This window comes from Trichoplax adhaerens, genomic scaffold (assembly GCF_000150275.1).
Source record: "Trichoplax adhaerens TRIADscaffold_16 genomic scaffold, whole genome shotgun sequence".
NCBI lineage: Eukaryota > Metazoa > Placozoa > Uniplacotomia > Trichoplacea > Trichoplacidae > Trichoplax > Trichoplax adhaerens.
The window spans coordinates 394,822-539,000 of NW_002060958.1; the positions used below are offsets into that span (position 1 = coordinate 394,822).

Genomic DNA, 144,179 nt, shown 5'->3' on the forward strand with positions numbered 1-144,179 from the left:
TTCTAACCTGTAAAAGCTATAGATAGGCCCTTTCTTTAAGTATCATAGGGTAGGCTTTCACTAACTTGTGCTCAATTTAATAGATTTTGTGAAGTAAATAAGTACTACAAACGATAAGCTCCTCATCTAAGTATAAATAAAAAAAAGCAATACTAAACATTGAGTAAACGATTATGGTAGTAACCTGATATCAATGCGCTTAAATGTTATAATACTGATAATTAATACATCATCAAATCAGCTCATTTTGCAGCACTAGGAATATCCATCAATAAAAAACATTCTGCTTGTAATAGTAAAGATATCTTACGTATAAGTTCAAACTTTATTATAGAAAAAGATCAAGTTTAGGAAAAGTAGCAGGAAAATCAATATTTTTTTAAGTAGACGTATATCTCATTTTATGCAGCAATGATAGCGAAAATATTGTTTGAGAATTACATTATAATTTCGATTCCTCTTTTGGAAATTATTTCATATACTCTTCTAATGTATATTGAATGCGATAATATTAACATTTTAAAGATTTTGTGGATCGTTTATTCTTGATCTTGAATCAATATAAATATTTTATAAGCACAATTACAGCTTAATAGAGTACATAATTTGATACATTACCCATATTTATATTTAATATTGCACATGGATAAATGTTATAAAAGACAAGGACTGTAGTAGTACAAAGAAAAGAATAAGCATTAACGATGGAGTATTGGATGCCATTTGTAATTGACTAGCTGATATTTCAAACGTGTAGCGTCTAAGATTAGAACTGCTTTGGAATACGAATACTTTGAAAATGTTTTAGTTTCATAAACACTATAGTATTTCGGTGTTCGTTTTGCAACGGAATTATTAACAATTTCTGTTCTACAAAGTGAATCTAATGTTTAGGAAAGCTTTGTATTCTATATTAAAATAACATTTTACGTCATTGATAAAACGTTATAATGATCGAACTATGACTTTTCTACTGTCCAGCGTACTATTTTCATGTGATACTTGACTCTTTCTTTGGTTACCATTTTCAAAGTGCCATAGATGTATTTTTGATGCTACTCTATCGAATAGGCCCATCCTTCTATTTTATGTAATTTAATAATATTGAGATGATTGTGATCAACAGCTGTAAATTGGGCTCAAGTAGGGTTACTTCTTACCTGAAAATAAGGTTTTCTTTTTTAATCCTGACGAAAATGTACTGTTACTGGATAAAAAATTTTGGATAACCTCTCATGCATTGTAGTAACCTCTTTATATTAACCCTTATTCCTATGTGCATCTTTTATATTCATGGACTGGCAATTCTAAGCCTTTGCTGAGAAAATACTTGAAACTATCAATGCATGCACACAATCATTCCAATCTTACTAAATATTACATGAAGTATGTCATTGCCATTTCGTACTTACTCAGACTATTAAACGTGTTTCTCATTCTGTAATGTGATTGAGTAATATTAGAATAATTGCAACCATGGACTAATGGTTAAATTTTATGCGATTTCTTATACATATAAATAGTTTCTACATACTCTTTTATGCCTGGTAGATATTTTCGATGCTGCTACATGATATGGCAATGTTGGGATAAATGTGATCAAGAACGGACAATCGAAATTCGAGTAATTTCTCCTATATACTAGTAGCTTCTTCATATTCATTACTCTAATTTATGTACACTTTTCCTATATTATCATGTAATGTAGAAATATCAAGATGATCATGGTGAAGATTTGAAAATCCAATTTTGAGTAAATTTTCGTACATAGAAATAGCTTTTTCTTGCTTATCCTGGCTCATAAATGCATTTCACAATACTTTGACAACAATTTAGTCGTAGAAAACAATCGAACATCAATTTATTTAAAATTATAGAGATTTGCCACTAATAGCCATACAATTAGTTTATGACGAGATTGATAAGTGAAGAGATAGCAATAAGCAGAATTAGTACTGCCAGCAACTATACAAGCTTGCAATAAAGGAATAATCTCACCTACAACCTAGAGACCAAATGGTCTGCAAACGTCATATTACTTCTTCAAACGTGATTCTCGTTTTGCTCCACTCTTAATTTTCTAATAGCATCACATTTTATAGTCTTCATAGTACTCATGGCGATAAAAGAAAGTGGATATTTAGTACTCTATCACGCTCTAAATTAACTTGGACTAACTAACTTGTCCCACATATAAAAACACAAATTATAGAATGTCCAGACACGAATCACTTAAAGATTCTCTTACAAAATAATATGTACTAGCCAAATTACAGTATTATCAAATACATCAATTTTTATCCCTGACAAGACTCTTGACTACTAAACTATATGAAAAATTTAAAATGAATCTTTAGATAGCAAAATTTAGTCATAAAAACAACGATTGAATTACTTTTTAAATAATACAATAGTTATATTCCCCCATATTATTTAATAAGGAGAATTAAATGTATAGTGACACATCCATTTTCCAAATTAAATAGCTTCCATTTCTATGTTTTAAGGTTACAACGGACTTCATTTTCAGTCCTTTATAACAGTTTGATCACATTAACCTACAGCCAAATTTATTATCTGAGAAATAGAATGAAATTCGAAGCCTCTTTTGAAAAATATTTTATATCCTCTTCTGTATTGAATAATGCTAAGGGATATAATACTATCGATGAATTCTTTCTTGATCTTATATACGTTTGAGTATTTGAGGGAAATAACTGTAGCTAAATATACAACTGATGTATTTGCGATAATCGCATTTAATGTCGTAAACGAATGAATTTTATAAAAGAGAAGAACTGTGGCAATGTAGCAAAAAAATAGAAATGTTACAATTAAAATATTGAATGCTAATTGCAAGAGACTAATTGATATCTGAGGAGCGTAGTGTCTAAGATATTCGTATAATTCTACAGGAATACCAGTACATTGAGAATTGGCAGTTTCATATACATTATGGTACGTAGGTGTTAATTTGCTGCGAAAGTACTGTGGATCTTTATTCTGTAAGTGAACTTCGATCATCTTTATTAACGTATTGTAATTGTTATCAAAAGAACATTCTATGCAATCAAAACCACACTGCAATAATTTAACTGTGACTCTGTTGTTATCCAGCTTATTATATTGCATTATCATAGTGGATGTTCCATTAACTTTATCATGATGGCCATCTCTTATACTTTGTTTGATATAAGCTTTGATGTGATATTTAATAATTTCATCATTCAACATTTCTGGGACATCAATATCTATTTCTTCAATACTACTGGCGCTAGTTTGAGTGATAATAAATTCCACTTGCAAAATTCCTTCCTTACTGTTCATTATTGTCTCGATATTTTCTTCTACACTTTGCTGTACACGAATAATTCTTTCACGTATAAGAGGACCTCGGCTAGTGTATGCGCTTAATAATAGGTAAATATAATGCAAGTACGGAATCGCGGTAATAATTATTACATGGAAATAGGCTGAGAATGCAATAATAAATGTCGTCACAGAAATAATGATTCTAAAAATCAACTGCAGTCCGCAAATCAACAGCACTATAGTAGTGATGGAGTAGTAAAATGAGATTAGTGTCAATGTTGTAGACACGAAGCGATTTGTCAATGGCCAATTGGCTATATGGAGCGGTAATGTCCTTTTTAAATTCAATGTTAATAGCTTAGAAATGAAAAACACCGCTCGTAAAAGGCCAATAAGTCTTAATAAACAAAATGGTAGGCAAAGTAGAAACGTGAACAGATCCTTAACAAATTGCAGTAATTGCATAGACAGCAAGTGGTATTTCATATCGATAAGGGTAATCTTCAGTTGAAGATATGACTGCTGGTCATGACTTGCTGTAATATATTTTTGTCTAGTTTGTAGCTCTTGGTCGTTTGTAAGACTTTTGCTAGATTGATATCTTGAATTACTAAATCTTATTTGTGTCAAGCGAGCCAAGATTACGATCAAAGTATAGATAATGTTAATACCTACAGAAATCATAATTGTCAACATGATCGTGCGAGGAATCGAGACTTTAGCTATTTTAGGGTTAATAATAAATAGGATTGTGTATCGCTGTATCATTAAAGATGCCAGTCCCAAAAGGCAAGACAAAATAGTCAATGATGATAATTTAAAGCAGTAAATAATTTCTGACCAAAGCTTTTTGGTGGTGCAATTATGAAGATTGAAATACTTGGCGTTCTGAAATCTTAGAGAGTCTAAAATACGAATTTTGATCATTTTAATATGACTTTCTGCTTGAAGCAACGAAATATCACCGGATTGACGTGCTAGCCGATGGATTTCTTGGGATGATCCGAGCAATAATTGATCGCTGGATTCTTGATTTGGTTCCTGATCCGAATTAGTACTTAAAATCAGACTTGGCTCCTGATACTCACTCTCATTTCGGTCGTGGGGTGATTTAAGCTTTACATATCTATCAGAACAATTTTACAAGTATTAGTAGTCAGTATATGTAGGTTGTAGTAGGTAGCAGTTCATGTTTTAACCTAAGAAAAGATTAGGTTACAGTAAAAGCTAAATGTGATAGTATTTCTGATCTCTATATAATGGTATTATGAATCTGTTATGAGTCAGATATTGATATAAAGTACAATGCATAGTTAGAAAGAGATCGATTGTGATATTTCTAATAAAAGTCATAAAGATCTGTTCGCTAAGTATACTTCGTAACAGTAAATAAATTAAATGTAGATAGCTAAATATAATTCGGGAATATGTACTGTAGTTGTCATTTGAGTGGAATATTGCTTAATTAATCATTCATAGAACTCTTAAAAATTCATAGTTTTGGAATTAAAATTTAAGCTGCACAGATACCGGTTTTTGTAAAATCAATTACAAAAATTAGTAATGATCATGTTTCATCAAATATTCTTTTGGTCTATAATTACAACATTTGTTACCAATAACTAACCAGACTTGCATAAATAGTACAAATATATACGCAGAAATAGATATCTTGAAGTTATACTGTCCTATTTATTCGATAGTTGTCACCCTTTCATAACTTTCAAAATCAAGCAACGTAGTGGTATCTTTCGTGATGAATAAATATAAATGACCTAAAGTTCAATTTTAGATTATCTTCGACTAATTGAGTATAGGTTTAGCCTGATTTACGAGCAAAATTAATACTTGTAAGCTAGATTTATGATAAATTGAAATAAAAGAAGAAATACTGTGTCAAAGTATCATAGGAATACATATCTGCTAAACTAACTATAATATAGCAGTAAGATTTAAAATTACTCGCAAAATATGATTTATGTTATTATATTAAAAATTTAGCCTACCGATAACTCCCTAGTTCTTCCAAAAAGCTCTTAGTAAGTTTATCAACTACTACAGCAGCCATACAGGAACTAATTGCTACGGAAATTATTTGCATTACTGGAAAGTACCATTCTTCTTCCTCTCGCTTTAAACATGTATCAATATCTATTTTTGGATTGATTCTACTTCTTTTACAGCATGAATAGTCAACTGCATGGTTAGAATGTCCATCATTTTTAAGATAGCGTCGTCTACATATTGTAAAACAAGCTTCCCCTTGGCAACTTTGATTTAAGTTCATAAATTGTACAAGTGTTGTGAATATGACATGAATTCGACATCGGTCATTTGGTAGCAATAGATAACAACCTTTGCTTGATTCCCTAAAAGATAAACGTTGAGATGATGTGAAAACTGAAGGAAGGCTTAAGCTTGTAGCTATGTAATCGCTAGGTAAAGAAATTAAAGCTTTGCCAAATTCATCTCTTATCCATGCATAATATGTTTCCGGGGCAGACCATTTCTGTATGTTCTGATTTTCAAGAAATAATTAAAAAAAAACGGCTTTTGTTGTTTTTGAGCGAACAACTTCTTGAAACTGAGCATATGAAGATGATCCATTCTCCACAATCAGATGGCAAGTGGGTAGGCAGATAGAAGCATTTGTCGCTTGAACTGATGCCTTAAAAAATACTATTTGAAATAAGCAAATAATGTATGGAAGAATATATCGATATCGATATCTATACGTGAATAAATCCGAAGGAATCATCCTGTAAGCAGCAGTTTGGTAAAATTTGATAACACCTGCCGAAGTTATTAAATAAATTTGCAAAAAATTTTGCAGAGATTGGTACCTGCTGATATTTTTTGCTACACTCCGTAGGTACATGAGATGAATACTGTAACTTTTTATTATATTCTCTTAAATACCTTTGCCCTAGTTTATATTTGCATTATGCTATTCTCTATAAAAGTATCTTTTCATTCCGAATAATTTTCTAGGTAGTAGCAAATGCAAAGTATAAACAGAATAATTAGGTCAATCATGGGGAAGAAAAAAATTGGAAAATCGGAATAACGCCTCATATTTTCAGCATCTGATTCTTCTACTTATGATTATCACGTAGAAAAGATGTGGAAGTATTGTAGCCTTTTGATTTTTATTAAGAAATGAAGTCTTTATCCTTTAATTACTTGAAGTGAATGGTAAAGTTTTAATTATTGCTATTAATGTAGTCTAATAGTTATTGTATATTGTAACTTTTACCATGAGAAAATAGTTACTGCTTTCAAGGATAGTGCTAGACTCATGTAGGTGAGATCTTATCCAACCGATAAAACTAGACGCTTAAAATTGATTGATGCTACCTGATAATCAATGTGATATTCAAGTAAAACTAGTGCCAGAGAGATGCTATACTATACAGTACTATATAGTCTATTTACATAAAACTTTATGTATTACTCAATAACTGCGAATCGTATTGGTGTATTGCATTATCAGAAATAGAACATTACTATATTTGATACTACTAGCAACCTTCTTCAATTTTTTTATTAGGCACTACTCAAGAATTACTAATAGTATTAATATATTACTAAAAACAGAACATGATAACGTTTATCATACCAGTAAACATCTAGAATTACTTTATTAATTAGGCACTATTCAAGAATTATCGATCGCATTTGTATGTTACTCAAAACGCAACGTTATATCGCTACATCATCAGCAGTTATCTATAATTGCTTTATTTAGCGCAGTGACTATTCTACATCACATAGTGCTTTACTTCATATCACTGTTCTATTTCTAACACGCCCTACTATAATTATTAATTGCCTGATATCGCTACAGTCCTATTATGATGTGCGATGTAAAAGCGATTCACGTTTACTCTTTATTAAAAAATCATCTTCTTGTCCTTCATAATGTCCAAATGACTGTTTGATTTTTCTAAAGATATTTCCTAATCTCAATTTGCATGTACTAAATAATAGACTATTCGCTTGATCACGGTTAAGTTCCGTTCCTATTACTCCGCTATCAACACTATTAGGAAAAGTATTTGTTAAACCCATCCTATAAGCCGAAAATCTTCTCTACTAGACGTCATATAGAAATTTTTTTAACCTGTATAATTCAAATCATTATTTAATCACTAAAATATTTTTTTAAGCAATGAAGTTAATATCGAATTATGCCAGTTGCTACTAATAATATTTAAATACTCAAGTTGTTTCCAAATCAGCAATGAAGTATTTATTTTGCAAGTCCTTTGATTATGGCATTCGCTGTTATATTTGACATTAACCTTAAAGCATTTACATCGGTTCGTTGTATATGGCATAAGGCAATAACAGAAAGAATATTTTTACAACGATCAAAATAGATTCTAATTGTGCAGTTTCCCTAAGAATAATGGCTACACTATGTTATACATCGCCTGTCGCTATACGAGTAAAAGATTGTTTACGTAAAATAAATTTTTTAGCATCGCAAAGTCTGTAAGTCAGGCCTTGCTGTGTATGAAACTTGTAATAGCTATCTATAGAAACAGCAAAATAACACGATTACACATTTTTCAAATCGCCTTTACCTCTTTCAGGCTTAAGCTGCGGTATTACACGATGTTATCAACTGCGTAAGCTTTTAGTCGTTTGAATAATTTTTGCAGTTTGATTTTGCTTGTAACTGCAGATTCCTTTTTGCATTTCTGTATGAGCATTGGGCATTTGGCGCATTCATTACTCTTTACATTCACATGTTATTATCACTGACATCTACCTACAATGTCAGACTTGCAGCAAATTAAGCATTCTCTCATTGGAATATTTAAAATGAATTAATTCGTACGAATACATACTTAAGACTTTTAATGTGTACGAACAAGTAGGAAAAAGTAATGGAAATATGATAAAACTAGCGAAATTCTAGTACTTTTATCGATCTAGCAACGTTTTTGCAGTACATTAAATATTCTATTAACTATCGAACGTTACCAAAAGATTCAGTAAATAATTTATCTTTTAATGTTAAATAAAAGATATTTAATGCAGCAATTGTATGCGTATAACGTAAAAACAAACAAATTAATTTAGCTTTGATTTTAACATGAAACAGTGCTGTTAGCTTCAGAATTATCGTTTAACAAGTCGTAATCGTCATGTTTCTTAGGATATCCAAAAGCATTTCTTAGTATATTTAAAATATATCTAAATTGAATCTCGCCATTATTAATGAATCGATTATTCTGCGAATTTGCATTATTCAGCTGATTCATATTATCCAACTGATTCACATCATTTAACTGGTTAGTATTATTTGACTGACTGATATTATTCGACGTCGTGCTATCAAGTTGCAGCATTTCTTCATCATCGTCTGAGTTTTGATTAAAATTTACAAAAATCATCCGATATGCTTGAACTACAGGTTGAAAATGTATCCCTTCTGTACAAAAGAATTGATATCCTCTTCGATATTTAACAATATATGTAAGTAGAATCTCGTCAACTTCGTCTTCTGTTAATTCTGATATTTTAAGATGTTTAAGTGATAAAATTGTAGCTACATAGATAACAGGTGTTTTAGCTATAGCAGAATTTAACGATGAAAACGTTTGAATCTTATAATCCAGTAAAACTGTTAAAACAAATATGAAGAATAATCCGCTTACAAAAATAATATTGAAGAATACACGCCATAGACTGATTGATATTTGAGGAGCGTAATAACGTAGATATTGATATAACTCTAAAGGAATAGCAACAGGCTGATCGCAAGTTCTATCTTCGTGTTTCTTTTTATCTTTCTTCTCATCTTTATTGTCAGATTTATCGTTATCATTACTTATGCCTTCATTACTATTTTTATCGTCTGCGTCAGCCACTTCTTTCGGATAGTAAATCTGAGTTAACTTTTTTTCGAAGCCTTCGATCTTGCTATTCTTTAAATATTGAGCTATATATTCTAGCATATGATTGATCTTTTCAGCTTGCGGACAATTAGTGCAGCCATTAATACACTGCTTTAATTTAACTTTAACATTCCCATCTTGTAATATTTTATATTCAAAAATAATTTTCGAGTTTCCATCGATAATCTGATGGTTAGGCTTGCGATTCATCCATTCAACATAGATCTTGATGTATTTTCGGATGTTAACATCTTCAAGCATTTCTGGTAAATCTATAAGGATATCATCGTATGCCATGGCTACATAGACTTCCAAATAACCTTGATTTGCTTGTAGTATATTGCCTACTATTCGTTTTATCGCACCTGTATATTTTAAGGCGATTATTCGTTTTCGTATCATCCTATCAGTTTTGTTATAAGCATCAGATATTTGGATAATGTAATGTACGTATGGAATCACTATAACGATAACAAGACTAAAGTAAACCGAATAAGCGACCACAAATGCTGTTACAGTAATAATGACTCTGAAAACGAGTTGAAGACCAATCCATAAAAAGCCTATCGTAACAAGGGAATATAAAAATGCTGCGCTAGCATAAAACATAGACATTAAATAACAAGGAACTCGCCAAGATGGATTAGTTGGTAGGAATGCAGTTCTTAATTTAATTGTTAATATTTCTGTCATAAACATTGCGCTACGGTAAGTGCCTACTCTTCCCGCTATAAAAAACAGCAAGCAGAATAGTAATGCTACTAAGTTATTGAAAAGTCCTATAACATGAAATGATCTTAAGTGATGAGTTATCTTGTTAATATAGATGAATAATTGAAAATAGCCTTGTCGATTGCTATTTCGCGACATATAGCGATATCGTTGTGATATTTTAGGTTGTTCCTGTTGACTCAATCTATATTTTGCTTTGCAAAATTGCCGGAGATCGGCTAAAAGTATAAAAAATATACCACCGCCGCTAATTAATGCTACTACCATAAATATTTGTTTGATAAAATGCGGTATAAGTGGTGTTATATACGGATACATTTTAGGAACAAGGATAAATAATATTGGAAATTTCTGTACAAATATCGATATAAACCCAGCTGACATACAAATTACTGTAAATATACAATATTTAAAGGCATGATGTATATGTATCCAAGGATTACTGTCAGCTTTATCGGATAGATAGAAGTATCCTAGATGCTCTAGCTTACATTCATTTAATACACGAACACGAGTAGATTTGATTTCAATGTCCCTAAGATTAAATATTAGATATAAACTTTTAGAATAAGAAGATATAATAGCATAGATAATTGAGCGTTAAATTTTAGCATAGCATTAATAATAATACCCATCAAATCAGATAGTTACGCGATATAAAATTTGTAGTATCAATTAATTGATATTATAGAATAATCCATATTATGATTGACATTTTAGCTCTTAGAGTTTCTACGACTTCAAGTTATCACGATACTCAAATCTAATAAGGTCTTTAGAGGCGTCAGATTTTTTGAATTTAAAAGTGTAAATAAATTAAAGCAATATAGATATTCAAAGCTTGAATATAACCACAAGCACTAACTTTACGTTGGTATACAAAGTATGTTTATTTACAATATTTATAGAATGTATTTGAAAATTGTACTGAATCACACTGATAATAATATAGATCGCGATCTTACCTTTCAAATTCCGTTATAAACCAATTTAAAATTTTGTCTGTAGCTGCTCCACTTAAAATGATGCTTAAACAAACTGAAAATAACTCCATCAATGGAACATACCATTCTAGTTTCTTCTCGATGAAACACTCGTTAATATTAATCTCCGTCTTCGGTACGCCACTTGGACAGCATGAATAGTAAATTTCATGAGCAAAATTTCCATCGTTTCTTATAAAATGTCTTTGACAGACGGTACCGCAATTTTTACCGCTACAACTACGATTTAAGCCTGTAAATTCGGCTAGTGCCTTGAATAAGATATAATCTTTACTTTCTAAGTCAGGCAGACGATCGTAACAGCCGTCGGTAGATTCAACAAGAGACAACTTATATTCGGATATGAAAACAGAATAAAGACTTAGACTCGTGGCTATATAGGTCGTAGGTAAGGTATAAATAGCCTCACCTAGATTTTTTTTTATCCATGCATAAAAATAAGTACCCCTCCAACCATTATGTGCAGGTATAATCCGATTTCCTATACTCATATTAAATAGAATCACTCTAGACCAATCCAATTTAGTCAAGTCTTTAAATTTAGTATAAGCTTGTGTCGCATCTTTTACAGATAATTGGCAGATAGCATCCGATGGTATTTGATTAGTATAACTTAAAGCTGTTTGCCAAGATAGCCAAATAAAAGTAACAACTATATAACGCGATATAAAGTGATTTGTTGCCATTTCGATTTTGCTATAATTTGAGTATGTGACAAAAGAAGTATAATGATTTCAGCCAGCTAAAGTAGTACGATAGTGTGTTTTGAAAGTATTTTAGTATCTGAAATAAAACACTATTAAACGTAGAATGTCGATTATGCTTAAAAAAGCAATCGTAAACTACGGATTAAAATGTAGACTTATTATAAGAAAGGCAACAAATATTTATTTTAATTCTTGTCCTGTATAATTAGTAAGACTTCTACTAGTGTTTCTTATAGATAATCGATATCGTGTTGAATTTCGCCAAATGCTTTGATAAATGATAACGATAATATATTTTACAAAGCTAATTATAACCTCATTGATAGCCCTAGTTCGAACAGGATAAGTAGAATGCCATTAATTCAGATAAATACTATCTATTTTATATATGTATAGATAATTTAAAACACGCTGATAGTTTCTGTAGAAAAATGATTTTAACCATTTACTGCTTTGACAAGAAAGTCTAGGATAGCTCTGAAACCAGGAGGCAAATGGAACTCTACGATCACTTAGACGGTACTAATTATAAAGTTACCAAGTACGACTTACGTAAATAAACGAATAAATAAGACTAGACAACATTTATAGGCGTCGAAAACGTAAATATGACAATTAACTAGTAGTGTTAAATCGAACGATAATAAGATGTGAATTGCATTATTGTTCCTTAATTATAGATTTACGAGGAATTGATAGTTTTCTAGTTGAATCTTAAATTACATTGTTATTTGCCGTAATTTATCCTAGTTTTATCCAGTAGACATAAAAGTAGACGCAATTATATTTTACTATAGTAACCAATGAGCTATAGTCGATAATGTTGAGTAATAGAATTGGATTTGTGTTTATTGCTATATTTGATCTGCTTCTTAAAATTAAACGATAGAACTATACTGACAATAAAACATTCGGAGTAAAGAAGAGATTATTACGGAGTCTCGCTAATAATATTTACAAATTTCTACAACTACAGATTATAATTTCAAGGATCAGAATAATTGTCACCGAGCTCATTGAGTAATTTATTGTCACCGTATGAACTTCCGTGAACCACATATAACTAAACTTAGCGAATTTAACAATCTTGACGGCGATTGCCATTACGCACTAGGAATAATAAAAATTTACCTTGCCATTAGAAACGAAAGTAAGTACTGTATACTTTTCTCAGTAAAAGATGCACAAATATAGTTTTTCATTTTCGGATAATATCGTCAATCACACAGAGAGATTATAATAGATATAGTATAGCTAATAAGTCTTATCAATAGAAAAGTTCGTAAAACGCGTACTTCAACTTATGCTGTATTGAGCACTCTACAGTCTACAAGCACCATTATTTATACCTTTAAAATGAATATATCTTTGATGACAGTTATGCTCCATACAAGGTCGGTTCAAAGACAGATTACCAACTCCGTATATTAAGCAATCGAATTAGAACTACTGTTAACTATTACGTCATCGCTTTGTTCTTTAGAATTTCTTAAAGTTATATAGATGATGCTAGAAGTATATCCAAATTGAATTTCGCCTTTATCGAGTAATCGATGATTCTGTTCTGTATTAACATCGGACATAAGGGTTGCATAAGTTGAATAAGGATTACAATTTCCTAATATCATCCTAAACGCTTGAACTACAGGTTGAAATTATAATTCTCTTGTACAAAACAATCGATAACCTCCATGACATTCAGCGTAGTATCTAAGCAGAAATTTAAAGGATGAATTTGACTAGATAAAATTTGAAATTTACAGGCGTCAAGAACGCGAATGCAGCAATCCAATTGTGCGCTTAAATTAGACAACAATAAATTATAAATCTTCTGTGAAAATGATAGTTTTCTATTTAAACCGTTAAAGAGAATGTTGCTCCCATTGTTACATCCCAAACTTTATCCTGTCATTCATAAAAATAGACTTAATTATGTTTTCTCTGACAGTGCGCTATTTCGTTTTACGAATTAGTTATATATTTTCGAGCAAAATAGTAAATCATGTCATGATAGTTACCAATGAGCCATAGTTAGTGATGATAAGTAATAGCATTCGATTTTTATTCGTTCCTCTATTAGGGAAGCCTTAAAATTCTCCGATAGCACCAATGAATAAGATTTAGAGTGGAATAGAGTTTGTTATGAAGTCTAGCTGACAAGATTTCACAGATTTCTATAGCCAAAAGTTATAGACTTAAGCTTAAGAACAGTTCTTAATTTTTCCATTGAACATTTTATTGTCCCTATATGAAGTTACATCAACAGCATATAGCTTAATATAGTGAATTTAACAATCTCGATGATTATTTCCCTGACGTACCAGGAGCATTAAAAATTACTATACCACTGAAAGTAAAACTAAATATGTTTTCTTAGTAAAAGTTGCGCTAATATAATTCGTCTAACTATCCTTTCGTTTTCGAATAATATTGCCAATCACACAGAAGGATTGCAATAAGGTATAGCTAATAATAGCTATTAATAGAGGATTACTTATCTTTTTCAACTTCTACAGCATTAAGATCTTCCAACCTATAACTATTTGTACCTTTAAGATTAAATATCTTTGATGACAGATATACTGGCTAAAAAAGTATTTCGAGGCAGGTTACCAATTGCGTTAATTAGATATGAGCTCGCTGTGAACCATGTCATAATTTAAGAGATTGATATATAAGGACTTTGTTAGACTATAATCCTTTATTGATAGTTGAATATTATTACTATTTACGGAAAATAATATTGTTTTTTACGTCTGATATTATTAATTAATTAATTTGCAGTGATAAATACTGAGGTATTAATTAATGACTCTAGCCGTGATATCTATTAATTAGCGCCTAGTCCCATAAGTTACGCTAAGTTGTATCTAAATTAAATCGAGTAATCTTTGGTGTCTGTATACTGTGTGACTGAGATGATATTATACAAGATCTGAATACTAAATTGTTAACTGAAGTTTCACCCGAAATCATAGCGGAAAATACTGATACCTTTTGGATCTAAATGATCCTCTCATCAAAATACTATTTGTACTACTATCTATTGAGTGTTGACTTTGACTTACAAGTTATAAAATAAACTAGCTTTCCGCTACTGAAGGTCTCCAGAGGATAGATAGAGCCTAACTAGAATAGATATTAAAGTAGAAGGATAATCACCAGAGTCGTGATAGTATGTTAAGCAATATAATCTAAAGTAGTAGTCTTTGCATCATCTTCCTTTTTAGAATATCTAAAAAAGCTTTTTGGATAGTGCTGAAATCAGATCAAAATTGAATTTTTCCTTTATAAATTAACCGATGATTAGGTTAATCTATATTAGTATAGGATGATGTAAGGGCTGTATAATTTGGATTTGGATTAAAATTACCGAATATAATTCTTGTAATTGGTATTATACTAATTATATTAAGAGAAGAAGGTATAGTAAAATACGAACGCAATCACAGTGATGGCGCTTTTTCAGTTTAGATCAGTTTAACAGTCAGATCTAATTGTAATTAATACTAATTATATATAGGAGAGCCAGATTCAGTAATAAACGCAAGTTAAAACTATCTCAGACTTTGTATTAAGGTAAGGGTAGTTTACTAGCGTACGATCAAACCCAAGATACCGTACAATAATTATAATCGGAGTACCTCTTCAGCCATGGTAAGCTTAGTTGCGCATTTACACTAATTGTCAGTTAAATCTTAGAACTTAATCCTAGTAATAGGGCCTAGTTAACAATGATCCTGTATGCTTACAGTAGGTCAATAAAAATTTAGGGAGTAGATCGTACATTGTACAGTGCTTATATTAATTAATTTTTTATAGCAGTTACGTCCTTGTAAAGAGCGAATTTTTAAATCTCTTACAGTCCGAATTCGCCATCTTGAAATTTGAGTTTTTAAATCAGGTAAATTTCTAGTGTGATAGTAAATAGGCTGAGCTACTTTTAATCTTAAAAGCAAAGTTCATTTTGAGTCAGGCTATCGAAGAAGAATCTAATTTCTTCCCCTTCTAAGAAATGGTGAAAACGGCTAAGATAAACCGAATAACCAACTTATTAGACTCTATAATAAAAATTCGATACAATTTGCTCAATCCAATACTCCTTTTTGATACTCTGCTGAGGAAGTATGAATTATATTTGTATATTATCCGCAAGCAGAAAATGATAGCGTTTCATGATACTAGCAATCACCTAAAATTGCTTTATTAAATTATTTATATATAAGGTTATGCACTACTCAATAACCACGAATCGCATTGGTGTATTGCGTCATCAAAAATAGAACATTACTATATTTGATACTGCTAGCAACCTTCTTCAATTATTTTATTAAGCATCACACAAGAATTACTAAAAGCATTTGTATATTACTAAAACACAGAACATAATAACGTTTTATCATACCAGTAAACATCTAGAATTACTTTATTAATTAGGTACTATTCAAGAATTATCGATTGCATTTGTATATTATTTAAAAACACAACATTATATCGCTACGTCATCAGCAGTCATCTATAATTGCTTTATTTAGCGCAGCGACTATTCTACATCACATAGTGCTTTATTTCATATCACAGTTCTATTTTTAACACATCTTACTATAATAATTACCTGATATCGCTACAGTCCTATTATGATGTGCGATGTAAAAGCGATTCACGTTCACTGTTTATTGAAAAATCTTCCTCCTGTCCTTCACAATGTCCAAATGACTGTTTGATTTTTCTAAAGATGTTTCCTAATCTCAATTTGCATGTACTAAGGAATAGACTATTTGCTTGATCACGGTAAAGTTCCATTCCTATTGTTCCGCTATCAACACTATCAGGAAAATTATTTGCCAGACTCATCCTATACGCCTGAACGATAGGCTGAAATTGTATTCCTTTAGTACAAAATAATCGATAACCTCTTCGATATTGAACTATATTAGCAACTAATATCATATCCATAATCTCTTCCTTTAATGCTGGTATTTTAACATATTGAAGCGATAGATTCACTGCTAAAAGAATAAAAGGCAAACTAGCAATGGCAGAGCTTAATGATGAAAATGGTCGAGTTCTGTAATTCAGTAAACTGGTTAAAATAAAGGTTAGAAAAATCCCAGTTACAAAAATAATATTGATTATCATGCGCCATAGACTGATCGATATGTGCGGTGCATAATAACATAGATATTGATGTAATTCTGAAGGAATAGCAATAATCTCTGTATTAGCAATGTCTTCTTTACAGTAATAAATTGGACATAAGTGACTTTTAAAATAGTTACGGTCGCTATTCCGTAGATGGTGTTCGATTGTTGTTAACAGCATGTCAATTCCAAGAGTATAAGGACAACGACGGCAGCCATTGACACATTGAGACAGCGTTACTACTACAGTCTTATCAGGCAGTATTTCATAACGAAAAACAATTTTACATATTCCATCTAAAATATGGTGATTAGGCTTTTTTTGGATCCATAGAATATACCTAGTAATATTATGTCGTATCTGATTGTCTTGCAGCATTTCAGGTAAATCAACTAGAACATTATCGTATGTTATAGTTACAAATACATGTAGATTTCCTTCTTTAGCACGCAGTATTTCTTTAGTAGTTTGATTTACTTTATCCTGCAATTGAATTATTCGCCTTGATATTATTTTCTCATTTCTAAAATAGGCGTCAAAAGTATATACAATATAATACAAGTAGGGGACTACAGTAACTATAACGACGCTAAAATAGACCGGAAAGGAAATCATAAAAGTCACAACCGTAATAATTATCCTAATTATAAGCTGAAGGCCCATCCTTATGGTCAATATAGTGGAAATCGAATAAAACAGCGATATAAAGGCTATCAGTGTGGATACGATATAGCTAAGAAATCGCGCTGACATTTTTTCAGAAAGTAATGCCTTTTTCATTCTCATATGGAACAATTCTGCTATAAACATAATACTTCGTAAATTACCGATTCCTCCAAATATATAAAATGGTAAGCATAATATAAGCGATAAGAAATTGATGGTAAAGCCTACGACATGAAATGACCGCATGTGGTAAATTGTGCTATTGATATAATGCATGATTTGGAAGTGTAATTCTCGATAACTGTCTGGTGAAATATAGCGAAGTCGATGTGGTTCCTCAAATATAGGCCTATATCGATAGGAATAATCTTCACGGCTACAATATTGTTTAAGGTAAGTCAAAATGATGAAAAATATAGAAATACCACAACTGTAGACTAAATATAGAAATGCTTGTTCTATAAAGCGTGGTATTCTAACTTGATACATGTTTGGAAAGATAATAAAGTGAGCTGAAAATTTTTGCATAAAAAATGAAAAAAATCCAATCGAAAAGGTAATAACAGCAAATAGGCAATACTTGAATGCATAATTTACAAGCGCCCAGCCAGTTCTATGTTTATTCTCTGATAGATAGAAATATCCCATATCTTGCAGTCTAAATTCGTTTAGTATTCGTACAGAGACAGATTCAATTTTAGTATTTCTAAAATAAAATTATAAGAAAACACCAAACAGGAAGAAATAAATTAGTGTTACATTAAACGAATATTGGCTTTATACAAACCGCGCTACGTTATTCTAAATTTATAAGATTAATATATTTAGCCTATGTAAGACCATAGACTAATATCATAACAAGGTAATTTCGTTAGGTATGCTAAGATTTCGCTATCTTATACCTTAACTTTTTATTAAACAAATTAAGAAGAAAATTAACTTATCCAATGAATACAATTAACAAAGTTTTGAACTTAACCTTTATTTCTACTAATATTGTGGTTGCTATTTAGCTTACCTTTCCAATCTTCGTAGATACCAACTTATTATTCTATCAACAGCTGTCCCACTTAATAAAATGCTTAACAAAATTGTGACTAGCGTTACTACAGGGATATACCATAGAAATCTTTTCTTAATAAAACATGTTTGAATATTTATCTTAGCGTTTCGTGGATCCTTTTGACAGCAGGAATATATATCGATATTATGAAAGAATGCATCCTTTTGTGTAAAATTTCTTCGACAGATAGTACCGCAGTCTTCGCCACTACAACTTTTATTCAATTCAATCAGTTCAGCCAATGCTGTAAATATAGCATAATCTCTAGAGTAAGAGTCTGATAAGTGGCCATAACAGCCAACTGTCGATTCATTAAAAGATATCTTCAATGATGACATAAAAACTGCATAAAGGCTTAAACTCATAGCAGCGTAATCATTAGGCAAAGTAAAAATAATTTCGCCTACATTTTTCTTAACCCAGCCAAAAAATACAGTGCTATTATGATATCGGTGAACTCTCTGACGTCCTATATACAGGTCGAATATAATCACTCTAACAGAATCAGATTGGATCATTTCATTTAAATGCATATAAGTTTGCGCTTTATCTTGGATAACAAGTTGGCAATTGTTTTCATAGGGTGATAGATTCGCTTGAATATCAACGAAATGCAATGATAGACAAATCAAAGAAAGGATTACGCAGGGTCCAGTAAATCGATTTATTTTGTTATAAATCATGATTGCTTGTGATGAGAAGAAACAGAGCTAGAATAAAGGATATTCATAAATAGTTACTGTTGAAGCTATCTGCAGTCTTGTATTTTGGAGGAGATCAGCTATCATTTGATGTAGATTGCGATTATTTCTTAATCGTCATAATGCATTAAGGGACATTTCAGCATGCCTTGACAGGTAAAATAAATATTGTTCCGGTCATGGTTATACCTATCTGCTATCGACTATAAGGACAAAATGTGAGAACTCTAATTGGCTAGAAATAATCGTACACAAATGATTTGAATCGAGTTTAAACTGAAATTCTATCTACAGTATTTGGGTTATTTTCCTTTAACTACCGTACTGCTTCTATACCTGCAGTGGTCAATAAATACTGTTTTAGGTGACGTTAAAGTTTACAACAAAGGGATAACGTCCCATCATATTGAATCTTATTAGTAACAATAATTTTAAATTATAATTGGTACCTAATAATATTTGTTATGATTGAAATTCTCTAAAACTAGTAGAATGAGATCTTTAAGGTAAAAACGTCAATCGATATTACGGAGAAATATATTTTATTTATAAAAGCCATTATTATCTTCTGGTGAAGTGTAATGATCGAAGTTGATTGTAATAGGCATTTTAAACTTCTTGGCAGTAAATTAACTGATATCTTAATTTTACAAGATTCATAACACCGCATGCTAGTAATTTTAAATAAGCAACATAACCGACCTTGATTTTCGATCATATAGCCTGCTATGCGAGTATAGCATAACTTCTAACTGCGTTAAGGGTTTCTTTTAAAAAATATCGCGAAAAAATTGAAAAGAAACCGCACTATACCGTATTTAAGAATTTCATCTTTTGTTTATGAAAGATTGCCGTACTTTTTAATTTCGGGATAAGCCGTAGCTGTTTTACTCATTTCTCTAGTTCATGTTACCTATTTGATTTATTAGTTTGATTTATTAGTTTTTAGTGGTGATGCATGCGAATTTACTTTCATTTGCAATGGCTGGTGTTCAGATCACCTCCCATTTGGTCTATGCACATCTGATACATTCGGTTGCAGGCACTTGCTGTGTTGCTACAACACATTAGATAATAGCCAAATTTATCAAAGATGGACGACTGCCAATCGTAATCAAAGCTGGTGTTTTAATAAGTTCAGCATTAAACTAACTTCCATTTAGCATAGGTAAATTTAAGATCATTTGCCAAAGCTGGCGCTAAGCTAATTTCTCCTTTCAACCATATGCAAACGATATACGTGTTTTCGTCCTCAGAGATTTATTGTTACTTTTCATAAGACTGTGGAAGATTTATAAAAGTATACGACTACCAAATATTAGTAATAGTGCTTTTATAGGTATAAATGTCAATCTGATATTCATCTAGTATTTAGCTACTATGGCATAATTAGTATTAATTAAAATGAGCCAGTTTAAAGCACTGATGCCATTATTAATAGTAGTTCTGTAAGCAATGCAATATATGAACTCAATATTTAGAAAGGATATCTAAACTAGCATTTATTACACGAATATGAATAGAAGTAACTAGTATGGAAAAATATTTGGTAATGCCCTTTCAAGATCAGATATCAATCAGATATTAATCAATCGCACTAATAACTCATACAAGATCACCGTAGTGTACGGATTCTTAGCCCTAGGTTCGTAATCCATCAACTCCAAATTCTGAGTTGTTAAAATCAAGCAAATCCCAATGTGACACAAAATAGTCAAAACTGTATAATTGACTTATAACAGTTAAGTTTATTAACGTCCGTGTGGCGTCCGTCGGAGGAGAATTCCAATTTCTTCGCCTCATAATAACAGTCGAAAATGGCTAAGATAAACCGGATAATCGACTTAGCCTCCACGATAACATTTCTTTACAACTTATATAAATTATCATCAATTGCTCCTCTACATAGGAGTCATCAATCACATTAGTATATTACTTAATAACTTGACTTAATATTACTATCAGTTACGTCCTTATATAGCACATACTCTATTAAGATATACAGTTCTACACTAAATACTATCGCTGTATTGCCTACACAAAACTACTGCAATTGGCTAAAATCACTACAATCACTGACCTAATTATTATTTCACTACATAGCAAAACTATAAAACAAACGACAGAAATTATCATAGAACACAGATGAAATACATTACCCAGAATATAGTGTAGAATGTAATATTATTATCATACAATTATCATGTTAAGTAGTTAGATTGCAATCACAAGATGTGCAAATCACAGTAATAGTAAAATATGCAGATCAAGAATAGTCATAATTCAGCAAGTACTAATGATGTAATATTCTATAATTCCGCAATGTATCGCAGTTACAGTAGGCAAGATCTTAGCACTATAGCAGCTTACCAGAAAGTATGTTATCAACTACATTAGAGTGTAATGATTCAATATCTTTCGCGATTATAATATGATGAGATTTCTTATCAAAATTCTTTACATATTAGTTAATGGCTATGCAATAGGATCAGTAGCAAATTTATCTACCAGAGGCTCACGTTCTCCTTTAATTCCTACGCGTTCAGCAATTGCACTATTTTCACTTGAGTTAGAAGTACGTATAAAAATATTTTTAATTGCTTGAAAAATAAGTCGAAATTGGATTTCTCCTTTATATATAAGTGAATTTGCTTGATTAGACTGATTTTCATGAATGGAAATTTCTTCTTCTACACCGTCCTTATAGGCATCATCAATAGTTTGGACATTATGAATCTCAGCTGCTGAATGACCAGTATTTAATTGAAATGCACTATCCGTTGCTATTTCTGTTGACGGACTGTTAATTGATTGGGTTATATCACTATTAGCTTCTGTTGTGATAACAGATTGATTTCCGCTACTAACTGTGCTTCCTACTGATCGATTACTATTTGAATCTACTTCAGGTATATAAAATTTTATAGTCTTATTTTTTCTATGGTAATGTTCAAAAGTTGCTCTAAACGACTGAAGGATGGGCTGAAAATAAATACCTCTTTCTAAAAATAATCGATAGCCTCGTCTATATTGAATAATATTAGCAATCAGTATTCTATCAATAGTTTCTTCATCTATTTCTGTTGCCACTAAGTAATTCATTGATAGAATAGTTGCTAAGTAAATATTCGGTACATGTGCGAGTGCAGAATTTAATGATGAAAATAATTGCGTTCGGTAATCTAGTAATATTGTCAGAACAAATATGAAAAGTAGACCTGATGCAAGAATAATGCTAGATATTAATCGCCATAAACTTGATGATATCATTGGTACATAATATCTTAGGTATTGATACAGCTCAGATGGAATTGATATGAGCTTATGATGAGCTATATCATCGTGAATAAAGTAGACTTGTTTTGTCCATTTAATGAAATCTTGTGAGTTATTGATATTTAAATGATTTTCAATACAATGTTTTACTTGTTGGAAACCTTGCGAATATGGGCAATTTTCACAGCCATTTGTACATTGTAATAAGCTTACTGTAGTCTGCTTTTGATTATCGTTGACAGTCTTGATTTCATATTGTATAACAATTTTAGATATTCCATCAAAAATCTGATGATGAGGTTGATTTAATATCCACGAGATGTACTTTTTCAAATTTTTCATGACTTTTGGGTCTTTCAACTTTGCTGGTACATCAATTTTGATCTCATCGTAACCATTGGCTAAATAAACTTCTAAAACACCTTTCTTAGCGTTTAACAGGGCATTCATTTCATCTTCAACTTTATCTTTCACCTTGATTATTCTTGTTGGAATCATGCTACAGTTTTTATTATAAGTTTTGATTAAATTTACAATATAATGTATAAATGGAATTCCAATCACAACAGCGAGAGTAAAGTATGTTGAATATGTAATCACAAATGCTATAATGGAGACAATAATCCTAAATACAATTTGAAAGCTAATCCATAGCAGAGCTAGGTGCATGAACGAATAAAGATGACATAAAAATGAAAGATAAAAAGATAGTATACGATTAATAAAGGGCCACTTTCGGCTGTTTGGCATATAAATTTTTCTTAGTTTTAATGTTAATCTTTCTGACAGGAAGACTGCAGTACGAAAAGTACTGACTTGTGCAAAAAGGAAAAATGGAAAAGCAAATGTGAACGCTAAAATATTAAGGATGAATCCAGTAAGATTAAATAATCTTATGTGATGTATCGCGTCTGTAATATAAGTTATCATTAGTAAATATGATTGGCGATAGCTTGTTCGTGTAAAATGTCGATGATGTTCTGTTTGGATATTATGATTGGCACCATAGCAAAACAATTTTAAATGAGCGACGACAATGGTTACTGTACTAATTATTAAGGGGACACCTACCGCTAGTACATATTTTTTTATGTTAAAGGGTATTTCAAGATGAGTCTTAGGAAAAATCATGAACATAAGAGGAAATTTTTGTATGAGGTATGATGCTGATGCAGTAGCAAAAGATACAATTGGAAGTAAGAGATATTTTAAGCTATCGACAATAGGCTTATAACGATAGCTGGATTCACTCTTATGGCGAATAGTATACCCTAAGTCTTGCAATGGTGAAGGATTCAATATGCGGACACGTATAGATCCGATTGTAGTATACCTAAGCAGGAATTAAGAGAATTAAATTTAAGTCAATAGATCTTGAAACTTTATTATGCACGTATACTAAAAATGAAGAAGATCACCGTAATAATCATTTAAACTTTTTAAAATGTCTACATTTATTATTTTTCATGCAAGAAACGAATGGTACTCGTACTTTTTAGAACAAGTAGTAAAATAAAATACTGGTTACTAGGCGATCTTTCGGTATACTAAAGTTTAAAAATTTCAGATACAGGTAGTATCTGTTACAGTTTACTTTGTGTATATAGCTACCTTACAGAATTATATTATAGTACATCCAGTCGTACAAAGATGATTTCCAGAAACAGTTACGATTAAGTCTATGCTTTACTAAAGATAAATGTACAATCTTCATTGACTTAAAATCATGATGACATTCTTGTATAAATTGGCAAATTCATTAAATAATAAAGTTAATTTGCAATCGGTGTAAACTTACTCGCCAAAAATTGCATACCTTAAAAAATGTATAAACATTATCAAAAGTCTTTACTTAATTTACCGTAGGCAGAATGTATGCTAGTGTATAATATGAAATAACGCAAAATCAATAATCTACTCCGAACTTGACATGATATTTGTTATCTTAGTCATTATTGATGAATTTGCCAAAAACGAAGCATATACTATAACCGTTACAATCATTCTAATCTCGTGAACATCTATCTTCACTATATTTCATACGAGAAATGATTTAAATCTTTTGTAGAGTCAATGACAAAGTGTTGCAATAATATTATTTCGCTTAATTAACCTTATATAGAAGTATGCTAGTGTAATTTAATATAATTGCAGATTAATAGTTTGCACTAAATTTGACTTACAATATTTGACGATCCAAGTATTTATTGATGAATCTGTTCAAAGCCATTCCGCCTAGGTGGATACTTATTATAGTAGAAACCGCCTGCATTAGTGAGACATACCAATCAGCCCTCTCTTCTGTCAAACATTTATCAATATTAATATCTCCAGTCAATAAATCTTTATGACAGCATGAAAAGACAATTTTATCGCCAAGCCAACCATCATGTTTAGTATAATTTCTTCTGCAAATAGTTCCACAACTGTCGTTAGTACAGTTTTCCTTTAATCGAGTAAAATCAGTTAAGGCTGCAAAAGTAATATAACCCTTACAATAATCATCATGGAAGCGATGATAACAACCGGGAGATGATTCTTGGAAAGAAATTTTCAATTTCGATATGAAAACGGCGTAAAGACTAAATGTTAAAGCAATGTAATCGCTAGGCAAAGTAAATACACCTTTCCCGAGATTTTTCTTAATCCATGCGTAGAATATAGTCCTGCGAGTGCCAATATGAGTAGTTTTATTGCCTATGTACAGATCGAAGAAAATTGCTCGTATTGATTCCGTTTTAAGCATTTGTGTAAAATTGACGTGAGCCCGTGGTCCTTCCTTGATACTGAGTCGACATTGTAGCAAGCATGATGATAAATTGAGTTGTGAAGTTGCGATAGAATGTGGAAATACTAGCAAGATATAGATTATTAAGGGTAGGCAGTAGGATAGAGATCGATAACCAGTAGTTTTTGTGTTAATCATGATGCCGATAAAATTACTAGTAAGTTTTATAGAACGATCTTTTGCCTTCTTTCCATTTTAAGCTTATAATACTAAATAAAACTTAGCGCAAAATACAGTAGACGTGTTCTGGTTATTTAGAGTTTTAATATGAATAAATTGGATGTAAGAAATGAATGAGTACAAAGATTCTTTCACCCGCTACAAATTTTCTATTCGACTTCCTTTGGACATGGTAAAATCTTTAACAGAGGTTAAATTCGGTGAAAAGTGAATGAAATAAAATAAGTATAAATAACAAATGATTCCATTAAAAAATTAGTCAGCATGCACACGCCAATAAAAGCGAAAATACCTCGATGTCGGCCTTATTTGACCAAAGCTACTAATGTGAAAATGTATACCGCACTACTCATATATAAGTAGTTGACGAGGGAAAGAGGTGCTCGATTAATTTTAACTGCCTCAGGCTAATGTTTTACCTGGGACATTCTATAAGTTAGGAAAATCTATAAAATACATTTAAAATAAATAATATTGGACATTATCATTGTCAAGGTAATTACTTTTGGAGCACTTTCCCCGTAATTTTTTATTGTAAATGATAGTTAAATATGGAAAGTAAATATCCTAGGATGACAAAACTTATTACTCTTTGCTCGATTTCTCGTGAAACTGAAGCTCTAGTATTTAGCCTTCGCAAAATTTAGTCTTCTTTAGCCTTAATAATAATATAGGGCAGAATCTTCGATAGATTTCGATTTAGATTGTTTAATAAGGAGAAGCCTCTGCAATATAGTGTAGATAAAAGGCGAAAAAAGGCTCTAGTACAGCAACCACTCGTAATTTAGTTCATTGAATGAACAGACATAGTAAACAAAGAGGTGTTATAAAAATTAGACTCTGTAACTTATGCTATTGCGTTTTACCGTATCTAATAGCCAGAGCTATATCAATAAATGCTACATTATCGGTGTAATTTTGCAATCTAATTATCACCGTAATGCATTGATTGGACATTTATACTACTGTTTCGTAGGTAATTACACTTATCCTCAACATTGCATGACCGAAATTCACGATGAAATTCGGAAACTGTACCGCTATTGTCGATCTTATTAAGACACGGTCCACCATTGGCCTAATACTGCTAATAGGCAACAATTGAAGACTACCAATTAAGGCCTTAAATACTTAGTATAAATTGTACAAGCAGTAGAGTGCATACCCGAGTATTTCATCATTAGCCACTATTTTTTAAGCGATTTATTCTACCTAATCTACTGTATCATATAATTACAATGTCAAGGGTTATTAGTAATACTTCAACAAGCCTGCAAATCGTTGATAAACTTTCAACAACAGTTTGTAGAAGCGGTTGTTTTAAAAATTTCAGTCAATTTGCAAAATGTTTAATTTCGTAAATTGACGGTAACTGTCGTTAAGCTGTGGCACTTACTCACATTTAAAATTAGACAAAATTTGTAAGCGAGTAAGTAAGATTTTATTAATACCTCATAGAAAAAGATCAAAAATTTTACTGATAATTATATAATATACTATACATTCTGATGTTACCTCAAAATCGTTGGCGTTTAAATGTTTCAATAAAGAACATTTCCTATTATGTCGAAAAATCACCTTGATCAGAGTCACTAAAACTATCCAGTATCTTTACGATATTGTCAAGGTCGATTTCGACGTTTTTCGACTCATCATCACATGAGATTACATACTAAACACTGCATGAATACACTAATTACACGTCCTTATAATATTATTTGATCTTTTAGTGTACGAGATCTTGACCCTAAGTTTGCAATGCGATAACTCAAAATTTGAGATGTTAAAATAGAGCAAGTCTACAACGTGTCATAAATAGTCAACACGGTATTAATGACTTTAAAAGTAATCTTTATAGCGCCTATCTGTCCAAGAAGAATTCCAATGACTTCTTCTCATAAGAATATTGGAAATCGGCTAATTAAATAAACTAGATAATCGACTTAGCCTATACAATAACAATTCCATCAGCTTGGATAAATTATAGTCAAATACTCTTCTACTGTACATTGAAGTCATCAATCAAATTTATTGCCTAATAACAGAATTTAATATGCCTATCAGCTACGACCTAATATAACACATAGTACACGTAGGAAAATTGAATTACGTTGAGCCCCGGGTTAAATAAGATAGGAGATTTGCGGTGTTAGAGGTAATCTATTAGGTGTTATAGGCGTAGCGGATTATTAGTGGATAAAGCTAGGGATATTAGTCGTACGGTTAAGTGGGACTGCATGGCACCTCAAGAAGAGGCACCGGCACGTCTCAGTAAATGACGGATGACTGGCCCAAAGTAGGGGATGACAATCATACGTAGCTTGGGGTCTTGTATTTGCAAGAGCTATATTAAATGTTAATTAGAATAAGGAGTAGTATAGGAAAGTTAAAATAAGATATTTCTTCAACAATTTACTTTGCAGAAATCTGATTTTGCTTTAGTTTGATTGCGTCGTAGAACTACTCTAATATAGAAGTAAGGTATTCTTATTAGTCATTTGTGTTTAAGAATAATTCCTTCCGCTGTACTTCTTATATTCTAGAACGATCATCTTGCACCTATCTCGTTAGTTAGTTCAGCTAGCTACATGATAAGCTCGCACGCTTTACTTATTCTACATTGCTATAGTTATTTGACCAGTAACGTTGTTGTACATACTGTAGCCTAACTCGGTTTTCTCTTCGGCATTAATTCCAATAAACTACTTCTCTGCTAATTTAACTCCAATAATCTATTGCAATCATGACGGATCGCAAGTCTTCCAAAATATTACCAATCTTACATAATTTGATTCGGTTACTACGTAGTAAAGGATAAGTAACCCACTTAATTAATGTAAAAAATCTATTGAGATATTTATATTAAAATGCAGAGACATAAATAGATTATGTCAAGTGTAGAAGTACTGTGGGATTTATATTGTGAGGCTTTAATTAGAAACATGAATTATGAATAGATGGCACGATAGTAAATTTAGATATAATCTGATGACTTAATTGGTAAGATATGATTACGCTGAAGGAACATCATTCCGTGACTTATAGAATATACATCGTGAATATTTCTTTAATAATCTAGATAGCCTAGGGATAGTCTGATTGCACTAGATAGTCCTTGTAACTTCACTTTATTATATCTCGGCTTGTCTTACAATTCCTGTACAAGAAACTGTAGTTCTGTTTTTATATTTTCTTTCATTATACCGCCCATCATCAATAATTACTTTGTTAATATGTATTAACAGAATTTTTTTATATAAATTAAATAATTAAAAATAGTATGTTAGGCTGTTGGATATAGAATGGATTATTGTACGTCATACAGTGAAGCTTATTCTATTTTACTTGCACACTTTAAACACATTTTACTGCTATAATTGGCTGCAATATAATGGATATGAAATTATTATAATGAACACTTTGAATTCCAACTTAAGTTATATTTAGATATAAATACCAGTTTACTTTAAGTGTTAACAACAAACTTACATAATTACTTAGAAGAATTATAGAAGGGCCAAACTACTACTGTAATCAACCAAATTATTCAAAAAATGAGATTGCTGGAGATTTTAGGAATATCCTAACTTTTATCTCCTTATTTCATTACATTTCATTAATTTTTACTACTGAACTGTACTACTTTTTCATACAGTATGCTACGTAGAGCAGTTTGTAGTACCAAACAATCATCTTATTACTCTAAAGTATTTTAAATTAAATTAGCAATCAATCACATATAATAAGATAAATACTACTGTAGATTCCCGAAATTACCAAATCAATAATAATCGTAATCTGTCTTAAATTTTGTTTTGCTATCATAATTGGAGCATGATTATAGAAATTAACTAAATATTTCACTTAAATTGCAATCAAAAATTGCATAATTCTTAACATAATGATGCTACTGGATATCGTTTAATTCTAAACCTAATACAATAGTCGGGTTCACAATATACAGACGATGATGAAATTGTAATTTGTTAATGTTGTTCTCGAAAGTCTTTTATACTTCAACTACTCATGTCTTTCGATTTATGATCGAGTGAATTTTTTTGCCTAGATTCTACACACATGAATTCATCTGCTATGCAATAGGATCCATAGTTGATCTATCGATCAGAAGTTCACTTTCCGTATTAATCTCTACATTTTCTACAATTCCATTTTCATTTCTGTTATTACTGCATGTAAAAGCATTCTTGATTGCTTGTAAAATAAGTCTAAATTGAATTTCTCCTTTCTTTATAAATAGATTTGCTTGACTAGATTCATTTTCGTTATTTTCAATTCCCGCCGGGCCAATACTTGTATTAAATTGATTTCCATTCGTGATAACATTTTCTGACGATTGATTATTACTCGATAATGTTTTACTAGTATATAGCCTTTCAGTCGTATTGATTTGGTTGTATCGTCCAAAAGTTACTCTAAAGAACTGAAGAATCGGCTGAAAATAAGCTCCTCTTTCGAAAAAGAATCGATAACCTCTTCTATATTGAATAATATTAGCAATCAATATTCTATCAACAGTTTCTTCATCAACTTCTGATACTTTAAAATAATTGATCGAGAGAAGCATTACTACATAAATAACCGGAGTGTTAGCGATTGCGCTATTTAACGATGAATACGATTCTACTCTGTAATCTAGTAGTACTGTCAAAATAAAGATGAAAAATATACCCAACACAAGAATAATATTGGATATTATTTGCCACAAGCTTAATGATACTGATGGCATATAATATCTTAGATATTCATATAGTTCTGACGGAATTGATATACGTTCATAATGAGCGATATCATCTTGGATAAAGTAAACTTGTTTTGTATACTTTAAAAAATCTTGACAGCTATTGCTATTTAGATAGGTTTCGATACAATACTTTACTCCTTCGAATTCTCGTAAGAATGGACAGCTTTTACAGCCACTTGTACATTGCAGTAGGCTTACTGTTGTTTGCTTTCGATCATCATCCATAATCTTGATTTCATATTGTATAACAATTTTGGATATTCCATCAATGATTTGATGATGAGGTTGATTTAATATCCATATAGCATAAATTTCTAGTTTTTTCTTTACTTGCGGATCTTTCAGCATTTCTGGTACATCAATTCTGATCTCATCGTAATCATTGATTATAAACACTTCTAAAACAGCTTTCTCAGCATTTAATATTGAATTCATTCTATCTTCGACTACATCTCTTAATTGCATTATCTTTGTTGGTATTCTACTACAATTTTTGTTATAAACATTGAGAATCTGTATTAAGTAATGCATAAATGGAATTCCCATAACAATTATCGGAGAAAAGTATGCTGAATAGGCAACTACAAAAGCAATAATAGATATAATAATTCTAAATACAAGTTGAATTCCCATAAATAGTAGCATAATGTTAACACCTATATGGCAAAAACACAATGATGAAATACAAACGGATATGGCAGGATTAATAAATCGCCATTTTGGATTATTTGATAGATAAGCTTCTTTCAGGTTTAGTGTTAATCTTTCCGATATAAAAAATATCACACGAAAAATACTAATTCGAATAGCAAGGAAAAAAGGCAAAATTCCTGCTAGCGATAAACAATTAAGAATAAATCCGGTAAGATTACGTAATCTCAAGTGGTATAGCGCAGCTTTAAGATAATTAGCGATTAGAAAATACGATTGTTGATAGCTGATTCGTGTAAGATACCGATGTTGGTTTGCTTTGACTTTACGACTAGCATCACTCCAGAATAATTTTAAATGAGCAATGATAATTATTATTGTAGCAATTGAAAAGGGAACAGCCACTCTTAGAATTAAATGTATAGTTTTTGAGTGTATATTTAGTCCTTTAATTCTGGGATAAATCATAAACATTAAAGGTAATGATTGTATAAAATATGACAATATTCCAGCAGCAACAGATACGATTGTAAATAAGAGATATTGTAAGCTTATGATGATAGGTTTATAATGATAGCTAGGGTCGCTATTATAGCAAATAGCATACCCTAATTCTTGCAAAGGTAAGGGATTCAAGATATGGACAGGTATAGATCCGATTGTAGTATACCTAAGCGTGAATTAAGAAAACTAAAGTCAATTAAGTTCCCATCAATAAATGTTAGCGCATTATACATTTAATTTTTAGTTAGAAATTAAAATAACGTTTATAATCGAAAAGATCATTATGAATGACTGCATTTGCTATAAATTGGTATAAGGAAAGAATGACCTTGGCGAGAATTTGGAAAATATAATATTGTTTACTGAATAATGTCAAGTGAATTGAATTTCAAAAAAATTTTTACGATGTCGTACTTAGTGTTGCATCCATTTTAACAAAAATAGAATACCCATATACATGGAAGTATGATCTACTGAAACTCTTTTAATTCTGACTGCTCTTAACTAACAGTTAAAATATAACTTAAAATAACATAAATGAGCCCATAATTTTCCCATGCAAATATGAAAGTTGTAAAGTAATTATTTAGCTTGGCTATAACGTCGCTTGGTAACAAAATTTCAGGACTCTTACAATATTACTTTATATTATACACATCTATAATTCATACGGAACTGTGGCTGTTGGACCAAGGCCAAACTAGTGATACATCCTTTAGTAAATAAAATAATTTTGTTTCGAAAAATGTAACACCAAATTTAGCTTTAGATTAAAGATTTGTACGTAATAATATAAGTTGTGGGCTTGATTGCAAGATTGTCCGAGAATTTATTTCTAGATGACATCTACGATACGTAATTTAGCTTTTTTATAGCAGTGAATACGGTAAAAGCAATAGCTACCGTATTAATTGGTCATACGATAGTGAGTTGAATTTTGAGCTTACTACTCACTTGATTGGCAAGATTGGTAATTTTACTAAAAATCATAGTTACGTTTTATTATAATATTTTAAAGATGCCACATCATATTATATTATTCTACTTTAAACTTAATGATACTATAACACTTTACTTTGCATTAAGCATATTACCGTGCTTTAGTTAAACTAGAGGTGAGCAAGCGTAATTAAAATATTTCAAAGATAACGTTCTATACTAAACTTACATTATTTGCCTTTCCAAGTAATTATCGAAGACTTCATTTAAAGCTATTCCGCTTAGGTAAATACTCACTGCCAAAGTGAACACTTGCATTAAAGGGACATACCAATTAACTGTATCTTCTTTTAGGCATTGTGCAATATTAACTTTCCCAGTTAGTAAATCTTTTTGACAACATGAAAAGTCAATTTTAGTAGTAACAGTGCCATCATGTTCACCATAAGATCTTTTGCAAATGGTTCCACAGTTATCGTTTGTACAATTTTGACTTAATCGAGTGAAATTTACTAAAGTTATAAATGTAACAACGTCCTTACATTCTTTAGGTATACGACGATAGCAGTCAGGTGGCGATTCTTGGAAATTGATTTTTAATGTCGATATGAAAATCTTATAAAGACTAAATGTTAAGGCAACATAATCACCAGGCAAAGTAAATACAGCTATTCCTAATTTTCTCTTGACCCATGCAAAGAATATAGGATTTTCATAGCCTTTATTTTTATGAACAGGTTGGTTACCTACATAAAAATTAAAGAAGATTGCTTTTATTTCTTTAGTTTGAAGTATTTGGGTAAAATTAGCGTAAGCCTGTGGTTCATCCTTAACGTTGAGTTGACACCATGTACATAAATCGGCCTGTGCTTTTACGGTAGAAAATAGAGGCAATAGCAAGATATAGATTGCAAGCAGCATGCAATAGGGTATATGTCGATATCCAGATTTTATTAAGTTCATCATAATAATGATAAAATTATTGGTAAGCTTTGTGGAACAATCTGACACTTTCTTTTTAACCCTACAATCATAAGTAGAAATCTAGGGAAGATCCTATGAGATAGTATATTGATAGACCTGACTTTCAAGGTGATTTAACAAAGTGTGAGAAATGAATGGTATATTAGTTCTTTTCTCAGCCATAAACTTTCTCTTAAATATCATTTAGGCACAATAAAGTTTTCCATATGTGCTTATTTCGGTGAAAATTGAATTAAGCCAAATCATCATAAATCACAAATTATTCAAATAAAAACTCCTTTATAAACACGCATATGTCAATAAAAACTAATTATGCTTCCACATTTGCTTCATTTAATGTAAAGAATTATTAAGAAAACATATGCCGCAATATAATGTTTGATGAGGGGAAGAGAAACATTATATTAATTATTACAGCTCTAAGCTAATGTCATTAATAATTATTACTATAAGAAATAGGTTTTATTATAATACATTGTATCCGTACATTGATCATGGTTACAAAGAAACCTACTCTTGAATGCTTTCGCTGTATTTTATAATTATCGATTAATTAATTACTGGTTGGCCCTCGCTCGTTATACTTCGCATGTGCCAACAATACTTATACCCTTTTATTAATGATTGATACGAAAAGTAAATAAACATACCAAATAATAGTTAACCTTTATCCAATTTTCCACAAAAATGAAGTTGCAGTAAAGACATACCTATATACAGTACTATGCCTGTACTAAGTCTACCAGAAGTAATAGTAGCATTTGTTATTATTAGATACGAAAAGTAAATACAGCTACAAGGTAATGTTTATTCTTTGTTCAATTATCCGTAAAATTGAATTTATAATACTATGCTTTGGTGAAGAACTAGTATTTTCTGTCCCCTTAAAAACGTACAGTCACAATCACAGCATATCCAGTGTGTTTTCTATACTAGTCGATCCCTCGTTCATTATACTTCACGTGTAGCAACTGTACTCGTACTCATGCTGCTTACTAATTTACATGCGCGTTCTTTTGGCTGACATGGAATAAATTTATGTGTCTGCTTTTAATGACTATGCGTACTATTGACTTCATTCGTAGAACAGTAGCAATTAAATTATGTAATACTCAGGATTGCGTTGCTAGCCTCTATAATTATAATTAGTCTGCATAAAGCAACTTGTTCTATCATTTTACATCATAACGTGTTTAGGCACAAGTGCTAGGAGGGGCAAGTAATGTACGAACAATCAGGGGCAATGTGAAGTCCTCGAATAGGTGTAGTCCTGTTGGCCAATAAGTTTACAGGCTGGCAAGATACGTTATAATATGCTGTACTCATGCTTTTAGTACTATGATCGAAAATAGTAGGCGATATTAGCTACTTTCATCTAAGCGACAGGCATACGAGTAAATGTAGAAGAAGACTACGTAACTTTAATTTTTATTCATTGGGATAGTCAGTTCAACTTGCAGACGATAACTACAGACTTCTTGCAGTAATATTATAATTATTGAAGCACTGATTATGACCGTGACTTCTCAATGAATATCAAGCCAAGACTATATTAAACTCAGAGGTTATAATTAAGAACCATATCTACATTTTTTATTGAGGTACCGAGAAATAAAATGTTTACAATACATGTTATCCACTCTGTATAATAAAGTCTATAGCTCAATATTGTTGCAGTTTTGATGTATTTTGGAGGCAAATTAAAATAAAATAATTCACGAATTTAGAGTTGTCAAAGTACTTAATATAAACCAATCATTGATTTATCTATTATTTATAGCGGTCAGAACGGTATATAATAATGCTGCCAAATGCGTTTATCGTACATTAACCCGCGATAAGATCTTTGCAGCTTAGACCGATGAAATAAATCAACTTTACTTTTACATAAAAGGCAATATATGACTGAAATCTTATCTTCTAGATGTCTTTCCTTGCTTCCTCTTACCGGAATATAAATGCTTAGGCTTCAAATCGGGAATAGCTCTATCACTTTCACCTAAAATGTATTCGAGATAAGATATTAACTTAAAGATTAATCAAATAGCGAGACAAATGACGGTGACCATGGCATATAACAGTAAGTGGATTTTAAACGGTTTACAGTACCTTTCAGAGCCCCAAACCTAATTTTCTTTTGAGATTTCTTAGTTAATATTCTCGCCCTTGCCTTTTGCTGTAAAAAAACATAATCATATTTAGAATCTGTACCCAAAATAGTTGTACGTAGTTCAATTTAAATTGCAATTTTAGCTTACTGAAGGATTTGCAAAGGCCGATTCATCACGTGGTCGTGATTGGCTGCGAGTAACACTTCGTGATGCCTTACGCTTACGCTGCATGATTTCCTTCGATAGCGATTGTCGCTTTCGTGACACTGCATTAGCCTATATTGTTGATTACAACATCAATTTTCATTTACTACACAACAATAACGAAAGGCTATAATAAAAAAAATTTGTACTTCAGTAGAAGTATCCATTGATTCCATTTCATCCATATTTTGAAATTTGTCCAGTCGCGACCGAGTAGCCTAGAGTCAGAATGGCAACGATCAGTTCTCTCAAATCTAACTATTTACCGTGGTCGTTTCATTTATCTATCTAGCGGAATACCTGTATCTTTCTTCGAGGCATTGTAGGCTTATTCCTAGATTTCTTTTCGCGATTTTTTAACGCTAGCAGCTTTTTCTTACTTCGAATACTATCAAATGATGTGTCATATAGTGTTTAATCTATCGAACGACTTCTAGTAATAAAAAAATTATAATATAACACATACAGATCTGCTTTCTTTTTGATCTCAGTATATTCATCGTCATCTTCGTCCTATATACAAAGACAACATTTAAGACCTCTCTCTAACGAACTGACATACATGTGCAATAGTAGATGATTGTCATTACGTAGCAGTATTGGCTATTAAACTTACAATTTCGTCATCGTATATTCCGGCAGCTTCTCTTAGTTCCTCTTCTCTTTCCAAACTTTCTAATTTCTAATTCAAGTTAAGAATTGTCAGTAATTTACGAGATTAACTAGATATAAGAGTATAGATCAGATCTACATACTTCCATAATTTCAGGATCAATAAAGTCTGCAATATTTTTCCCTTCGTATATTTCGGGTACGATATCATACTTTTCATCTTCATTCTTTAAGTCGTATTCCCCTAAAATTGTAAATATAATTTTAACAACTCAAGATTACACAAACAGTAGGTCAGATTGATGAGAGGAAATAAAGCATGCATACTTTTTAAATCTAAAATGTAATCATCTCCTAGCTCTTCTTCATAATCACGCATCTGCATATTCAGGACGTAATAAATGCGCATAATATTGAAAGGTTGTTAATAAATAAGCTAGTACAACTTTACGGAAAAGTGTTGCAAATATAAATCCAAGAAAATTCATGATACTTCAGTTTTATGAAATAATATTATCACTAACAAGCTTTTTTTTGCTAATCGAATCATCGATAGCTTTCTTTTCCTTTACTGAATCCGGAATGAACACAGGACGGTCCTACAAGAAATAGATCAAGCTATTACAAATGTAGTTTATTCTTAATTGTCAAAGTCAAGAATGGACGAACTTTATCATCTCTCTGAACTGGGGTGGCAACATGAACCCGATTAATGATATCATTTACTCTTCGCGATTTTAGCTTGACTTCTATGCGCTGTGCTAGCAGTCTTTCACAAGCCTTTCATAATAAATGCGGTAACGCCTTCAATACCAGAACTTGACAAAATTTTGTCATACATTACATTTAATAGCTACAAAATTTTAACCTCTTTCTTAACGTCAAAAAGACCTTCCTCGGTTACTGTGCTCATTGGAAGTAAGTCAATTCCTTCAGTAGTGAGACTTTGAAGTTGAGTCTATTACGTAATAAAAGTGTTTGAATAATAATGTCGTCTCTACAAGCTTAGAAATATATTTTAATTAAGCGCATTAGAGGTAAATTTAAAATTATAATAGAGGATTTAGACCTTAACATCATCGGATAAATCTGTCACTCCAATAATATCGATTTTATTTAGGGCAATTAATATTGGCTGTAAACATATAATTGAGTTTGTAATAAGGAAAAAAAGTAATGCGTACGATTATTATTAAATCAAGTACTGATGATGATTAATGATCGAATATACTATACCTTTTTGCTAAATAAGGGCTGCAAACTACGAAATAGTCCAATCTGAAATGAGCGTTGATATCATCATAAGCAATGTAGTATCTGGCATTACCATTTACGTCGTTTGGCGATAACATGTGGTAATTCCTTACCTGTTCCTCTATACTATGTCCACATTGTCCAGAGATATCCATAATATATAAAACAGCGGCACGTAAATGTGCAAGCGCAGCAATTGCCTATCCATGAAATGAAGTTGGCCTATTATCATCGTGATCATTAATAGTAGGAAAAGCGTAATCAAAACTTACCTGCATTTCTATAGCATTCCTTTGTTCTAGAGAATGATCTAAAATCCCAGGTGTATCTACAACCTTGTAATTAAAGCAAAACATAATTCTGTCTATCAAGATGAAAGCGTCCAATAAATGGAAATCATCGCTAACATGGTATACCTGCCATCTAAGATATTTATAATCCATATGTCCAACAAATAGAGATTTGGTCGTGAAAGCATAAGGTTGAACTTCAACGTCAGCTCGAGTTATCTTGTTGATAAAACTAGATTTACCAACGTTAGGAAATCTAATGCGGAAAAGAATTTCAATTTCCATTACTGCATCTACATACTGTATGACTATGTTTTGACCGTACTACTGTAAGTACCAGTACGTCACAGTCGCTCATCATCGGCCGGAGGAAAAGTGCAGTACTTACCCGCAGATAAGGATAGTTCTTGTATTGGGATCAATGGTCGGGAGTCGTGCTAAATGCTGCCTCACTGTGTAGCAAAGGTGTAAATACGAACAATTTAATATTAAATTAACAGAAGGAGACAATGTTCATACAGTAGCTGAATGAGGCTACATATCTCACCTTGTTCTAAGTATTGTAGGCTCTGATTTTGTCTTTTAAGGATAGTACACATTCTAATAGTAGAATAGTTAGCAAAAATCAGAGTTATTCATGAGCTATTTTTTAAATCGAACAAAACAATGTCTTGCAAGTTCCTAATCTTCAATCCAATACCTTCCTAGGGCTGCTTTCTTTAATTGTTTACATCGGTACAGGGAATCCCCATATTTTAGTAATCGAACATAATCTTTAGCAACACTACGAACAATAATAATAATCCATTGAATGAACAACAAGAATTTCATTACAGGATTTGGATAATAACAATTGCACTATAAGACAACAATGTGATATTACTTGTCTATCAAATGCATTGCAGTGTTCAATTGGCCAAGAGCAAGCTTATAATGATTCTTATCGTAAAGGATATTCATAAGATCTGCATAAAATGGATGGACTTCCTAGCAAGTCAATTCGATAAATAGGCTGAGCAACGTTGGTTTGACACGAGCAAACTTTTCATTTCAGTCATGCCATAATATTTTTCGAAAGCAAAAATCATTATTTTTATACTTACATCTAGCTTGGGGAAATCATTTAGAATCTGGCTCAAGCGATCATGGCAATTTTGTTGAGTAAACTTGACTTTTCTCATGTAAAATTGTCGAATTCGACCAATTTGATAATGTCTATAGCAAAGGAGATCGATGCATTAATGGGCTTACTATTAACGATGCAATAAGAAGGCATTGCTATACGTATTAAGTCATTCATAATGAAGCCTAGCTGGACTATTGATGTAGGATCGAAGCAAAAATGGAATATAAATCAGGTCATCTATTCATTTGTGACTATAATAATTGTCATTCACACGACATTAACAAATTTTGGAGTAGAGTATTCCTATTCTGCAAGCCATATCTCACTACGAATGCATGTAGTTACAACTGCACTTCGAAGAATATATTGAACTGTATATACTGTACGTGTGTAGTAGATAAAACTAAGCACTACGCAGCCATTATAAACTAATTACATCCTATGAAAAAGTCCATTTGGAAACGGGTCTTGTTCCAGCATCACTTATGCAATGCAGCATGAGTAATTACTCATTCCATCATCTTTCATTCCGTCCACTCTACACTTGATCATGATGCTGCAGTAGTCAATCTATACAGTACAGTGTTATCATTGATGCTTTACCACGATTTCTACAGTTTACAGTTTATAATAATGCTACAGCACAATTTGCACGTCTAGACTCCGATTTGCAATCAGCTAAGCGTTACTTACGAAAGTGGAAATGGTGACGTAGTCATGCAGTGCAAGAAATGATGATATGAGAAAAGATTGTAAAGCAAAGCATCAAAATGTCCGTCATCTACTGTACAATCTATATTTACTGCACTTTTCCGATTCCTGCATAAAAGTCTGTCAAGTTACAATATTATAAGTACGTTTGAACTACATCTATCAAAATTACTTGTGAACCACCGTTGGCGTCTTCCTTTGAGTCTTGGATAAAATGATATCGACAAAGTCCTATGCACGTACAAGAATGAATTTGGTCAAGATTTGCAAGTCATTACTATACACATTAATGCACAAGCCTTAACTACCCTAATTCTTTCCAATTGTTGGCAAATGAAATATGTACCTTAGCAGACGGAACGACAGTGGTCTTTTTAAAGTTATAGCAAGTTGTAGCTGCCATCTCTATCAAGACTTGATTTGAAATTTTACTTTTAAAGATTGATTGGCCTTTCGCAGACCATCGGATGCCGGTGCTTGGGTAAAAGTATCGCTTACTCGATTACGCTTGATCTCCTTACTAATGCTTGGCCTTGATTTAGCCTACCTGGCACATGTTAGGCCAGCTGTCTGTCTGGCTTGCTGTACCGTAATCTGTCCTCACCTCGAGCCTATCACTATAGCTACTCAGAATAGAGGTATGGCACGCTACTGTACTATAGTAGCACAAGGTAAAAATGGAAGTAGTATGGTTCCGATTGGTCCGTAGCCGGATGGACAGACTGCGTACATCGACTGCACCTTTCTGTACTAGTATCGTTCCGATTGGTCCGTAGCCGGATGGACAGACTGCGTACACCGACTGCACCTTTCTGTACTAGTATCGTTCCGATTGGTCCGTAGCCGGATGGACAGACTGCGTACACCGACTGCACCTTTCTGTACTAGTATCGTTCCGATTGGTCCGTAGCCGGATGGACAGACTGCGTACACCGACTGCACCTTTCTGTACTGGTTCGTATTGGTCATCCAACCTGACAAATGTACTGTAGTGTCCATACTGTAGAGTTGCTTCACAGTACAGTACAGTATGGTAGTGACGTAAAAATTACAGTACAAACCGGAGAGTGTACTGTACACTGTACGGTCATAGTCACAGCCACCAACTACTACGGCAAATGTTCTATACTGCTACTAGAAGAACACCAACGACTTAAAAGGACTTGTATGAAATGAATGGCCCATGAATGTAGAGTACACGTGCGGTAGTCCATGCCACGTTCCATACTGTTTTAATGCACCCATTGGGAGCCCATGGCGTAATCCAGTTTACCTTGATTCTGTCTCCGAATCTTCCAATCTAACCTTGCCTAACGTCAAGGAATTACAAGTCTTGACGACTCTGCTCTTACTATCCAAGACTACCTCAGTTCGATTACTTTACTAGTTTGTCACGAGCTAGGAAGAGGCCTAACTTACAGCAAGGATTGAGAGAGTAATTTCTATCCTATACTACTGTTATTCGGAATACTAGACAATTGGTATTCCAAGGCAGATAGGGTTTAACACAGCGAGACCTTCAAAACTTACTAGAAAATCGCAATCGAATTTATTGTCGGCGAACTCGCCGTTGATATTACTAAGACATTTCCTCTAAGCTTAGGAATTGTACTTTCGACCTTAACAACTTTGGAGGTGATAGATACAAGCCAGTTTAGCTGGTTGCCAATGACGATTTTAGTCTATCTAATCCTAAATGAAGGATATCAACTGTTAACCACTAAAATTACAATTAAGGAGACCGTAAAACATTTCTGAGATTTAAACATATATAGAACGTAACATACAAATAAAGCATACATCACCAAGATTACTTTTGTGACACTTAGTTATAGATTGTAGTAGTGTTACCACGCAATAATTACTGTACATGAAACACTGCAATAGTAATCATGTCAGAATCACAACAACAGTACAGTTTTACTGCTGTAGTGGTTGCCCGAAGAATAACTTGCCTATATATGTAATTGATTTTATCTTTACTCCTTCGTATAGTGCTATCAAAAATTCAATTTTCAAAGTCATATTAATACAGTATCACCATCTGCAATATAAGAGCTTATTGCACTACAGTCGCTTTTCTTACTTTCAACGTTATCGTACCTCTAGAGCACAAAGAATGAACACTTGACTAGATCAGTTCGTCGAGTTGCTTGATATCTCTTGGACTACCTCAGAGCTTGTAATATATGAAGCAAATTTCTGTTTACAAGTCCCTGGCTGAGTGCATGTTTTTAATGGATGGATATCCCTCTTTCTACTGTGTTATTGCAATAAACCATGACATGTATTGCTAATGACTTAGTAGAATATTAACTGTACTATTGGTAAGGGTATTAGGGTATCGGCCATCACTGATTATCTAGTTTATAGAGTAAATAAGAACAAGTTGATAGGGTCTTGTTCCACTCCGGAAATTTTTTCGGTGGCAAACGACATTAGGGCTTCCTGTACGATAGCTCGGCAATTTAATTTAGGTACTCTGATGTAAGGTAGACATACCTGCAATAAGCATGCTTTTTCATGAGTCATATAAAATGTACTAGCTGAGATATTCTTTCGAAATAAACTGGCACAATTTTCAACGACATCCATCAATATCGTCCATGCTGCACTAGGCAATGGTTACTCCTGCACAAGGATGCTAATTACTGGTCTGAAGAATAAGCAAAGAGGATTATAAAACATTTCATTTTATTGTACAAGCATAAGTATTGTATTTACGGATTACACAATAGCCCAATTTATCTTTTAACTCGATGAACATTGGCAACCGAAGAGAGATCGTATTAATACTCACGACAAAACAGATATAGAAGTGTATGTACAAGGTTGGAATATGAACACGTCGGATTTATACCAAAGTTATCACTTATTGTTGTAATAGATACATAATTTAGAGAGGAATTGAAATAATAGGCCAAATCACGAAATCTCAAAAGCAAAAGCGTAACGGCTTGCATTCACGCTCGTACTTAACGAGAACTCGCAATCTTTGTCACCTACAAATATACTTAAGTTACAAATATTTCTCTTTAGGATGATCTAGACAACGGAAAAAATTGTAACCTAGAGGAATGTTAATAGTTAATTACACTGTACACAGGAATAAAAACATCGACATGAATAAACAATAATAATCACAAAGATCTATAAAACTTCAGTTTTACCAATGGATTTATATTGTTATATCGCAAATGTTCGGCTAAAAGATTACAGCAGACGAGTATTGTAAAAATGGTATCAAATCCGCTTCGTCAAGAAACGGTAATGATAATAACGAAAGCAATGATTTTAAATAAATCAATTCAGACGTTGAATAGGTAAAGATGACAAATCAAAATTGAACTTATTTTCACTCCATGACAGGATAATCTTCGAATACGCGTATGTACTAAATGCGAAATGGTTAATAAAGAACATAAATTATATAATTATGAATCAAATATTGTACAAGACAATAAGCTTCTAATCTGAATATATACTCCCAATTGTAAAATTACTGCAGAGAATATTATCCTGACATTACACTAAATTCCAAAAAACAATTTCCGCAATATCGCATGATTTCGTTATCAGTAATTGAATAACGACTAGTGATGCTATCCAGAGTGGGTAAATAGACAGACACAGATATACAGTAACAAATACAATTGTACGTACTGATGTAAGTACAATTATGGTCAATACCATTAAACACGATGGTACTGATTTAGGAAATACTCCGTAACAATATATGCTTCAATAGCATACAATTCATTATTAGGCATAAAGTAAAAAAGAATATAGTAAATAGTATATAAAATAAACATGAAATGAAGAATTTCAAGGGATGAAATAGTACTTGATAGTACAATAATGTAATAGTAACTGACAAACAAAAATTGTTATAACATTGCTATATTTTGAATATAGGCGTATGTTCTGCAAACAATTTCATTTATTGTCTATGTTGATATAATTTTTTACGAAACAATTTGTTAAAAACATTTTAAAGAAATCTTAAGAAAAGGTTTACCGAATTAGTAGATTAGTTACATGATTAAACAGTTGATTCTTCAGATTTAGGAGGGAGTTCTACTTCAATAGGATTCAAATTTTCAAAATGTTCTTCTTCTTGGATTGGTTGATCACATAATGAAGCTAATCTCTCGGCTACACAGCCGGCAGTTAAGCGAGCTTCAGCATCATCATCCCAGCAGTCTTCTATAGTTTCTCTAATCAAATCCGCAGACTGTCATTCATGCAATAAAGTATAGTTAAACACTTGAAGGTAGAGGCATCAATTTAATAAATAGAATGTAAATATATGCCTAAAACTTACAGGAAACGACAGAAAGTTATTTTCCATTTTAGGTCGGCTTTTTTTATCTACAACAAATGTCTGCATTTGTTCTAACGTTGGTACTCTACCCAATTCTTCTTCAAAAGGTAGATGATAAGCACCCGGTGGACCTACATTAAAATTCGATGTATTATTTGACTGTGAAAAAATCTACAATTATCACAGATGTTTCACTTACTGTCATTTATAGAGCAACGTGACATTATTTCCCATAGTACAAGAGCCAATGCATAAACATCAATTCGTAGGAAAGATTCTCTGTTGAAACTAATTGCTCCATCGAGGACTTCAGGTGACATATATCTGTAAGTACCAACCTGTACATACAGAGAAGGTAATCAAGGTCAACAATGATACAAAAAATGCATTTAGTTATTGCGATACCATCAACGTATATACCTGCGCATGTATATCTATAGGACGAGTATTGGCATCGAATTTAACGGCTAATCCAAAATCTGCAATACAACAGGTGCCATCCGATTTTACAAGAACATTTTTACTTTTAAAGTCTCTATGGGCAATGGACGGCTTGGAAAGTTCACCGTCAGTTCCGATGCCTTCCCAATGTAGATACGCTAGTCCCTCCGCAATACTTCTAGCCATCTTAATCGCCGCATTCCAATCTAATGCATTATCTTTTAAAAAGCCATGAAGTGAGCCTAACAGCCAAAATAGAAAAAATGCTTGGTTTTAGCTTGAGATTTAAGGGTCTGATAGAAACTTAAACTGCGCCTTTTATTTCGTTACTTAATATTTCTAGCGCTCGAACTACAAATTGGGTAGCGGTTGTAAATACCTTGGCAATGAAATTCAGTAACTATCCAGTACTCATCTTCATGTCGCTTTTCTGCAAAGTAGAAATGCAGTATCTGCGAATGTGAAGCAAGATAATGATACATTTCCTTTTCGGCTTCCCATGACATCTTTTTTTGTTGCGTTAATATTTTTACTGCAACTAGGCTGTTATTTGCATGAATGTCATTATGGTTGTTATGCCAGTTATGAGACGTACTATTTAACTTTCCTTTCCAAACAGATCCACAGGCACCATAGCCAATGCGTTCAATAAGTTCAACATCATAGGTTTTATCATTATTTTCAGGTCTCAGATTGTTCATTGGAATCACGTTTGTTCCCCCATTTTCTTGTCTTATTGCGTTTCTTCGACACATCCAGTAAGTTAACGCAATAGTGGCTAAAACAATAACTGCTATCGGAATGATAACCGCTAAAGCAATCTGTGAAGATGGAATAGGTGAGTCGGTTGTTGAATAGCCACTAGATAAATTCACAGCTGCTGAAGGTGTAGCTACATTCACAGGAATACGAAAGCAAACAACGATTACCCTAATTTTGTCGTCATCATCGTAAGTGATTAAACTGATAGGCTGATTGATAGATATCTATAATTCTAATTTATTCTAACCTGATGCTGTTGTAGTCTCATAGGTTACATTGTTTAAGTCAAGGAGGTAATGCTTATTGCAATAATCATCCTTACAGCAACAACGGTAAGTTCTTGAGGAGTTATGATAAATCAACGGACAATTTTTATCTTCACTACAGGTAAAATCTGCATTGGCCCAACAATCTATTAAATGGATATACGTATCAAGAAAGTAAAAAAGGCAACGTTAATTATAATTTTTAATTAAGACATGGATAAAATGATGGCTAAAATTCTTTAAAATCAATATGATCATTTTAAGACTTGTTTTAATTCATCAATTGATTACACATTGAAAAAAAAAAAATTGTATTAAATTTATTTTTGGTAGAATTGTAATAACCGTAATGACGTCTTAAAATTAATGTAACTAATGCAAAGAACATCCCTTGCTATCTAAAGATGTTTACAGAATTATCAGCATTCATAACTCGTGCAGAGTCAGTCATTATTACGCCAGTCTACATTCTAAGCTAAGTTATTTTAATACTGGAAACGAGAATAAGTGATTGCTAAATAATTGCTACTAGTTGATTATTATCACTTTGCAATATACGCGTATATTAATTCTCAAAAACACGGCATAAAGTAAGATTGTAATTGAAATACGAGTAATATCGATTGTAGATGTCACGAATAAAGCTTAATATCGTAGTCGAGGAGTATAAAAGTTACCAATGAATCAAATCAATTTCAAGCTTTATCAACTCACCTAGAAATGATAATTCTATACCATGCGGAAAAGAAGAATTCCTTCTAAAAACTGCTATACAGTGTTCTCTAGATACACTATCGTTGCAATGAACAGTAGTAAGGCATCCGTATATTGACTGGTTAATAGCTGCTGTTGAGGAGAAGTTGACGTTACATTTCCCATAATCATACTTATAACAAAACCGCGCACCGGAGACGTTTGATAAATCTGCCAAATTTAATAAAATATGTATATATTAGAACGTCATGAATGTAATGTAAAGTAACAGTGATTTAATGTCATTAAACTTTTAACGAAGAACTAATACAATATTAATACTATTAATTATAGGCAAAGAGTTACAATAGCGCTCATATAATGTAGATATTTATTAATTCATATGTATTGAACAGATGAAAAATACTAAATTCTTGATAAGCAGCAAAAAACGAGAGCGATAACCATTATCATATCTATAGTACTTCAGCAGTCAAATCAAATAGCAATAATTACATGTGTGGCGATAATAAATAATTAGTGATCAAACTGCAACAATATTGGCAGTTTTCTATTAGAGTATATGGTACAATGATAGTTTTCATTATTTTCTTGCCATGTACAAAATGCCAATACGATAAGCAAGATACCCTTGGCAGTTTCCTATTAGAGTACATGCTAAAATTACAGCTTTCTGTTATTTCCTTGCCATGCACAAAATGTATGCATGATTAGCAAGATATTCGTAAATAACTTACAAGAGTCTATAATTGCAAATTGAATGCCATTCTATAATGCGAACTAGAGTAGGACAGCTAATTCATTGACTAATTACTGCCTAAAAAGCAGTGATGTTTGTAGATGTACCTGTACAATACAAGCGTATTAAAGGTGCTAACAGAAGATGTTCAAAGTCTGAAGTTGGGCCATAAGGCTTATTATGGTAATATCAATAATAGCCCTCATGTATTGCAAATGTTAAAGTAAATTGAAGAGACAACTTGTCAGTGTTTGTTTTACATGATCAACTACTGTACTATGGTTGTCATTACAGCACGTAAGCAAACTGAAGTTGAATCTTATTCAGTTATAGCCAGCAGATGGTACTGTCATGTAATCTATAAAAATGTGGAAGAGTTGAGACGTTATTGAGAAAAACTACTTTCAACTTGGAATTGATATGAAAAGTAATATGGAAGTAAGGTAATTTTAAAAGTAGCAGTTTAAACTAGTGGCAATTATTATGATGGAGATATCATATGTTTGCTTTCACATGTTCGAGCCAAGTCAGGGATACAGCAAGCAACAAAACACCACTGACATCGGAGACTTTAGCAGAGAGAATTTTTCCATGCCATATTGATAATACAGCAATACAGTTCTGTTTCCCTTACGGAGACAGATTCCCCTCCTCAAACAGATGGTAGGATCATTACTATGGTATGATTTACGGTCCTGGTATGACTGTTTACTAATCAACACAGTTGTAAATACTATTCTAGAATCGTAAATAGCAGAATGTTGATTGATCACTGTCATTCATCAATCCTATATCTATATGTGTATATATACGTTAGTAGACACTAACTAGTGCAGTATAGCGAGTGTATACTTACAGGCGAATTAATTACCAATTTGACGCATGAAATTACTGTGTAATTTGATTACGGTACTACTCAATTGATTGAAATCGATCAATTATCGTATGTTGAAAGTCAATTCTCGCAATCGACCTTTAGTTTCGATTGAAAGGTAGAAACAGCAAGATGTAGTATACATTTATACAGAGTTGCAGCTTAGCAAAAAGATGAATGTAGGAGTCATATTGACGTATACTCCAATTTCTCTCACTAATCGTACACAAATCAATCCAACATTTTAATTCATCAATACAATTTCAAACAATTAGTTATTCATAAACAAGATAAATGAACATCTTTAAGCAAGAACAGCAAATTATGTTTTGCTAGTAATTTATACAAGTCTCCCACTGTACAATGTACATTTTTTGCCTCTATAAGCCATGTTAAACACGTAGAAATGTTGTCGCCCATAAATAATTATTATTATTACAACTATGTACTATTATTATTCTAATTATCACAATATTATCCTACGTTAGTACACGGACAACGGAAGTGGTGCTATCGCTTTAATTTCGTGACGGATCAGCAATGCGTGACAGTACAAGTATAGTAAATAATGCTAAAATGAGGATAGTCATACTGATCGCCATTAATAAAGGATCATTGGAAGAATTTTGAGTGTGGCGGTGTAGACTTGAAGATGTTTCAAGCTTCATTAAAAGTCATTTGTATACTGCATAATAGGTAACAACCGAATGGAAGAAATGAAAAAAAAAAAATCACTCCCCAGTAAATACTGCAAAGTATAGACAGCACAATATCTGGATTACTATCCCTGCCAGACTAGAATAGAAGCCTTTTTTAAGAGAATTTCTCACTTCAAAATGTCGATTGCAAAGACAAAAACCGATGACGCCTTGCTAAAATGCAAAGTGCAGCATTATCATTTCAAAACAATGTTGCATTGATTTACTGTTGATCTAAATAGAACTATACGACTAAGTACGATATAGTGATTGTCATTAGACAGTAAACAATTCAATCGATCAACGATTATAATTACAGTTCAAGGCGATTTGAGCGTAATTTGCCGTTGATGTCACGTACTACAGACGTGGAGAACATTGGCTACTATTTACAATACTCATAAAGTACCCCATTTTTTTTTTTTCAGTTATTTGTACAGTTAGGGAACTGATAGCATCGGGCAACCGTAGTAAACTATTGAATCTACGCCGCATACCCGTCAGTAATCTCATATTAATACAATCCATTCATCGGTGTTGTTAGCCCGATGGAAATGGAGGTTTGTTATCTACTTACCAATTGGAATGATCGAATTGAACTCAAGACCAAATAATAATATGTATTACAAGATCCTTGACCAGATGGATTTATTAGAATGATGGTATAGTATCTGGTTCTACATGTACGCTTATTGTCGTTTGATGACAACAACTGAAGTGATCTTTGCCCATGGTACAACACACATCCCACTACAATTAGAATGGGGAGAAAACAATTTCTTTGATATTTTTATTATTTTGAAATTTCGAATCTGCTCCGAAAATGGAAACATTATTTTCGACGAATGGAATATGATCAACCTAAGTCTATCTGGTAAATTAAGTCGATAATAATCATGGTGATCATGTATTGACGACTGCTACAAAAATAATAAAACTATTATCCATTCTTACCTAGTATAATCAAAAATCCAACAGTTAGAACAGCAAAATTGTAAACGATAGTAGCGATGTTGCAGTATCTCCTATTATGTCTGATCGCCATTCTTTGATCCAATTGTAGTAACGCTGCTTTCGGCTTGTATTGAAGTTTTTCCAATCCTATGACATATTACACTTAAAATTGTATCGTAGGCAGTAATGTTTAAGTGAAAAGAGATCTAGGATGCAGCATTAGAAATGAAGAAGGAAAGTGCGTGTTATCCGATTTTGATAACGTGTCGTTTGTCGTGGACGATGATGGACACTTTTGTTGGTAGAAAGTATCTTTTTCGATGGGGTCTATAATCGACAGGCAAAGTTTTGTCCTTGTACTAATGGATGGACACGTTGGCGAGCAAGCTTTGCTATTGTCGATCGATGCAAGTGCTTGCAATAGTTTGTAAAGTGGAATGATTTTGACATAAAAATGATGCAGAATTGAACTTGATCAACACGATATAGTCCACGTTTCAGACAGCACACTGTATAGTAGTATACTATCGCGTGTCACCGTGTATACCACCGGCAACGACGATGAAAACGATTAAACCTGCCAAGCACAACGATTGTACGGCGATATCCACGGGTAATAATGATACTCTTTTCCTCACTAATCAATACGTCGACATGATTCCAGTAGCAACCACAATTGAATCGATTGGAAAGCTTGCAGTCCCCAATCTAATGAGAACTTGTATAGTGGCTGAGACAAGCCATTAATCCCGGTAAAATGTTCCAAAGTTGCACCTCTTATAACTGTCTACCATGGACTCCTCGATCGTTACCACCACTTTCTAGTTTTCTTTCTACTGTCCGTGTCGGAGATGATCATCATTCATCAGTCTATCAACAGTACAGTACTCTACGTACAGTACAAAGGTGCTTGACTGTACACTGTACTGTAGGAGTCCATCAAATGGTATCGTCGTCGATCATCAATTCAAATTGTCCACTAATACAGCACAGTACCCATCAGTCTATCAACAGTACAGTACTCTACGTACAGTACAAAGGTGCCTGACTGTAACTGTACAGTACACTGTACTGTAGGAGTCCATCAAATGGTATCGTCGTCGATCATCAACTCAAATTGTCCACTAATACATACTCGCTGACCTCCGTTTTGTTCTTGTACAACCAGTACAAAGCAATAGAAAACAAACAAACAAAATGAAGATACTGTACCATCCAAAAGGACCTCAGGGTTTCTACTGTAAAGTACAGTCATGGACTACTCCATCTTGTCGGTAAGATTGAGTAAGTCCATGGTACAGTATAGAGCGTTGAACGATTGGACACTGTTGGTCGATACGTCAGCGTCACAAATAGAAGGATTGGAGCATTGGACTAGTCAAGGATGGATCGTTGGCACATTGAACTTAACCCTTAGTCCATGGGTACAGCATGCACCCAGGACTACGATCGTCCTAACTTGTACCATGTACTCCAAGCTTTGCATCATACTGTAGACTACTGGAAAAAGAGAGACTTCTAGAGATCCTAGGGGTGAGATCGAGTAGTCTATCAATACTAACTAGTCCAAGGCTGCATTCCATTTTACAGCTGCCATGGACTTCTAGAAGCCTCTTAGGGGGCTGGAAGCGTTCAAACTTGCTTCAAACATACTGTATTACACAAGTTGTACCGATGACTTGTACACGATGTACTGTACTGTACAGTATATTGTACTGTACTCAATCAACAATACAGTACTGTACTGTACAGTACTGTAGGATTGCACGGAGCACTGCTGTACAGTACTCACTGTACAGTGTACACTGTACATTGTAATTGTAAAGTACCGCACTGCGCTTGCTTGTACGGACAGAACAAGCTCTACATCATATTATGATATGATGATAAGCAAGATCCATTAATAATCGTAAAGGGTATTGGACTACTGGTCCGACTGTCCGAGATCCGAGTCAAAGTGCAGAACAGTTTTTACTGGAAAGTTGACATTACAGTACTGTACTGTACAGTACAGTACAGTCCTGTACATACTGTACATGAAGTGCAATCATTGTGTACTGTACTGTACTGTACAGTCATGTACTGTACTGTACATTGTACAGTGTACAGTACCTCGTGTACAGTACGTGTACTGTAAAGTACGGTACTGTACGTGTACTGTACTGTACATTACAGACTGGACAAAAGTAGGAAACCTACGCCTGGTACCGCACTCTACCGTACGGTACCGTAATCGACTTGAAACACTATATCACTTTTGGCGGGATAATCTGTTTATGTCCGCAATTGCGCGCGAATATTGACCAATTGCCTTCCTTCAAGGTACGTGAAATATGCAGGTCATTGCCCTTTTATATTGTTCTCCAGGCGGAAAATGAGCCAATACAATGCAGACGCAATATCAGTCATTCACCAAAGCAACACTGAATATGGATTTTATTTTTTTCTATCCACTTCCAGCAAAATAAAGTAGAGTACTAGACCGTCTGCATACGTATTTATTTTAGTAATTGATTGACGGGCATATTTTCGCGGTTTTTAACGCTAGCTTCCATTCATTGCATCCTCTGCCTCAGACTCGCAGTACTTTGGATCTACAACTGCCATGACTTATGCTAAATGAGTAAAAAACATCATTGCTTTAGCATTGACTCTACTGGACCAAAATAATAGCTCTATTTCGCTCACCGATCTGTATAAATAATCCAATCCATCATGCAAATTAAAGTCATGCTAACGTACGAGTGCCACTAAATTACTCATCAAATACATACCGTATCGATATGACAATATACAGGCTGTGCTGTACATACTGTTCAATGATCATGATACGCCTTTTCCTGTATAGAATTATGTATGATGATGTCTGCATGATTCAACGACGTAGAAATGCGATCCATTGGATACTGCATGTCTATGAATCCAACGCCAGATCGTCAATGTATAGCTAATCTCCAACTGAATACTATATTGCAAATATTCAGTCTGCCTTTGATGGTTGATTTCCAACTAGGCAGGAAAAGGTGCCTTGATTGGACTACAAACTGTACTGTATGCAAGTGTATGTACAGTATGTTATGACACAAGTCCACTGAAAATCGCATCATACAGTAAAACTAACACGTCTAATATAGACTGTACAGTACTCCTAGACAGTGTAAAATACAACCACTCCACTTGCGAGTTGCGACACAGTTTTTACCCGCCAAAGAGTGGAAAGCCACTGTACAATACAGTCATGCAGTACTTGCAAGTGGACTATATATAGAGAATGAAATGATCGGACGTCCTGCTCCACCTCTCACCACAGCAGAGAAAAAAAAAAGGAGGAAGAAAAAAGGCTATTCGGTGCAACATACAGGTAATGCCTGAATTGGTAAATATATTGACAGGAAATAATACTGCCAGCTCGTTAATCACTTTGTGACATTGACATCCCAACCAACCAACCAACTATGCAAAATGAAAGAAATTGAAGGAGAGCAAAACTTTTTGCTTGCTTGTCAATAATGCTCAATAATTTCATTTTGAACCGACGTCAGCAGGGAAGTACTGCCTTGCCCCTCTGGTCTCCACACGTCGATTATGCTGGTGGATTTTGTCGGAATGACATAGAAGCATCCACAAAATGATCATTCCATTCGATCTTGGCAGATATACAATCCTAACTTGGCTGCTCTGAAAGACTCTACATTACAAGCGCAATGTTGGTGCTATAGTATATGGGCAAATGATAAGAATGGATTGAATGTTTTCTTACATGCAATACGGTAGAACTACCACTGTATCGGTATCGTGTGACCGCATGCACAATTTAGTCATAGCATTTTTCAAGGCTAAAAACAGTGACTAAAATGATGCGGTATTATGATTATTTTTTGTGCGTACATGTAAGCTACATAGCATGAGCACGTTAAGGAAGCACAGCGGTGCATGACGTTAGAAAATAGGCAGTAATTTTCCAGACCAGTTTTCTTAGCAGTATTGAAAGGTGTTTGAAATGAAACTCTACAAAATGAGATTAATTGCATAGGTTAGCTAGGTAAGGTGGAGGGCAAGAACATGGCCTCGATTAAAGCCGCATGAGATACGTTTGCAAAGCAAATAAACCGTTTGTGGTTATTTCTAGTAGTCTAAGGCTAATTTTATCTGAAGCCAGCAAAATGCATATCTTCTCTCTGTGTCAGCACTGTAGTGATGATACGCCTACTGTTTGATGAGACGGTTATTATCATTTTAGTGTTGCATACTGCCCCAGGATTGTAAACCTAGTACCGATCACAACAGTAGCATTGACTTCGTGCAGTACAATATCCCTGTTCAATAATGATACAATATGGATACAAGCAAATAAGAGTCGCAATTACTAGACAACTATTAGAGTGGTCGAGTTTATCGCACGCACACCTACCTGTAATAAATGAACAGTTCTTCAATTCACATATCTCTAATAAACGAACAGTTCTTGAATTGAGCCCATCAAATATCATGAAATACTTTATTCTCATTTATCACAACAAGTGTTAACCTACTGCAGTAAATGCTCCGATGTTACCTATTTACAGTATCTTCAATGTGAGATTAACTTAATATAGAGTATACGGGTGCATACATCATATCCAGTAATGTCTGCAAGTATGCAAAGCACATATTTAGGAAAGAAGAATCACATACTCGTATAGAGTATGTCCATACGTACTAAATATAGACGACTACAGCGTACGGGTTGAGCTCACGTTCGGTATACGGTACTTCGTCCACTGTGTATATACAATCTATATGTACTTATACTTTTACATTATCCCTGTCACTTCGCACTGAGCATATTATATGCATGTTACATATGGCTTATTAATCTGATTATTCCATGTACAGTATGCGTATTTATATTTATTTTAGATTTATACATATGATATTATTGCATTGGCCTTTAATTATGTAACTAAATAACATTATTGTTGTATTTTCCTCTTTAGGTCGGCTTCTAAATGTTTCTGCTTCACTGACGTCTGCAATATGCAACATGTAGGAAAGATACTGAGTGTATAAATCCAAAGTATAATATCTTTAGTGGCAGCAGTTTCATGTAGCTAGTCACTATCACAGAATCGGATGTACCGTCATCATTGATAACTTAGTATTATAGTTATATAATTCGTGTAGTCCTACTAGTCGTATTAGTTTTGCAAGTGTTAGATCTAGTATCATGGTCTGTTCTTTTCTAAAGCATGAAACAGAAGTTCATTTATTCAAATACAATCGTCAAGCATAAACAGATTTTGGAGACGGAAACCTATCTATCTACTGAGCGATTTTCTACATAAATTATTAATTGGCGTCATTTTGTAATTACTGTAGTAACATCAAAAGATTAAAATTAGTGGTGAAGAATTGAATCAATACTGTACCGTGTGCAACTAGGTAAAAATTCCTCTCGAGATTGAGGACTTTCATCGTTGCAAATACTGTAATTTGGCAGTAACTTTCAACAGTAAACATTACTGTACAATTGAAATTTATAGTACAGTCTAAAATACTTCTTGTTTATAGTATTTAAAAGATAAGAAAGACAACATCATTACTTGTCGTAATATCGCTCTGTGGCTATTGTCAGTGTAATCGAGCTTCATTAATTAGACAAAAGTTCTCGAAATTGTATCTTTGGATACATCACTGAAGTGATTCACTACGTAAGAAGCATTATATCACGCAGAACCTTTAGCGATAATCAAAGCGACGTCTTCTAAACGCTACTCGGATTTGACACGTGTGAAGTGGAAGGATAAAGTCAATTCTACTACTTGGACGCTGAAAAATTACATATTACGTGTATTCAGTAACAATTCCTTAGAATTTAAAAAATTATAAGATATGGAAAATTTTCACAAGTTAGAAAAAATTGGGGAAGGAACCTATGGCAAAGTTTACAAAGCATGTAATAAGATTACTGGTCAAACAGTTGCTTTAAAAAAGATTCGCTTAGATAGGTAAAAGTATGTTGTGATAGTAGCTACTGTCGTAAATAACAACTTGTATACGATAGACTCTCACTGGTTACCACATTCGCATATAATCGATATGTGCAGTATTATAGTTCAGCCGCATGCTAGTAGGCTTCTATTATGTCTTTTATCAATGATCATGAATTGCTTGTGCATGTAGCACTTAATTTAAAGAGCATAATATTGTGATCGCATGCTAGTTGCCTTACAGCTAAAATTCCAAGTTGTATAGTATTTTTTCCGCCCTAAAGTAATTGCAGGTTCAATATTTTCTCGTCTTATCCGTTCTTTAGTATAAAAGATACGAAACAGTTTACTGATTGTGTTCAAATTTCCATCACATTCGTAAATCTTGTAGAATAATGGATTCGATACCTATCTATTATAAATTTTATGGTCGAATGCGTATAATATATGGTCACAAATATTGGCTTGTATCCTAATACAGTATCTATGTTCTTGCTATCTAGTGATAAAGAAGGCGTTCCCAGTACCACACTGAGGGAAATCTCTATCCTTCGGTCTCTAAATCATTCATTTGTAGTCAGGTATATCAGATGGAACTATCAAATTTATTACTTATAATAGAAAAGAATATATATAGTGCTTATCCAATAAAGTAATCCTATTCTGAAATATGTATACTTGTACGTACGTAGATGAATTTCGGTTGTAACAACCATTATACCGACTTTGTTTTCATAAAATTATATAGAATAAGATTTAATTTTTAATGATTGAGTTTACAGCTCGTGAGAATTTGTTACTAATAGATACGATATAATTTTACCTGAAATTTATATTTATTAATAATAGGCTATACGATGTGGTCCATAGTGATCAATGTCTGTATTTGGTATTCGAATATCTTGATCACGATTTAAAACATTACCTAGATCACGCTTATAAAATACCTCCGGCGTTGTTAAAGGTAGCTACTCTTAACTTTGAAAAATAAAATTGCAGAGTTTGTATAATATCAGTGATACGTATAGATGGCTTCGTAGAATAATAAAATAAATTATATACGTGTTCATTTATTATCAGTAGTTAACATGATTAGTTTGTTTCTAATTGGCGCAGTATATCTATATAGATTAGGTAAAGTAGGCTGATTTCGTAATGCATAAACTTAACATTAAGTAATTACTGTCAATAGCCATCAACTTAGATTACTCATTAAAGAGAATATTTGCACTACGAAGCCATTAAAATTTAACTTAGCCACAATAAGGATATTTATAGGGTACAAAATCTGTACCTCTGTGGTTACCGTAAAAGCCTTATACAACACAATTGATGCTGATGACTTTAACTTCATTAGAGTTACCTGTATCAGATGTTGCGTGCGATCTCATATTGTCATTCAAGACGAGTGTTACATCGCGATCTGAAACCTCAAAATTTATTAATTGATTCAACGGGTACACTGAAACTAGCTGATTTCGGTTTGGCTCGTATATTTGGACTACCAGTTCGACAATACACTCATGAAGTAATTTTCAATTATAATTTGTGAATTTATTTATGACAATTAATTGCCCTATATGTTTAGTGGTTATATTAACCTGTGTAGACTGTCCACTTCTTAATGATAATGGACTAATTTCGGCTTTCGTAATATTCTTCTTGAAAGTACAATTTATATCTCATTTTTAGGTCATAACTTTGTGGTATAGAGCGCCTGAAATATTACTAGGAAGCACTTATTACTCTACTCCTGTAGATATTTGGAGCATTGGATGCATCTTTGTAGAAATGGTATATTAAACTCAGCAGAATTATTAATCTATTAGAAATTGCTATTATTCTGATTTTTACTGCATGAAATTTTAGCTAGATACAGTATTCAATACTTCCTAATGCTTTTGTACTGTAATGATAAAGATTAATAGAAGACCACTTTTCGCTGGAGATTCCGAAATTGATCAGTTGTTTAGAGTATTCAGGTAACGCTATTACTACTTAACATGTTGTTAGTCTCATCAGAAGCATTTAGCCTACTTCATAAAGTTGAATTATAATTCTAAAATGATATATATTTATCTATGTCAATAGAACCTTAGGCACGCCTGATGAAATTACTTGGCCAGGTGTCTCGGAAATGTCAGATTATAAGTCAACGTTTCCTAAATGGCCGTCAAGGGATTTAAATTCGGTTATTTATAGCCATGATGAAGATTGCGTCGATCTAATTAAGGTATGTCTATAATTTGATACGAAACTTCAGGTTTGACTGCTAATAACCAGGTCATAATATTAAAATCTTCTAGCAAATGTTGGTTTATGAACCGAACGGAAGAATATCGGCAAGATTAGCGTTACAGCATCCCTATTTCAGAGATGTTCTTTCACCTGATAATGGTTCAGTGACAGAGCTAATTCGATTATATCAGAAATCTTTAAGCAAATGATGAAATCTTATTATTTCTGTATTTCTAACTATTCCAGCGAACTATCGTTGTAGCTATTATTTCTTATCATGCATAAAAGACCAAAGAATGGTACTTAATAGGCTTATTTCAATTGTCGAAATTGTTGCACGGTTTGATTATAAGATAGTAGTACCGTATAACATTCTTGTGTGTATATTAAATCAATTGCCAAGGTTTCGGCTCATATTTTATCATTTCCCTTATATAAATGCTGTATATGTGCCAATGTTTATTGTGCAACAAGATATACCTAAATCTTGAATGTACAATTACTATGTTTGCCTATGAATTTTAAATCTCATATTGTTGTCGCATTTCTTCGATAGTGAATACCACCAAAAATCCTTTGCAGGATATGCTCGATTGACGAATATTTTATTAATGCTCAAATGAGACAATTACATAAAAAATACTAACTTAAGATACAGTGGTTGAACAGGTGTACTGCTTAACGTACGTAAGGCGTCAAGTTATTGCAGTCCCAAAGTAAAGTATATTTTTATACAAGAGAATAGTATCTTATTGCTAATAAAATTTGCTGTTTAATGCAATTATGAAAAATTAGTGAACGTGAAATCATTTCACAAACTCCTGTATAGATGAAAGCCGGTATCATCAAGATAAAATTAATTATTCTTGTTTGCACTCTTGTCGGTCTCAATTGATTTATCATTTACCGATTCTGTAGAAGGAGCTTTTCCGTCCTTGCCATGTTTTGTTTTTCCCCTCCTATTCGTTCCACTGCTGTCCTAAAACATTTCAGTATTAACAATGATTCTCTTGATTATTAACGTGTAAAGAACAGAAAATGGAACATATAGTACTAGATGTTCCCCCTAAATGTTCCAACCTCATGCTTTCTGAGCGATTCAAATGAAAATGTAGTAGGACCATCATTAACTAACGAAACCTGGCCAGTTGATCCAAAGATATTGGCTGTAATTATAAATATTTTCAGTCTTTAATACTTCTGAATCTGAATGCTTCCTTTTTAACCACATAAACTCATGAACATAAGTTGGGAGTATATTAAGTGCATTATAATCGCCTAAATGATTCAAACATATAAAGAATGACAAAATTTGCGTCTCTTCTGTTATGCGTTCAGAGCCTATGCTTACACTTTATCCTTTCTTCCAAGTACTGTGATTTGATCGCAGTCAAAAACTTTTCGAACAGTTCCTTCGATTTCTCCGGTGGCATACAGTTGTTAAAAGCCGGTTTGGCACCTTTGAATGCAGCAATTAAAGTATACTGTCCAACGAGAAATATACTACGAATTAATACGACGATCTACAATTACATCAAATTTGTAATGACAACAAAATAACTGTTTGCTTAGCTCAATTTTAAAAAAAATATCCTTAGGCAAGTATTTTAATTACTGAATTATACAACAGTTATCTATAATAGGACTGCATATGCCGAAATGCTTTTACTACCGCGAACTAGAACAAGTGTTTTTATCTATAAAATGTCATAGTAAATATTCAAAGTTCCATTTAAATAATATCAAGTAAATGATTACAGCAATTCTCAATTCGCTCTGATCGCTGTTAATACCTGACTGACACATAATATTTCATAGTTCATTTCCTTAACATTTCTTTCCCATAGTTTATCTTCATCATTAAAGACTCGTATCGTTAAAAGTCTTTTAACACTGCAAAAGCATTTAACACAGTATTAGTGTTAGCACTCACCAATAATCAAATAGTCTTTCAACCGTAATAAAGATGTTATAACCTACAGATAATCAATATCTTTTTCTGAGTCATCCTTTCCGATACCAATAAATGCCACTAATCCAGGGCCAATCGAACTTATTAGATCATTGCCGACTGTGATAGATGAATGAATATAGACTTATTAGCGCGGACAGTATCAATAATGTTTTATATTACAAAATGGCACTCGTAGCAAATCAATATACCCGATAAAGTAATATTTTAAAAACATGTTAGAATTCGAAGTGGAATACTGCGTTGTGGAGCGCAAATGAGAAGATAATATAGTTGGTATTTTTATAGATTAAAAGCATTAAAATTTATAAATAGATAATGTAGTCTATGCATAGAGATATTACTAGGAAGCTGCAGTTATCGATACAGAAAGTATGGGCCACTATAAGAAATAGATACACCACGCATTAACTATACGTTATTATCTTCAATGAATTATAGAGGTATAAGAAAATACTACGCTTGTATTTGCTACTACCAGAGACTGACATGAATAATATGTATATTATACAAGTCAGGGTATGCTAGCAACGCCATTGTAAACTTCGAACTACACTAACTGTGAGAGTTTATATAACGTAGTCAAAAATATCAATAAACCGCTCAACACTAAAGTCTCGACGTGGAGAATTTACATATCGTACTGTAGTAGAAGTATTTTATATCAACACAGACCATAGCATTGAACTGTACAATATACTGTACATGCAGACAGGGTAATCCATAAGATCACATCTTCTACAGTAAATGATAACGTTATTGAGTATTGATGCACTTTTAGTTGCACTTTAGCAAAGCCTTGATTGCACACGAAAGTATCTTTACAATCAAAAAGCTCCAATACCTAGCTAAGGGTTAGCACTAAAGCAAGAGTTATCTGATATTATTTCAGCTTTAAATTATTACTACTTGGAAGGGTATTTGTATCAATCCTGCGTCAGTAAAAGCGAGCCAGTTAACGATCAAAACTTTGACGCGATTTCCATTGGAATGTCATTAATCATCATACACTTATTACATCCTAGACTACTAGATGATAGTCCTATCTAGTGGTCCATAGACTCTATGGCAGAATATTCAACTATATTAAACTGTACAATGTACATTCATTACTGTCATGAAATTGCCAATATGATCGGAGTATGTACCCTAAACATTGTGCAATGTATATTTGCGTATACGTACTTGTTACACGAGCTTCTGTTACACGCTGTACAAGAGCTTTCATGATGAAATTTGTAACACTGGACAGATTAATTAATAAAGCTCCATCTAGCCTTCTTCAACGCTTCTATTTAACATTCAAGAAATAGATGAAATAGAAGCAGCGATATTACATCATTATAAAACTCGTATGCTACTAGATCCCACTCCAAGTCTGTTACCACGGCTACAGCGCTGATTCATGGCTGAGTGCTGACTGCTGAGAGTGCGTGCAGCCATGGTCCAAGAAGAAGACCAGAACGGATCACTCTTGGACGGACAGACATTGTCGCCATCATCTCGTCAAAATATTGGGCCAAGCACTTTGTTATAGCCGTGCCTTAGTATGCAGTCGGTGGGTTTGAATTAGCTGACGTTTTCTCAATCAAGTCATGTTCCATTGAATCTTACTATCGGTTACAAATTTCAGCTTGAAAACAGTTATATAAGGTCTTGGACGCTATTTCTCTGAGTGATTTAGAAAACAGACACGGAAGATCCATACTAAGTACAGTAGTCATTTTTGGCCTCATTGGGTCAGAATAGTCCGTCTGTCTGATCGTAATGTAGTAACTGTACCATGGACTCTAGTATCGACTGTCCACTACAGTACCAGTGCCCAGTAGTACAGTTCAGTACTGTACACTGTACACTCAGTACAATGTCCATGCATTGAGCAAGACAAGGTTGATTGATTTTATTTCAAAGTAGGTTAGAGCAGAAAGCCTGGCAAGGAAATATCAACACTAATTCTAACTTCTTTCTTGCTTGTAATTGCATTGAAATCGATAAGCTTCGACTTGCCAACATTCGTGGTAGTCCATAGAGGTTAATGACAGTGGAAAGAGATCGTGCTTGCATCATTGCATTGAACCAAAAACACCCTTGAGCTCGTCGCTACTTTGATAGATAGAAAAGATCAAGGATGGCTTCCTTCTCGGCCAATTTTATGCAACAAAACTACTTAAGGCCTTCACTATTCGAGTTGGTCGCACAAAATAGTATGACAACTGCTTTAAGGCCTGCTATAAATTATGCATTAAAGGTGAGAGTGTAAAATTGATTTACTGTAATGCTGGATAATAATAATCCATTTCCACCGACTTGTCTTCGTCTTTTCACCACCATTCGTGTTCGATTCAATCGTTTCCATTCCTTCCCGTCTTGTAATCTAATCGGCACTTTCAATGCAATATTGGCCTACAAATTCCTTGCTTTCCTATTTGGACTGATTTTATCTTTTTCATCAGTAGCTCTGTTGAAATAATGAATTAGAGAGTTTTACGTATTAGTAATCATACGTTATGGATTGAAAACACGTAGCTGGTAATCGCATAATACCATTGAAGGCACCTTACTGCAGTATTTACATTACAATATCTCACTATCAAACAGCGCAACATCTTGGCTGGTTTTATCCTTTTCATCCATAGTGCTAGTAAAATGTAAATGTAAGCCTTGGTAATGGATCAAGATTGAAAATACTTGCCAATGTTATGCTAAACATAAGATTAGTAGATCTTCAATTGCCAATTGTTTCAGCTGGGACATTCAATAGGTATCAGCAAATTCGTCTAAGTTACCAGTAGAATAGGCAATATCAAAGAGAAGGTCAATTTTGTTTTAACATTATGACCTACATTAGTTCATAGCACTTTAGTACTGTAGTATGCCTGAAAATATCCAAGGTTAGTCTTCTGAAATGGATGGTGTTTAACCAAGTTTATTCTTTTGCAGACAATTTCTCAACATTACCCTCATCTTTGTGGCTGGCTATGGCGTTACAGTGAAGAAATATACGGCTGCCTCGATCTTGTCTTGCAAATGTATTCGTTGCGCAGATTCGGTATTGAAAAATTTCTTTACCTTTATATGGAAAAATGTCTTCTTGTATAATTTTTACAGTCTAATAGTGTACAGCGCAGTAAGCTGCATGACTTAGACTAGCACAAGTTTACTCTTTGAACCGAGAAAGTGATAGATACCGCAAGACAGCGCTATAACAGTCTCTGTAAATTTGCAGACGCGTACGTTCATATACACTGCACCTTTAGAGATAGAAAATTACCATATCGATAATAGCCGTACGAGTTATAATAAGCCAATGTACGATGATACTTTTCAATCTATGTACGCATACATACTTAATGCCTTTATATTATATTATGATTACATACTGGTGCTCATCAAATTTCAACTGCATTAATTGGAACCTCGACTGAAAATATCTTACACTTTATTACTACGATATAGAGGCATCGTTTTATGAGAATTTTTATGGACTAAGAAGATCTGATATTAACGCCAAAAATATGGGACAGTCTCTAAGTACAAAGCATCGATTGTTGTCCCTCTTGTTCTTGGTACACAGAAATTATTAGTAGTAATATTAATTTTATGCACATTTGTCGTTCAGATTATAAGTATAGTCAACTAATGTGCTTATGTTCAAGTTGTAGCAGTTTAGAATTGTTTCTGATGCTTTCTCATTAAATTAATTCTACATGCCATTGACCCTTAGAGGTTCTAGAGGTCCATGGCTAGGCAAATTTATTGCAATTACTGTATACTTAGAGTTGGTAATAATGTATCTTGTCTAACCAAATCGAATTAGGTTGGTGTACCTTATATTAAAAACAAATTAGATACCTACTTCAATGAATGGAACGATGAAATTACGACAGTGAGTATATTACATAAGGCAAAGGATTTCAGCACCTGTTATTCCTATGTATTAATGATTCTTTTCTCGTTTTTGAACGACTGGCAATTTTCTCATATAAAGTTTATTCTAAATTTTATACAATCAGACCAATAATAGTACGTCTCAAAAAATTAAAAATTATTTCTTGGTAGTGTATCCGTACATACATTTTATTTCACAAGTAAGTAACATGACTCTGCATAGTATTATCTTGTGTTGTAGTAAGTTCATCAAATTCACAAGTGACATACGTTCTTTTCCCTGTTATTACATTATTGTTAAATTATAGACTATTTCCTTAGCCTTCAATTTAATGTATGCTTTCGGAATAGATGACTCATTCTCACCGTTGCTCAAGTTAGCAGGTAAATACCTCCTTATGGTAATACAAATTATACAGTAATATTAATCAATGACATTGGAGGTTTCGTTGTACTTGCTATAATTTATAGTTTACATAAGAACTGATCCACATCGAATATTTTTGTACTAAACTATTCTTTCTTTTTCTTAACCCGGTCGGATGACTATATATACTGTATTTACAATAGGCTTACGACTAACCTTACTTACAAAGGAGGATGTTGTAAGTGACTCATTCTGGAGACAATTAATTCTTCAATTTTATGTTAGAATATTCAAAATTTATAAATTGTATATCTATTTAGGAATTAATTGAAAATAGAGAAATTAAGAAGCATCTAACAAATAAAACGTTGGATAGTATTACAACAACGATATGCTTTTGCACCTTATTTGCCTTGTTGATCATTGAAGTATAAATTAATTACCATACGTCGATTTGTTTATGCAGGTTATCCTTATGGGGTAAAACTATGAGGGTTATTAGCACGATATTTTCCTTCATTCTGAAAGGCCTTACGAGTAGTTTGCCCGTCCTAGCGTTTTGCCTTAAAATCGTCGAATGGTGGTATTCAGAAGAGAATACAACTCGATCATCATCGACATTTGCTGACCTACCTATTCCTCCGCCTCCAGATAAACCAAAAGTATGATTGTAGGATTTCAAATATTTTGAAATTTTACTGTCAATTCGAGCTAATCGTAAACCAAAAAATCACATTGCGCATAAGTTACCTTAATTAGCACACCTTCATACAAAAGAAGCTGACATTTCAAAATAAAATTTTAGATTCAGTCATTATCTCCTGGTTAATAGAGTGATCAGCTTGTTGGAGAACTTAAAGTAAAAACCTATTTTTATTTTGTATTGCTAATTTGCTATACACAGACAGCTCCAAATGGAATTAGACCTCCTATTAACACAGCTGAATGTGCGTTATGTAATCAAGGAATAACTAATGCTACTGCCTTATCTACTTCAGGGTAAGTAATAATGTACTTATTGAAAGTAAATCGAAGTAACGATATCATTGCTGATCAGCTTTTCTATACTTGTACCAATTTAATCTTTCTGCAGATATGTGTTCTGCTATCCATGCATATACCAGTACCTCAAACAGTCCGGAAAATGTCCAATAACCCATCTACCGACCGGAATACAACAATTAGTTAAAATTTATCCAGGCGCTGTGTAATCTAGTGGTTTCTAATATATTATAGATTAACAGATACATGTAATCCGTAACATAATTGTAGAGGTTACTATTTTTTCGCAGTCTGGGAAGATCTAATCACATCTACAAATTATATCTTTGTTGAATTAACGATTTAATGTAAAAAGTTTATGCAAGATCAATACGGTATCGATTATATTATAAATAATTTATTTTATTCAATACATCAATCTTTCAAAATCGAGAAAAAAGCATTCTTTGCCACTGAGCTAACGCATATCTCTCACCTTCACAATTTTTTATAATGACGCTATAATTTTATGAACTTTTGATTATTTTATACAACAGAACACATGAACTTTAATTATTTTATACAATGGAACACGTTACAGGATGTCAGTAAAAATAAAATTTATTTAAAAATAGATCGCAACACAAATTTATCACGGCTTTTGTAGCTTGTTTCGAAAACCTTTTAAACTTCGTCGGCATTATAGAAATAATGCTGGTTATTAGTGATAAGAATTCATTGATTTACATTACAATTCGAGATTTATATTTAAATACAAGTTTATGAATGAATAGGGTTTAGTGCCCACTGCATGACGGACGTTGGACAATTAGGATATTTCTGCAAGGCTTCTGCAATCTGTGTAGGCTGAACTAGTAATGACATTTGCCAGTATTCTTTCTGCAGACGTTTATGTGGATGATTCGTAGGCTTAATCAATGCCATATCAATCAAACGTTCGTATGCCTACAAGACGAAATTGGTATTATACATTTTGCTTTCTCGTGCGTACACAGTACTTACTACAGACAAGCTAAATAAATTTAAATTCGAATAAATCGAACCTTAAATATCACCGGTTTTGGAAATTTCTCCACTAATTGCGATTTATATAAAATAAATTGCATGTATTCTAAAAAAAATAGCGAGCAAACTTTAGGATCAGTCTTATTAATTTCCCATTGTTTTAGTTAACCAATATATATATATTCTTATCCACCTTGATATACCATCTCAAACGTAAATGTTGTGGTCCTTCTTTTATCTGATAAATGTTTCATGGCAATAATTAGCGACAGTTCCAAGACCGATACGCCTACATTTTGGATATAAAACAATATTCTCACTCACTAACTTATCATATACTCATATTAAGATAGTGACTTTAATGCGAGTAAGCATTTATCGATTTTTGAATTGGGCTAGACCTTGCAAAAGGAGAACCGTGTAATCTTTGACGATATGTTTGCAAGATTTTATTATATCGTCTGGCACAATATTAGGATGACTTTCATGAATCAAACATACTGGAGTAACCTATAGCAAGAGTAGTTAATGCATCACTTAACGTATGAAAATAATACTGTTTACGAAATTGGTCATCTAATGCTAAGTATTGACAAAAGTTATTGATGGTCATCCAAATTTTATCTTACCAATAAATTTTTTAATAAACGTAAGTCTTTACTATAATCAAATAATCTTCGTAAAATATCATTAACGCTGCCATCATTTGCTAATTTCTATTTGAATAATTATAAGATAATAATACCGTTTGATTAGATAATAAATTATAAGATATGGCATTAACTGACTTTCTAAAGCTAGAAAGATATTATGAAAAGAATGAAATCAATGTTCACGTCAAATAATTCTGATCATGGCTTTTAAGACCTCAATATGATTATTCCATGATTTTGTCTGGCTAGGTTTATGGCCTTTGCCTTCTATTTTGAGTAAAGACCTTGATAAATTAGGGCAAAGAGAATAAATTTACCGGATGATTATTCTGATTTATAGACGAATACAAAAGTAAATCTTATAACTATTTGAATACTGCAACATGTTAGGAAAATACCAATCATGTGAGATTGCGGTTTTAATTTACAAGAGAATACAAGAGCAAATTCTGTGATTACTTGAACACTGCAACATATTGATCAAACGACGGGGCATATAAGAGGTAAATTTGGCGATGAGAAAATCTTGATTTTACCCTTTTTTCTAGCAATTCCAACACGTCCTGTAATAAAATAAAGACCAAAACTAAATCCATAATTTGCAATTTTTAATTAAGGCAATATTTGTAATTACTAACCAGCCTGCAAGTAACTCCGATAACAAGGACCGACACTTTGGCTGATTGACATACTTCAAATAAATTATACAGAAGAGCTTGATTTCGATGTCGGGTGAATAAGTCGAAAACATCTAATATAAATATGATCGAGCCTTTTTTTGGATTACCTATTAAAATCAGTTAATTGCGCGCTATCGTCATATGTTACATACATGTATTATTAAAGGGTCTTCTCCAAATATTTTTATGCTTAGTTGAACCGGGAATAAAAGTTATCTATTTATCCTTTATAAAAACATTAATAATAATCAGTACTCTACCATTTTTGTAGGACTCTAAAATATAAGCAAATGTTTCCCCAAATGATTTCTATAAGGAAAAACATAGCTTATTAATTATTGGTTCGTTTATCTACAACGAATACAAGTTCTTCATCCTATTCTAAATATCGGCTGAGTTTACGGTGTTATATCGCAGTGTAAATGCATTAGTAATTAGCAGTTTACCAACTTTGAAAGTTTGAACTCACTATAGATCTATCTCTGACATCTTCTACTCCTAGCTGTTCACCAATAGAGATTAAAGCAAGCTTGTCATCAACTTGAATCAAGCCTAGTCAAGTCAGATAGATGATTACAATAGACGATTAGAGCAAAGTATGCATAACGCAATATAACTAACGCTAATCAACTCAACACTTTTATGATAAAAGTTCCATCGAATTCTTAAATACCTAATAGGAAGGTAGGTAAAATAATTACATAATCCGAATTATCCACTATTTACCATTTAAATTTACTTGCGAATATTTGTCAGCTACATCTTCGGTATCTCTTAATTTATTGATAGCAGATCGTATTAGCTATTCAAAATATAAAATCGGTACTTTATACTTATTAAAAATATTTGTGATCAGAATAACAATAGACATTTCGACATTGAATTAGTAAACAGGCTATATTATGAAAGACTGTTACTGCTGACAGTAGACAATCATTTTATGCTCCACTATCGCTATAAAGAAGGTGAGAAAAGCTACCCTAGACCAGGTAAGTTTACGTGCAAATTTGCTATACCATTGTTTTTCCGCTTGCTGGAGGTCCGATAATCAAGATGGAATTGCTTTCACCAAATAGGGTGCATAGTCGAAGCAATTGCAATAACTTTCTGCAAAAGTAAGCAGCATTATAAGCGTAAAAATGCTTCAGTAAATACTGATATCAACGACCGTTACTATCATGTAAACAATCTGCTATTAATTTTACGAAATTTCAATTTAAAACCGTAGTTCTATCCATTTTTAAGCAATGGAATCGCTTGCATTGGCACAAAAAATTGAGTAGTCAAACTTTGCTGATGTAATGGAGTTTGCAGGTATTCGAGTTCTCCTTACACTTACGTCTCCCTACGACATTCCTCGATAAGACTTTACAAATATTGCGCTTAAATAACAAATACTATACTAAAATTATTGCAACTTAGGAAGAGTTTCAAAACAGGCAGGAGTGATGTGCACTGTAGCATCTAACTATACACAGCTTCTGCATCGAACTTTTAGACTGGAGCACGGTTCATATACTCGTGCAGTCATTAGTCCATTTCATCAATCACTCTGCAGCCTGTAAAATCATCATCCCTATCGTGACAATGTTCATTTTGATGGTTATATAATTAATGAAGCTAGTATCTTGTCGACATTAGTTACAATTGCAACGCACGAGATGATCCAAAATCATCCTGATGGTATACAATATACCATTACAGTTCAGAAAACATAAGAGAGTTTGTGCAACAATCTGTTCTAGAGATGAGATAGCATAGTGATTCTACTCAGAGTAAGAATCGAGTAAAAGATCCAGATCGAAATGATACATTGACGTGAACAGTACTTACTCTTGTTCATCCTGCAATCCTATCAATTCTTGATTAAGACAGTCGTGACATATTTTATTTCTCAATTCTGATTGAATTAATGAATAATTGTAATCCATTTCTTCTGCAATCGCTGCAGCCTTGCTCTTACGCACAACTTCAAGTCAGCTACCTACTGTATTGCACGTATTATGAGACTCAGTAGCCAAAGGTAATAAGTCTTCCACTTTGTAACTTGTAGTAAATTCTTGCGTTGACTATACCCCCAACCAACGACTAAACACATTTATTGCAATCACAAGAAGTGAATGCTACGAGTAATCAAATTGCACGCCGATTTTGCAATGGTCTCCTTGACTTCAGCACCGTTAATAGCTGGCCTCGATTGTTTCGCTGGAACGGATTGCCCCGATTCGAACCAGCACCCACAGCTGTACACTGTAGAGTACAGTATAAAGTATTGTATATACTGTAGCAACAACGCAAGTACTCAGCGTTCGGCATGCTGCTTATGAGCCTGGCTGGCATTTTTGGACTGTTTGAGTATCGATACTATGAATATATTAGAGTCCGATTTCTGTTCCTTGTACTGTAGCGACGTAACGCAAACACTGTATTTGTTCGTCGCTAGTCAATGTCATGGTATCGTAAGTCTTGCATGGGAAGCTATACTGCCGATATGCTTTCTTCTAAGTTAATATGTCACCGATAGGGTAAGGCAGGACATGGCGACCTAAAGGCAATTTTTCCTTCCTATAAGTCTTAAATCAAATCCAATTTGATCTTTAATGATTGAGTAAATGATCATTGGAAGGCAACAGAACACTGCTGATGATGATAGACAGAGCAAATTTAAATTCTAACTTGAAATGGAATGGATAATTGAATTTTGCTGAATCATCATCATCGGTATTAGGTTGCGTTCGGACAAATAATTCGTTCCATAACTTATGGCCAAATTTGAACCTTCATTTTAAAAAATGTTACAAGAAATTTCTTGCCTAGATCATTTAGGTTGTTGTCGAGTGAGAAATAAATATATCTGTCATACAGCTACCTCAGCATGATCTTCTATGGCAGCCCGTATCTTACCAAGAATAATATGGGATGGATGGGACTATCACCCCAACCTGTAGATCTTATATTTGAATTGAAACTTTAATTTTCAATTTAAATGCCAAATTTTGGCTTCTGCCCTTGGCGAAGTGAAGTCGGTACAGTCTAAAGCCAATAAACAGTGTCAAAATTTTGAATACTACTGCATATAATCATTAGAATATTGTACTAGTAACTTATAACTTATATCAGTCGATTTTAAGTCGTGCTTGATAGGTGGTTTCTATTTTATACCCAATTCAATTTAATTCAGCTGCTCTTGATAAAGGTGTACGTCGCATAAATTAAATAGCATTGACCGTATAACCACAGTAGAAAAGGTTAATCCTTGATGTTTTCTTATTTACCCACTATTTCACAAATCGTATGAGTCTCATTAAATAATTCTTATACCTATGTATGCGTACTCCAGGGATTTTATATTCGATCAATTGAAAAATCGGTTTCATTAGTTACTGAATATCAAGATGGACTACGATTGTATATTATTCTTCGAAATGGCTGTTATGGTAGCGTAAGTCATGTTTGGTTAGTTATGTCGTGGGTAGGAACGAATATTCAAAACACCTTCCCCTATACGAGGATCTACCGATTGCAAAATTCTTACATCAAGCTAAAATAGGCTAAAAATGCAAGAGTGGATTCTCATTTAAGGTGCTCTATAGCACTACTGAAGATCGTAAAAAAAGTTAAATTTGCCAGTTCAAATCGAAACATGATTTCTCACATTCTCCATCGATATTCTCGCTATGAAAGATTATGTCAATAGATTCGCGCAAGTTACATAGTAACAGAGTATGATTAATTAATTATTAGGCAGGCTACCAGGATAGAACATAAGTTAACTTGGCAGGCTATCTAGGGCTTCTTTTTGGTTTTAATCATGGGTCAATTCATTGAAATATCTATACTATGGCTGTCATGCTCCGTTACATCGACTATATTATTCCCTAGGGAAAACTGAACAAGAATATATCCTAATTATGACATTGTGATGTTATACTGCTTGTTAGGTGAAACAATACGCTGGCCACTTTGCTTATAAGAACTATCACTATACTTGTACTTACTCGTTTAAGTGATTGTTAACCCAGTACTTCCTAATTTCAAGACATCAAGTAATGCCACATTTGGGAAGATTGCCATTGCTCACTATTTATTGAAGCTCAATTTTACTAATAAATTGTTAAACAAATGCAATCTTCAATTCAATCTGAACAGTACAGAGGAGAAAAAAAAATCGTTGTTGTAACGGAGCTATTCGTTATCGAGTTAAAGCGATTTGGTAGTGAACATACTCTTTTCTTATTTTTAGACTAGCTTACACGAGCCTACAATTTTTAAAAACTGTCATAAAGCAGATTTTGATCTTTATTCAGTTTGACTAACTTTATTGTGAGTTGTAGCAGTAGAAAAGAATAAGATATAATTGACCTTATAACAAGAATTAGTAAACCAATATAGACTGAGATGTGCCTAGAGTTCATTATATAACGGTACGCGTAGTGGAGAATGGATGATTACGTAAATCTTCTATCACACTTCAATTTTAGCCATAATCAATTTATCGCTAAAGAAATACGAGTACTTTGCTGGAGCGTCATTAGTAATCATAAAATTAATAAATCAGTATGGATAAATGTGTACTTAGAGTTCGTTATAAAACCCGCAATGAATGATAAATCAAATCTGTCATCACAATCCAACTTTAATCATAAATCAATTTATTGCTAGAGAAGACTTTACCGTAGAGGAATTATTTATCATAAAGTAAAATCAATATGGACGAAGGCGTACATAGAGTTCATTATAATACCGGTCGTGGATGATGAATGATTAATCAGTTATCACAGTTATGTTTTAGTCATAACCAATTCATCGCTGGCGTAATACTTTGTTGTTGCGGAATCAGTAATCCGAAAGTTAGTAAGTTAGTAAATCAATATGGACGAAGGCGTACATAGAGTTCATTATATTCCCCGCAATGGATGATAGATCAAATCTGTCATCACAGTTCAATTTTAGTCATAATCAACTTATCGCTGGAGAAAACTTTGCTGTAGTGGAATCATGAATTAGAAAACTAGTAAGTCAATATGGACGAAGGTGTATATAGACTTCATTATAAATAGCCTTAGTGGGTGATTGGTGATCAAGTCTGTTAGCACAGTTCAATTTTAGTCATAATCAATTTATCGCTAATTGATTCTATATTGCTTGATCGTCCTTACGGTATAAGGGCGTAATTCAGTAGGACTTTAAGTATACGAGGTTAGCATCTAGACCAGAAGGGTCTATAGCAACGACAAAAAGTAATTCTCAGCAAAGAATTCCCCATGGGGTCTGGCTTCATGCCGTTGTAGTTATTGTTATTACAAAGGACTGCCTACTTAACAGTAACCGTTGAACTAATAGATTGTAAAGAATGTTGATCTTTTTATTCTTAACGATAATCGGGATACACCGTTTGTAAAATACTGAATGGACGTCGTTAGATAATTTTATCCTCGTTAGAGCACCATAACATTCTCAATGTAACTGCAAGTTCGCGGCTTAGGCTAGAAATAATTGGCTAATCAATATTATAGAAACTGACATAAGAGATCAATCTCAATCTTGGCTGTTTAATTAAAGAAGTCATTGCGGACCAAAAATGTCGGATTTCATAGAAGATCTTAATCCTTTATCAGGTAAATTCTCTTTTAATTAACCGGTAAGTACACAGTAAATTAATCATCCACTGAAGGCCAATAACGATGAAATGTTAGTACTAAAATTAGTGTACTCGAGTATGCATAAGTTTACGAATAGAACGATTGCAAATCTTTCAAAGGCCTACTCAAAAAAGAAGTAGAACGACTAGTAAGGACGAGAGGCTCAAGTAAATATATCCAAGACCTAGACACCACTCTTATCCGTATTTAGACTAGATAGGTTGTAATTTAGAGCCCAATATTACAGCAGTATCCTTTAAAATCCTAATCCTTACCATTTGAACTAGAATGACTGTAAATCTTTTGATCACCTACCCGGAAAGATGTTAGACGAATAAGAGCGTGTAACCTAAGCAAAATATATCATGGCTTCGACACCAATTTTATCCATTTTTTAGTTGGATAGCTTTAAAATTTTAAAATGTGATACCATAACAGCTTAAAATATTATACTACAGCTCAAATATTCACTAACTAATGACAGAATAGGTTATGATAAGTGCGTTAAGTTAAAATAATAAATAAAACTTTCTTAATGATACGGAATTAAACTGTTTATTGTTTAGCTATTAGATCATTGTAGATTACTTTAGATCGCTTATTTTGAGCGATTTGTGGCGATAGTAATCAATTAAATCAATATACAAACAGATTGCATAACAATATTAGAACTACAATCCATAGTATTGAAAACTAAGTTGATGCAAGAGCCAAACTAGATTGCAGCGACATTATAAATTTGCCAGGATTGAATTAGCTGTTTATTTACATTACACCATTTTACCATGTTCTTCGTCATTATAGATTTCTTAATTGGAGTCCCTGCTACGCTTACAAGCTGCTATATAGTTCGAGAGCAATTTGTCCATCAAATTTTTAGACAGTTACAGGATAAGAATTTTATCCAAGGCCACCTATTAGTGTATGGATTGCCTGGCACGGGCAAAACGATTGCTGTTAGCCAAGCTGTCTCATTATGGTCGTTGTCTGCTCCACAGGAAGAAGATCGGCCGATATTTCGGGTTGCTTATTGGACTAAAATAGGTACATTTCGCTTTATACCAGTTATTTACCAACTAAATCTTCATTAAGTAGTAAGAGACATTTGTCTAAACTCCTCTTAGAATAAGGCCTTTTTCATGGCTTAATCGAGACGACAGAGCTATCGATAACCTTTCTGTCTTACTTTTAAAGTCTGACAGTATTTTATAAATACTATTTTCATATTAGATTGTTTACAGAAACCAAGTACTATTAATTGCACTTTTATGTTTGTAGAAATATCCCATAGTCGTTACGTTATTCTTATAAGCTGTAAAAGTTTAAAATGGCAGCATTTTCCGTCAAGGATTTGCTGCAAAATAGCGTTCAGTAAATAATACACACATATTAATACACATATAGTAGAGAGAATCCACATCTCCTGCTTCTCGATCATAAAAAAATGAAATTGATTCATGATACTAGCTCAGTGTTTTAAATTTTGAAATATCTAGTAAGCATCATAAGAATACTTAGCCAAGGATATAATTCATTCTTTCAAGGCAAATGAAATCCATTTTTCAATACTGTAAATACTTATATAAAGGATTCGCTGCTTAAAACTTGCTTTCTAGGAAATGTCGACAATGGTAACTTATTCCACATACTAATTCAGCTATGCATCCAAATGGGTTTAAGTTGGGAAAAACGACCTCGAGATTTAGATGAAGTTACTCCATGCATTGAACAATTTCTGCAGGGTATGCCAACGCCGTTAACATCCGATTTACTTATACCTATAACATGAATAGTATGAAGAATGCATCGTATTTATCATTAACTAATGCTTAGGATCGATATGTATTTTCTAGCTAACAGCCACAAGTTTGAGATTCTTTTCATTTTCGACGATATATGGGATAAATCGCATTTAGACTATCTAACATTTGCTAAGAAAGCTGTCTTGACTTCTCGTTTTAACTATCCGCAATGGCAAGAAAACTATCATAGTTTCATTAAAGCACCGGTTAGTCATAATTTCTTTCATTCATAAGTATACTAAATATTCTTCCATAGTCTTTCTATTTATAGTGAATAATCGAACCAAGCTTTAGGTCAAGTAATTAAGAAAGCTCATCAAATAATATTCTCTTAGAATGGTTTATTCGGGCAAATGTAGATTAACATTAAAGATTTAATCCCTATAGGAGCAATTTACGTCTGATGAAGTAATACAAGTATTGGACGGTTATATCTATAATCATAATTCACAAATCGTTCTTGAAAGTGAATTGATGACAAGGGTTATTCAGAGCTGTCAGGGCTTACCTTTAGCCATCTCTTTATTGAGGAGTTTAACTTTGGAAACAGAGGAGCACTGGAAAGAAGTAATTGACATTATGGAGTCAAAACCAGTGGAGCCCAAATTTCCGGATTATGAATTCAACTTATACGACTTTATTATGATGTGTATTAATAACTTGGAGCCTGAAAAGAATGAATTATTTCAATTACTTGGTGTTTTTAAAAGAATTCCCATCCCATTTCGCTCCATTATGTGCTTATGGAAACGTAACGAAGCTGAAGTATATGAAATGATGAAAGTGCTGGATGAGAAAGCGCTAATTACTTATTATGATAATGTCGATATAAATGCAAGGTATGGCTAATATCCAGTCTGGAGATTTTATTGATTTTATTTATCAATATAGCTTGGCATAGAAATTTTAATCACTTTAACGATCATATCAACAAAACCGCAGTGTTAATAAAAAAGGATTTGGTTGCATACGTAACCATCTTATGTAAATATAGTTTACTGTATTAAAGAATCATGGCATATTACTAAGTTAAATAAAGCAGTGACAATAAATCTGAAATTGAATTTTTAGGTCATAATGAAGAACTCTCTAGCTTTAATCGGCTATACTTCTAATTAATTGATATTGCACTAAGCTTAACTGCATTTATAATTAGCCTATCATGATAGTGGATACTGGCTAAAAATATAAAAATGTTGACAGTTATCTTTTTCCATATACCGGCAAATTATTAGGTATTGCATCATTCACGATTTAATAATCGACTGTCTGCAGCAACATCCAGATCGCCAAGAAATAAATCATATACATATGGCAGAATTAAATAAAAATCTTGTTGAAAACTATTGGCAATTATGGCGAAAACAGCAGTGTAACTACAAAGATGATGGCTATTTTTACCAGCATATAATTGACCATGCTATAGAAGCTCGTCATAAAGAAACCCTTCAAGGCCTTATGACCGATTTAAAATGGATGAGAGCTAAAGTTATAGCATGCAACACCCTCCATTGCCTATACGCAGATATTTTGAAATATATGAAATCTACCCACCTCAGTGAAACTACAGTAAGTTCCCACAAACGGCCTAAAATTTACTCATAGCTAGAAACAATGAATATTCTTAAATCTCCTTTACATAACTTCATGTTTACAATTTTGTTGTGTCATCTATTAAATACATCATCTAACATTTAATGAGATAAAACTAGTAAATGTCGACGAAATTAATCGGAATTAATCTCTCCATTGTGTAAGCGTTTATAAACGATAGAAACATCGCCTTAGATTATCAAATTATTAAATTTAAATAGAATTTCGCTCATTTGTAATGTGTCCTTTGCTGCTAATCCGCTCTATTCACATGTAGATTTCTTTATTATAGGCAATTATGGACATTTCTGAACTATACGACTTTCTACGGCAGAATCAGTCCTATTTCAACTTGGAGAAAATGGACTTTTCACAATTTCTGTTGAGTTGTAGTAGTCATAATAGCTGGATTCAAGAGAAAGCACTGCAAATTGTTGACAGTAAAGCGAAAGAAGATAATTTCAAATTCCATGTTATGATGACGGCGTAAGTTAATCATGACAAGATTCTGAAGATTTCATATCTTGTAAAGTTGCACTATCATATTAATTAATACGATTTATGGGTACTTATTTACAGCTATCCTACTCCATCCTTCAGCTATCTAACATTTTGGAACAATAACAAACTAATTGGAAGATGCTGGAATGATGTATTACCGCGACTTTCCAATGGCAGTATCGATAATTCAAAAATAATCTCCACTCATTATAATGGAACTTTGGATAGCTGTATAGTAGTAAGCTAGCTTTAATAATGCTATAATAGTGAACATAGATGAAGGCGACAGCTTTAGATCTTGCAGTTAGACTAAAAATAGGGGTACTAATAGCTCTATTCCTAATAGTTTAAAGATTTTTCACTCTAACTACCGATCATTTCTGTAATTTTCAATTTGAAGGTAATTGACAACCAAACAGGTGATACAAAGTATAAATTGCCATTGCCAGCAATTTGGGTTGAAGAAGTTCGAATTTCATCAGATAGTAAATTGATGGCCTATTCAAGCCAAGGGGTAAAATATTCATTTACTCATTATACCCCTTTAAACATATTAGGTCTTAAAATACAAATTCGATAATCACAGTTTGTACATGTTCTATGTCTACTTTTATCTATTCTCTCCTTTATTACGCACTTTCCATTCTAAAGGATGAGAGCCTAGAAATTTTTGGAAAGTTATAACATCTAACGATAGTGCATACTGTTTAAGCTTTAATGCATTTACATTTTAATACCATCAATTTTGCACTATTACTCTCTTCAGAGTACAGGTTTCTAAAAGTACTGGTAGTATTGAAAGCTACCTAAGATAGTGCAAAAAATAATTATAAGGACCATTTCTTTTACTAGACATGGAAAGTATGCTATATTGACTCTTTCGAACATCTTCCCTTTATCGATGAAAGTGGTATAAAGCATGCATTAGAATGCTGTAATTTCGAATTCTTATCCTGTGAAACTACTCCTGCAATGTTAATGACTTTATCAGTTGACCGGATGCATATAATTGTAAGCGCAATAAAGTAATAAGTTCATTTCTTGATTACCCTATTTACTTCATTATAGCTCCGATATAGGTAATATTCCTGTAATATAGATTTTGCAGTTTTAATAAATCTGGTAACTGTTTTCATAAGTCTAACTAGTATAAAAGGATACACTATAATGATAGATTTGATAATCGTCTTACTTGAACAGTTTCGTGAAGAAAAACTCTTCTTAATGCAAAATGTTATCGTATCTTCGTTATTAAATGTCTAGATATGGGAAGTAAGTGGTAATAAAATCCAACGCACAACGAAATCGATAGCAAGCCAACAAGAGATTACTTTATTCCAAACCTTACCTAAAGGTGGTAAATTTCTGCTACTGCGTAAGAAATACAATCAGCATCAAGGACAACAGGAGAAAGATTGGGTCAATGAATGTCTGATCGAGGTACATATTTTATTATTATTTCATGTAAAAATTAGTAGTTATTTCGTAGCTTTGGGCTGCTCACAACAGGATAATGATATCCAAACCTTAACGATTCGTTACATGGTTGCAAATCAATTTCACAGCAACTATAATATCTTTAAGGCTGAATTATTATAAATCGAACTTAACCAATACAATATTTTAAATTCAATTCATGCGATATTGTAAGAAATCAATCAGTTATTGTCAACTAATACTCTGTAATTATCGAAATTTTCGAAGATTTGGAATATACTGCCATTTTTTTGCCATCAATCTATTCGAGTTCCAGGACGAATTAAGTGTGATGGAAATTCATATAGCATAAGTAAACATGGAAATAAAGCAATGGAATTAAGTCATGTGCAATACACTTCCAATGATTACCTCAATATTGTTGCGCTATACCATTCCAAAGCCTATAAAGGTTCTGTTTTAGGCTTATTAACCATGGTAAACCGTGGAAATACATCGATTGATTTTATTACAATGTGGAAAAGACATTTTAAGATAATTCATCATGATCCCAAGTGTATCAACCATTCAGCTATATCCGATGACGGGCAATATTTAGCAATCTTGAATGGTCAGGGTAATCTGATGGTAAGCTAGTATGCATACGAGTACACCTACTACATGTTTCTGTAGACGCAGATATTAGGAAATCGTTAGCAAATCTATCAAAAAATGAACGTTGGACTATGTATATACATAAGAAAAAGGTGCCGCTTATTTCTGGCTAAATTAAACAGATTAAAGATTATAGACCTTCTCCACAGTATCTTCAGTAGTACTACCGTTTTATAATTTACATGTCTCGATCCCGATGTTAGTCCTCAACTTTGCGGGTTAGTAAAGCATGAAATTCGCTCTCATAATTTGCATTGTCTACCAGCCTACCTTAGAATAGCTTATCACATACATTGATGGAGGCTAAAATATTACATATGAAGAGAATAGAAGAAAACAGTTGTATTCATAACAAGCAAAATGTCTGTACATTATTGTTAATACCCCGGACTAGTTTTATTTTAAGTAAAACTCTCCCTTCATGAATCAATTTCTAATAATATTCAGTTTAATTTCACGATTGCAAGAATATTAACCATATAATTTTGGGATTTAATCTATGCACAAGTGATGCAATAGAACCCTACCTGTACCCATGGTTAATAGTCAATTAATTTAATCTCATGATTACAAGAATATGTGAATAATATAATTGCAGGGTTTCGCATATGTGCACGTGATGCAATAGAATCCTGTATGTATCCATTATTAATATTTAATTTAATCTCATGATTGGAAGAATATTTGAAGTATATATATTTAGGGTTTTATGCATACGTAAGTGATGTAGATGGGACCCTATCTGCATCCTTTATGAATAATTAATTTTTATCCTTACGCTTGCAAGAATAGTTGCCCTATATAATTTTATGGTTTCATATATGCTTAAGGTGATACAGTATGACCCTACCCATATTCATTATGATTTTAGTGAACCTTTTATAGTTGTAATCGATAGTTGTTAAAAATCTACACTATATTTAGCTTACCAAAATTAACAGTAACTTGTAATCACTTCTTCAAAACCAACAGGTTTTTCGAATCGACGGCAATAGTATTAGTGAATATGTAATTATAAACTGCATGCAAACTATACGTCAACTGCTATTTGTTCCCACTGGCTACGATCTATTAACGTACGATTGCTCGTCTCAAAAACTTTATGGATTTACGGTAACAGGTAAAACCGATTTTCAAATACTGCTAATGATGAGCATAAAACTATTTAGAAATTATTTAATGAAGCAAAGGATATTATTTATCCATTATACAATACAGATCGTAATTTGAAATGGCAAAAGATGGATAGTGAAAGCAAAATAGCGTTTCGCCAATGTCATAACGAAGATTACAATTGCGGTAAAGTGCTTGATTCCAGTTGCACCTTTATCGATTGTATTCCATACGTCACCAAGCTCATGAAGATGAACGATGAAAGTCTAAGACTAATAGTAAGTTACATGGACTACTTTGGATTACGTTTCATCATAATAAGCAGATTCTGCGTAGATTTATTATGATAACTTACCGTTTAACAGCATCTGTAGTCTATTCTTCAGTAATTTGATTTGGAAAATGATAACTTCTGCTGTTTTTAGTATTTGAAAATCGAGCGAGCAGCAACTTTTTTAAGTTCCATAATTATGAATACTAAAATAGAAATCATAATCAAATTTACAATACTTGAATGACCTAGAATACGTTCAGTACATTCACCTATAAATAATTTAATTACAGCTAAATATTATCAACAGTTAGTTTCTGCATATATGGTCAGTTTAATATTGTATTTTCATCGCAATTCTGCGGAATTCCTCACGTGTAAAATATTAAGATACTCAAGAATAGGAAAATTTCTAATAGGTCTATACCGGAGAATCTTTAGAAGCTATATCCAAGTGTAACCTGGGCGAATATAAGTGTGAAAGAAAGTATAGCTGCTTCTTATTTCATAATCTAGATTCAATCGTTGTCGTTCAACGCTATAAATGCAATCAAACACATTGGACCAAGCTAGTAACTACTTCTCATTGGCATTTTAGCTTAGTTCAGGTGAGGAGATGATGTCCAAAGCTGAAATGATTCGTCAGCTGTACTATTATGAGATTTACTTAGAAACGGCAGCTGCTAAAACTGTAAACACATCTAATTAAGAATACCCATGCTACGGTCAATCCTGGGAATCGGGTACCCATACATCCGAATTATGAAATAGAAGATATTAACTAATGATGGGGACAGATACTACTAACCTATGTTTACATTAATGCCGTAACTTACCACACAATGTCTTGTCCTAATCTATAAGTCAATTTTATGATTCAAAAAAACTATCCAGCATCGTCACTTCATTGATCAAAACTGCTAGAAGCGTATACGCTGCTAGCGTATATAGTAATTATCCTTGCCAAAATAGTAGTACATAATTATTATAATAATTATAATTATAATCAAGAGTATCCGCTTATTCAGATTATAAAATTCAAGATATTAACTTACAGTAGGAATAAACAACTAATATACCTTAAAACTAGTAATTTAACTTTCAATAGACTTTCTTGTCCCAATTTTATTAACCTATTTTATACTCAAAGAGATCTACCAGCAGCGTTACTTCATTAGTCAAGATAGCTAGGTGCTGGCACATGCGGCAATTATTCTCGCAAATAGAGTAGTCTAATTAATTATGTAACATTGAAGAAAAAGTTCCAAAGTGTTTTCTAATCAAAAATAAAATCGCTCCCCTTAATCCGTCATTCGACAGTAGATAATTGATAGAATTTTTACTCTAATTTATATACGATTAAAATAGCGCGCTAACGCCAATAACGAATTTCTAAAAGTTAATAGAAGAATATTATTCTTGGAAATAAGTCAAATTATTGTCTTAACATAATCACAGAGACAGTTAAATTCCCATTCTTAGCTTAATAACGCTTAATGGTACATTATTTTAATATCTATGCAATAATGTATGGTTTTGTTGTTATGTTAAGACTAAATATCATTTGTCATGAGTCTTCTTAAGATAACCAAAGCGAACTTTTCTAATGTTATTTATTAGTATGACAACATACAAATGCCAGCAGCTGATTCCAAACAAGTAGAACATATCTTTGATAATTCAGATTATAACCTAACGATCACGGAAGCAGTATATAGAGCAAGTGATAAAAAATTGATATTCATTCTAAAAATGCTAGTAAGTAAATGGATTTCGCTATGACTACATGCACATCATTTTAATACTCTAAATATTTGGATATTAACTAATCCACTTTTAATTTGCTTTTTATAATAATATAGTATCCGGATTTATTCCAGAAGTTTGCAATTTTTATTATTGATCGACCTAGTGGTAATAAGGTGATCTACTGTGAAAACGTTCATAATATCCAACTATCGACTATGATCTACTGTGACGATCGAAACTGTATCCTCCATCAGTGGTTGATAAATGGAGACCACGCCATCAAGGTATATATATATGTTATATAACTTTACGGCTAATTTGTAATAATATAAGGATTAGTTAATAATTTCATTCTTTGCCATGCAGTGGTATAGAATTGGGGATGATATCAACAAAAGTGCGCTAGTAAAGGAGCATCAATATAAATACTATAATGGATTAGCTTGCAAAATTGATACACCAAATAAGAAATCATTGCAAGATGTAAACTTGCTCATTTCTCCATGGGACACCATAAGCATGTTGGAAACCTTTAACACCGCGGATACAGAGCTATTTGTAAGTTGTTGTGGCTATGATTCAAAGTATGCAATATACTGACCAATGTTTTGTTATTCTCCGAAATTAAATCACTCCTTAATTCCAAGTCTTATTTTTTAAAACGATCAATTTATAATATAATTTAAATTGAAACTTGTTAATACTTTGCCTACCTAGATTAAATATTCAAATAAATCGAAAGAGTGCTGTATATTGCAAAATGGAGATGAAAAAATGGTATAGAGTTATTTAATAACATTAAGTATCCGAGCATACATTTATTAATCTAAAAAAGAATCATTACCTTAATATAAATCTACCTGTTTCTAGATGTTTCATCTTAGTCGTCGTCGACTTTTTATGAAAAATTACAAGTGGACAGGAAAATTTTTCGATTTTAATGCAGTTTATCAACCTACGGTCAATTTCCCATCAACTTATTGGCTAAATCAATTTTTCATTGTTCTTGATCGAGATCATCGTAGAATTTGTTTTTATGATACTGTCAATATGAATTTAATACAAGTTTATGACTCACCTCTCAACTTTAATTTGATTAGAGCTGACTGCAATAAAGCCCAATCCTTACTTTTATGCCAGTATGAAAACCATCAATATGGTATTCTTAAACCAGTATACTAGGAGGAATACTCATTTCCGGAACATCCTTTACAATCATGCCAGGAGTTTCAGTTAATTGATTACAAATAATTCAAATTTTATGCCTAGTGTAATTATACTATAAATATCTAACTGATAACTGGAACAGAACGGCTTTATTGGTTGGTGTAAGATAATTATTGCTCTATTTCTAAACTAATTAAACAACATTCGTATAGTATACGCAGGATTTTGTGAGGCTAAGGTATTCAGATGTCTATCTTGGCACATGTCAGCAGATGTTATAATGCAAAGAGAAAATGGTAGATATAACCTGTATTGTAACTCGTCTCGGGTATGCAGAATTGAAACTTTACAGTATTATCTAACCTGTTAAATAATGTTCTCGTTGTCCGATAGTATCAGAACGTATTTTGCTGCTCAGCTATAGTATCGAAGCCTTTGAAAAATGATTTTCTTAGTATCATTTTAAAGATGGTTGTTATTTTCACCGTCAGAAGGCAAATAACGAACAGGAATCTATTAAATTATTTGAACTAGCGACATTGTAGTTGTGAAAGCAATATTACTTCTGATCTGTACATGATATCATAATAACTCATCGCATAATGTATGTAATATTAATCCCACGGTAAAATGTATATAAATTTTCGACTTCTAAATCACTTTATTAAATAGTAGTGTATCAACTGGTTTGTTGTATATTAATCCAATGCAAGGCCGATTTAGGCTAATTAATTTAAAAATGATCAAAGCTTTTTTTATTAAATAAAAGTCAGATTTAATTTATCCATTTTGCTAGGAATAATTATGTAATATTAGTCCATCTAATAAATCTGGAAAAGTAAGTCAGAAAGTATTTATTCCATCTATACAGAAAACAAGGATAAATAAAGAAATCAATTGAAGGTTGAAGTAATCTAGTAAGAAATTCTACTATAATATTCCTGTGCGTAACACATAGAATTTCAGAAGTTGAACGTTTGATATCGAAATCGAATCATTTTTATTATGACGCAAAATGCTATATAGTAACGAATTTAGTTAACAAACCATGGATCGAATAGCAAGTATGAATGTAAGCTATAACGTAACTGCTTGATTTGGATTTGAAACTAATACAGACTGCCATCTTGATGTTGTAATATAGAACTACTTCCAGCCTTACAGTATCTAGTCACACAAGGACATTAGGCCTCTCTGTAGTGGTTAAAAGAATCTATTACTTAAAAAATATTACCGTTAAATTTTACCGTAGTAGAACTTAAATTGACGCACTTACACACCTACACGCCTAGCTTAAGGTTATCGACCCACTCCCACTCCAAGGAGTTTTATACATTCCTAGAAAGGATTAATGATAAACATGTTTTCCCAATCCCTATTTCAATCAGTTCAACTAAGATCTTATTTTTGCTTCCTATACTATTCCTTATTCAAATTTATATTTAATATGGGCCTTGTGAGTGCAAGACCCCAAGCTACGTATGATTGCCATTCCTCACTTTGGGCTAATCATACGTCATCTACTAAGATGTGTCGGTGCCGCCTATCAAGGCGCCATGTAGTCCTACTTAACCGTACGACTAACATCCCTAGTATTATCCACTAATAATCCGATCGGCCTATTACACCTGATAGAGTGCCACTAACACCGCTAATCTACTATCTTATTTACTCGGGGCTCAGCGTAGTCTAGTTTTCCTACAGATACAATACTAAGGCAACATATAATTTAAATCTAAATCAAAAATATTTAAAATCAAGCACAAAATTGGTTAGCTAAACTTTACCAATATTTGGAATGTAATGTATAAAATGTCATGGTATGTTGCCATGAATTTTAAGGCTATACAGACGAGGTGATAATTCTAAAACATTACTGCTGCTCTTTTCAGGCCAAAATATTTTAAAATCGAGTACGTCTGTTAATTTAGCTGAATTTTATTAATACTTAGAACACAATGCAAAAAATGTGAATTATTTATTTTAAGAACAGTCTTGAAATGATTAGATACGATAAATAAAATTCGATCATTTTTCGACCTTATTTAGAGCTATGTAAACGCAGAGTTTATCGCTTTATGACGTTGCTCATTAAAGGATACTAGTAATGCACAATACGATGATTATCGTCTAGAGTAATTTCTGATAACTTTTGAAATTTTAGAATAATTCTGTACCTATTTTTAGCCAATATTAGGTGGTTACACGTATAGCCATAATGCCGCAATACCTTCATATTGTAATGAATTAAATAAATATAATTCCTATTATGAGTAGATGCCAACACTACCGACTTCTAGAAGAGTTAGGCAAATTAAACAGATCATAGCCAACCTTAGCAAGGCCATTACCTGCACGTTTTGCTGTATTAATATAGCATCGATAAAGAAAATTCATTTGATTTCATGATTTAAATTAACCGCGTTAGGATAGAAAGTTTAAAAATTGAAAGCTATTCTATAATGACATATAGTGACAATAACTTAATCTATCACAGAAATTAAATTCATAGGGAACGGTAGTATCTAATTATAAGAATTAATTATCCATAATCCCAGCTTGTATTGTAAGTGTGATGTATGTAGAAAATAGTTAAAAATAAAAAGTGGGTATATAACAAGCTAATGATCACAGTAATCGAATTTTGATTTATATTACCGGTATATTATGACTTTAATTGCAGTTATTACAGGAAATAAGTTGATCTTCCACAGTTAACTACAGAATAATAAAATGGCATATGGAAGAATTTTAAGGAAGAGGAGATAAAAGTTACTCTTGAAATTTGAGAATTGTTTGCACAATTGTAAAAGACGAAATTATTTAAATTATAACTGAAAATTATCATTTCCATAATAGATTCTAGGAGAAGCTTTTACAAGCTTTTAATAATTTCTAAATATCTCACGATAATTATATTAGGTATGGTCATGTTATGTTTCTCACTAACAATTCAGTTTATAATTTGGACCATTTACATTAAATTAGGAGTAACTTTGCGTATGATAGATATTCTGCGTATCCGAAAAAAATTATTACATATACATGTATTGCATGTCTTATTAAATATTGAGCATTGAGGATACCTCAAAACGATATAAATCAAGGAATAAAGGTATCAATATGCATCTAACGCATAGGGATAAATTACGAACTACAAGGCCATTCATAGCAAAAGTTTTGAGATTCCGACTAAAGCAGTGTATGCCCACAATACTTTTTATCACCTGAAAGCTTTTATATTAGATATATACAGTACATATATATATAAAATTTTGATTATTAATAAGAAACGACTATCTTTGGATACTGAATGTGTATTTATTAATTAATATGCACTAGGTTTCTATCAATATAGATACCTATACGTCAATTATAATAACGAATGTTATCGGATACAGCAGCTTTAAGCAGAGAAATTTTAAGACTTCAACGGTAGTTCTCGGATACCATTGCTGCAGAATTGTATTGCTCGATAATTTATATTTCAACAGTCTACTTTGAATGAGGAAGCACAGAGTGATATATGCTAACGATAGCACGATGACTATAGTAGAAACGGAAGGAAATAGCACATCGATTCCGGCTTAAGAAATTTGCTTATGTTTTATGAATTTGCTCTTTGATTCTAGCTAGAATCATCTAGAAGCCTAATAATGCAGGCTTATTAATACCTGTTTGCAGTAATTATAACTTTGAGTTTTATAATAAATATATAATTACACCATTTCTATGGCGTTCATACTAAACTATAATGATTTTGAATGAAAAGTTAATTGACATTGTATAGAGTTAAACTTCAATAGCTTTGATAATCGCTCTACTAGGCTTAAATTTAAAGTTGAATATATGTATATGTTCTGTAAGTGATCCCGAAAAATCCCAATACAATCGCTATAAGCAGCAATGGAGAGTACGTATCGTGACCACTCGAAAATACTATAATTGTTAATGCTCCACTTTATAATGCTGTAAATTCGCCGATGCTATTGAGTAGTCCATAAATCTGTTAGTCCTGTGGATTTAAATATCATCTAGAAAATTTGGAATGGCAACCGTAGTTGAAATTTAACTAATAGCAGATGCATATTACTACTCATGGCATTAATGTGGTATCATGATAATTTTACGGACAACTTGCTATTGATCATTAGTTGGATCAAGATAGGTAATCCAACAAAAGTATTTACTTCGTTACCATAGTAGCATTAATTAGATTGTAATTGCATTCAATGATTAATTTCCAGTAGGTCATAAATTCATCTATTTGGTCCAATGAGAACATCAATACTTTTCATTTCAAAGATAATGCTTTCTTGTATGCTTTTCCAGTAGAAATTATACTTCCGTTAGTCATTTTAAATAAGAAAATAATTAAAGCCAAACTGTCATCCATTTTCCGATTTTGGATAAGCGCGTTTTATAATCATTTATTCGGTCCTTTATCAGAAACTTTCTCGAGACAGCTATCAATTTATCAATTATACATAATAATTTTTGGCTAATTTATAACTAAATATCAATAGCCAATTCCAATACAGATGCAACAAAGATACGTAGTATTGTTCCATTCTCGCTATTAACGCTGCCTTTGTATCTTACTATTCGTGCTTTGGCCTAAGCAAAAATTTTCTCCTTTTTAGGGAACTGATACAAGAATTTTGATTTCATTCTAGTATCGTCGTTAACAATTTAATCGATTTTGCATCAGTACAGACAGAACGCCGATGTCCATATTAAGTCAAGGAAACTGAAATATTTTATGAATTTCTAGCAATGTCTGGCATCAATTTATATTCATTTGTCAATACTTCAGTTATGAACCACAGCGATATCACCTTAAGCATCTTTCCATTTTCATCTTCTATTGCATTTATAGCAATCACTACTAATATATTTGTAGTTGTGCTTATTTTAAGTCAGCGGCATCTAAGGACATCTTGTAACGCTCTTATATGCAGCAGTTGTATAAGTGCTTCCATGGCCGCAATGACTGAGGTTTTGGCTGGATCGGTGTCCAATTTTGTCGTCAATCCGATTAAAACAACATTACTCCAATGCGTACTTAGCATTCCACTTCGAACTACCATGTTTTGTATCTTTACTTTACATGTAACCATGTTAAGTCTGGAACGATTTTATTCGGTCATTTATCCCTTTAAATATCGTCGCTTTGTGAACAAGAAAAATGCCACTATCGTGTTATTTCTTACGTGGGCAGTTCCTTTATTTTTTGTCGTTTTACTGATTGAATTTATCTCCTATCTTCAATTTGGATACTGTTTCCCATGGAGTAATATGGGAATATTTGCTCTGGTTCTTGTCTATATTTTACCTCCATTGACATTTTTCTTACCTCCTCTGGTTACCTTTTTCGTTTATCTTAAAATATTACGTCAAATCGATGCCTTAGAGCGTAAAATTTGGTCCGTATCATGTCAAAAAGAAGAAACCTGTAGATGGACAAGCTATCGGCACATGTTGCGCCATCGAAAAGTCTTATTTCAGATGTTTACCATCTTAGCAGTTTATTCGTTAGCATTTATTCCTTGTATCGTTGTTTACTTGGTTTATTTTACACATTATGATACTTCCCTTTTACTGCCAATTTTAATAACTTACTTAATGGCGACGTCTTACCTTTTTATTCATCCTGTCTTGGCTATAATATTTACTGCCGCAATTAAAAGTGAATTTAAGAAGAAATTTGGTCGTCATTACTGGCTATCTGCAGGCCGTTCTTTTTGTCGATGCCATCGTTATTGGGTAAAAAATAATGCAATTCGTAGTAAAAATACTCTAGAGACAATAGGTTGAGCTATAGCTCTAAAGACATTCGTCATGGCTACCGAATTGGGTATTTACAACTGGATTCACTTCAAACTATATCAAGGTACAACCTATGTAATGTAATCCGACTAATTTTAAGTTGGATTTTAGCCTATTGGTCAGAATCGATCAGAACATTCAAGAGCTGCTGTAGTTAATATCACGATGGGTTGAAATAGTTATACCGCCTAACAGTTATCGGAAAGTCTATTTAGTCATCCTAGGATGATATTTATTAAAGCTTAATAGTCGAATTTTGAACCTTCGACTTCATTCATGCACTCGTATTCAATTTGTCAAGACTGACAGCAAAATTTTACCCATGAAATTATGAAATAACCAGAAATTAGCATATTATGCGCATCAAGATAGCCGTATAAACATCATATCAAAGCCAACCTTCGATAATATAGATATATATGCTGTTTAAATAAAGTTTGCTATAATTGTTTACTAGTGCGATAAACTCTAAAGTTTATCTATTTTTCGATATTTAAAACATGAATATCATTCAATTCGTGCCTAAAATTTTAAAATAATCAAAAAATTGATATATTTTTAAAGGCGAATTGCTATGTTTTGGTCCTTATTATATCGCTCTTCGATCATATCGCTTGTCAAGATGAGGTATAATGGCTAAAATTAATATCACCTTGTCATTACTTTGAACTTAGAAAATGGCCAATGGAGCAAATTCACATTTAAGGCTTGTTACTCTACAACATAATAATCCAAAAGTATACGATCTCATTCAAACACAGAAGTTATCTATTACGAACAGAACATGGTTATTTATTTATTGTTGGGGAGACATTGCACTATAATTGCGTGATTTAAAGCTTATGGATTCTATTTTTTTAAATTCCAGTAGCTTACATCTTGACATTTCTTGGAGATTGATAGCACTGATATTTCATGAAATTAAAACATCAAGGAGCTTAATCCAAAATTAAGAAGGCATTTAGTTTGTTAGTATTCGTATTATCGTTTTCGGATTCCGTTCTTTTAATTCGAGTAGCTTGTATGCTCTAGCATTTCAAAAACTTGAAAGAGTTTAATCCAAAATCATGTACGCATTTGATTTGTAGGCTTTCATATTGTCGTTTACAATCATATTTCCTTTTTATTTCATCGCCATCCAATTTTAAATTTAAAAGATTTATTCTTTAATCATGGTGCAGTGATAATATACCCAAATTTTTGAAGACTTACGATTCTGATGCTTCATAAAATTTGCGGAGCTAATAACGGTTAATTAAATAAACCTGCAGTTACTGTTTCTACGCTGTTATTTTATACTGTAATATACTGCGATTCCATGTTACCGTTTGGAACTGAAGACCAGCTATTTCATGAAAAGCATTCATGCATACATAATTTTCAGGTATAAAATACCGATATAGTAAAGCAAAATTGAATCTGTCATCTTGTTTATGGCCAGACGGACTTATTGCATCTTATTACACATTTCATGTATTCAATCTCGGATAACAATTCATGCAATTTATTTCTTGTATTAAACCTTACTCGTTTCTTACGGTAGACTTATCATATCGATTCTTACAATATGTTAAGGATCAACCTCCTGTATCTAAAGCTTATTTTAATCATGGCAAACAATTTTCTAAAATATATGGTAGTAGCGATCAATTACTTTAGTAGAGAAATCAATCTTTATGACTCAAAATTAATATTTCAATATAGAATAGAAGGTGTATACCATGTAATAGCTTCAAAACTTTTTCATTAAATACAATACATAAACAAGATTTTATTTACAAACAAACTTAAATGGCTAAAGGTAAGCTTTCTAAAGCAAATTATATGTTGTTGTCATTTTTTATATGAGAGGCTGACATTGGCTAAGATTAAAATCATCAATTACTAGACTTCTTCGCTTCCAATGTGAATTTTGTATAAGGTATCAATGGATAAACGTTTCCTATTATTTCGAAATACTAATTAATCGAAAGTCCTAGGTTAAATTGTTTATATTTTATTGAATAGCTCATCTCAATTTATTGCCTTCTCGAATAAATAAGATGATGCATACAATGTGACTACTATAATAAATACTATAACAGCTTGACTTTTTAGAATGTTTTTGTCTAGGAAAGCTTTTGTATAACGGTAGTTTACAAATGAAATACTTGACGTGATTTAATTTGATCCTCAATCAGTAAAATTTGTCAATCAATAATTTTTGTTTTGAATGTCATGTCATATAGCTATGGCGTATTTACAAAGCATGTAAAATCATTTGATCTATAATCTATTTTGTATTTTTCCACTATGCACGTATATCGTAGTTTCTTAGCTATACAAGCCAATTTTTACTTCTTTTAATTCATGCATTTCTTAGCTATTTCATAGAAAGCGATTAATACATCTTTCATCATCAAAAATATATGCGTGATATATTGAGCCGCTTTAATCATACTTATTATTGTATCAATCTTTCATCGCTTTCCACTTAGTATTTATAATAAGATTTTGAAAACGACATTGATAATCTACTCTTTATTTTAACAATAATATGCTTAAGCATTCGAGTTATGTCGATTTTCATCATTTTGGTGTCTTACAAAGGTTGGATTGAATATCAGATTTTCAAATACGACGACCATCTGAAATTTCGTACTGACCCAAATAAGAAAAACTATTCTTTAAATGAACGCTTTGTATAGTAAATTCGAATAAATTTTTAAGCATGCTATTATTTGTTCCAGATTTGCACTGGGATCTAAGTTGATGTCAAATCATTACTGCTAGCCCTTCTGAGATCATACTGAGTAAGGAATTTAATGTCGTAAAGAGCTTACATTGACGTATACTTACCTAGACAGATTTTAGTAACAAAATCATAAATGATGTTTACTTATGATGAGGTTTAACGCAGTAATTTAAATTACTTGAGAGAGGGTAGTAACTTATTAAGTTATTTAAAAATAGTAGTAGGGCAATTAATACTGCAAGTAAACAGAATCCTGGCGGACAGAATAATTGAAATCAGCTACGCTAATATTTCGTGAACAGTTGACTAGATTCTCTAACTATCCTATGATACAAAAATAGAAGCTTAGAGTATATAAATTCTAATCCAAGAAAATTCATAGGAAAGATTTAATACGCGATAGGTAAATTATCGCCATTATTAGAATTTTTTGTCTGGATGAACAGAAACTGATGTCACTGCATGTCCTTTAATATCTTGCTAAGATTACAATCATCGACCGATCGGGATCATATGTACTTAAAATACTTCACGCTCAAAAATGGTGTCAGATTTTACCAGATATTCGATATTCCACACGCCACTTTGTTTAGATTACCCAAATTTAAAAAAAATTAGTGTCAAAATCACCAATCACAATGCTTCCTTAAATTTCGATGACAACGATTATGGAAAATTAAAGCTTTTCTTATTTACTCGGTCTACTATGCTATACTTGAAAAATTGTAAGGTATCTTTATTGATAAAAAAATTTCGTTTAAGTATTTTTATTTACTTCAAATCTTGCGGAAATAAATTATATCATATAGGCTTTGAACATGCAATGATTTTGACATTAAACGTGCGTTTTGAAAACATGGTTGAGAGCTTAGTAATAGTGCGTAGTACAGCCGTGTAATGTAGAATAGATAGTTAAAGCTTTTAAAGTAATTACACATTAGCGCTCGAAGTTATTCATGACCTGAAATAATTTCTCTTAATTTTCTAAATGGGTCATGACATAATTAGTTTTAATCTTACTTTAAATGAGGCTAACATTATTTTCGGTCAGTTATCAAAACAATGACTCGCATGTTGGCATATTTCATGATGGAAATCAGAAATTATTAATTAAATCGCTATTAGAGATTCACCTCTTCTTTATAAGCTTGATAATTTGGCAGCATACCTTCGGATATTTAATACAAACTATAAAAGAATAGCTTATTCTTTAAACTTCATTTTAGGTTGGCAACAAGAAATCATCCGTGGTTTTCAAATGTATGAAGTGCAATTCAATTTTACTAAAATGTAGTTTCCAAAGCTATGCAGTTGTAAAAGACACTAAAGCTCTTTACACTTATATGCTTTCTCTATTTTCATTATTAAAAAGAGCGAAAGTTCGTCGTTATTCATTAGTAACTATAGTTACGAAACAGGAGATCATGCTTGAATATCGTGTCGCAGTTATGCTGATTATTAGATAACTGATTAAGCGGAAATAGCGTTTCCATCAAACTTCCTCAGGAAAACATCTGCGTCTCACAAATAAATATATAATATAGAATTAATTAGATACCAGCAGATTTAATCAGAATTTAGCGTTATCATTACCAAGGGCATGAGAGACAATTATGCACAGGCGTGTTATTAATTCTTAACTTACATCGTACAGTATGTTAGTTTGCATATCATAACTAATCATTACTACTATAAACTCCGAACCTTAGACTTGATAGTAAAAGGTGTGGTAGAATTAGGCTGCTGGGAAAAGAAACTCTAAAAAAATTACTAGTTTAATTATGTGGCCTAATAATGACGAGTACCTTGCAATATATGGGCTATACTGTTGGTACAGAATCTGTTACTTACTTTCTGTTCAACAACTTATTAGTTTAAATTAACCAGCGATGCATAGCAATAGCAAATGTCCTAAAATTTTAAACTATCTTGAATATTTTACCGTAATAATAATAGTATAAATTGATCTAATTAGAAAAGAAACATCCTATTTGCTTATCTAAATAAAAGGATGTAGCAATATCTTCAGGATGATAACAAGTATATAGCGTGTTCAAATTAATTACTAGTGGTTATGCCTTTTCAACTATTACTATCCTATGATTTAGAATATTATATTTTAATTAATTTCTATGCTACTACCGAAACACTATTATCAAGAAATGACAATTCTTTTATTTATTTGAATTGCAAATATCTATAGCTCACTACACAATACCATAACTCAATTTAATTTCAACCGTTGCGTTAATAGAATTATTAAACAATGTAATTTTAACTAATTATGGTATTTTATTCACATGAACTATAATGGAAGCTGTATCTGCATTAATTTAATCGTAATTAGTTATGAGCGTAACATTTAATAATATTCAAGGTATCCACTGTCCAATTTACCGTAGATCAGAAAAAGTTAGATTCGGTATTCGTAGATAATAACGGCTGTTACTTCAGATATAAAAGACTTTTAAAATATTTATTTTACTTTTGGTTAGTAATTTATCAGGTGGTCTATCCTGTTATTTATTTGTTCACATTCGTGACTTGACTGTAGTAATGTAGAAAGACTAAATGTCATACTGGAAGGTTGGCAGAGAGAAAGTACAATTCAGATTGCAGTATAATTATTCTTATATACGATGATACCGTATATCGTCGATATCTTTTAGGACTGAACGTAATTTAGTGCTAGGGATTCGCCAATGCAGGTATCCGTATAAAGGGAGAAATTCGGTCTCATTTCCTTAGAAAGTACATGAAGAACGGTAATGCTGGTACGTTAAGATAACCGTAACTGCCGTAAATTCGATTTAAATTGCTTTACTTTATTAATTACATTAAAGTATACTGATAAGTGGATATAAATTGCTTTTTCTTAGATTGTATGCCATTTCGAAATTTTATGTATTTTTCTGACACGATTAAATTGAATATCTTCTAACTAATTCTGTACTTGTAGTTTTTTGACTGTTATAGTTAGTTATAAAATTAATCGATACATATATGCAAAAAGTACTGACTAACTTAAATCCTGTAACACTTACTGCATGAATAGTATCGAATCGCGTACCTATATCAACATGTTTTTGTAATTTATGGCATGCGAGTATTTGTCGTATTTGTAGCAGTTGTATCGGTTATGCCCGATCGGCTTGCTGTATTTTGATGAGTGACTGGAATAACTTGGATTTTTCATCTTTCAAATTGCTAAACTTACTTGCGGCCAAGAAGTGGCATATATAGAAAAATTAGTATCTAGTATATTTTTCGTAAATTAACCTTACAGATATAAAAAACCTTCTATTACGCATTAAAATTTTTGCATATTATCTACCGTGATTATAGATAGAGCTTTTTTTCGTAATATTATTAAAAGTAGTTTTAATTAGTGTTGGCATAGCTGATGCTTATATATGACATCAAATCGAGCAAAATTCATTCTCTATACTTTAACTACAGCAAGAGAAAGTGCACCATGATTGTAACATCCTGATGATCAGCTTTTAATAAGTATTTAAGTTTTACGGTAGACCTTACGCAAGTATGACGTGGGCATAATTTTGAAAACAATTATAACACAATCCATTTGCTTAACTGATCTGCCGTTTCATTATAAACGTAAAATAAGTGCCAAAGGGCACTTTTATACCCTTTAATGGTATTTGAGATATTGTAAATGTCAATCTTAAATATAGAGATGTAAAATTATCTCTATGGTCATAAATTATCACAATATTAGAGGGTAGGACGCTAAGTTGTGGCTACTAGGAAACAACCACATGGCGTTGCTGGAGGTCTCCCAATCTTTACTGTATGGGTAAATTACCGTACAGAATAATCTTCTCTTTTTGGATACTGTGTATATCTATGTTGTAACTTTAACGAAAATGTAGTTACATGCCCAATCGATGATTTAACAGTGTTTTACAATTTAGATATACTACTGCATATCTTACAATAATTTAATACCACAATTACTAGCGATTTTCACATGATCCATAGTAGTCAGTACTCTTACACATACTCTTTTGTCTAATCTATTGATTTATTCTGAAACTATAAAGCGAAAATATTGCTAATATGGAATAGCGATAACCAAACTATGGGTAACAATATATAGAAACCAGAGATTTTATAAATGTACTAAGACTAAGAATAGTCTCCTAATTAAAATCATTTACTAAAGTTATATTATGTTCACATTGGAGACGCTATTGGTTTTAACAGTAAACTGTTAGCTACCAGCTATATAATATGCCCATTTGCTAACTTAAATACCTTTACCTTTACATTTATTAATAAAACTATAATACGATCAAGTTGGTTTAAACCAGGTAGCTAACAGAAATCGAAATTAGGAAATGAAACTTTCGGTACTGATAAATTAAGCTTATTGAGAAAGCTCTGGATTAGGTCTATACGATTCAAATTGATTTTATCGGCCGTGAAAGTGAAAAAGTATCTCATCTACTACAACCTTTAATTAGAAAAATTACCTGAAAATGTAAATAATTTTACATGTTATAAATCATACGAATTATATGTGTTTACTTTCAAAAGATTAATGATTAAATGATACATATCTCTTAATAAATTGAATTTATTACGATACGTAATTGATTTAAGAAAAATAGCTTCGTGCAGTTTAGACTCCATCTGATTTATTAATTATTTCTATCTTTAATAGTTACTATCGTAGAATCTAATTTACTGCTTTTTCCTTCAAATCTACCGGGCGTATTACCGTTCATTAATAAGAGATATAATTGCTTCGGTGACGTAATAGTAATTAATGATATTGATAATAATAATAAATAGGAAAAATTTTTTATGCATTTATTTATTGCAAAATATGTAATATCGAACGGTAAATATGCATGAAAAATTTTTCTCACTAATGAGACAATGATGTATTATCTATAAAATCTAAAATTGCAGCTCTTTAAAATTTCATTTAAGAATTGGCTACAATCGACAATAAAAACTTGTGTAACAGAAAAAAGTAAATGATGCTGCCTAGTTACCCTTTCACGCAATAAAGCTTGTTTAAATATTAGTAAAATGATATGTAGCTGATATACTAGAGATCATTGCTACGCTAATACTTCGTGATATATGGCTTATAAACTAGAGGTCATTGCTATACTACTAATTTGACTAAAATACCTTAATAATATCATTATCGTACCAGATTGGGCCATAACAAAATATGTAAAGTTTGAGGATATACCGGTAGGGAGTAATCCTAAATTGAATCTATATTCGTATAAACGTTCATTTACGAGACAATTGACGTGTTAGAGCGATAAGAAATATAGAACTTAATGCAATCGCATCGAACAATATCTGTAAATCGAAATATTTTTAGATCATAAGTCTATTTTTTTACCCAGGCTAATGTCAAATTTGGGTACATTTTAGCAATTATGTTCATATCACAGTTTCAATACTTTCGTTATATGTAAATACGGTACTAATATAGCATTAAACGTAATAAGTTCGACAAGGTTTCGTCATATTCATATCGTAGCTATTGCGATGAAATCGATTTAATTCTAATGACGTGCATCATATATTGCCATTCAACATAATGCAATTCTTAGGCACCTTGATCGAGTATCGAAGGTTTGTTAGGGTGCGGTAATAATTTTTAGTCCACAATTTGTTAAGCTCTTAAAAACCTATTTAGAACCAGTTTGTAATAAAAAGAGTTAACCTGTGTCAACTAATTTATTTCTAGAAGATTGGTTCTAAACTAAATTGCTTCCAGCTATCGAAATTGATAATAGCCTAAAAGCCTCTTTTAAGCCGTGTGGATCTTGCCTGATTTGAACGCTTTTTCTAAAATTAATTATTTTCTATTCTTGATTGGCGAAGATGCTTTATTTAAAATATAACAGCACTTCCTATAGGATAGAATACATTAGTAAAGAATTTAACATCTTATCCGTTACATTTTCAATTACTGCAATTGTTAGTAATATAATAATTATTATTTTACTATTAAGTCGACCCTCTCTAAAAGTTCCAAGCTGGGCAATTACGTGTAGCTCTTGCTTTGCAGGCATTTTACTTGCAATGTCACACGTAGCTAGTGGCTCAACAACTATCTTCACTGCTGGTCCCTTACAATCTATTCTAGTAGGATGCATTTTTGATGCAATAATGCATTTAACTGCTGAAGCTATCTATAATATCCATATTGCATTTCTTAGCCTAGAGAGATTTTATGCAGTCATTTATCCATTTAAATATCGACGTATAGCATCGAAGGCGAACATTGCCAAACTTTTACTGGCAGTTTGGATTCTGCCTATTCTTTTTCTTCTGCTTCCAGTTAAGATTGCTGCGTATGTATATTGTAAATGCTGCCTCAATTGGTTTCGAATTCCAGTGATTAGAACGATTATGCTGTATTGTGCCGTGCCAATTCTCTACTTCCTACCGCCTGTTATTACAGTCTTAGTTTACGCTATTATTTTATGGCAACTTCATCGGAAAATTAATAGTCATGTATCTCCTGATTGCGCCCACTCTCATAAGCGAAAGATTAAATCTTACATACAAAATAGAAAGGCTATAATTCAAGCATTTATAATTGTATGTTTTTACGCTTTAACTTTTATTCCGGTTGTAATTTTCGCTTATATTATAACTTCTAAAAATTATTACCGACTGATGATTCCCTTTTTTACGAGTTCATTGATGATAATTGTATTCTTAAACATACATCCAATATTCATCATTTGTTTTAATGCGTCCTTGAAGGCAGAAGCGAAAACTAAATTTCAACATTGGTTTATACCTTGCCAAATCAATACCTCTTAAGCTACTGGTTGCTAATTTGCTTTTATGACTTTCTTTACAGAGCACATTATTGCCTAACAAACAGTTGAGCCCTATCGTAGTAAATATAAATTCCCTAAATGATATCGGAATAGCGTATCGTCTTTATTTACAACAATTGTATTTTATCATATTACTATAAAAAATATCGCGATCAGAGATATGTAACCTTATAAAATGGAGCTAATACTGTATAAAATGATTAATAAAGATAACACGACATCTAAAATTTCAGAATAGGATGGCTTTTACCTTAAATATATACAATATTGATGGTAAAAGAAGTAGTATAGGAACTGATGACAATCTTTGTTGAAATCAAACCAGCGAACAAACAGGATGTTAAGGTTATGAACTTTTAGTAGATAATGCGTATTTAAATTTCGTAGTCACTAGCTAAATAGCAAGTTTATTGCTATCATTGTATAAATTGGTGTATATTACTGGTCAGCCATTAGCTTCACGACGAATTATTTGTAGATTATTCTTACTGCAAGTAAAATGCTATACCGGCAAGAAAACATCAAATCTGAACAGAAGAATATAAAGATACAAAAGCAGCGATATTCAGTATACAAAAATATTTTTAATTCTTATTAGTTGCCTAATATTATATCTAATTATAGATTACAAACAGTTCAAAATTTCACTTTTAGAATCCATGTGTTCTCAAAGTGATCCTTTATTCCACCGTAGCATATTGTATAATAATAAATATATTGCATACCTCATACAAGGTTCATAACTATGCGATCTATATTATAATATACAGCTGTTATCAATTTTTGACAGCGTAAATTTTGTAATATTCAGTATTATTGTGAAATCCAATACAGGTTAAATAGCAAGATCACAAACTGAAATTACTGACGTAGCTATGGCTAGAGTACTTTCATCCGAAATACTTACAGTACAGTACGTACACTTTGCATGAGCCCTACCTGCTACCACACACTTTGTATGCAAGCATTTACCAATTCCAAATCAGTCCAAGTAGCCTTTTAACCCGCTGCTTTACTGGCAGTGTGCTTGTATTTTTGCATATGCGTACAAAAACAATCCATCGATTGATCATCACATCCTCGTTTTATACGCATATTTCGAATTGAAGATTCCTTTTTAGTTAGTTAGTCGGTTAGATAGTCAACTAGTTTTTCAATTGATATTTAATTGTAAAGACTATAATCTTGGGTGCCGAGATTTCTTCAGTATTAAATGATAGTAAATCTCTGACTTTCTCGTCTACACTATCTGTGACGCTATAATTATACCATAGTATTCGGTCGTTGGAACTGAATTATTTGGTGATATAGCTAATCTCGCCTCTTAAGTTAGTAAGTGGCGTTCTCCGCAAGGATTGGCGTGTGTAGACTAATTTGTCACTAGTGGTGTGCGACACGAATACACGATGGTGGTCATGACAGTAACACTAGCTTTGGCAGGTCAGTCCCCTGATGCAAGCATGATTCATTTACTCTGTTCTATTAGTAAACAGAATGGCTAGTTTTTTTATTCACGCGTTGATGAAACATAACGCCATATGTAAGTGTTTCGGATGAAAGTACTCTACTAGTAGTCATAGGATTGATTTGGGATGCAGTAGTGTAGAGTTACTGTTCCAAATTTTCCATGAAAGTATTGTGCTGTACAGTACAGTACAATGGATGGGTACAATTAAATGACTTGCTATACAGTAGAATTGAGGTGGGATTAGTGCTTGCATAAAAGGCAAACAAGTTCCAGATCATACTACTGTTATATATATATATATTGTAGTTTTAAATTACAAAATACCATGAAGCAACCGAACCTTTCTCAGGTCTAGTCTTATCAAATTCTGGATACCTGTCAAAGCATAGCCAATGACTTGATGTACTTTGCTGCATACCAGCTTTGTTGCTAACAATGTATTATTAAATAAATATAAAAGCCCACAGTTGTATCAAGATAAATCGATACCAATTACATCAATATCATTGTCATCCGAATAGATTAGCAAATATACTAGTGCTACAGCTGTAAGACTTATTCTCCGATGACGTTAAATCCATTCTCAAAGAGAGACAATTACAATTATACTGTAAGTTACACTGAGGAATGATTCAGTCGTGAGTGGGCTGCCAGATAGGGAGTTTAAATTTTTCGATCTTATATACGAGCAGTACAAAAGGCAACCATCTTGTGGTAAGTCTATGCTTCTTAATATATACGCAAGAAAAGTAGTAACTATCCCCATGCCATCTTTGTGTAACTTGCAAATCAGTGTCCCAGAAAGGACAAAGCTAGCAGATCACATCACTAGGAAAGATGACAGTGAGCTACTGTTGATTGCTACCTAGTTAGAATTTGCTTACAAAGTTTACTGACCTCGAATACGTCAATATAAACTATTATCGAGAGTCTATAAACAAGGATCACAGTTACAGTAGCATCATACACTTGTTTATGCAGCAACTAAAATTCAGATACTGCATGACATGACGCAGATCAAGCGCAATTCATCACAGCTGTTCCAATCGGTTATGTCTACCGTAGAAAATCAGCACGCTTACATCATTAAGGAATGTTTAATCTAGAAATTTAATCAAGATATTGATAACTTAACTTAATAATCACCATCAGCGTCTTAACAATGCACTCTATCAATGAGACAAGCTAAATAATAGAAATAGTATACAGTAGAGTACAAATGAGTCCAAAAACAGTAAGAAACAAATAAAATTTGCTGTATTTTGATAACATGTTAAGAATTTTGAGTCAGTAGCCCTTCCAGCATTATATTAAAAACTCCTAACATCAAAAATCTTGAAAAAAGACAACACAGTTTGTATGAATAGGTAACGTCAAACAGTATTCAACAATAAATGTTGACAACCTTTATGTTATATCATTGGTAATTAATCAGTTATTACACTAGTACAAATACAATAAGAATACCTAGTTTTTTTTTAAATTTAGATAGTGGCTAAATAATCTTTTACTTCGGATGGTGATAGTCGATTAAAGCCACTAGAATTAACCACTCCAATTTCAATGTTGTCTTCTGTCATTTGACCATCGAAACTTTCCTATCCAATAAAATATCAATTCGGTAGACAAAGTTAAAATTTTCTGCAAATACGCGTATATCTTTTTCATCCTCTATCGCGACATACCTTTAACGTTAAAATGGCCGTGTGGATAGCATCTTCTAGTTCCATTTCTTCGTTATACCTTGAAGTAGAAACATAAGTCATAGAACGTTTTAATGAATACTCTAAGACGTGTCTATCGGCGATGCAAGAAAGTCTAGTGACGATTATCCTACCGTTTCTCTAAGAATGTTTTACCATTAACATGATTTTTTCCAAGAGCTGTAGCTTTCCAAGCAAAGAATGCACCCTAAATAAAGGTTGATAAATCTTTCATGCACAAATTTCGATTTGAATTATACTTTGTAAGAACAAGTATCGAAACGTACCGATGGATCGCACTGATAAAGATATGGCCCTTCATCACCAGTTCCAGCCATTAAAAGAGATACACCAAAAGGCCTTACACCACTAAATAAATACATGTAATTTCGTAAGCCTACACGATTGGTAATATCATTTTAACGTAAGCCTAAACTCTTAATATTGTAAGATTTAGTATCAAACCCGGATTGAGTATATTCTTGCATGACTGATGCAACTTTTTCTACCAATTGTGACGTTGGAATAGAATCTTGGTACTTCATTTGATATTCCTGGGCCAATTTACGAGCTTTACGTAACAGAACCCTAATATGTAATATCATTGCAAGAACAGAAGGATATTTACGTTGGTATGGCTTACAAAATACAACCGGTTTGAGTCAATGCTACGAAATGAACTATTCAAGATCGATTCTACAGTATACGCCAAATTGCATCGCAATAGTAGCGGGAATCTACTACTAACAACTACTGGAAGCATCACTGTAGCAGTTGTTTCGTTAAATGGATGCTTCCGTTGTGATGAAATGATGTAAATCGTGTTGCCTGGATAAAGAGCTAATGTAAGACAGTAAAGCCTTATCCACAGGTTGCGAACTGCATTTTACGTACCTATAATCGGGTCCCATTCCACTGTACACCATACCAATTTTATCAGTTATTCTAGCGACCTAAGTGTATATATCAAAAATGGACAACAATCTTTTATTTCAACCATGAGTACAGACGAATTAGTAAAACTATGGCTATACTCCTCTCTCATTAGAATTTCTGGTAATAATAGCAAAGTCGTACGTAACAATCCCTTTTCAACATGTACAATATCAATCCCGTCATTGAAATTGAATACATTACCTTATGAGTACTATTTTCATCGTATAGTTGAGATTTATATTTTTTTTCCGTGGCTAAAACGGCACCATTGGCAACTATTCAGGCATATTGTATTTAATATATCAGTCATTGTAATATGGCGTTGAATGTTCAATCAAATGCTGTGCACCTTTATGTAGGTAACAGCTTATCGACATTATGAAAGAGTTTGGAAGGAAGGGATTTATCCAAAGAGAATACATTACTTATTTATCTTACCTTTAATACCAATGGAGGGACTGCCGGCAGCAACTGCTGCTAAAGCATATTCAATTTGTACAAGTTTACCGGATGGACTATAATAAAATAATCATTGAAAGCAAGATTGAATTATTTTTCGATCCTATTCCTTATCTAGTCGCATACGCATTTTGTCGATACGATCCTATTCACATCGAATCCAATCTACTTCATGAACGATAAAGCTTTAATACATTCAAGTGGACTCATAAAAAGTCCGTAGAGGTCTTAGAGGATATTTACTATGATCAACTGACGGCTCGAATGACTGTTGTGCTCCAAACTGCAAGCACCCGGTATGATATAGAAACTTTGTCAAGACACAGTATAACACAAAGAGAATTGGACGAGTCGTTCTACTCGTCTATGTATCCATTTGTGCCTTGATAGGCTCAATAAAACTTATTAAAAGCATTTACTAATCATTGTAGAAAAGATGCTTAAGAATTCAATCAAACATTTACTTCTAATTTACCATGGAAAGTCTATCAAATGGAGTTCAAAATTACCTGAAGGTAGTTAAACTGAAGCTGTAGCGTTCGGACATGACGAAGCAAGACGATTGTATGTTCACTTTGCCTCAATGCTTCAACGTGAGATCACTTTAATCCACCGTCACTAACGGCTCAGCGGTACTAGTAGTCTACTCCTACTATCGTTCAAGACAGTCGTGTCGGTATGGCAGCAAGCACTGACCGTGACCAAGAGGGACATGGTGCATGCGCACAAATCCTGGCATTCTTGTTCTATACAGTCACAGTACTTTCTCCTCGACAGACATACTGTACACTGTACAGTACGTCTAGTGTAAGACAACATTTTATTTTGGAGAAGTCCGTTTGAAACAAAAGTCCGTTAACAGTAGCTAACTATAGTGGGTAAAAATTGAAACTCAAGGATTTCTTTCATACCCAACCGATTAAGGTTTAACTAAAAAATGGCTAGGGAATCTTAACGAAAATCAACTAAGAAATACGCACTAAGAAAGTTGAACTTTCATGGTACAGTAGTGTACAGTACTGTACTACTAGTACACTGAGTACAGTCCATGCTGAACGCGCATGTGCTCGAAGTTAAACAGTCTCTTTCTACAGTGTACAGTGGACGGTACTGTAGTCCACTGTACTGTACTGTACCCTTTCGCGACGTGTCGTAACGGTTCGCCAGCGTCTGAAGTTTTAGTCTGGCTGGACTTGAGCATACTGAGCTGCTCAGACACACCTACTGCACTTTAAAATTGTTTTGCTTGCAGTCGGTTGCAGCCATTCCATAATCCACATCGATAATTTCCATCCACTCAATCATGGCTTACTTGTTAAGGGAAGTCGGTAGGAATAACAGCAAAGTGACCAGCAGCTGTAGGTTAATCAAGCGCTGTATATCAGGTAACTTTACCTTCATCCTTAAAATCTTCTATACGAGTAAACTGTTCACTGCAGTCTCATCTCGCCCAAACCTTGTACAAAATTCGGGCACCTTTCCGATTCTTCATGCAAAATTGACGATGCCTCTTTTAGTGACTACCGTAGCAACTCTCTCAGGGTCTCTAGCAGTCACTGAAGAGCTGGGGGTTAATGTTTTTATCTGATACTCGAGAGTAAACTGTATTGATCTGATAAACTGCTTATTGTGGCGCTGTTATCAATGCATAGTCTTGAGAGTAGTCATGCTATACGCCTATAACGTAGTTCATTAGCATATTGCAAAGGATTATGCTTCTGTAATATAAGTATCCTTGGTATACTGTACATTCGTATTGCTACCAGGTTATCTTGTATTTCGAGCAAGACGTATACGCGTACGTATGCTGAAGGACTTATCAACGCTTCATTAATTGAATCAAATTGATGCTACCCTGCTCTAAGTAAAAGACTACTGTAATCAAATGCAATTGTGTGCTGTTCACTCATTGATTACATACCGTCGATTACAACATACGCTAGCAAATACGTGTATTATTACGGTGTATGGTATATCGTTGCTATACTTAATCTGCACTATTCTGATCGTACACATCTTCAAAACTCCATTCAATACCTTACTAACTATTGGCTGACAGCTCAATCTTGTCTGATCAAATCATGTACAGAGCTCAGTGACAAGTGAGCGATGATGCTAAATGGCTGGAGTTATTTATTAAACATTGTATGATCCACGCACTATTATAGCACATACAATGTACATGTTGGTCTCGTTTATGGTATAGACTTATTTTATCATGTTATCTTTTTCTACTAGGATCCAGCATCAAAAACAAGGTAAATTCGTGTCTGTCTCTGCAAGTTCAAATTCTACCGTCAATACTATCACCAGAAACAAGACATAACTTTACATTTCAGCTACACGAATACATCACCTGTGTCAAATTCATGTTATTGTAATCGCCTTATGCTAAGTTATTTATTTTTACTATAAAACTAAACGTTAAAGTCACAGTCGGAAACGGTAGTTGTTACAGCAAAATTGTAAACAAAGCCTAGACAGTGCCTTGAGTAGCTGCGATTGTACGTATTCGAGATCTGAATAGAGAATTAGGCTTCTTTAAAGCAGTGATGTAACAAAAGCTGTATATCTACCAACAACGTCTCACGATAGTCAAGCTCTGTACTACAATACTCTACAGTTACAGTTGTATGCTAACGGTAAAATTGAATACAATACTTGAAAATAATAGATAATGAATTGCACTTTAGGATATTGGCTTTATCGGCTTGGGCAACATGGGCGCTTCTATGGCGAGAAATTTAATGAAAAATGGCCATAAAGTCATTGTTAACGATGTAGTACCTGAATCAGTCAGCGCTTTGAAAAATGACGGTGCTGAAGTTGCTCAAACTGCAGCAGAGTTAGCTAGCAGAACATCAACTATTGTGACAATGTTGCCATCAAATCCTCATGTACGTGAAGTTTATACCGGCAGTAATGGATTGTTTAGGTAAGTTTTGCATTAAATTGAGATGAAGTTCAATAGAGCATCGCTATTACACTGTCATTCAAGCTCCATGGATGTTAGTACTTTGCAGATCAAATTTTGTGGTATTAGTGACCATGGATATTGATAACTAGTCAATGCATGCTTTCATTTGTTGGGTGACATGATTACGTCAATCAAGTGTAGCTTCGTTCAGTTAATGTACAGGAGACAGGTAGAATGGCTAGAGTCGGAGAAAAATGATTGCATTATGAACTAGCTCTGATTTGGTTAAGAAATTTGTGCTCTACTTTCTTACATAGTACTGCAAGCCAAGATTCCTTATTCATTGATAGTAGTACAATCGATCCGGCTGTATCACAAGAAATGGCTGCAATAGCTTCCGAAAAAGGAAGTACTTTTATGGACGCTCCAGTTTCTGGAGGTACAACTGTTTCTTCATATATTGAAATACCGTACTTTTATTTTATTACAGTTGGTTCACATCGTTGATAAGTGATTGCAGATATTGTGTCCATCAGTACAATGTCGTCAAAAATTTATGCTAGGAAAAGTTTAAAAATAGCTTTTTAATTCCCGTAAATAGGAGTTGTAGCGGCTCGCGATGCGTTATTAACATTTATGGTTGGAGGCCCGGAAGAAAAGTTTGATGAAGTTAAGAGTATATTAGATTGCATGGGGAAAAATATTGTTCACTGTGGCAAAGTTGGAACCGGACAAGCATCAAAAATTTGTAACAATATGCTTTTGGCTATTGGCATGATTGGAACATCTGAAACAATGAACTTAGGAATAAGGTAGCTTATAACCACTGCCTAGTTCGTCGTCGAAATTATTGTAAATTTATTGTTGCATTTTCTGATTGATGTCATAATCACTCTGTGATACCATAATCCTTCGATAGCAGATCTTAGGGATCATTTACCCAATTCAAAGCGAACAGATTATTGTTGATATTTCATTAGTTCATAGTAATGCGTTTCTTTCCAGTACACTAGCGAACGTAAATTTTAATATCAAATGGATAACAAATGTTTTTACTATCTACAAAAGGCTCGGCCTAGATCCAAAATTGCTGGCAAAAATTCTTAACATGAGCTCAGGTAGATGCTGGTCTAGCGAGGTATATAATCCATGCCCAGGAGTAATTGAAGGTATTCCATCCAGTAACAATTATGAAGGTGGATTCGGAACTGCTCTAATGACCAAGGTTTGACTTATACTAAAGTATTTCTACTCACTCTTTATGGATGTCACTGAAATATTTTAGTAGTTTAGCCAGGCAATTGTTATAAAATAGATTGCAAACTCCAATGTCTAATCTCTTACGGGAATGATTGGGTCATTTGATTATGATCTATTGCAGGATCTAGGTTTGGCTCAGAGTGCTGCAAACGCTACGAATTCTCCTACGCCCTTAGGATCTCTTGCCCATCAGCTGTATCGCGTACTATGTAACAATGGCTATGGGAAGAAAGACTTTTCAGTAGTATTTCAAACTTTAAAAGAAGAAGAATAGAAGCTGATCAATCAAAATCACAGAAATGCTGCTTCAAAAGGTTTCCGATAAGAGAAATTCATGCAGGATCTCACTTAGCTAATATCTAACAAATTCTTTTTCAACTATCAAGCGTCCTTACGTTATACAGTTTGCTCTTATTACATGTAGATTGTAAGCTAATAATTTGGCCATTAGGATTTATGGACATTGTTTATTTTGATGGTACTTTGAGAATAGTTGAAGCAGATATTCCAGATATAAATTTGAAGTATTTGAGGAATAAATGTATAACGACGAACTTTATGACTCTTTGAATGATTTCAATGGCATTTTCTGCATTTCAGAATAACAACGTATGCTGCTACAGCATTGTTTGCCTATATAAGATTGTATCGATTTATTACAGCATTCTATCTTTTTTGCATTGTATTACACGCTCAGAAAGTTTTATCAACGTAGGTAAGCTGAAATGCGAGTCTAACAACGCCATCTTTCATTACATAGTCGAATCTGCTCTGTACAGTATGCTGTACAATGCATGATACATTTGGACAAGCTTTTGATGAATCTATTGCATGATGAAATACTGTAGTATTGAACGAATAGAATAATGCTATCAATGTGACAAGTATCCATTGTACGCACACATAGAAAATGGCCATTCCAACAATCTAGTTGATATTGTTATAGTTGTAGTAGAATAATATAAGAGATGCCTATACAAATTATTTCTTGTCAATAGCTGCTTAAGTTAACGCATTCACCATGTGAAAGACCACGAACTCGGCAAACTACAGTACTTTTATCGAAATTATACATGTAGTTCTTGTGCGCCATAAGAGGTTCGTTTGATTTCAGTCCTATAAAGTGAAGACACCGAAATTGATTAGTAATGCAAGCAAAAGCGATAGAGTACAGTATAGCCATTTTGAGTTTATTCTCATTGTATAACAATTTCAACATTGCAAATCTCCTCTAATTTTACAAGTGTTTGTAAAGTGTAGCTGAGCACAAGTTGTATATTGATACTACAGCTCTTATTTGTATTTCGATTCATGTTTGCAGTGTAAAATAGTCCTATGGAGCAACTTTACCAAATGAGCAGTTATCTATAAAGCTAGCCAAGATTAGTAGAGGCTCAAATCTGTACTGTCGATACGTAACACACTGTCTTTAGTGTCTTGCAATCTCGGTGGTACTGTCTGAAAAGATTGCACGTCCACTTACTATAGTATCTTGTAAGATGGCGTACTAAGATTCCTCTTATGATGGAAACTACTAAGCGTCAACGTTGTTGATTGACTAGCTAGCTATACCCGTATATAGCTGTATTCGTAATCACTCCAGAGCTATCCTACTGGACTTGATTGGATCCTAGTCACTGTACAGTTACTACGTATGTTGGCGAATATCCATGGGTGAAATGGGAAGTAAGAAAGATGCGTAAATATGCCAGCGTACTTACATCGACTTTACTTAAAACTTTGTTAGCACGGCGTCGTTCCAACACATCATAAGAAGCGCGTGATAAGATGTAACCACTATAGACGGTTAGTAGAATTAGCGAAAAGGTTACTCCACGTTGGACCTTGGTTAGGAAAGGTATCGGCCGAGTAGCCATTTTTGTAGGTTGGCAATTATGGACGAATGCAACAGACCGGTCCCGGTACAGACCTGACGATAGCGGTTGACGCAGTGTACCCGTCATACTGTACACTGTACAGTACTCTTTTTTACGGTGGATTCTGTTCTGTTCCTTTTTCAGTACTGTACACTGTACATTGTACGGTACAGTATTTTTTTCGGTTGGTGTACAGTACCTCGTACTCTATTGGGCAGGGCAGTGTACTGTACACTGTACACTGTGTCATTCGGACCTCCTCAATTTCTGAGCTAAATACTGTCTCAGAAACTCCCAGTAAAAACTTTCAGCATCAAAAACATTGCGAGAAACGGAGGGATTTGCAGTTGCACTTTTGTGGTCATCAATCTTTATTGAAGATTGCAAAAGTTCGATGATCAACTGTCTTGAAAGAAGCGACTATCCCTATGTCAGGTCTATCCCTACCTGACAATGACCGTGTACAGTAGAGTAAGCAGTTTACTCGTCATACTGTGCTCTACATATTGGACATGTATTCAAGGCCTTCTGAATTTCTAGGAAAAAGAGACAACAGACTGATCAAAGATATTGCGAAAAACGGGCGGGGGAAAGATTTGCAGTTGCAGTCCTGTTATCGTCAATCTTTCTTTATTTAGGATTGCAAAGTTCGATGATATTCTGTCTTGGAAGAAGCAACTATCCCTATATCAGGTCTATCAGACAACAGACTGATCAAAGACATTGCGAAAAAACGGGCGGGGGGAAGGATTTGCAGTTGCAGTCCTGTCATCGTCAATCTTTCTTTATTTAGGATTGCAAAGTTCGATGATATTCTGTCTTGGAAGAAGCAACTATCCCTATGTCAGGTCTATCAGACAACAGACTGATCAAAGACATTGCGAAAAACGGGCGGGGGGAAGGATTTGCAGTTGCAGTCCTGTCATCGTCAATCTTTCTTTATTTAGGATTGCAAAAGTTCGATGATAAACTGTCCTGGAAGAAGCAACTATCCCTGATAGTAGAGGATGGTTACAGGACTGTCATTGATTTGGTTACCGAGTAGAGTATTGTGCCGACACAAGTGTAGTTCAAGACTACTTTTGAACACCGCTGCAATGTTCAAAGTGCCGCTAATAGGCCGTAGTTGTAGTTGGAAGTTCTTTCAGGTGCCTTTCGGTCAGGACATTTGCCAATGTGGACCACGGCTATGGCGCATAGAGTGTTACTGCTAAAAGTAGTCAATGTCGATCTCTTGAATAACTTTATACAGTAGCCCACAACGAATGGTGTCCTTGTCGTACACCTGTACAGGCACGCCTCTGATAGCCTGTTGAGATGAGAACGATGACCAAACTAATTTAGCGTGTTGTAATCCTTGATTCTGTTTTTGGACCCAAGAGGCATGTTGAATTTTCTCCCAGCACCAACAACATCGATCGATCAATGTCAGAAAGCATTTTCTCTCTTTGGCTTTCGCTGAAACATCTGCTTGTGGATACTGTATAGAGAGAGAAGAGAGAGATAGATGGAATAGTTACAACATGTAGAGCAATCACTTTCCAACGGGATAGATCCGTCTGCAGACTGTAGTATGCTTTGATTGATGCCTTCACGGAATGCAACTGTCCTGTCAACATAGCCACCACTGCCATGGTATGCAGAATGCGCCCTAAATCACACCAACGCAAAGGGCAAAAGGCAGCTTTGATCCTTTTCTCATCATCATGTCCATGTTGATCTAGTAGTCCATGCTGACTGGATGAGTCATAAACTCCTTGCAAATAAAGTGGACATTCTTTTGTCGACCGGCATGTTGTCCATCCAAGTATCGATCGCGCATACAGCCAACAGCGATCCATACTACCGTATACAAGTGGATCTTAATGGCGGAAACGTAAGGCCCACAACCATTTGCATACCAATAGACTATTGGATAAATCAGGCAAATTGCACATCAAAGGCTGTTACTAGCTTATAGTAAAGCAAAGCCTTGTGGCGTTATAGAAGCGAGCGACCTCCCGCGCTGCACTAGAATCTCCTGAGCGGTCCATATTAACATCCTATTGACGTTGATGACTAACGTTAGCGAATCGACTGGCAGTAAATTGTGGAAAGTTCATCGATCCTACGTTCATTCTGCAGTGGCAACTTGCCTAGATCACAGTTTAAACGACTAAAAATAACCTTATTACGCACCTGCTGCTACTGACGTAAATTGGACGCCAAAACAAACACGGAAGCAAATACGATCATTCCTTAATTCAATATATTGTACGCTGTATTTTCTGTGCTAGGTCGGTAAAATCAAGCCGTTTCTTTATCCAATCGGTACAAAATTTTGTAGTCTATTTTAACTGCCTTTTTACAGTATCAAGGTGGAGAAGGATGATGATGGCAAAATTATCTTGGACGGGCTTCCTATTATCAGTATTGACCATTTTTTCCTGCTGGTCCACAGCACGTAAGTACAAGATTGTTTCTTTTAGTCAGTCAAGATTGTAGTCATACTGGCAAGATGGCAATGCAGTTGTACTACTACAAATAGTGTCCATTGCTTTGAAAATATAAAAACATAGTATATGGACCGTTATCCAATGCTTACACAGTCATGCTGAGGCAATATTGCGTGAAAAAATTCAATCCATGCTTTGCTATCATCATAACTATGCGTTTGGTATGTTACTCACCACGATGAAACAGGAGTAATTGAATCTACTGGCCAACTTTGATCATGCATGGCTATATCCAAAGAGCAAAAATTCCAAACATTTTCAATTGGAATTGGATTTAGCCGTTTGATGTACTGTAGAGGGTGTCCTTTTTTTAGTCGCCATTGGATCGAAATGGCAGTGTTGTCAAAAAAAGGCGGAAAAACCATGTGCTGATTACCGGCCATCATGCATTTTTTCATAAAAATCGACATCATCAATGCGTGATGGACGAAAAAATAACTGAAACAAGGAATCAACCATAGTTAATCATATTCGCCTATTTTGAAAGTGTTCAAAATCTGCAGACTATTGGGTAATTGATTTGGATTGCTCTCTCTGCATCGCAACTACCGTAAAAGATTCTATCAATTTTTTCCTAGAAAATGGATACGTTTCGAACATGATTAACTGTAAAGTTGCTTATGTACAGTTCGTCATGATCTTCTTGTACAGATACCTTATTCTTATAGCGCAATATTCACATTTCTTTACAAGTACCTAACGAGCAAGCGATATCTTGCTGCGATGATCGCTAGGATGGTATTACAACGAATTGTGGATGCCCGCTTTATTCTACAATTTTAAGAGTACTGCGAAAAGGAATGTAGAATACGACTCTTGAAATACATTGATATTTCTTTTGCCCACTATAGAACGACTATAGAATAACACCAAATGCAGCCATATCGGGCTGGTTAACCATGCATTAAACTCCCAAATTGAAAAGGCGCGTAGTGAAGTATATCAACCAAATGAAACTATAATCATACTGTGCAAGAGTGACTAGTCATTGCTAGGAATATCGTAGGCTCTCAACTAATGATAACTGCTCGGCTTGCGATGAGAAATAGGAGAGGGTAAAGATAGTTTTGATAATTTATTGTGCATTGCACATATTACAGATGCTAATTGCTTACATAAACTTTCAACTCACACCAATGCAGGAAAAACGGATACTTTGGGAAGTAATTCAAAAATTGTAAATACTGTAGTAAACATGTAGTCCGTTAACCTTCTACCCGATGCTACATAATAATCAAGACATATTACGAATGGTTCATGATTACTTTTGCTTTCAAGCCAGATTACGTTCGCAAATATAGTCACAGCACATTTTGCAATCGTGTAAAAATGGGCTTGCATACGGCGCAACTTCATGCTTTACAAGTAAACTCCACGTCCTTATGAAGGCCAAGATGAGATAGAGAAGGGTTGGGTTAAACTATTGCTACTATAGTTGCTAGACTAAGATTATTACTAACTGCAGTAGTTGCTACATCTTCAGAAATGCTTAGTTCCTTCATCGATTAATTATCTGCTATCAATTTTTAGTTTTCATTCTCTCATTATTTAAATAGTGTATGCTACCTACGATTGGCTACTTTTAGTCTATAAACAACTGGTGTAACCGGGTAGGATAATACATGATGGATAATAAAGAACTTATGATTAATATTCTGCTGTAGTGAACTCCGAAATGGTGCATGTTTTTATTCTACTGCTTTCTAATGCATATGTTCAAGTGGATTAACCTTTGCAGTATCGTCGGCCAAATAAAACGTATACAATACTTTACAACAGGATAAGTTTCCTTAACCGATTGTAAACTATATCATTAGGTTGCGTCTGTAGACTGCTGCCATGACAGTGCTCCATCGTCTCACTGATACAGTAGTTTAGTTTCAAAGTTAACAAGAAGTATAAATCAATTTATTTCTTTCCTACCAATATAGATGCATATGGTCACTTTGATGGTTTGGGATATGCGTATTACGATACTACTTCCAGTCGTACCATTTCCTCACTCACTAATACAATATCGATGCAATTAAAAACTTTTGCTACGGACGGCGTATTGTTGATGGCTACTGGAAATAATAATTATATAGTAGTAGAATTGCATGCAGGTTATGTCAGGCTAAGAATCCGATTTAGTGGCACAACTGGAGCTGATTATATTATTAGCAATGGCGTTAAAATTTCCGACAATCAATGGCATCGTGTGGAATTTACACGCGATCGATTTTTTGGATCTTTGACTGTCGATGGCATTAGGTCTCCTAACGATTACCGAGATCAAGGTGAACGTGCTAGTATCATTATCAACCAGATGATATACGTTGGTGGTGTCCCTAGCAATATTAACGCAGCCAGTAATTTATACACACTACGCAACTATACTGGTTGCTTACGTTATGTCGTTTTCAATGGAATTACAATCCTTTCTAACGCACTCAGTAACCAGGTAAGTTATGGTTATGTTGGTAAAATTACGAATAGCACTGATTGTGAAACTACGCCTGAACAATTTGTTGCGGCTCAAGTTCGATCTGAAACTTCAAGTATTACAACTTCATGGACCCCTTCTAGCCGATGTGACTACTCATTTGAATTCTGGTTTCGCACTACGGATAGTGGAAATAACCGTGAATTAGTTTTTCTTGATGCAACGAATAGTATTGTTATTAATTTGAATGGAGGAATTGTTACAATGCTATTGTTTGGCACCTTTAACGTTCACAACTTTAAACCTAAAGTCGCTGATGGATCCTGGCATTTGCTTAAATTAACAGCATCGTGTACAAACATTCGCGTATACGTTGATGATGATTCTTCGGTTATTACTTTTTCCCAGACTTTGACGACACAACAAAGTCCACAGATAACTATCGGTTTGAAAAATATAAGGAGCTTTACTGGATGTGTACGAGGCATAAAGATAGATAATGTCTTAGAGCGAGTTGGTAGTAATAAATTTATCCGCAGTGGTATTTCACTTAATAGTTGCCCCATTCAAAATTTCTGTCAACCATTCTTCCCTTGCTATAATAACGCTACGTGTACTAGTTCTTCCACTTCATTTACTTGTAATTGCGGCACTAACAGCAACTACGAAGGTTTCTATTGCCAAACATGTGAGTCACTTACAAAACCATAACGAAATACTTCACTATTGTAGTGCTCATTATAATCAATTTCTACTGTATACTAAAACGATATAAATTCAATTCAATCATGCTATCAATAATAGATAAGTATCGAAGAAATTGCGAAGAAATTTTTATCGCTAACCCTTCCTCTCCAACCGGTTGGTATACAATCGATCCGGACGGACCTCATGGGCCCAATCTTCCGTTCCCAACTCAGTGCTTTACTGACTCTCGTGCTACTACTCAAGTATCTAATAATCGGGAAGGCTTTGCGAGAGTTCCCGTCTCATCTCAATATATTGGTCCCGGCAGTTTCGTTGCAAATATTATTTACCGCGATGGCCCAGCATCATCTATAAAGAATATAAGCATTGGGCAAGCTGCTGCCTTAGCTGATATCTCTCAAAGCTGTTCACAAACTGTAACGTATCGTTGTATGAAATCAGTTCTTCTTAATACACCTAACACCCCCTACGGCTGGTGGGTATCAAGAAATGACGAAAAAATTGTAAGCTGGGGCGGAGCACCTACTAATTCAATGAAATGTAGTTGTGGTGTTACTAACAGTTGTTATAACAGGACTAAAATGTGCAATTGTGACGCCAATCATGATTCAGTACGGGACGATTCCGGAGCTCTGACAGATAAGAGCCGCCTTCCTGTCAAACAACTAAAATTTGGTTACGAAGATATTGGAAGCAATCCACTCGCACTTTATTCTCTTGGTAAACTAAATTGTAGAAACAGAGGTAATTGCTATGCTTGTAAATATACTGAGCTAATTATTGATTAATAGTATTATCGAGCGCTGCCTACTAGTGATTCCTACTTGTCTGTTGATTTAATACTACTGAATAAACTAAAATTTTATTAAGTACATTTAAATGCTTTATATGGTTATCTAGCAAATCCTAAGCACGTCATTACGTTTACAACACGCGAGTCAACAGTTCAATTCCCGACTTGGCAAGCTGAGTTTAATGGCTACATAGAACTAGCGTTTAGATCTAGTATTAGTAACGGTGTGTTATTGAAGAACACTGGTAGATATGGATCTTTCATAAGATTAGCCGTGCAGCCAAAATTGATAACGTTAAATTACAATCTTGGGCAAGGTGGCGGCAATCAGGTTCTTCAAGTGAAAGCCGTAGGTAACACAGGTTTTGACGATAATGAGTGGCATAGAATTCGACTATCTTGTGCGTTATATCGCACTAGCTTAAAAGTTGACGACCAACCGGAAGCTACAAATTCTTCTCTACCTAATTATCAGTTAGTAAGGCTTGATATCGATAGTCCTCTCGTGCTAGGTGGTGATCTTACCAAGTAAGTTTGCACACATTTGCTTAGTTAAATCTGATCTTCCATACAATTTTATCGTAAAATGCGATAGAAGTTAATTGTTTTTATAAAATGTTATTTTTTCTGCGAAAATGAGCAGTGGAATGAATGGCTATGTAGGTTGTATTGGCGATTTATATATAGGCGAAAATTTAAAGAAGTTAGATACTATCGTTGCTGCTATTGCCGGGGTGAGAAGCGGCTGTGGTAAGGCATGCTCCTTAGGTCCGTGCCAACATAATACATCTTGTACTGGAGATTACCTTAACTTTCAGTGTGACTGCAAGAATACTTTATGGACTGGACGGACATGCCAAGCACGTAAGTTTCAATTATAAAGAACTCGTTATTGTGATTATTGTAAGCAGCAATTGCTGAAATGTTTCATTCCTATAAATACATAAATTGAGATGAATGTTATAATGGTTAAATTTCTGAAATGTCATAAGTATTCTAAATGGTAAAGTTTTATTCTATCGATATTATTTCCTTTCAGCAAAAGGAGCTCATTTTTCTGGTGGTAATATTATCGAATACAAGGCAAATGAAACTTTAGCTAGCCTTGCTGATGGCACCCAAGACATCAGTTTTAATTTTGTCTCCAATGCAACAACTATTAAAATTTTTGATATTCAGACTAACAATGGGCAAAAGATAGAATTTGGACTAGATAACGGTCAGGCATACCTTTCCGTGAATAGCAATCGATCTCCATTACAAGGATTTATAAGCGACGAACAAAGCCATCAAGTCATTATTAGCCCAACTACCAATTCAATTTCAATCGATGGAGATCGCAATGTGTTAGGAAGTATTCCTTCTGTTTTAGATTTACCGACAGTCCAAATAGGGAGTTCTGGCAATAGTAGATTAACCTCGATGTGTGTTTATAACGTTTCATTCATCGGCATACCAATTATGGCTTACGCGTTTAGTAATGCTCAAAATCCATCTATTACATCAACACCTAACTCTGGAAATCAAGGAGCAACAGAATCAGTTTGTGTAGCCGGTAATGTCATAAAGACTCCGGCGCCTACTACACCTTCAATTCGTGCAACATCACTAAGTACGGGAGCTTCTACTACAGCAAGTACTCAATTAGTAGGAATCCCTCCAGGTGGAATTGTAGGTATAGTTATTGGTCTAATTATTCTTATGGTCATCATAGCGTGGGCGTACATAAAATTTGCAAATAAAACTAGAGGCAAATATTCGATTAATACAGAATATGGCAAGACTAACGCTTATTCTGATGCAACTTTGAATACGGTCAACGCTGATAAGAATCCGAAAGAATGGTTTTTATAAATTAATTCAAAACGTTAAAGCTTCGTGTCACTTTTTAATTTTATGGCTATTGAAAGATAAAAGTTTAAATTAGTATCTTTTCAAATCATTGTTTTGTGGTAGGCTATTCAAAATCCGAAAAAGAAATGCCGCTTATATCTGCTAATGTTAAGTCAATGGTGCAGCAGTACATAGTTTAAAGTATTTCATGTACAGTATGCACGCAATCTGCAATTTCATTATGATTGTACCCTAAACCAAGATGTATTGTAGTACTTTTTAGTACATTCTTAATTCTTTCATTTATCGTATACTGTGACGCAAATTGTATTACAGGTATTCGAAGTAAAATTATGATATAGCAGATACAATGGCATAAAATCCACAAATACCTTAATTATTATATCAGGTTCTTTTAAATTCATGTATTCTTTCTATACTCAAAATGAAAGTAAGTAATGATTATTGCCGTTATTGCATTTAATAAGCGTTCTTAAATAATATGTAATATTAGAATTTATGCACCTGTAGTACAGTAGTATTAGTGGGCTATCGATAGATAAGGTTTGATAATACCTTGATTGACTATGTCAAAGTAAATCAGGGCATATTTACAAGTGCAGAATACTTGGTCATTTTTGTGAGTATCTATACCGCCTGTAAATGAAAGTAGACACCTTTGCCGTGAAAAATCTTTATGGTGATAACGGCGAGACTTACAATAATGAGAGATTGACATCTTGTACTTAAATTTGTTAAGACAGCGTATTGTGGTTTGACCATGTTGTGCAATCGATGCTTTTTTGAATTTTCTTTCTTCATTTTTGTCGTCTATTCTGCTTGTTATTTGACTGTATGTCGGCTTTCTTAAATTTAGAATTGCATATGACCTCTAGTATTTATTTTGTTACCGTTATATGTGCTGAATTTTTCTGGCCAGTTGATATGATAGCCTAGTATACAACCAGTACGACAAGAACTACTCTATATCTTATGCCAGTGCTAATTACTGGAACTGACTATCAAACATAACTTTAAAATAATTTGTGCATTATAATTTACAATGTGTGCAGTATTATATAACAAATAAAGGAATTTCTTTAAAATAATTGTTTGCCATCTCTTATTACGTATTCTAATTAATGAAGTGTATGAATTTATGACATTATGTATCATTTCTACTGCTTCATGGTTGATTTGTTTTACATTCTCGTACCGAAACCTCATTTTTTCTATTGTTTTGTTTTATTGACAAGTAAGGCGATATTCAAATCACTGTTTTTGCAATTTCACAGACTATTAATGGTATCAACGATAATTTAAATAAAAACGGCATAAAATGTGGTAACATTTTGGTGATTCCTGCTGTCCAACACTAGTATCAGTAAGTTGATGGCCGATTGATTTTCTGGTTAAATCTTGTGGGTCATTCTACTATAATCATTAACTGTGAATAGATAAAAATTGCAGTAAATGTTGATTAGATTTTAAATTAAAAATGCTTTAACGATCAGGTAATAACATGCATGTTATCATGATCAATTTCAAATATACCTGATGCTGAAATTGCAAATATTGAAATAGTCAACGCCTTTTTAGATTCGTAGCGATACTCCTAAAAAACAGGACTCGAGATTCATTTTATTTTCGTCTACCTATTGTAATCTCATCGCTTGAATTAATCGAGCTATCTTACGAGCGCAAATTAATATCATCTCTTTGCTATAGATAAAAGCACTTGGCAAAAGCCATGTTACTAAAGTCAATTTGTAATTGACTAAAGTTTAATTATTGCGAATAATATTTTACGCCAATTAATTGCTAGGGTAGTGAACACTGAGCTGACTGATTACTGCAATAAGCGAAGATTTCACATTCGTAATAGTTGACTTATCGTGAGCAAACTTTGTCCATTTAATGTTAACATTAATTAACGATCTCAAAATTAAAACTTTGGCGTACAACGTTGTACTATTACAATCATAAGACAAAAAACTCCATTATAGTATCTTGGTACAGTAATATTACATATTAGGTACAGTCTAAATATTAAAGCTGTACAGCACTGTCTTCGAGTAGCCAGTCTTTAACCTACGGGCTTTTATTGTATCTCCTCGATTTATATGAATCTATTTTTTCAATATTTTATTTTCTTTCTTTCTGTTAATACGTAATCTAAACTTATCTAACTACCCATTAATTTACACATTTTATTTACAAATTTTATAACTTTTAGATAAAAGCATTATAATTTATTTAAACTTAGTCTAATTCGCTTGCATATCATCGAAAACTAGAAAGCGTCATTAATGCCAGTAGGAATATTTACAAAAGTATATAGAAATCTAAACTTGCCAATCCACAGGATTGCTGAATTTCATGTCTTATGCTGATGTCGTAACGTGGCTCGAATTTAGCCAATTGCATTGCATTTTAGATAGCAATTGCAATAGGAAGCGATACTAATGTGCCGGTTTAGATTGTATGCCAACTCGTATGAAGTAAATTTAATCCAATTGAAATCAAGTGAAATTACGTATCTGCCGTTGAAAGTCTGCAACTGAATTCATTTATAATTTACAGTAGCAGTATTCTACAATTTGACAGCTACAGGAACTTTATGGAAAGTTAAGTGGACGCCCATAAATATACTTATATTATTAGTCGGCGTTGAATGATAAAAGTTCACAATGATTGAAAAGGAAATACTGATTTTAATTCGTGGAGAGATTCCATTTTTCATTTCTAATATTACTTCTGAATACTAATTGTAAACACTATCCTGCTTTAAGCCAATTACCAGTTTATACTTGGGAACGCGACCTACAGTAGTAATGGCGACTTCCCCATTACATATCCTTAAAATTACAGTAAGTAATTGTATTTCATTGCTGAGATGACTATTGGCATCGTCATACGGTCTTCACAAATTTTAACCGGCTTCATTATTAATAATCGTTAGTATCGTCAAGGTTGCATAATTTGATAAAACAGATGACTTGTAGTCATTTATTGTAGAATAGTAGAGCAGAGCGTTTACTTTGTCCACTGTTAGGAAAGACTGTTGTCTTAAGTACCTTAATCGAGCAGATTTGCATTTGGCTACAAATAAAGGCATGATCAATTCCGCCTATTTAAGCTAATACTTCAAGCAATAAAAGTGGATTCTGGGAAGATTTATGCGTGGCTTCGGCTTAATTGAACAAACTTTTTTCCATTCTTCTATTTTAATCACTATCGCACAATAAATTTTCGAATAAAGCTTTTTATCATTAAAATTGATCTTTGTTGTTGACCTCGATATTTCCCATGCAGTCCTCTACTGTATGGCTAAAGGAGATTTTTTTTCTCCGTTGAAAAAGTTTCATTATACAACTAGTGGGCAATTATGGGGCATGAATTTACTATCCATGTTGCTAACACAGCAAGTGAATTGTTACCGACGCTTTCAAATACTTGATAGCACCCTGCCAGCTACCAGCTGTAGTCGAAATGATGAAAGCCATGACCGACTGCCGCCATATAGGTAATATCACACGTCCAGTGGAACGCGTAAACTGTATTATATCAACATCTATTTCTTCCTATCTGGAAGGAAAAATTGATCCTTTATTGGAAAATAGATAGAATACTTGTAGATGTCTGAAATAGTATAACAATACACTACTTTAATGATACCAAACTATCAGCTGAAGTATCTAGAAAGAGACATAGATCACCGACTCAGTTTAGTGCTACACTAGCGATGCCATTAGTTGCATTACTGTTTCTTTGTCCTTTAACGCCGTCGGTAGTCGAATGCACATAATGTACAGTGCAGAAAGGGCCCTTGGTTAGTGATTTACGATCGATTTTTAAAATAGCTATCGCATCGAAATCCAATTTGGAAAAAGCTTTGATATACAGTGATGCTTATTGTAAAGCTTGTTTAATTAAGCTCTTACTGTGTAACCCGCTATTCCAACGGCACTGGTATGTCTATAAGCACTGTTCATAGTTGGTAACTTTTATTTCAGATCAAATAAACACCATCAAAATGGCCAAGCAATGGACAATATGTTCAATTGTTCCATTTCAGCAATGGTGTAAATGATGTTTGATAAGGATATGGCCACAGCCTTGAGTGTGGCGGCGCACAATAGAACGACGAATTAATCCTTGACCCTAGTTTATTTTGGAAACAATTTATTTCATTGACCGCGTTTCCTTAACTATCTATCTCGCGCAGGATAGAGGCCCTGTATCTAAAGTAATTATGCACAAGTGTAATTTTATGATGACAAGAATTGCTTGCCAATTTTTGCAACCTAGTTTATTTTGGAAAGAATTTATTTTATTGACGGTTTGCTGAACTATCTATCTCGCGCAGGATAGAGACCCTGTATCTAAAGTGATTAAGCACAAGTGTAATTTTATGATGACAAGAATTGCTTGCCAATTTTTGCAACCTAGTTTATTTTGGAAAGAATTTATTTTATTGACGGTTTGCTGAACTATCTATCTCGCGCAGGATAGAGACCCTGTATCTAAAGTGATTAAGCACAAGTGTAATTTTGTGATGACAAGAACTGCTTGCCAATTTTTGCAACCTACAGTAGTTTATTTTGGAAAGAATTTATTTCATTGACGGTTTGCTGAACTATCTATCTCGCGCAGGATAGAGGCCCTGTATCTAAAGTGATTATGCACAAATGCAATTTTGTGATGACAACCATTGCTTGCCAATTTTTGTAATCATTTGCATTTGCATGCATGCAATGCCAATTTCTCCATTCTTTGTAAGAGCAGTCTGCAATTTGCTTAAGATGAAAAGTCTTGTAAGACTGTACAAAAGCAAATGAATTGAACATTTGCTAGTTACTATTATTAGAATGGTCTTTACTCCTCTTTTTTTTTTTCATCCCCTAACTCAACCTTACCATTGGCCATTAGCCCCGGCGAGAGCCGCATCCATCGTTTTTCAACTTTACAAGTCAGCCTGTCAATTTTGAACCATTCTCGGATTGTCCGGCCTTGGAAATTAGCCATACATATCATGTATATGTATGACATTATAATATACTGTACATGTAGTGAAGTGAAGTCTGTTGGGAGACTTAAGCTGCAATACCTTCTTGAGTAGACTACAACGAATTTTCAATTTCATTGTTTAAGAAAACATTATTTTAGGCAATAAAAGATGATTTTATGTTTTTGGGTAACTCTATCCGTAGACTAGTCCCTGTCTTGATGAAAAGGTACAAAAGAAATTTCTTGATATTGTTGCAAGAGCAATGGCACAGAGCGCAAGTTGAACAAGAAAGACTGTACTTGTAGTTTCCACATGTTCAAGAAACTTGATGCTCTTCTGGCAATGATGCTAACTTACACGGCTTGCAAATGGACTAAACTGAATTGGTTTGAGTGAGATTGTCAAGCCCAAGTGGAGCAATGTTTGAAAAGTCGTCCATGGCCGTGTGCTCTATCGGTGTTGTTTTGGGCCGACTACCGCCAATCTGAAGGTGTATTGCCACCCCATGTCTGGGACTCCGTCTGGACACTGTCCAGGTTATTGTCAGTGTCAAACAGGTGCAGAGTTTTTCTCTCACAGGTACTCCGTCGTCAGCACTCACTGCCTACTGGATACTGTCCATTGTACTGTAGAGTACAGTACTATGGATGGTGTCCATAGGTACTGTATCCGAATTGACGCCCACATCCCTGAATGGTCAGTAGGTGACACTCGACCACTGGCGTAACCTGTCCCCACTCTCTTCCATGGCTGTCTGTCCGAAGACCAAGCTTTGGATGCCCCCCCTCCGTCCACGACTTGAATGCTTGCCAACGTCCAAGACAATAAATTGTGGGTAGAGTACGCATACTAGTGTTGATTTTCCATACGAAAGGCGTCGTGAGTGGGGGCACGGATAGCCATCGACTCGGGGTAGACATCTGTAGTTTGGACAACTTGGGTCGATTGCAAAAGCTGAAGGAGAGAGAGAATGCGAGTTTAGCCAGGTATCAAAAGGCATCAAAATAGCGTCGACAAAAGGCGAAGAAAGATTTGAAAGATGACGTCAGATTTTCAATCTTGCACAAGAATTGGTAGACAAGAGATTGATGAGCAGAGAGTAAAACCATTTTAAGCTTGATTTTCAACCGTTTTGCTTGTTGACAAAGCGTGGATAAAAAAATCTTTTCCATCATTTCAATTGTCAAGATAAACAACAAGAGCAAATTGTTGTTGGGCATTGATTCAATTGGATATCCATTGGGAGACGTATCTTGTGTCGTGGCAGTCTTGGTGGGGCTGATAGTGGTACACGATAGCCCACACCATCATTCTATTTCAATTTATTACATCAGATTGACCAATCCATGTATCGATCATCCTTTCCAACATACATGATTCTCTTGTAAATTATTCTTCCTCCTTTCAACCTGCTAAATCCCACCACAAGAACATTGATTACCATCAAGTCCAAGCGCAATCATACTCCGATCACTACTGGATCGCCATTGATACAAGTTGTCTTGTCATCTTGAATGCAGTAACGTATTGCAAGTGGACTAGCGACGCATCATTGATATTCTTATCCTACACCATTGCTCAATCATTGCCATACCAAAACAACACGACTTCATATTGGTATGGATTTAACATCATCGTCTCAATCTTCCACGGAGGCCATCACCATGGTTCCTATCGGTTGGAAGCGTATTCGAGATAATAATACAATCTACTATGTCAGGTAAAATGATGCAACTATTGGCTCAACTCGATCGGTCAATTATCTTTCTCCATAGTCATCATGCTAGAAAATACATCAGTGGAACAAGCATGTTGTTAGGCATCATTCTAATTCGACACTACTTGAAAACTGCTGCACTTTCTACCTATCAGTCTATCACTTTCAATACAATACAATCAATATACACGTCCTTATCATGTTAAGTTCATGCTGAAAGTGGGACGTTTTCAAAGTACATTTAGTATTGATATTGGCGATCTGTATTGATCGTTGTCCTTTCATCTTTTTCCACATGGTACAGTAAGTAGTAATGGAGTAATTTATCTCCTTGAACAGTAGCATGAAGACACTATCTCTCGTACAACTTGACTAGCCTTTATTGGCTAGCCAAATTGAAGTTGTAATCCAACCATCATTTGATATTTTTCTTTTTTGTTCATAGTGTGTGCTAGTCTTTGTTTCATGTTCTTTCAAAAGAATAATTCACATTTGAAAGCTATATTGAATCAACGTTTTCATATTATTTCATCGTATTATAGCCCAACTAAGGATAAACTTTGGAACATGTCCGATGTTATCAAATATGTCACTTCAGACGGGACTTGTAAATGTAACTTACAATGCCCACTATTCCTAGATCGAGTATTCACATTTAGCCTTGATGTTAAGCAAATGGAACCACCATTTGAAAAAAGCAAAAGCAAACTATGTACTTGTCCTATTATTCGGCGTGGTAGACCAAGAAAATATGAATTAAAAGAAGGTATGAATGTCTAATGACGCTTACTGAATAGCAGCATTACAGTGATACGATCGATCAATCTACCAGCCAGTAATCAACATCACCTTTCTACTGTATTTGAAGCAGCTTGATGCGGCTGCTTTAGCAACATATTGAATAATCATCCATTCTAATCATGTTAATATTTATCCTGTATACAGTAGCTGAATTGCAGCTTTCAAATATCAACTACTCTTGAGTTCAAGAGTAAATTTTAAATTTTGATCGAGTATATACTGTATTGTAGAGTCAAGGAGTTCTAGGATAATCCAGTACTGTCTACAGTATAAGATTAAATCGAAACTTTCTGCCATAACATCATATCGACTTAACACTACTATATTTGGATAATAACTATATGTAGAGTTCATTGAAATTGAATTGGATTTCATCAAGTTATTGCTTGTTTTATCATATTAGGAATGAAAGTCAACTACAAAAAGAAAAAGTCTTACATTAGTCAAACTGATATAAAGCCAGTGGCTGACGGCGATTGCAACACCAATAGAAGTGATTCGAATTTAAAAAGTATTCTGGAAGACAAGACACAAGATAATAAAAGAGTCAAGAAGAAAGGAACCCTCAATGTTGAGCCTTTGATCAAAAGTGAACCCAATTTTCATGATAAAACTAGTACTGAAGGAGATAAAATAACCAGCGACAAGGGTAACAATAACAAGCGGGGCAAAAATAACACCAATAAAAATCTACCGAAACAGGACGATACAATCAATCAAATAGACAACTATCAATCCTTTGGAAAGATTTCTTCTATCGAAAGTGACGTTTCTTCAGGCAATAAAGGAAAAAGGAAACTCAAAGTGGTAAACACTTCAAATACATCCGCTGACAACACTCGTACTCCACAGAAACGGAAAGAGAAAAGATCTGCCAATAAAGCTGGAAATGGCGATACGATGGCTCTGTCTGTGGAAGATATCAATGACGACAGTCTATTCGATTTAGGCAAAAAATCAAAGGCGAAAAAATCAAGGAAAAGACTTTCTTCTATGGATATTGAAGATGTTTCATTAAGCGATGTCATGAATATACCCTTAAAACAGATTCCTACAACGCCTATTAGTACCGATAATCGACCACCTAGCCCATCTTTTGATTACAATACGCATTTAATCATGCCTACTCCGGCTGCTAAAGTCGCTGTAGCATCAAATCAAGTTACCCCAAGAACTCCCACTATGGTCAACTATACTAATAATTACTTTACAGCCAACTCATCTACTGGATACGATGTTGGTACTCATCAGCCTGTTCAACTTGGAGGTATTCAACGATCACCATCATCAAACTTATTACCTACACAATTAAATAATCATTCTTATTCTTCACCGTCAAGTAATAACTGCCAAATTGGAGAATGTATCGAAGCTTACCGAAATACTACTGCGCCAACTACGCCAATCGAATCTCATAATTCGTATGAGGTGATGCAACCAACAACTTTAACAAAGCAACAGTTAAATGTACCCCATTGTACAGCAAATATACCTGCAAATAGAGCTATACAGGGTACTATGGGAAATATGAATAACATGGATCAACAACAGCAACAAAATTATATGATGCTTGATCAATCAAATCATCCAAATAGAATATTGACACCTCCAGATCTTAATTATGTTGGTATAGAAAACGAAGCTGAAAATAATCCGGCTGATATGTTCATGAGTGGTGTGAATACGATGGATAGTTCGACGGTAAATTCTATGAACTTAACTCCTCAGCCGCAATCTCCTACAGGCAATATGTATTCTTCAGGTAATAATACATGCCAAAATTATTACATTAACTCCGCACAACCTCAACACAGCCAAAATCCTGCTGCAGATGGTTTATTAAGTAGTGATGTGGCGAATATGCAAAAGCAATTATCTTCTGATGATTGCCATTACTATAGTATGTCACCCTCTGGTTCATCTTATAATTATTCATCGCCAACAACTCCACGAATGATACCCGTAACAAGTGTCATGGCAGGCAATCCGATGAATTCCAACACCGTTACTATGTCAAACAATTTGGATAATCAACTTGAATCAACTTGCCCACAAAATCAACAAATTCCACAAGTAATGCATTCTTATGGAAATAACCTCTCAAGAAGCAATTCAGCAGTAATGATCCAAGGCCATTCGCAGCTTGTTCGTCAACACAGTACTGGACAGACTGCACAGGCTGGAATGTCAGATTATTGCCTTAACAATAACAACAATAATAATCGCTACAATATGCAAGTCAATTCTACTGCGTACATGAATAATTCGGGACCAATCTGTACGTCTGGCAGTAATCAATCTCCAGTAACTGGTTATAATCAATCCAATCTTCAAATGAATTCACAATCTCAACATTTAATTTACAATGACATGTCTTCTAATCCTCAAATCATGCAACAGCATGATGGGTCATTAAATTATCCTACATCCAATATGCAATTATCGACAAATATGAACATTGATAATCAAAATGATAGTATAAATATGATGTCCAACATGCCGATTTTAGAACCTCATTCCGTTGGTATGCGTACTGATATTCCATCTCAATCAGTAAAGCAATCGAATGTAGTTATGGAACAGCAGCAACAAAACACTCAAAATAATCGCCAATATGTCGGCGTACCTTCAACATTACTGGATGGGCAACCAGGCCAGATTAGCCAATTTGATATGTGCTAATCAAGAATATCCCTGTATAATTGATATTGTATATCCGATATCTAATTTTCGTCAATTGTGTAAATTTGACTCCTTAATAATAGCATCGATGATGATTTTGTGATAGAAATAGATAAAATAAAATAGGATGCTTCCTGAATTCTATCTTATAAATATTGTTTCAGCCTAACATTAATATTCAGTCTATTAATTCATTAAACCCGATATTTACTATTTCAAGGTGTTCTTTGAACTATAATTGTATTTATAACACCGAAAATTGCGTTAAAATTGGCATATAATATAATTAATCCTTCGTATTTTAATCATCAACAATGTCGAATATTATTAAGTCATACCATGATTGTTGTATGCATTACACTTCGGCTGTGCTACACGTTATATAAAGTTATGTACTGTCATAACATACAGACCGTAGAAGATTGTCTCTCAAGGTAATCATAAGTCCGCTAATAAGTCATGATGGATTCTACAAGGTAGATTTAATGCCTCTCTTACGGATTTATCTTGCGAATTGTTTATATTCGTAGAATCATGAATAGAAATACAGTTTTGCATCGGATACATATAATAGTTAGTATTTCACCAAATTGATAAGTTATTCAATCGTTAAGGTATAGCATAACCTTATACGCTCGTATATAACTATATAATACTGATTATAAAATTAATTATTATGAAATATTATTGTTATGTTATTAATATATTACAGATACTGTTAAGGCCGTGATAAAAAAATATTACCGTGTAAATTATCTTGGTTAATTGGCAATAAGTGATCCAAAATTTAAATGGAAGTACAATACTTATGGAATAATGCCCCGTTGCACCCATGAACTGTAGTGAATTATATGCATTATCTTGTATAATATGGATTATAATTGCAATGATTTAATCTAACCGAAATTTCAATCTGCAACATATGTATGATACTCTGTTGATTCCGTACTTTGTAGCAATGCTCTACGCTTATGTATTGCTGTAATCTTAATTTATTGATATTGCCAACCTACAGTATCTATTGTAGGAGCATACCATCAACACTTTTCTATTTAAAAAGGTAAAAGTATTTACTTTTTGCTTGCTAGCTTGTTCTAAGACCATTATATATTATCTTGTGAATTACATTATTTACAGTAATTTTAAGTAATGAATTGCTGTTATAAGTAGCATTTTGGATTGTTGCATAGCGCGTTAATGCGCAATAAAAGCCATGTAATAGTACACCGATAAATAGTTAAGTATCCACAGATATCAGATTCCTTACTTGCTAGCTTGTAAAAAATGGATAATAAATATGTATAACCTCGTATGCTTCACAAAGTTACCTAAAATAGCATATTCTAATGCCATCAGGCTTTTCATAACATACGCTAGTCTGATAATTATAATTGTTCGATGATAATAAATACACTTACAATGCCATTCAATCAACGTACATATTGGTATCTGCTTAATTTATCACAAGTATATCAATTTTAATCTATTATAAATTTTTAATTGCATTCGATGACATTACACAGTAATTACTGGATTAACTTTTCGAAGAGTTTTAGGGATTAGGCACGCATGCATCATTATGCATAAGTAGCAGATTACTGAAAATAAAGCAATTAACATTAAGTATTGGGTAAGCAACAAACTGAATCTAATTCTCAACAAATCGAGACTTTCTATTTTAACATTAAAGAGTAATGCACGTTAGTTTACCAGGTTTTAAGTAGATGGGCCAAATATCAGTTAGCAAACAGAATATCAGCGGTGCAAATATTGCCATCGCTGCAACATTTTCATCAACCAATTTCCAGTCTGTTTGAATCGTTTTTGCAAAACAGATGTCAACAAGGAAAAGAAATTTCTAAAGCATGCAACTTACTAGTTGTCTAAGATACTTCAAGCCTAATCATCTACAGGAGTCATGCATGACTTGGTAGTGCTTAATCAAGACACCAGCGCATTATTTCAATGTATAAATAGTAAAATTATAAATATGTACGCGTATATGTGGCAATGCAATTAAGGAGGTCTAGAATTGAAATCTAAACTTACGTACTAGCAGTAAGTAATCATAGCATGACTTTATTGCGTTTGCTACGCTACAAAGTGTAACCTATAGTATAGTCTTCGGGATTTTACTATACGACCTGCTTACAATTCATACGAAGTAAAAAGTATGACCAATTCTGTTCACTGGATCGAAAGCTTACAATTGGTAAGTGATAAACTTACTGCCAGATTTAAATTAGATATCGTATGCTTTGTGACTAGCTAAGATCCGATGAGGCTGTTAATACTTTACAGTAATATATCATTCAAAGATGAGAACAGATTAGTATTCAAAATTTCTCTAAGGCAAGCTATCTCTGGCATTGGCTATCTAACATTACAATTACTCAATCGTCCTCGTCAAGAAAGTGCAAACGGGCACCTACCTGGTGATACTGAGACGAATTGGAATAAGCACAGCAAGATCATTAAGCATCCGATAATCGTAGCCACTGCAATACTTGAAAATGGGATTACTAGTAGCTTTCTCTCCAACAGCCTATATGAGACAAAGGTTTAAATCATTCATCTCAGCATCTCATAGCATACGTCAACAATTTGGCTAGCCTGACTCTCGTAATCTTAACTCTAGCCAATTAGCCTTCATTGTTACTCCACTACACTATACAAGCCATATTTGAAGTAATGATACGTAACCATGCAGGAAATTGCATTGCATGGACGACATATCGATCAAAACTGTTAACATCAATACAGCGTACTAGAGTACTACAATTCAATCAACAGCAGTAACCTGGGAAACATTTCCATCATTCCACCAGCCATTGCTAAACTGAGCATAATATAAATATAACGGTAGCGGGTAATATTGGCTATCACACGATATTTGTAGATTCTATCCATGAAATGGTTTCTTTCTTTCTTGTAATGCTGCTCATGTAGTGTTTCTGAATAGGAAATTTTCTCTTGTAGCAATCTTTGGTACGTAATGTTGTTCATCGTGGGCAATTTGGTAGCCTCCATCCTATTTCCATTTGGAAAGTAAATCCTTCGACAGTGATGCTATATATGAATTCAATAATCCTTCCACAATGTTTACGTCGGTGTTGACAATGCAGGAGAATGAAATACTGTATGGTAAATAAGTCATAGCAGCGCAATAAATTGGACTACTCGGATCAGAGCCAAGCGCCATACTGAAACAAGACACGTTAGGCTGTAGGCAACATCAGTATAGAAGAGTCGCATAATAATGGCTACTTGGTCTTCCTGATCTATTTTCTATTGACGGTAACTTCCATAGTCAATGCCGGCGATTGTGGTCATTGCTGCTCAATTCAAAGCTTTTAGAGTGGAACGCAGTTAAAACTGGGAGATAAGATGTTATAACTACTGCTAAATTAAAACAGTTCATTTCCGATCGACGAGATTTTGCAGAACAGGCAATGAAAGTGATCACTATTGAGCTCCATAGCAACTGTACTATGGCTGTAGACAAGAAAGGGTCCAGCGCAGCAGAGTTTGCTTTAACACATATGACAGTGTATATTAGCTCTGCTACTGTATGACCAACTTGCGCTACTGCACTGTAACTGCCAAGGAATGGTGTAGAACTAATTTCCAAAATGTCCAGCACTCACTCCAAATTGGCATTGGAAAAAATCGTAGTATTTTTTCCATCGGCCTAATCCATTTATGGCAACATTCCATGTTCATTTCTTTCCTTGTATCTTGTTGTATAATGGACTGAGCTTGAGTATAGCGGTAAAGTAAGATCTCCGCTGCGCTAATGCGTCCACCAAGATACTCGTATACTGTGCTAATAAAACGAATCTTGCTCGATTGATCTTACAGTTCCGGTTCTGAAATGCGATGGTGCGGTGATGCCTAATTTAGTTTTTAGACCAAAATTTTGGATAAGTCACGTTGATGAGGGTCTATGGATGACTACATATTAACTCAAAGCTTTAGAAAACTGTAGAACTACTACTTGTTTATGGGTCCTGTGGCTGTTCTGTATAGTTGGCGTAGTAATACAAAGGTAGAGACCGCTAATAGTTAACATTGAAGTTATGAAATTACCCACACACAATGCTCCATGCTCAACTTACGGATTAAGCCGTAAATTTCTAGGGACTACGGGTATTCATAAGCGATTCAGGAATCATAGATAATTATTAAAAAGAAAAAATTACCTATTTTAATTACAATTCTCAGAGACTCCTCCAAAAATAATAGTAGTTTCGATTCATCGTTAGGCATACAATATAAGCGTACTGTAGGCGCAATTTAGAAGGCTGTTTAGCTCAAGATTGGCTTACGTCGATCCTTTCCTATCAAATCTTTTATGCACCAAGAAAATACTGTAAGTGTTATATGATCAGTTTACCTCATCTTTTTCACTGAAAACATGTTGGCCATTAATATTTCCTACATTATGGCAGTAACTGCACTGTATAAATATTATGTTACCAGCCCTTGTTGAAATCTGAGCCACTCATTAATTAAATGCTCATTTTTCAATTACAATGGTTGATATTGGTATGGTAATCATATAACATTAAATGTGTAGCAGATGTACTTAGGGCAACATACTTGCACTGATATAGTCCTACTCCTACCTGCACTGTTATAGTATGTGTGCTACAGACCACGTATACAATCGAAAAGTCCCGGATCATATATACGAGTACATAATCTTCACCCCAAAGTTTTAACATCAGAATCGAGATTATTATCACATCGATTGACTAGCAAATAATTGCTCTTGATAGTTCACCTAAATGCACTGCATTACCGAAATGGAAGATTATCTGCAAGTTTCGAAAGTATTCATACTGCAGGTGCGTTTACAGTTTGAATCATCTCAATGAGGTGGTTTTATGTTCTACGGTATCCAGATCGGTACAACAAGCTACTAACGTAATGATGTAACTAATCGTAAATAATAACCGTAACACTCTATACAGTACCGACATACGAATTATACGCAACTACCAATTGAGCAAGCATTAGTTACTTACTGTTGGCAAAGCTACGGATGGTCTATGAGGATTACCCTAGAAGTGGAACACATAACGACTACATGCTAAACTGCTGACAGCATACTGATTTATTGATACAAATAAAAGTGTACAATACCAAAAAATATTATACAAACTTTAGCAATGCTATTTATATGGTCATATATTAGTCGTTAACATTCCGACACAGTCTTTACTGATACGAAATAATCATCATTAAAACTTTTAGCAGTAGTACGAACACAGCCATTAAATCAATTTGAATGTAGATAAAATCAAGAACCATGCTATAACTTAAAAGATTTACAATAATAAGCTTTATAAAAAATGTATAGAAGACACTTATACCAATTTTTGCAACAAAATATACAGTAAAGAATAAAATATTATATAGCATGATATTATACAAAGATACCATTTATGTTATTGATATGGTACAAAACCAATTTTATACAATTGTCAAAAATTTAGCAAAAGTACGCGAATCCTAACTATAGTAACATCGAAGCTAATAATTATAATTTGTGACTGTACATTAACTTATCCTAGTTTCAATGCCTACTGAGTAGATCCACGACGATACTCGACAATAACATTACCAACCATTAATTATTAATACAAAAAAATTGCAAAATTTCAATATATAGTATATTATATTAGCTCAATGAACTAAATGTCAAAATTGTACAGAATGCACTAATGCGGTTTATGTATAAGAAATGTCTATAAAAAGTTGTGGATGTCTATCGTCACACGATAGCCACTAAAATGAAGATCTCAGAGGAAGCTTCATAATATGGAAGTAATCAATCACTTATTAACTCTTAACAACGACATGATAGCCTTATATTATAATTAATTGTTGAAATTATAAACCAAGTATCTAGCTATCGAGAAAATCTCCAATACTGGCGCTTACAGAGTTAGAATCAATGGATACTTTTCGCTTTATACCGCGGCTAGGATTACTGGAGGGCATCCATTTTTCTTTCAGTTGCTTTGCAGATGGGACGAACAATGGAGAAGAAAGATCTTTCAGAGGTTTATCCAAGTCTGCTAAAGATTCATGCGAAGTCATGTCAAACTCTGACTTGACATATTCGAGATTATCTGCGGATGTATCCATTTTTTCAATTTGTGGATTGTCAAAACTGTCATTAATACCATTTTGACACGGGGACGGCATAGAGCTCGAAACATAGGTATCTAGGCTGTCATACTTTACAGCAGCACTATCAACTAATTTAAAAAGTGTCTTCGGTGAAGTGTTATCACCTTTTAATCTTTTGTTATCTAACATTTGAGACCAATCTGATAACAACTTCTCGGGACCAGTTACTGCTTCAATACTGAATGAACTGTGAAATATAAATTCATGCATTACGTCGGCGAAATCATTTCCTTATGAAAGGAATAAAATTCTAACCTAATAGTCTTTTTCTCATTACTGTCATCATCAATTACTGGATAGCTTATCAAATCCGCGGAAAGATTAACATCAATCACATCTAGCCAGAGGCTGTAAAAATGAAAGTATTTCGTCAGCTTTAAAATCGAAATACAAAATGTGCTCATCTCTGCTTTGAATTTCTAACACCTTTATCAAAAGCTGCTTACCGTCCACATCGGCCGACCCGTTTACGACCTTTACCCTGTAGTCTACCCTCTAAGATTGATATATCACTATAACGTGAATTAAGTTCGTTTTCTTCAGGCTCTAACCATTTACTCCAGTCTAACAGATCATATTCGCCATTGCTTGCCTAATAAATGAATACTAATGTAACAAACAGAAGATGATAAAAGTGTTTTACAAAACAGTCAATTAACCTTATGATATGTGCCGTTTTCCAGCCTTCTGAATTGATACGGCTCTTCGTGTAATTCGTCTTCAGCTGTAGAAGATGCCGGTGAGACCTGATAGCATGCATCGTAGAAATAAAATAAACATAAAATAACAAATAGGTAAATACATACGAAACCCTACACAAATTTTAATGAAATTAAATTACATCTACTTCACGAACAGGTGACTGTGGCCTTGTTTGTTCTGCAGCCTGTTCAGTGCTAGCATCAACACGGTGACGCATATGCTCCCCTTCTTTGACTAGCGCCGAAACTTTATTTGAATGTTTCTCTTTTCGCCTATAACAACAAACGCTAATTAAATTGGCGATATGATAACTAAAAAGTTGCTATCAGGCTATTTCCAATATGCACTTTTACGTACTTTGTCCTGGCTTTCGATGTATGAGTCGATTTCAGTTCTCCCTGTAAAGAACATGACTGTTATAGCTATGCCGTCTAAAACACGAGTAATAAAAAGGAATATCACTAAATAAAAATGTACATACATTGATTGGCTGGATTAAATCTTTCCAATTATCATTTTCGCCACTCTTCGCTGACAGCAAAGATTCCTCGTTCTTTCCATATGATCCAGCAGTCTTTACTTGCATATGTTGGTTACGCTTAATCAGAGCTTGCTCTTCCAGCTGGCGATAAATTTGACCAGAATAGTCATCTAACTTATACCTGTTTCAATTGAGTAAGACAACGAGACTGTTAACATACATATTAATCCTGATTTAACAAAAGACTCGTTACCTTGTTTCAAAAACACTTCGGTTAACATCTAAAATATTACGTTTATACTTTTCCCTATCAGCCACGCAATCCAATATACGCCTAACGATATAGTAAAAGTAGCGAATATTAAAGAAAAGTGGTTAACAAGTAACATCGAATACTTTAGTTGAAGCTAAAATTCTACAGTATTCAACAATAACAGCACAATGCATCTCCCTTACGCCACGTTCTCTAGGTCTCTCTTTAGTTTGAACATTTTTTCATATGAAGATTCATCATTTTTACGATTCTGTATATATGCACGTTTAGCAATGAGATAATATTGTAACATGATGTAAAATGAGAATTTTAGTAGATTATATAGCATTTGCTGATAATAACCTTGCGAGTTTGCATCTTTTCGGTTCGACGTCGGAAAGCAACATAAGGATTGTTTGGGGATGATCCATCTCTCTTCTCTGTCAACACTCGATACAGTATCTCCCCAGCCTATAGATATTCCATTGTAAAAATTGCCGTATTTAATTCATGCAATTTTCGAAAAACGAAACTGACGCCGCATTGTGCTTACCACTTTTTTTCTTTTCTTTAGCCAATAATCGTACAATACTTGTAAAACACTCTCGCTGACAAATTTAATGAGTGCTTTGGCTCCATTAAAAGTAACAATCTAATGAATAACATTAAGAATTAGAATATCATCAAAAAATCAATTGCAATTGGTAAAGCGTTGAAAAATAAAGTAAGAAATTGTTAGGAAGGATCTGCGTAACATGCCTGATTTCCAGTTGCTTTTTCTAGCTGCTCCATAACACGTTCAAATGATTCAGGTTCAAGTTGCTGCAAAATTAAACAGTGAAAATGTTAAAGGAATGACAACTTTCAAGAAATGGAGATTAGCCAATAATTTGAATGGAAATTTACATCATCCTTGGGCAAACTTTTAAGAAATTCTTCGTCATCTGAATCCATATCATAATCGGGAACTTCGCTATCATCTAGAATATCGATTACTGTACCAAAACAGATGATCTATTGTCAGTCATTCGATTTTTAAGCACCCAGCAATATCGGAAGATCAAATCCATGGTGAGATAGATCAATACGTACCTTGAAAGTGGATGTACTGCTTAGGTAATTGTCGTTCTGTAGTGTAGAACATGCCGCTTTGCTTGTAAGATACCTGAGATTGCGGCGTCGGAATTATAAGCTGTTGCTTGTCGCCAAAAACTTGTTGAGCGGATATCGCTCTTTGTAGATGGTGTTCCTACATTAATAAATAAATGAAACTTTGCGATTTAAATGCCTATTCGCTACTCTAAATGTAATGCAATATTAATATATCATACATAACGGCGGCTATATATCAGCATTAACTGTCAATACAATTTACTTCTATCGCAATACTACTAGCTGATTACTGAGAGCATCTAAGGATGTTACTTTTGAAAATAAATTTCTGTATTGAAACAAATTCAATACAGCCATGGTTAAATTTCTTACTAGAGAGCAATCATATCATCATTCCCTTTATCAGGGCACCCAATGCAGGGGAGTGTCCTATTGACTGCGAATATTTATTGATGTATTCAGCGAAACTTAGCTCAACAGAACGTAATCACCAATACTTTCCAACATATTTGAATTGCAATAACGGAGACCGACAGCCGACAGGCAATTATACAGCATTTGCATTTGTGGGCCAATAATTATAGTCAATAAATATAGTCTAAACGGACTCATAGTCATCACTTGTGAGCATGGACAACTCAATTAATCAATGCGTTAGGGCTAGAAGAGAATAAGAAAAGACGACTTAACTAAGCAATCTTTTCTCATCAAAATTGATCTACAAACCCTACTCATTTAGACTTCAGTCAGTGATCGAAAAATTTCAGCCTCGAAGCTACTCTACATATGCTATCAGTGCATGTCTACTTGCTACTTTTGCTTTGCATTACTGTACGTACAGTATTTTGTCACGCGTATCATGCCTAACACGATACAATATAAGGTCGATTAGAATCACGTAAGATCGGTACTGTATAAATGCGAAGTGAGTTACAAAAATTTACAGCTCGAACCGCTCTGGAACTAAGCACAGGCATTGCTGCAATCCCTGCCTCACATTGATTCCTATCGCGAGTTTCTACAGCTACACTACCTCCCATAGCTGCATACTGCGTCGTTTAAGCATGGCAGGACGCTTAGAGTACACTAAATGTAGAATATGTATACGCGCATAGGATTTCTTTCTTCTCCACTTAGTACGATCGAAATCATTGCATCCATTGCAAAAGTCGAGTTGCTGTAGTTCTTTGCAAAAGTGAAATAAACTTGAAATAACTGTACTGTTTTTACGACACCCAATATGCCCTTCCCCCTAATGTCTATCGGATGACGAAAGAAATCCATGTAGAACTTGGATTTTCATCGAATTGTCTCTCGCTACGTCGACTACCCCTTTGCATATACATGTAGTTGGAAGTAGTCATTCGTGAATACCTCACCTCAGCTCTCTTTTTAGACACTCTTGTTTATTCATTAAGCGTTAACTGAAATTGCTGATTGCCCTATTGGCACTCACTTGTTACTTATGGTACAATGATTGTTCCCTGTTGGTTCTCTATGGCAAACCACATGGATCGAAGGGTAAGCGTTGTCGCTTGTATACTATACAGTACAGTAGCTTACTGAGCTCGGTGTACTAGGCCCATTGCCGCCTTTCACCACCGGCAATGGAAAACGCACCATTTCGGTAGCGTGCAACCTAGTCATGAATTACTGTGCATTCTACTGTACACATCGATGTTCCTTAGTGCAGTAGCTCATCAAAGTTGAAAATGGAACCAACATCGATGAGATCGAAATCTGCTTTTAAAGCCAACAGCAGCAGTGATTAACTTGCAAGTGCTCGCTGCTAAGCTCTATTCCAGCGCGATGCCATACTATACTGTAGATCAAGTACTGTAGAGTACAGTATGTACTGTAGGATAAGCCAGTAGTGGCATGGACTCATGCCTGGCCTGTACCAGTACCGTACTGGTACTGTACTAGTACCGTAAATTACCATGGTCACATTTACCCTGACTCTCCATCAGCTTCTTCATCAACTGTACTGTAAGTAGTGTACTGCATGGTACATGGTTTTTAGAATTAGGCATTAGCAAAATTGACTTGAAGACTTGAGCTAGACTACACTAACGTAAAGTATGGTATGATACAGTATACTAGCGTCATCGTCCAGTAAATCCAGAAAATGCCAGCAACACAATTTATCCTATACTAGCCTAGTTGAGAAATGAATTCCATTTTGGGAAGTTTTTTTCCCCCAATTTCTACAGTGAAGTAAAAAAGATTATCTACTTACCGATTCTTCCTCTTTCTCCATGCCCGTAGGCATTTGAGGTACAGCACGATTGATTGCTGCACATTCTGATAAGTCAGTTAAATCTTCTGCTCGATAAATGGGTAAACTTTTATGAACATCTAAACTACGTGCGCGAAATGACAATTTATTCATGGCGGGCAGGAAAGTTAGCGTCTAGCAACGGCTTTGTATTAGCTGTAAATCAACGCCAAAACCTTGCATCCGATATAAAAGTACAAAAAATAAACATAAGATATCTTTCTACAACAACCATTACAAAATGAAGAGCCTACCAGTGCTACTGGTTATCGAATTTTCAAATTTAATCATCAATGACCGTCATATCTACACAATAAATTCAAGATGGCGGAAGCCACAAAAAGTTCTCATATGCATTTAATACCAGTGACAATACGAACCAACGACCTTATTAGTCTACAATAGCTCCACATCATTTGAAAATTCGTACGCATGCGCTGGTCAGCTGGAAGTCGGATCAGGTACTGTACACTGTGCAGTACTGTATACTGTACACTCTATACTCTAACTCTACAGTACGTAGTACACAGTACAGTACAGAACAATAATGAGTGTGCAATTCCTTTTGCGCGGTAGACTACAGTACAGTACAGTACAGTACTGTACAGTACTCTGCGAGTGTGGGTATGTACTGTACACTGTACTGTACAGTGTACAGTACAGTACATACCTGTAGTTCGTGTTCAGGCAGCTTTAGTGTACTGTACAGTGTACAGTACGGTACGTGCAGTACAGTACAGTACGAAACAATTAAAATACTGTACTGTAAGTGTGCAATTACTTTTGCAGGTTAGACTACAGTACAGTATAGTACGTACAGTACAGTACGAAACAATTAGAATACTGTAAGTGTGCAATTACTTTTGCACGGTAGCCTACTGTGCTCTGCGAGTGTGCGTATGTACAGTACTGCAGTTCGTGTTCAGGCTGGTTCAGTGTACTGTACTGTACAGTGTACAGTGTACAGGTTTTCTTTTCTTTTCTCTCTTTTACAATTATTAGTGTACAGTACACTGTACAGTACCGTATAAACGCACGCGCACAGCATGAACTAGTATGAACTACCGGTAGGCATTTGGTAAAAATGTCTGATGAACCGAAACCTCCATTACCAGGTGAAGTAGTTGGTTTGAATGAAAACGGGTAATGTACAGTACAGTATGTACCATACCTCAAGTTTCAGCCATACCGTACGCACACTGCAGCGCATCAGCGCTTGATCCACTCGACGTACTGTACAGTACTGTACAATGTACTGTACATTGTACTCGCCAGAAATGAAAGAAAACTGGCCACAAGCTGACTCTTAACGAATCAACGTTGTTGTTGAAATTTTGGGTGGTAGTATTGTCGATTATAAATATTTTCATCATTGAATGATATAGTTTAAGAATACAGTAGGTAAAATGTTACTGCTTGTGATCGCTAAGATGAAAATGATACGCTTTGATGATTCTTGGGTAACGAGAACTAGCGACAGATATCCGGTTATTTTGGATACTTTCGTGGCATTATGTTTCATTCGCATCGCGCGTTCTATACAGTAGAATAGAATGCCAGCTTACCTTTGCAAAGTTACTGCATGCGGAACTTTCTAAATAGAAAGTACAGTACTGTAAGTACTGTACACTGTACAGTACAGTGTACAGTACATACAGTACAGTACAGTACTGTACACTGTATCATTGAAGATTGATTGTGGTTGCGCCGCAGTACCGAGCGATGATGCGAATGACACGTACGACGAAGACTATGAAAGTATCCCAAAATGACCTGATATGATTGAGTTATTTCTCGCTGCCCAAAGATTATAGACAAAAAAATCAGAGCAGAAAAATTGGATGTATTCTTAAACTATACAATTCAATTATTTAATTGACATTCGATCCTACTACCACCCAGAATCTCAACAACAAAATTGACAAATTGGAACCAGTTTTCTTGAAATTCTGCCATGATTTACCTGCTGTACGTACAGTACAGTACAGTACAGTACATGCAGCAGATTTACAGTCATACAGTACTGTACTGTACTGTATGTACGTTACAGTACCTTTACTTTTCCCTACAGAGTTTCAAGAAGACTACAGTACACTGTACTGTAGTCTTGGTACGGTACCGTCTATGATTACAGGCCCTGCCAACGGTGACGGATGGAAGGAACAACCAAGGCGGAAACGGCCAAATCCACGCTGTGGCCTAGTACAGTACAGTACTGCACTATACTGTACTGTATTTTATTTCAACCCTTCTCTTTTTACAGAACTACAGTACAGTATTTACTCATCAGCACAGTACGGTACTATACTGTACACTGTAGCGAACAGTGGGTGGACAGTACTGTTGTAGGAGTACGGTACAGTACTGTCCAGTTTTAGTACTGTAGTACAGTACTGTACGTATAACAACCACCGTCGCCACTGTTGTTGGATCTTTTTGAACAAATACCACAAGCGTCTTGCTGATTCTCTCAAGCTTTAACCGATCAAGGTAGGCCGCACTAAATCTTTTGCCGTATTATCTAGCCTCAATCGGCATTTTCGGTGTACTTTTGTCTTAGTAAATGTAGCTAAAGATGGACATGTCTATTCAAGACGTACAGCACAGTATAGGATTACTGCCTGGATATGGATCGATTCCTTCGTCATTCATGCAAGATGATGTTGTTTAGCTTACCAATTTTTTTTCTCATCATTTCCAAATAGCCCAATAATGGACCAAGTAACGACTTTAGTTGACCCACTAAAAGTGTTTGTAAAGGATTCTGTTCGTTTAGTCAAACGATGCACTAAACCTGACCGAAAAGGTATGAATAACTTCAACAGGCCTTTATTGCCTAGTTCAATTAAATATTCCATTCGACTTGCATGTTACATAAACGTAAAAATCATCTTCTGCCTGTAAAATGATAACAATCTCTATTTTTCTGTAATGTACGAGATTATAATGAATCATTTAATCTGGCCAGTATGTCACACCTTTTATCAGTATTTTAAATTAGTTTGGATCGTCATGACAAAATAAAAGTACCATCATTTTATATCTACAGAATAAGCGTACAGTATACAGATACACTGGACATAGGAAATGTACGCTTTCTTGTCTTCTACTACGTAGTCATCATAGCATTGTGACTATCAAATTGGTTAGTCGTGATTAAAACAGTTTTTCTTCCATCGTTATTCAACGGTGTTGCTATTCGCATTGTATTGAAACTACACTTTATACTGTAGTATGCTACGTTCTTAATAATCTACTCTATGTTGTGATGAGAGGCCATTCAACATCCATTGAAAAATAAGCGTATGATACAAATTCTTCCGTTTTTGCCTTATGTGCTTTCTGTACAGTACCGTAAAAAGGTTTGAAGAAGGAATTATTCAATACCCATACATTGATACAACCTGTTCTAACAAAGTAATACAATTAAGATTTTATGGATCAAATCCAATTGAATTGTAGAAACTTAGTTATGGCTATTGGATTCGATCAAATTTTATTTATGTCGGTAACTCGGTAGGACGTATGATCACCAGCATTGTTGATCATAGTATCCACAAACATATCAAACAGGTTACTAAAAATAAATATAGAATCAGACTGCCTCATACTTATTACAAATAGTTTGTTACCATGTCTGCAAGTTATTAAGTATATCGATGGCATACTTAATTCGCTATCAATAAATTAGGATGATTTTAAATCACCATGCTAGCTAAAGTTACGCAATAATTACAATAAGCCAGTCAAGAGTTTCAGATATACCAAACTTATTGCCGCCAATAGAAGAATAATGCTTAACAATTCCTGTTACTATGTCTTTTCAATAAACTCGACAAATGCTTTAAAAACGCTCTATACTGTACTGTCAATCTCAAGTTTTAAACTTAATTGACAGTGAAACAGTCACGTCAGATTTGTCATGTAACTAGCTACCATATTAGACAGTACGTTCATGGACACTGAAAATAGGACAACACTGTTTACCCTCTAGTAGTGTAACGACTCTGATAAGTTGTAGTATAAACGCTTTAGATTTACTGACCTCGTACATAATTACCTACAGACTGTATTCTAGTTGAGATGATATCACATGATAGATAATAGAATTAAAAAATTGATCATGATTACTGATATATCGTACGTTCGATCGATTGCTTCTTGCTCATGCTTTTTTAAATTATGCCTTGTACCTACAATACGAGTATATATATTGATATACTTGATAACCACTATTGGAACGTTTTGTCTTACATATTTACTACGGATGGACGCGCTAAATAAAACAGAATTTCAAAAGATTGCATTTGCCACGGCTATCGGTTTTGGAATTATGGGATTTATAGGCTTTTTCGTTAAGTTGATCCACATCCCCATCAATAACATCATCGTGTAAGTACAAATTTTCTCATTGATTCAGATACTGACAATATCTGGTCGTTTTTTATTCAGCTTATTATGAAATATTTCCTTTTCAACAGTGGAAGTTAATCAACTGAATCGTATGTCGCCTATAGCGAGAAATGAATGGATTGTTTCTGTGCTTGCTGTAAACTTAACGTATGGCTAATAAAGCGTTATTAACATACCACATAGGATGTTGAATTGTTAGTGTAATTGAAATGTACTATCAGAGTTACAAATAGAGTGGGTATTTTAAAATTCAAGAAATATCAGATTGATAAATACTTCCGTTTTCAGTAGCATAGCAAATAAATAATGATGAGAGTGCCGGATAGTTTCATTATTACTAAATGTATCAGCATAGAATCTAATTTAAAGTATAATTTATCTCCATGGACCAAATAACGTTATCGTCAGTTGTGATTGTAACTTCGTTAGATCCGTCAAAAGCATTTGAAGTACTTATCAAGCTACCAAACGCAAATTCGATTCCCTCTATTACAATTGCAAAACCAACGAAATGGCGATTATATATTTTGTTAGGGCAAATCAGCGAAATTGATCAAATAGTGTTATTATTTGATGGGATAAAGCATGTTTTACATCGAATACTGATATCGATAGGGACAACACTAACCAACTGGGAGATTCCATTTCAATCCGGTAGTTCTTAAATTATTACATTTATTACCAATTGGAAGCAAGCTGCACCAATTACCTTCCATTTCAGTATTAACTAGGACTTTATGCTGACCCTACATAATATAAGATTAAAATATCAGTATTGATAACCCCCGCAAGCAAATAGCAAAAACATTATACGTGTATATTCATACTGGAGTCAGAAGGCAGATATATGATTTGACGGACAGCAGGATTATTTGAATCCGACTGATCTTCGCAGCTACATACAGGGCATGGATGGATGCCATACTTTGGTCAAACCGATCATGCACTGCTCCTAGCGCTATAATGTAATCGCACTACAGTACATTAAACGTATAAGTTATATCGAAATTTTAGTTGCTCACTAGCTATCCAGGACCAGACATAAAAATTGAAATTTGAATTATTTTTTGATACATTAGTCAAATGACGTAAACCTGATTGAAATACTGTACAATGTTTGGATGATCGTAACTTTGCTT

General features: G+C 33.7%; 21 protein-coding genes across 21 annotated transcripts in view; 9 read left to right on the plus strand and 12 right to left on the minus strand.

Annotated features, from left to right (window-relative positions):
• Positions 1 to 8,411: 8,411 nt before the first annotated feature.
• TRIADDRAFT_60552 (uncharacterized protein) lies at positions 8,412 to 11,643 on the minus strand (the record flags this gene model as incomplete). The annotated part of the gene is made up of 2 exons (XM_002116567.1): positions 8,412 to 10,488; positions 10,919 to 11,643. 2 exons carry the CDS (start codon positions 11,641 to 11,643, stop codon positions 8,412 to 8,414), a joined length of 2,802 nt encoding a protein of 933 aa, XP_002116603.1.
• Positions 11,644 to 16,299: 4,656 nt separating this feature from the next.
• TRIADDRAFT_60553 (uncharacterized protein) lies at positions 16,300 to 19,218 on the minus strand (the record flags this gene model as incomplete). The annotated part of the gene is made up of 2 exons (XM_002116568.1): positions 16,300 to 18,178; positions 18,491 to 19,218. The coding sequence occupies 2 exons, from the start codon at positions 19,216 to 19,218 to the stop codon at positions 16,300 to 16,302; spliced, it is 2,607 nt and encodes an 868-aa protein (XP_002116604.1).
• A 2,493-nt stretch (positions 19,219 to 21,711) lies between these two features.
• TRIADDRAFT_60554 (uncharacterized protein) lies at positions 21,712 to 25,438 on the minus strand (the record flags this gene model as incomplete). Its single annotated transcript, XM_002116569.1, has 3 exons — positions 21,712 to 23,011; positions 23,783 to 23,845; positions 24,696 to 25,438. 3 exons carry the CDS (start codon positions 25,436 to 25,438, stop codon positions 21,712 to 21,714), a joined length of 2,106 nt encoding a protein of 701 aa, XP_002116605.1.
• Positions 25,439 to 35,233: 9,795 nt separating this feature from the next.
• Positions 35,234 to 40,031, minus strand: TRIADDRAFT_50895 (uncharacterized protein; the record flags this gene model as incomplete). Its single annotated transcript, XM_002116570.1, has 24 exons — positions 35,234 to 35,319; positions 35,430 to 35,496; positions 35,579 to 35,707; positions 35,785 to 35,853; positions 35,936 to 36,023; positions 36,102 to 36,148; positions 36,252 to 36,317; positions 36,391 to 36,491; positions 36,575 to 36,626; positions 36,772 to 36,846; positions 36,917 to 37,027; positions 37,116 to 37,205; positions 37,317 to 37,382; positions 37,484 to 37,525; positions 37,615 to 37,701; positions 37,774 to 37,836; positions 37,918 to 38,047; positions 38,180 to 38,243; positions 38,339 to 38,391; positions 38,492 to 38,575; positions 38,675 to 38,778; positions 38,895 to 39,006; positions 39,801 to 39,859; positions 39,975 to 40,031. 24 exons carry the CDS (start codon positions 40,029 to 40,031, stop codon positions 35,234 to 35,236), a joined length of 1,902 nt encoding a protein of 633 aa, XP_002116606.1.
• Positions 40,032 to 43,763: 3,732 nt separating this feature from the next.
• On the minus strand, positions 43,764 to 44,941 carry TRIADDRAFT_3190 (uncharacterized protein; the record flags this gene model as incomplete). The annotated part of the gene is made up of 5 exons (XM_002116571.1): positions 43,764 to 43,862; positions 43,953 to 44,083; positions 44,152 to 44,290; positions 44,373 to 44,635; positions 44,773 to 44,941. Coding segments are annotated over 5 exons (801 nt in total), but the record flags the coding sequence as incomplete, so codon positions are not given.
• A 10,330-nt stretch (positions 44,942 to 55,271) lies between these two features.
• TRIADDRAFT_50896 (uncharacterized protein) lies at positions 55,272 to 57,816 on the plus strand (the record flags this gene model as incomplete). Its single annotated transcript, XM_002116499.1, has 8 exons — positions 55,272 to 55,387; positions 55,873 to 55,950; positions 56,219 to 56,333; positions 56,727 to 56,897; positions 57,062 to 57,163; positions 57,290 to 57,351; positions 57,461 to 57,602; positions 57,676 to 57,816. 8 exons carry the CDS (start codon positions 55,272 to 55,274, stop codon positions 57,814 to 57,816), a joined length of 927 nt encoding a protein of 308 aa, XP_002116535.1.
• An 844-nt stretch (positions 57,817 to 58,660) lies between these two features.
• Positions 58,661 to 59,691, minus strand: TRIADDRAFT_31009 (uncharacterized protein; the record flags this gene model as incomplete). Its single annotated transcript, XM_002116572.1, has 4 exons — positions 58,661 to 58,773; positions 58,959 to 59,091; positions 59,401 to 59,500; positions 59,588 to 59,691. Coding segments are annotated over 4 exons (450 nt in total), but the record flags the coding sequence as incomplete, so codon positions are not given.
• Positions 59,692 to 61,707: 2,016 nt separating this feature from the next.
• On the plus strand, positions 61,708 to 65,045 carry TRIADDRAFT_60559 (uncharacterized protein; the record flags this gene model as incomplete). Its single annotated transcript, XM_002116500.1, has 6 exons — positions 61,708 to 61,827; positions 63,397 to 63,465; positions 63,776 to 63,851; positions 64,363 to 64,496; positions 64,739 to 64,833; positions 64,928 to 65,045. The coding sequence occupies 6 exons, from the start codon at positions 61,708 to 61,710 to the stop codon at positions 65,043 to 65,045; spliced, it is 612 nt and encodes a 203-aa protein (XP_002116536.1).
• A 550-nt stretch (positions 65,046 to 65,595) lies between these two features.
• TRIADDRAFT_31116 (uncharacterized protein) lies at positions 65,596 to 69,105 on the minus strand (the record flags this gene model as incomplete). The annotated part of the gene is made up of 13 exons (XM_002116573.1): positions 65,596 to 65,781; positions 65,880 to 65,947; positions 66,035 to 66,130; positions 66,243 to 66,351; positions 66,471 to 66,557; positions 66,709 to 66,778; positions 66,954 to 67,057; positions 67,133 to 67,281; positions 67,435 to 67,483; positions 67,644 to 67,726; positions 67,901 to 67,976; positions 68,191 to 68,281; positions 69,008 to 69,105. The coding sequence occupies 13 exons, from the start codon at positions 69,103 to 69,105 to the stop codon at positions 65,596 to 65,598; spliced, it is 1,266 nt and encodes a 421-aa protein (XP_002116609.1).
• Positions 69,106 to 72,755: 3,650 nt separating this feature from the next.
• Positions 72,756 to 75,467, plus strand: TRIADDRAFT_60561 (uncharacterized protein; the record flags this gene model as incomplete). Its single annotated transcript, XM_002116501.1, has 5 exons — positions 72,756 to 72,792; positions 73,621 to 73,860; positions 74,433 to 74,558; positions 74,670 to 74,824; positions 75,006 to 75,467. The coding sequence occupies 5 exons, from the start codon at positions 72,756 to 72,758 to the stop codon at positions 75,465 to 75,467; spliced, it is 1,020 nt and encodes a 339-aa protein (XP_002116537.1).
• Positions 75,468 to 75,929: 462 nt separating this feature from the next.
• Positions 75,930 to 82,536, plus strand: TRIADDRAFT_60562 (uncharacterized protein; the record flags this gene model as incomplete). The annotated part of the gene is made up of 12 exons (XM_002116502.1): positions 75,930 to 76,187; positions 76,504 to 76,697; positions 76,791 to 76,950; positions 77,113 to 77,226; positions 77,976 to 78,152; positions 78,417 to 78,776; positions 79,776 to 79,923; positions 80,022 to 80,194; positions 80,607 to 80,795; positions 81,808 to 81,945; positions 82,050 to 82,220; positions 82,303 to 82,536. The coding sequence occupies 12 exons, from the start codon at positions 75,930 to 75,932 to the stop codon at positions 82,534 to 82,536; spliced, it is 2,316 nt and encodes a 771-aa protein (XP_002116538.1).
• Positions 82,537 to 88,092: 5,556 nt separating this feature from the next.
• TRIADDRAFT_60563 (uncharacterized protein) lies at positions 88,093 to 89,756 on the plus strand (the record flags this gene model as incomplete). The annotated part of the gene is made up of 3 exons (XM_002116503.1): positions 88,093 to 88,869; positions 89,497 to 89,559; positions 89,607 to 89,756. The coding sequence occupies 3 exons, from the start codon at positions 88,093 to 88,095 to the stop codon at positions 89,754 to 89,756; spliced, it is 990 nt and encodes a 329-aa protein (XP_002116539.1).
• An 11,439-nt stretch (positions 89,757 to 101,195) lies between these two features.
• Positions 101,196 to 103,627, minus strand: TRIADDRAFT_38289 (expressed hypothetical protein; the record flags this gene model as incomplete). The annotated part of the gene is made up of 9 exons (XM_002116574.1): positions 101,196 to 101,580; positions 101,668 to 101,725; positions 101,820 to 101,893; positions 101,973 to 102,054; positions 102,151 to 102,273; positions 102,580 to 102,638; positions 102,823 to 102,896; positions 103,060 to 103,136; positions 103,590 to 103,627. 9 exons carry the CDS (start codon positions 103,625 to 103,627, stop codon positions 101,467 to 101,469), a joined length of 699 nt encoding a protein of 232 aa, XP_002116610.1. The 3' UTR covers positions 101,196 to 101,466.
• A 2,173-nt stretch (positions 103,628 to 105,800) lies between these two features.
• TRIADDRAFT_50898 (uncharacterized protein) lies at positions 105,801 to 107,531 on the plus strand (the record flags this gene model as incomplete). Its single annotated transcript, XM_002116504.1, has 5 exons — positions 105,801 to 106,015; positions 106,315 to 106,436; positions 106,599 to 106,809; positions 107,066 to 107,222; positions 107,379 to 107,531. The coding sequence occupies 5 exons, from the start codon at positions 105,801 to 105,803 to the stop codon at positions 107,529 to 107,531; spliced, it is 858 nt and encodes a 285-aa protein (XP_002116540.1).
• A 2,715-nt stretch (positions 107,532 to 110,246) lies between these two features.
• On the minus strand, positions 110,247 to 110,975 carry TRIADDRAFT_60566 (uncharacterized protein; the record flags this gene model as incomplete). Its single annotated transcript, XM_002116575.1, has 3 exons — positions 110,247 to 110,321; positions 110,420 to 110,614; positions 110,673 to 110,975. The coding sequence occupies 3 exons, from the start codon at positions 110,973 to 110,975 to the stop codon at positions 110,247 to 110,249; spliced, it is 573 nt and encodes a 190-aa protein (XP_002116611.1).
• Positions 110,976 to 115,124: 4,149 nt separating this feature from the next.
• Positions 115,125 to 116,015, plus strand: TRIADDRAFT_5406 (uncharacterized protein; the record flags this gene model as incomplete). The annotated part of the gene is made up of 2 exons (XM_002116505.1): positions 115,125 to 115,506; positions 115,663 to 116,015. Coding segments are annotated over 2 exons (735 nt in total), but the record flags the coding sequence as incomplete, so codon positions are not given.
• An 8,048-nt stretch (positions 116,016 to 124,063) lies between these two features.
• Positions 124,064 to 127,599, plus strand: TRIADDRAFT_60568 (uncharacterized protein; the record flags this gene model as incomplete). Its single annotated transcript, XM_002116506.1, has 3 exons — positions 124,064 to 124,119; positions 124,659 to 124,882; positions 125,321 to 127,599. The coding sequence occupies 3 exons, from the start codon at positions 124,064 to 124,066 to the stop codon at positions 127,597 to 127,599; spliced, it is 2,559 nt and encodes an 852-aa protein (XP_002116542.1).
• A 7,633-nt stretch (positions 127,600 to 135,232) lies between these two features.
• TRIADDRAFT_31210 (uncharacterized protein) lies at positions 135,233 to 136,428 on the minus strand (the record flags this gene model as incomplete). The annotated part of the gene is made up of 7 exons (XM_002116576.1): positions 135,233 to 135,317; positions 135,440 to 135,507; positions 135,600 to 135,707; positions 135,790 to 135,863; positions 135,992 to 136,058; positions 136,143 to 136,231; positions 136,329 to 136,428. Coding segments are annotated over 7 exons (591 nt in total), but the record flags the coding sequence as incomplete, so codon positions are not given.
• Positions 136,429 to 138,576: 2,148 nt separating this feature from the next.
• On the minus strand, positions 138,577 to 138,741 carry TRIADDRAFT_31044 (uncharacterized protein; the record flags this gene model as incomplete). Its single annotated transcript, XM_002116577.1, has 1 exon — positions 138,577 to 138,741. One exon carries the CDS (start codon positions 138,739 to 138,741, stop codon positions 138,577 to 138,579), a length of 165 nt encoding a protein of 54 aa, XP_002116613.1.
• Positions 138,742 to 141,087: 2,346 nt separating this feature from the next.
• TRIADDRAFT_63141 (uncharacterized protein) lies at positions 141,088 to 143,213 on the plus strand. Its single transcript, XM_002116507.1, has 4 exons — positions 141,088 to 141,117; positions 141,333 to 141,433; positions 142,917 to 143,019; positions 143,109 to 143,213. The coding sequence occupies exons 2-4, from the start codon at positions 141,340 to 141,342 to the stop codon at positions 143,116 to 143,118; spliced, it is 207 nt and encodes a 68-aa protein (XP_002116543.1). The 5' UTR covers positions 141,088 to 141,117; positions 141,333 to 141,339; the 3' UTR covers positions 143,119 to 143,213.
• A 185-nt stretch (positions 143,214 to 143,398) lies between these two features.
• TRIADDRAFT_31222 (uncharacterized protein) overlaps positions 143,399 to 144,179 on the minus strand; it is a gene marked incomplete at both ends in the record, with an annotated part of 1,321 nt that continues 540 nt past the window's right edge. Inside the window, 3 exons of the mRNA XM_002116578.1 lie at positions 143,399 to 143,524; positions 143,673 to 143,786; positions 143,868 to 144,014. Coding sequence (XP_002116614.1) covers positions 143,399 to 143,524; positions 143,673 to 143,786; positions 143,868 to 144,014 — 387 coding nt within the window. The remainder of the gene's footprint in view (positions 143,525 to 143,672; positions 143,787 to 143,867; positions 144,015 to 144,179) is intronic.

Coding starts and splice junctions, on each gene's coding strand:
- TRIADDRAFT_63141 (XM_002116507.1), top strand. CDS start 141,340: ATGGACCAAGTAACGACTTTAGTTGACCCACTAAAAGTGTTTGTAAAG. Junction 141,434..142,916: donor CACTAAACCTGACCGAAAAG/GTATGAATAACT, acceptor TAAATAAAACAG/AATTTCAAAAGATTGCATTT.